Below are 129,273 nucleotides of genomic sequence, written 5' to 3' on the forward strand. Positions count from 1 at the left end.
CCGGGGTTAAAACGGCCTAGGCGAGATTAAACCCGGGTATATGATGGCCTAAGCCAAATGATGCCCCTCTAGGCCAAATCATACCCCCCATGATAGTGATAGTGTTGAGCGATATACACATGAATTACTAAATTTTTCCAACATTTTATTCAAAACTGTAAACACGTAGACTTTGATTGCTTCAACCAGAAAAACTTTAATAATAATAACAACCCTAACCCTAACCCATCCGTATCCCTAACCCTAACCTTAACCCTATCCCTAACCCTATCCCTAACCCTATCCCTAACCCTATCCCTAACCCTATCCCTAACCCTATCCCTAACCCTATCCCTAACCCTATCCCTAACCCTATCCCTAACCCTATCCCTAACCCTAAAAATGCTTCAATTGATAAAATTGAGATTCTTACTTCCATTTATACGCTTTTTAGATATCGATTGAAGTTCGTTGTCGGCTGCTCTCTGTATGGATAATTGCCTTTGAACTTTCACATGGGGCATATTCTGGCCTGGATGGGCATGGTCTGGCCCAGTCTAGTTTAAACCCCCGGGGGGTATAGTTCAGCCGAGGACACTTCATCCGCCCGGGTTTACTCTGGCCAGGGCCAAACTATACCCGCGGGTTTAATCGGCACAGGGGTTATTTTAGCCTGTTACACCGGCACCGTCACGCCCTCTCTGCTCGTTTCTCTGCTTCGCTTTGCCGCTGTCGTATCGCTGTGCGGGCCCTGCACCGTGGCCGCGGCTGCACCACCCCCCGGGCGAGCCTCCGCGTGTCGCGTCCTCTGCTCCTGTGAGCCTCAACGCGGCACGAGGATGAGGAGTCAACACCAACTTGCCCGAGTCAGCTACGACGTGTGGCAAGCTCAGGAGGGGCAGTGCCGGATTATCGGAGTAGCACAAGTAGCTACTACACATGCGGATACGGGCCCCGCGCTAAATGCTTTCAAGCTATCAATTCCGTTTTAGTGATTCTGCACTTGCTCTATTACTGTAGTACTATACCGCCTTCGACTTTTACGAACGACCGGGTGTTTAATGTTAGCGATTCGTCGTATTACACTAGCCAACAACTAAAAAAATTCTGGCCTGGACTTTTGCAGCTGTTTTAGACTAATTTCAGGGTGCTGATTCCAAATCTGATCTCAGATTTGCTCTATCACATCTCATTTTCATGCTATCGGCATACCCCATTTTCATTGATTTTACCCGAAACTAACTCTGTCACTTATGATTGCAAGTTGTTGCGAGTCAGTGACTGCTTTAGTGTTAAAATATGGTGCTGTATTTTTAGGATAGTGTGTTTATAATATCAGTTTATGTAGATATCCACATTTATTTAATATTTTTCTTCTGCAGTTATTGAAAATGCAATATTTGATATCTCAAAAACCTGATGTGATAGACAAAAACTGATGCCAGATTTGGAATCAGCACCCCAAAATTACCTTAAAACCGTTGGAATACCTTATGTCAGAAAAAGTGTGTTGACCAGTGTTATCGGAGTAGCACAAGTAGTTACTACACATGCGGCTACGGGCCCCGCGCTAAATGCTTTCAAGCTATCAATTCCGTTTCAGTGATTCTGCACTTGCTCTATTACTGTAGTACTATACCGCCTTCGACTTTTACGAACGACCGGGTGCATTATCTGGCTGTATAACAAACACAAAAATACAATTACTTTACTATGCAAGTAAAACAAGTTGTGTTTTTATATTTACGTGTTCGTTTATTTATTTAGGGCCCCTTTATAACATCACGCTACACAGGCCCCGCACTCGCTTCAACCGGCCACTGCTTGACTGATGGCTCACAGACGCTGAGCTGGCAACCGCTGAGATCCGAGTTGACCCTCTCAGCTGGGTCGCCCGGACAAAGGCGGCCGGGCGTGGTGCTGGCCACCCACCACCTCGCGTGTCGTGCCGACCTTCAGAAGGTGCTGCTACTCGTTGGCAAGGCTTGCCCCAGCAGTCTGTTAAGGCTACACGGGGGACATTAGTCTTTGTGGCTGAACACACCACCAGGATCACCCACGCCCTCTCGTGTGCCACAGCATGCCTTGATGGGGTGCTCGCAAACACTGCTTGCCCCAAGGATTCTAATAACTTCTAGATTTGAAGCTTTCGTGACTGCAAGGATTCATATTCTTAGGTTTTTTTCGGTAAAGTCACGTAGGTAAAAAAATAAAATTAATAAAAGTAAAATAAAATAAAAAATCACGACGTTTCGGAGGCAACACAAGCTTCCGTCTTCAGGTGGAACCGTCACAGCACGCTTGCTGTATCAAGTAAATGAGCTACTTTTACTTGATACAGCTATCGTGCTGTGACGGTTCCACCTGAACACGGAAGCTTGTGTTGCCTCCGAAACGTCGTGATTTTTATTTTATTTTTTATTTTTATTTTACTTTTATTAATTTTAATTTTTTACCTACGTGACTTTACCGAAAAAACCTAAGAATAGGAGTCTAATAACAACAGTTGTGAAGTCAACATGGGACCTTGGTTGCCAATATCAAAATCTAACGATAACTTTTACCCTCTCTGGCAATTAAACAGGAGGTGTTAAGATATTAAATCACCAAACAGAATCCCTTGTCAATGAATCCTGTCCCCTTTAACCACACTCAGTGTTTGTGGTGAACATTCAAACATAATTATCAGAACATGGTTTTGTTTTAATGTTTGGACGTTCATCACAAGTACGTGTGGCCAATGTAGATAGGATTCCTTGAAAAGTAATTATGTTTGGTGCTTTAACATCTTAACACACGTGTTATTGCCAGAACGGGTAAGACAGCCTTTTGTTTTAGACGTTAAGTCACTGGCCCGGAAGATCGTAAGTGTGTGAGTGTGTGTGAGTAACGATGAGTGTGAGCTTGAGTAAGTGGTAAATACGCGCGCGTGCCAGTGGGTGAGCGTTCACGCGAGTGTGGCAGTGATCAGCGCGGTTGCACTACGTACGGTGCTAAAGAAGTTCATCATACGTGCAGGCCATAATATAGTAATTATTTGGGGGGGGGGGTAAGATCGCGCAAATATAAATGCGTCGTTACCCCCCCCCCCCCGCCGACACTGCCAATTAGTAAGGTCTTTCGCGTAAACAAAACATGGCAATTACTTACTAATTACTTACTCATTATTTACTAATTACTTGCTAGTTCAACACAGCGGTGTGTTGGCCATGGGACGTGTCTAATTGTGCGTAAGTCATTTGCGCGTGCGCGTGTGTACGCGCGTTCGTGAGTTTGCATAAACGTTGGCAAATGTGTAACGACTTCCACGTGGTTCGTATCGGTGTGTGGTGTCTGTGTGTGCATAGCGCTGCGTGTGGCACAGGATATCTTTGTCCGTACACGAGTTTGTGTACGTGCAGTCCATGTACGACGACTCCCGCTCACGAACAACAACACTAGGGGATATCTGAACCGGTCCTGGGCATCGCCTAGGTCGACTCAGCCGTAAACGACTACCTGTTGCGATATATAAACATCAGCACTGGGGAGACAAAGGCTGCCGTATCGGCCTTAACTGGTGCTTGCTAACAGCACTTGATGCACAAGCTTCTTTAGGCTATTCGGGCGATCTTTGTCTTTGTGTGTGTCTATATGTATGCCGAATAAGCGTTCGTTTGGATAGAGGGGGCTAAACGGGCGTGGCACGGGCTAGGGAAGAGGTGGAGTGATGTGGAGCTGAGTGGACTTGTCAAACACTGGCGCAGTAAGCCAGCAAGCGGTGTCAAGATCGGCCTCTGCGGAGGAGGAGGCTCGTGAAGGACGCTGCTGGGCAGTTGGAGGCAGTCGCCCTCCAGCAACAAACGAGGGCGTAGAAGCAACACTCACAACAACGAGTGAAGCGTCGGGTGGATAAAATACATCGACTTGGCACAGTGGGACACGCACGTGGCACATCTGCCCGTTCTATTCGCGGCTTAAACCACAACACCTGGATCTGTCCCGTGAACTCCTCCAGCCCAAGAGCCTTTGACACTTTTTCGCGGCCCCAAAATGTACCGAGCCTGGTACAAGCACTGTAATAATAGATTGATAAATTAAAATCGGAAAACATAACAACAAACAAAAAAACATACACACGAAAACTAACAGACCAGTCTCTAGGCAATGCTGCAGACAGACAGACCGATCTTTAGACAATAGACTGGCAGAGCGGTCTCTGATGGGGTCTCTAGACAATAGACTGACAGATTGACTCTTTTTTTAAATCCTTTATATTAAGTTCGCATGCTTGCTTGCTTGCGTGCTTGCTTGCGTGCTTGCTTGCTTACGACCGTGCAAATCTTTCGGTCGTTTTTTAACCCACTTCCCGTGATCCAATCGAGCTGACATTTTCCACACAGACTCGTTGTGCCAGACAATTAATGTTCGTGAAAGAAAATTCCCAAAATTTTACACTTTTTAGGCAAAAATGTTTTATTTTACATATATTCAAATAGAACTCATTCTTGGCTTTGGCTGAACGTCACAGTATAAGAGCCCAGAGCGTAACCCCTCCACAGGCCGTGGCGGAGTAGCGCAGTTGGTAGCGCCCTCGCTTCCCATGCCAAAGGTCGCGGGATCGATCCCTGCGTCCTCCACAGGCGAATATATTTTTAAATCCTTTGTATTAAGTTCGCTTGCTTGCTTAGGACCGTGCAAATCTTTCGCTCGTTTTTTAACCCACTTCCCGTGATCCAATCGAGCTGGCATTTTCCACACAGACTCGTTGTGTGTGACAAGTAATTTTTGTGAAATTTTTTTTCCAAAATTTTACACTGTTTAGGGAAAACAAATTAAATATTTAATTACCAATTGCTTAATACTGGCAGACAATCATCTGACCCATAGATTGCAGCCATCTCAAGCCAGAGGACGAGAGGACTCTAGCCGCCACGCATATAAAGGATTTAGAGTGAAAAACTTTGTTTTTACGGGTTTACTTGTAAATCCTTTATTAAATCATTTATATTAAGTTCGCTTGCTTGCTTGCGTGCTTGCTTGCTTGCTTAGGACCGTGCAAATCTTTCGGTCGTTTTTTAACCCACTTCCCGTGATCCAATCGAGCTGACATTTTCCACACAGACTCGTTGTGCGTGACAATTAATGTTCGTGAAATTTTTTTTTCAAAATTTTACACTTCTCAGGACAAAAATATTATATTTAATTACCAATTGCTTAATGATGCAATGCAACCATCTGACCCATAGGTGGCAGCCATCTCAAGCCAGAGGACGAGAGGACTCTAGCCGCCACGCATATAAAGGATTTATAGTGAAAAACTTTGTTTTTACGGGTTATACTTGTTCCCCCTGGGGTATGGATGCAATCCACGCGCAGACTGGCCCTCAACGCAGCAGTGTGTGGGCTGCCCGTGGCTGGCAAGGGTGGCTGTGTGATTGTGTGCGCGTGGCATTTCACTTCGCCTCGTTCATCAGACCCCCAGAGACCTTACGTCTCCCCGTCTCCCCCTCCCCGCAAAACACGAGACCAGCAAACACCTCCGACGCCGCCGTGACCTCCCTTGGCACCAGCAGCTGCGCCGTTATCACCACAACACCAGAGCCACTGCCAACACTGCCACCAACCCCCATGCCAACACCACCAACACCACAAACACCACTAACACAAACAACGCCACCAGCACCAACACCACCAACCCCCACACCAACACCACCAACACCACAAACCTCCCTATGTTAACGAAGACAAAGATCCCCCGTATAGCCTTAACAGACTGTAGGAGCGAGTGCTGTTAGCGAGCAGCACCACGCCAGGCCGCCTTTGTCTCCCTTAGTGGTTGTATTCACACGATGCACCAGGTACTCGTTGAGGCTGAGTCGACCTAGGGGAGGCCCAGGACCGGTTCAAATAATCGTCACTGGCGTTCGGAATCGAATTTGGGTCACGGGGTTCGTAGCGCAGCGCGCCTACCACTACACTCCCGCTCCCCGCACTCACACACAGACACACTCACACACGGACACACTCACACACAGACACACTCACACACAGACACACTCACACACAGACACACTCACACAGACACAGACACACTCACACACAGACACACACACAGACACACACAGACACACTCACACACAGACACTCACACACACACACACACAGACACACACAGACACACTCACACACAGACACACTCACACACACACAGACACACACACAGACACACACAGACACACACACAGACACACAGACACACACAGACACACTCACACACAGACACACTCACACACAGACACACTCACACACACACAGACACACACACTCACACACACAGAGACACACTCACACACAGACACACACAGATACACACACAGACAGACACACACTCACACACACTCACACACAGACACACACACACTCACACACAGACACACACACACGTGTGTACCGTGCCGCCCTTCATAGATGCAACTCGTTCACGGCACTTGCCCCAACAGGCTGGTAAAAGCCTATACGGGGGATCTTTGTCTTTGTCGGGGGGCGTGGTGGTAATGTTTCACGGCCGTCATGAGTGGCCAAATTATTTGAATCCAGCGGAGACAGGGACGGAGAGAGAGAGAGAAAGTCGGACGGTCAAACTGAGCGACGGGCGCTCGATCGACCCGATCTTCACGTTCTGGGGAAGCCCACGCGCGTGACGTAGCAAAGGGGGCGGGGCGCGCGGGGGGGGACATCACCACCTACAGTGACGTCACAAGCACCGCCAACACTCAGACCACGTGGCACTCCCCCCCGCCACCGTCGTTTCGCCCTCCTCCTCCACCACGCACCACACCACCCCAATTGGTTTCCCAAAATAACAAGGAGGAAGAGAGGGGGGGGGTGGAGTTAAATTAATAATTTATTAACGCTGCCTTCGGCTGCGCATAAAAGTTGCGCCCTCCGTGGCGAGCGGGCTGAGTTGAGAAGCAGACTCCGAGCCAAGCGCCCCCCCCACCACCCCCCTCCGTTTGATTTGCCTCCGAAGCTCTGGGAGTCAACTTTGAGCATCGCGGTCGTTCAAGATTCGCTGGTTTTTCGTTTTGTCTTCGGCGACTGCCAATGTCTATCGAACGACACCACAAATGTGCGGCTTGTGTAGATGTTAGAATAATGGGAATCGTTTTTTTTAAACTGCAGGAGGAATCCGATGAGCTGTGAAGGAGTTTTTTTTGGCAAATGTCCAGGTATGGGCGGGTTAGCAATTTTTATTCAGAATAAAGGGTTTTTGGGTTAGATCGCGTAAGTATAAATGTGTCGCAAGCCTCCACCACCCGACACGGCCAATCAGTAAGAGTTGTGTCACGTTGACAAAACGGTGGGCTGAAGAAGTAGCTAATTAACTTCTTAATAATAACTTCTTAATAATAATAATAATGCTGGTCGCGAAAGCCTACGTGTTAAACTAGCAATATATCAAATCTTGACTTACAGCTTTCGTGACTGCAGGAATTCATATTATTTGGGGTCTTTCGGTAAATTTACGTAGATAGGTTCAAATTAATAAAAATAAAATAAACACAAAACTACGACGTTTCGATCGCGACACAAGCGGTCGTTATCTACGTGACTTTACCGAAAGACCCAACTAATAACGATAACAAATGCACGTGTTTTATTTGTTAAAATAAACAAATTTTTTGTACTTTAAAGTTCCACGCTTCTTGAAAAGGCGCAAAGATTCCCACCGTTTGTCGTCGCTTCAATCGATACTCGACAGAGACCCGAAGCCTCGCGAAGCACGTGGTGTCACGACAACGACAACAACTGCTGCTGCTGCCACTCAAACGACACCACTTACCAGGTACCTTCTACCTATTTACAACATCGACTTTGTGAATACGTTTTTTGGGGGGGTGGTGGTCGTGGTGGTGGTGGTAACCCATCCAGGGGGGGGTGCCATTCTCAACAGAGACTACCGCTAAGACACACAGCTCCCCACGTGTGAAAGTCCGCTATATACACGGTGTATTAAACAATACAAAAAACAATACAATTTAGTTCATCCGTATAACTTCCTCCTCTCTATCAATGCCCCCCGATAGAGCTGCACATGCCCTGATAGTGCATTGTCTTGGCGCTGTTCGCCTTTTGGCGTTCTCTGTTTGAGACTCGGCCCTAAAGAAGTATGTTTCTGTTGTGGACCAATCAGTTTCAAAGAAAATATTAGCAGAGCTTGCTTTTTGTGTTTGCACATTCACCCCGAGTGTTGTGTGTGTCTAATGCGCGCACGATTCCTTGCAAAAGTTTCGATTTAAAGCTTGGTGGTGTTCATTCAGACGCTGTCTTTCCGACAGACCTGTTCTTCACCTGAGGACGGCTGCTTGCGTTGTGGCCGAAACGTCGTGAGAATTGTATTTTATTATGTTTTTATTATTTTATGATTTCCCTTCTACGTGACTTTACCGAAAGAACCAAGAAGATGAATCCTTGCAAAAGGTTTTCTGTTTGGCATTTGGACATCGTAACACTTCCTGCTTTTTGATTTAAAGCTTTCGTGACTGCAGGGATTCATCTTTTTGGTTCTTTCGGTAAAGTCACGTAGAATGGAAACAATTAAAATAATAAAAGAAAAATGTATTATGTTTTATTTTATTATTTTTATTGTTTCCATTCTACGTGACTTTACCGAAAGAACCAAGAAGACCTCCAGCTTTATTGGCAGAAAGGGTGTGTAACAAAAATAAAACCCTATTATTATATATATAATATATATTATTATACTAACACCGCTCTCTGTTCGCCGTGGTGATGCTCACCTCGCTTCCGTAAGGCATCGCAGGGATTGGAATTGTCAGCGCCACCAGCAGCATCGCTGCTTAGGCGCAGCGATTTTATTTTTTTGAACTTCAAGCCAAAACTGACGCTGTGTGTGAGAGGGGGCATTAGAGGGGGGGGGGGGGGTGGGCATTCGTGTGTCTGCCAAGCGGTTGTGTCCAAGCGTCGCTTTTCGGTGCCTTTGTCGCGGTCACTCGATGGGGGAAACTAATGGCGAGTGTCAATTAAGACAAACTCTTTGGTTTTTTCGGTAAAGTCACGTAGGTAAAAAAATAAATTAAATTAAAATGAAAACAATTAAATTCAATCACGACGTTTCGGAGGCAACACAAGCATCGTCGTGATTTAATTTATTTGTTTTCATTTTAATTTATTTTATGTTTTACCTACGTGACTTTACCGAAAAAAACAAAGAGTATGGATTCCTTGCAGTCACGAAAACTTCAAATCTAAAATCAATTAAGGCAATTTGTTTGTTTGTTTGTTTTAAAAGCTATACTTCACCACGCCGGTCAGTGAGGGTTTCGGTGAAGGCGGGGAGCACGGACATTGCGTGATGGTGGTGAGATGTTAACTACCTCGCCTGGTCTACAGGAGGTCGTGGGTTCGATCCCGACCCTGACGCCTGCTGCTGTATATTTGGAGTTTGCGTGTCTCTCTCTCTCTCATCATCATCACGGTGGCTAGGAGATGTTAACTACCTCGCCTGGTCTACAGGAGGTCGTGGGTTCGATCTCGACCCTGACGCCTGCTGCTGTATATTTGGAGTTTGCGTGACTCTCTCATCATCACCACGGTGGCTAGGAGATGTTAACTACCTCGCCTGGTCTACAGGAGGTCGTGGGTTCGATCTCGACCCTGACGCCTGCTGCTGTATATTTGGAGTTTGCGTGACTCTCTCTCTCATCATCACCACGGTGGCTAGGAGATGTTAACTACCTCGCCTGGTCTACAGGAGGTCGTGGGTTCGATCTCGACCCTGACGCCTGCTGCTGTATATTTGGAGTTTGCGTGACTCTCTCTCTCATCATCACCACGGTGGCTAGGAGATGTTAACTACCTCGCCTGGTCTACAGGAGGTCGTGGGTTCGATCTCGACCCTGACGCCTGCTGCTGTATATTTGGAGTTTGCGTGTCTCTCTCTCTCATCATCACCACGGTGGCTAGGAGATGTTAACTACCTCGCCTGGTGTGCAGGAGGTCGTGGGTTCGATCCCGACCCTGACGCCTGCTGCTGTGTGTTTGAAGTTTGCGTGTGTCTCTCTCTTCCCGTGGTCGCGTGGATTTTTCTCCGGGTCCTCCGGGTTTTTCCGCCTCCACATTTAGAATCAACATCAACGCGTTTAGAATCATTTGGCTGTTACACATTTGCACGCGATGATGAGCCGTGACGTCGAGCTATCATTTGTGACAGGCAGGTCGCTTCTGAAAAAGAGATGTGTAGCTCAGTGGTCAAATAAAATACAAAGTTTGTTTAGTTTACGTTATTAGATGGTCGTCGTCCGTCTGATGAATTTGATGAATAGACGCTGGAGCATAAAATTACAGTACAACAGTGGGTCTAACACGTAGGCTCTCGCGACCAATATCAACCATAATGCAGGTTTTATTTTTGGTTAGACTGCGTAAATATATAAATGTGTCCTTACTTAGTGTAAATGTTGTGGCTTAGCTAACACACAACCGGTTAGTGCTGTACTAGTAACGAATTGGCACGTTCTGTTTACGTGACAAACCTTACTAATTGGCTGTGTCGGGTGGTGGAGGGTTTAACGACACATTTATATATTTACAGCGATCTAACCCCAACAAACAAATCTGTATTATGGACAACAGTGGGATGTTTAGTGCACCGCTTTCTGCTGTCGATGCTATTTATTATCGCACTAACTTGCAGTCCTTTGTCAAAATCCACTGCTGGCTGAAAGCAAGTTTCTCCAATCCGCGGCTGGCCACGGGTAATTGTTGTCGCCCTCGTTGTTGTTGTTGTTGTTTTGGTATTGCCATGACTTCGACCACGCTGGCCTGTGCGGGTTGGCGTAGAGCGCTGTTCAAGTTGTCAACGTCGTCGCTTCACGTTCGCCGTGGCTGGGGATTGAACTTAGCCGATTGCTGGTCGCCGGTCGCATGGCGTCACGTGTTGACCCGTTGCCCCACGGCTACACCGACGTCTCTGATTATCCCGGGGATCGTCGTCGTTGTTGTTGTTATTGTTGTCATCCGCCGCCTTGTTTACTTACAGGAAGTGCCCTTTCGCGTGTCTGTCTCCCTTGAATAAGGGACCCTAAACCCCCGACCCCTTGAAACTGAGACCGATGCCCTCAAAGCCTCGTTCCTGGTTCCACATCAAAGGCGTAGTTCTGCATTCATCCACCTCGAGTCGACGCGGAGGAGCCCTGATCGTCTGCGTGTCTATTTATGTTTTATTTATCTTCTCCGCATCAACGCCAATTATCCATGTAACCAACTGCTGATATGGCCACGTTGTTTCACAGTCATCATTGACATTTTCTGTAACTCGGCCGATCTTTCTGTTCCCCCCCCCACTCCTCTCTCTGTCTGCTTCTGGTTGTGCTGCTTAGCCATCTGATGTGCTTCGGGGGTTGTATCGTCCATCAGCCAAAAACAAAAACATATTTTTTAGAGACACGTAGAGACCCATAGAGACACATACACATTGAAGACACAAGCTACAGGAGTGCGAGTGTGGCCCATTGCAACTCACGGAGACTCACAGAGACACGTAGAGACCCATAGAGACACATACACATTGAAGACACAAGCTACAGGAGTGCGAGTGTGGCCCATTGCGACCCACGGTAAACCCACAAGACTCACAGAGACCCATAGAGACACATACACATTGAAGACACAAGCTACAGGAGTGCGATTGTGGCCCATTGCAACCCACGGAGACCCACAGAGACTCACAGAGACACGTAGAGACCCATAGAGACACATACACATTGAAGACACAAGCTACAGGAGTGCGAGTGTGGCCCATTGCGACCCACGGTAAACCCACAAGACTCACAGAGACCCATAGAGACACATACACATTGAAGACACAAGCTACAGGAGTGCGATTGTGGCCCATTGCAACCCACGGAGACCCACAGAGACTCACAGAGACACGTAGAGACCCATAGAGACACATACACATTGAAGACACAAGCTACAGGAGTGCGAGTGTGGCCCATTGCAACTCACGGAGACTCACAGAGACACGTAGAGACCCAGAGACACGTAGAGACCCATAGAGACCCATAGACACACATACACATTGAAGACACAAGCTACAGGAGTGCGATTGTGTCCATGCGACCCACGGCCAACCCACGGAGACTCACAGAGACACGTAGAGACCCATAGAGACACATACACATTGAAGACACAAGCTACAGGAGTGCGAGTATGGCCCATTGCGACCCACGGTAAACCCACAAGACTCACAGAGACCCATAGAGACACATACACATTGGAGACACAAGCTACAGGAGTGCGATTGTGGCCCATTGCAACCCACGGTAAACCCACAAGACTCACAGAGACCCATAGAGACACATACACATTGGAGACACAAGCTACAGGAGTGCGATTGTGGCCCATTGCAACCCACGGTAAACCCACGAGACTCACAGAGCCCTCTGCTGAGGCCCTCTCAGCAGCAGTAGACCTCGACACTGGCATTCGGCACCTTAACCACATCACTGCCCTACACGAGAATAGGATGTCAACAGTAACAGTGAGTTGAGTGATAACCGTTTCGAATGAGTGGGGTTACTCAGAAAGTCACTCTCTGTGGTCGGTACTAATAACGGTGTGCTGCTACGTGAGTTGCCACCAATGTTTTGATCTGGCTCACTGACTAAACGCAACTATAGTGATAGGTTTTTACCCTTTCAACTGGTACAAAAACTGACACCTTTGTACAAGGCATCATGTTTGCAATAACCACAACACAAGCAGTCAAAATGCAAACAAAAAGAAACAACTCTGATGATGATAATGATATGCACTGTCCTTGAAGTTGATTGGTCCACACCCGAGACAGCTTTTCTTAGAGCCTAGTCTCCATTGGTGTGGGACCAGATGACGCCAAAAGGCGTACAACTCAAAACCAGTGCACTATCAGAGTATTGAGAGCTCGGGGTAAGCATTTACACTATGAGACATCTCCTTTTCCAGTGGCAAAATATAGTAATAGGTTTTTACCCTTTCAACTGGTACAAAAACTGACACTTTTGTCAGTTATCAGTTTTGTTTCTTTTTGTTTGCATTTTGACTGCTTCTGTTGTGGTTATTGCAAACATGATGCCTTGTACAAAGGTGTCAGCTTTTGTACCAGTTTAAAGGGTAAAACCCTATTACTATATTTTGTCACTGATAAAGGAGATGTCTCATAGTGTAAACGCAACTTTTTTTTAATTTTACCAAGTAAGGCGCCACTGAACTCTGATGCTCTTTGTTGAGAAGCGACTTGGCCACAAGTGATAGCACAACAAAGTGGCTTATCAACGTGGAAGTCTAAAGCAGCCAAATAGTCTGAACGCCCGTCGATTCTAAATGTGGAGGGGGGAAATCCGGAGGACCCGGAGAAAAATCCACGCGACCATGGAGAGAGAGAGAGACATGCAAACTACAAATATACATACTCTTAGTTTTTTCGGTGAAGTCACGTAGGTAAAAAATGACAGATAGGTGAAATTCCTCCCCGTAGAAGGTATTAATTCTAGATTTGAAGCTTTCGTGACTGCAAGGATTCATACTCTTAATTTTTTCGGTAAAGTCACGTAGGTAAAAAATGACACCGGATTAGCTAAAGATGTTCGATTTAAAGATTTCGTGACTGCAGGGATTCATCTTCTTGGTTGTTTCGGTAAAGTCACGTAGAAGGGAAGTAATAAAATAATAAAAATAAAACATTTATTTTTATTTTATTATGTTTTATTTTTATTATTTTATTATTAATAAAATAATTATTTTATTATGTTTTCCTTTTATTCTTTTATTACTTCCCTCCTACGTGACTTTACCGAAAGAACCAAGAAGATAGCTAAAGATGTTCAAGCACCGAACGACGTGGCACCATCAAGGCTGCGTGAACCACACACACGCGCACAGATCGGGCTCGTGGTGTAAGGAAACGTGCACGCAAACACACATTTCTCTGACGCTGTGTGCGCATCGCCCTTGCAACGGGTTCGCCGACATCAGAGGCGGCCTCTGTTACCGCCTTTGTGCTAAAGGCGCAAAGGCCGCACAAATGCGGACAGCACAAGGACGATGCAACGGCCAAGGCACCAATAGCTCTTGATAAGCGGTTACATTCATGATAAAAGGTTTTTTTTGGGGAGGGGGGAGGGGGTTAGATCGCGTAAGTAGAATTGTGTCGTTAATCCGCCACCACCCGACACAGCCAGCCGGTGACGTTTGTCACGTAAACAAAACTTGCCAATCCGTGACCACTTCAGCCCACCGGTGTGTTGGAGAGCAAATCCACGACATTTGCAGTTTGCGTAGTGGGACGATTTCGCTGGTAATGTACAATCAGCATCAGGCGGGCGATTACGGTATATGTCAAACATACCACGTGCAAAAAAATTCCGTACACGTGAAATATTCATAATATAGGTTTTTGGGTCAGATCGCGTTATTTAAAAATGTGTCGTAACCCTCCACCACCCGACACGGCCAAACAGTAACAAAAAAATGCGTCACGTTTTCATTTATAAATAACGCGATCTGACCCAAAAACCTATATTGTGAATAATATTGGTCGCGAAAGCCTACGTGTTAAATCGCGTGAAATATACAATACAAATCACACGCATATATATGTTTCGATTTAAAGCTTTCGTGACTGCAGGGATTCATCTTCTTGGTTCTTTCGGTAAAGTCACGTAGAAGGGAAGTAATAAAATAATATAATTTTATTACTTCCCTTCTACGTGATATTATTTTATTACTTCCCTTCTACGTGACTTTACCGAAAGAACCAAGAATATTATTATTATATTATTACTTTAAAGCTTTCGTGACTGCAGGGATTCATCTTCTTGGTTCTTTCGGTAAAGTCACGTAGAAGGGAAGTAATAAAATAATATTATTTTATTACTTCCCTTCTACGTGACTTTACCGAAAGAACCAAGAAGACATATAAATGTGTGTGTTGATGGTGTTGACCCATGGTGAGCAGGTGGGCGGCAAAGCGGACAAGCGGACAAGCGTGGAGTGAACGCGTCATCTCGCTCAGCAGCGGGCAGGCGACAACCGGCCTCTGGTGTAGCAGCACAACACGATCTGTTTGGCGTTGGCTCTGCCAGAGCGTGATGTGCTGCAGCACGAGGGCAGGGTGCTCACGACTGCCGCTGCTGAGCAGACTCACGGACACAAAGACAAAGATCCCCCGTGTAGCCTCCACGGACTTGTTGGGGCAAGTGCTGTTAGCGAGCGGCTACGAAGGCCGGAACGGCACACGAGGGGGGTGGGTGGACAGCACCACGCCCGGCCGCCTTTGTCTCCCCGGTGGCGATGTTTACTACACGCCGCGCCAGGTACTCATTTCAGGCTGAGTCGACCTAGGGGAGGCCCAGGACCGGTTCAGATGATCGTCACCGGTGTTGGCCGTGAGCGGGAATCGAACACCGGGTAGTCATGGACACGCTGGGTAGTCATGGATACGCCGGGTAGTCATGGATACGCTGGGTAGTCATGGACACGCCGGGTAGTCATGGACACGCCGGGTAGTCATGGACACGCCGGGGTAGTCATGGACACACCGGGGTAGTCATGGACACGCTGGGTAGTCATGGACACGCTGGGTAGTCATGGACACGCCGGGTAGTCATGGACACGCCGGGTAGTCATGGACACACCGGGGTAGTCATGGACACGCCGGGTAGTCATGGACACACCGGGTAGTCATGGACACACCGGTAGTCATGGACACGCCGGGTAGTCATGGACACGCCGGTAGTCATGGACACACCGGTAGTCATGGACACGCCGGGTAGTCATGGACACACCGGGTAGTCATGGACACACCGGGTAGTCATGGACACACCGGTAGTCATGGACACGCCGGGTAGTCATGGACACACCGGGTAGTCATGGACACACCGGTAGTCATGGACACGCCGGGTAGTCATGGACACACCGGGTAGTCATGGACACACCGGTAGTCATGGACACGCCGGGTAGTCATGGACACACCGGGGTAGTCATGGACACGCCGGGTAGTCATGGACACGCCGGGTAGTCATGGACACGCCGGGTAGTCATGGATACGCTGGGTAGTCATGGACACGCCGGGTAGTCATGGACACGCCGGGTAGTCATGGACACGCCGGGGTAGTCATGGACACACCGGGGTAGTCATGGACACGCTGGGTAGTCATGGACACGCTGGGTAGTCATGGACACGCCGGGTAGTCATGGACACGCCGGGTAGTCATGGACACACCGGGGTAGTCATGGACACGCCGGGTAGTCATGGACACACCGGGTAGTCATGGACACACCGGTAGTCATGGACACGCCGGGTAGTCATGGACACGCCGGTAGTCATGGACACACCGGTAGTCATGGACACGCCGGGTAGTCATGGACACACCGGGTAGTCATGGACACACCGGGTAGTCATGGACACACCGGTAGTCATGGACACGCCGGGTAGTCATGGACACACCGGGTAGTCATGGACACACCGGTAGTCATGGACACGCCGGGTAGTCATGGACACACCGGGTAGTCATGGACACACCGGTAGTCATGGACACGCCGGGTAGTCATGGACACACCGGGGTAGTCATGGACACGCCGGGTAGTCATGGACACGCCGGGTAGTCATGGACACGCCGGGTAGTCATGGACACGCCGGGTAGTCATGGACACACCGGGTAGTCATGGACACACCGGGTAGTCATGGACACACCGGGTAGTCATGGACACGCCGGGTAGTCATGGACACGCCGGGTAGTCATGGACACACCGGGTAGTCATGGACACACCGGGTAGTCATGGACACACCGGGTAGTCATGGACACGCCGGGTAGTCATGGACACACCGGGTAGTCATGGACACACCGGTAGTCATGGACACGCCGGGTAGTCATGGACACACCGGGGTAGTCATGGACACGCCGGGTAGTCATGGACACGCCGGGTAGTCATGGACACACCGGTAGTCATGGACACGCCGGTAGTCATGGACACGCCGGTAGTCATGGATACGCCGGTAGTCATGGATACGCCGGTAGTCATGCAAGAGTTTCTTTTTGTTTGCATTTTGACTGCTTGTGTTGTGGTTATTGCAAACATGATCCCTTGTATAAAGGCATCAGTTTTTGTACCAGTTGAAAGGGTAAGAACGATGCCACCTTAGCAGCTGTTGATGGCCACGTGACCTCCTCTCCCCTCCACTCCAAAGGCCGTCAGCGCAAAAACAACGCAGGGATAAGCGTGCACATTAACACGCAAATTAACCTGCGTTTTGTAAACGAATACAAGCAGTTAATGTATGCACATGCACCGCGTGTGTATTGTAGGACATTGTCATGTATGAACATGTGTTTAATTAAAACAAATGTTTGTATTTTTAGTTGATTTTATTTAGTTGTTTTCATTTATTTAATTAAAAATTTTTACCTACGTGACTTTACCGAGTATGAATCCTTGCAGTCACGAAAGCTTCAAATCTAGAATTGTATTTTTAGCTCAGAGAGGTTGAAATGCTCAGGGTTTTGATGAACACATTTGCAGGATATTCTTTTTTGTGTGTGTGTGGCGATAATCGGGACCGAGGACTGCCTAGATATTTATAAAACATCGCCCCCTCATAAAACACATTTGAAATTATTTCTGGTTGTTTGCGTAATCAGACGCGTTCATCACGAAACCCGCCGCACTGCCAAATGCGCCTCCCCGCACCGCGGGGAGTGGAAACATTTTTTTTAAAGTTTGGTTAAATGTGAGGAAAGATTCAGCCGCTATTTGTGCCGTTATCACAATTATGCACGACGGATTTTTTTTCACGAATAAATGGACAAATGTTGCGCGTGTGTGTGTGCGTGCAAACTGGCCCTGTGAGCAATACCTTGTGACATGGGATTGTTCCACTTAACATCTAGGTGATCCAGCCACGCACTCCACTACCCAGCCACACACTCCACTACCCAGCCACTCACTCCACTACCCAGCCACTCACTCCACTACCCAGCCACTCACTCCACTACCCAGCCACACGCTCCACTACCCAGCCACTCACTCCACTACCCAGCCACTCACTCCACTACCCAGCCACTCACTCCACTACCCAGCCACACACTCCACTACCCAGCCACTCACTCCACTACCCAGCCACGCACTCCACTATCCACACACTCACTCCACTACCCAGCCACACACTCCACTACCCAGCCACTCACTCCACTACCCAGCCACTCACTCCACTACCCAGCCACTCACTCCACTACCCAGCCACACGCTCCACTACCCAGCCACACACTCCACTACCCACACACTCCACTACCCAGCCACTCACTCCACTACCCAGCCACTCACTCCACTACCCAGCCACACGCTCCACTACCCAGCCACTCACTCCACTACCCAGCCACACACTCCACTACCCAGCCACACACTCCACTACCCACACACTCCACTACCCAGCCACTCACTCCACTACCCAGCCACTCACTCCACTACCCAGCCACTCACTCCACTACCCAGCCACACACTCCACTACCCAGCCACACGCTCCACTACCCAGCCACTCACTCCACTACCCAGCCACTCACTCCACTACCCAGCCACACGCTCCACTACCCACACGCTCCACTACCCAGCCACACACTCCACTACCCAGCCACTCACTCCACTACCCACACACTCCACTACCCAGCCACACACTCCACTACCCAGCCACACACTCCACTACCCAGCCACACACTCCACTACCCAGCCACTCACTCCGCTACATCGTAGCTCTGTGGGCCTTATCTGGTAAAATAAAAAAATAGTTTTTTAGAAACAAGTGTAATGATAATGACAATAAAACTGGATTCTCAAGTGGAGTTGAGTTAATGGTCTCAGCCTGCTCATCAATAGCTGTACACACACACACATACACAGAACATTATCACGATGAATAACATTTTTGTTCGGCAATTTTATTTGGCTCCAAATTCCTTCTCTGAGATTTCAAAACGCCGGCCCGTGACCCTCACGGCACGGCCATTGGGGTCGGGGCACAGCGGGTGGCAATGTGTCGCCCCCTGCTGTGTCAGATGTGGTTCTGGGATATCCACTTCCGTAGGCCTTTCCCTAGCACGGAGGGCGCCACGGTGGCTAGGAGATGTTAACGACCTCGCCTGGTACACAGGAGGTCGTAGGTTCGATCCGGACCCTGACGCCTGCTGCTGTATATTCGGAGTTTGCGTGTCTCTCTCTTATCATCACGGTGGCTATGAGATGTTAACTACCTCGCCTGCAATACAGAAGGTCGTGGGTTCGATCCCGATCCTGACGCCTGCTGCTGTATATTTGGAGTTTGTGGTGTCTCTCTCTCTCATCATCACGGTGGCTAGGAGATGTCAACTACCTCGCCTGGTACACAGGAGGTCGTGGGTTCGATCCCGACCCTGCCGCCTGCTGCTGCTGTATATTTGGAGTTTGCGTGTCTCTCTCTCTCCCCGTGGTCGCGAGGATTTTTCTCCGGGTTTTTCCCTCCGCGTGATGTTGTAGAAACAACATCACGCGTTGAGAGTAATTTGGCCGCTACACATTTCTACGTGACGATGAGCCACTTCGTTTAGCAATCATTTGTGACTGCCAGGTCGCTTGAGCTAGAAACCTCAGTGGGGCCTTACCTGGTAAAAACATAAAATATAGTTGACAGTATTCTTGGGTCTTTCGGTAAAGTCCCGTAGATAAGCTAAACCTATCTACGTGGAAGGGAAATAATAAAATAAATATAAAACAATCAAATTATCACGACGTTTATTGTTTTATATTAATATTATTTAATTATTTCCCTTCTATGTGACTTTACCGAAAGAACCAAGAATATGAATCCCTGCAGTCACGAAAGCGTTATTCAAGATGGCGTTTAGAGTTTAATTAGTTGATAGCTTTTCAACTTCTGCTGAAATTATGCACTCCCAGAAGGCCATTGGTGGTGGAAGAGGGGTGGGGGCTGGCGCTGGGTTGCGTTGTGATAGGTCTTCTTTACTTTCTACAATTCCATGCGGAGACACGGACTCAGAGGTCAAGGGAAAGTCCCCCTCCACCAAACCTACCCCCCCTGCTACTTCTTCGCCGGCTTGCCATTCGCCGCCTTGCCGTGCCCTCCGATTGGCTGCTCATGTCCCGCTGCCGTTGCCTTGTCGCCGTGATGCTGGCCTCCCATTGGGTGACCTCGCTCGAAGGTGTAGCACTCGACCCTGTCGTCGGGCGAGGCGGTGCGCGCGGCGACCAATCGGAAGCCCTCCCTGAGGACGGTGTCGATGAGCAGGCCGAGCACGTTCACCCCATTGGTCAGTCGTCGCTGATCGGGCTCGATCGACACGTACCTGGACGGTGAAGATTAACAACAACAAAACCGCACGTGACTCAGCAGCAACAACAACAACAACAGGAAATACAAGAGGCCAATGACTCACCTTCGAATGGCCTCACGCAAATCTTTAAACGTCTACACTACGGAAGACGCCAGGCGGTCACGTGGCATTTTCGCCGTTAAATAAACGGGCAGCATTAACCCGGGGCGGCCTGCCGGATTCGAGCGGCGACATCTCCCGGCGTCACGTGTGACTCGCCCCTGCTGCTTGCACCGTGGTCACGATTTAAAAACATATTTTATCTGACCACGTGTTTAAGGCCCACCCGAGCCGTAGAGCTCTTTTTTTGCAGAAGCGACCAGGCGACCACAAATGCGAGCCTGACGAAGTGGTCTATCGTCACGTGGAAATGTATAGCAGCCAAACACTCTGAACGAAAGTTGTTTCTAAATGTGTGAAGGGAAACAAACCCGGAGGACGCGGTTGAAAAATCCAACCCTGACGCCTGCTGCTGTATATTTGGAGTTTGCGTGTCTCTCTCTCTCTCATCATCATCATCACGGTGGCTAGGAGATGTTAACTACCTCGCCTGGTACACAGGAGGTCGTGGGTTCGATCCCAACCCTGACGCCTGCTGTATATTTGAAGTTTGCGTGTCTCTCTCTCATCATCATCACGATGGCTATCAGATGTTAACTACCTCGCCTGGTATGCAAGAGGTCGTGGGTCCGATCTCGACCCAGACGCCTGTTGCATATTTGGAGTTTGCGTGTCTCTCTCTCTCATCATCATCACGGTGGCTATCAGATGTGAACTACCTCGCCTGGTACACAGGAGGTCGTGGGTTCGATCTCGACCCAGACGCCTGTTGCATATTTGGAGTGTGTGGTGTCTCTCTCTCATCATTATCACGGTGGTTCGGAGATGTTAACTCCCTCGCCTGGTATACAGGAGGCCGTGGGTTCGATCCCAACCCTGACGACGCCTGCTGTAGTTTTGGAGTTTGCGTGTCTCTCTCTCGCCGTGGTCGCGTGGATTTTTCTCCGGGTCCTCCGGTTTTTCGCTCCACGTTTAGAATCGACATCACGCGTTTCGAGTAATTTTGCCGCGATGCATTTTGCCACGTGATGATGATGATGAGCCGCTTTGCCGAGCTATCGATTGTGATGACCAGGTCGCTTCTGGTAGAATTAAATAAATAAAAATTTCGATTTAAAGCTTTCGTGACTGCAGGGATTCGTCTTCTTGGTTCTTTCGGTAAAGTGACGTAGAAGGGAAATAATAAAATAATAAAAATAAAACATAATAAAATAATTCTCACGACGTTTCAGACTCTGCCTTCTCGACAGACCTGCTCTTCACCTGAGGACGGCTGCTTGCGTTGTGGCCGAAACGTCGTGAGAATTATTTTATTGTTTTATTTTTATTATTTTATTACTTCCCTTCTACGTGACTTTACCGAAAGAACCAAGAAGATAAATAAAAAATAGTTCATAATTTAACACAGGGGTGGGGAACGTCCGGCCCGCGGGACATAAAAGGCCCGCGAAATCATTTGGTCTGGTCCTGCCAAGACAACCGCAGGCAGGACTCGAAATTCAATACATCTCGGAGCAAACCTGGAAAAGCAGTTGCGAGTAGCAACATCATCATCAACCATCACACGCCTCGCCAAAGAGAAGCAGTTCCAGCCATCGCATTGGGGGCGAATTAACTAATTGTTTGACCAAATATAAACGGGCTACTTTTTAAGTTGATAATCTTGAATGTCCCGCGAATGATGGTACGAATATCCAAATGTCCCTTGGCAGAAACAAGTTTTCATATTCTTAGGTTTTTTCGGTAAAGTCACGTAGGTAAAAAATTAAAATTAATAAAAGTAAAATAAAAATCACGACGTTTCGGAGGCAACACAAGCTTCCGTCTTCAGGTGGAACCGTCACAGCACGATAGCTGTATCAAGTGAGAAAAATTCCTAAAACACAGTATTTGTATATATACTGGTTGAGGGTGACAGGAGCCAAGGTAGACCCTGAATATTATTTTGTGAGTTTCGGTGCGGCTGAAGCACGCTGGACTTGAACAGCTGAGTGAATCTGGCGAGGTCGTGGCCGACCTCACGAAGCTGGCGCCAGTGGAGGAGGGCGCCGGGCCGCACTGGAACACGAAGTCGTGGTGCGAGGGCCTCTGCAGGGCCACGCGCTCCAGGCTGGCGGCCGGGCCCGACGACGACCACGTGGGGGCAGCCTGCAGCGGCCACCCGGCCCAGCTCTGAGAGCGGGGGGGGAGGGGGGGGGGGAGGGGCGGGGGGGAGCAGGAGGAGCGGGGGTAGCGGGGGGGGAGGGGGAGCGAAGGGGGAGGGAGGGGAGGGGACAGCGGGGGGGGGGGGGGAAGAGGGAGGTGGGCGGGAGGGGTGGGAGGGGCGAGGGGGCTCGGGAAGCGGGGGGAGGGGCGGGGGAGCGGGGGAGCGGGGGGGAGGGGGTAATGGGGAGCGGGGGGGAGGGGGAAATGGAGGGGCGGGGGGGAGCGGGGGGTGGTAGCGGGGGGGGGGCAGAGATGGAGGCACATGAGTGAACACAGAGGAAGGGCGCAGAGTCGCGATCTCCGTTGTTGTGTTGAACTTCTTTCGCACCGTACGTAGCCAACCAGACCCCGAGGGACGGCTCTGCATGCAGTGAAGGTGCTGATAACTGGGCAGCAGATGGCTTACAACGGCAGGGTGGCGAGTGGGCTCCTGTGATTAGCAGGTGGATCTGCTGCTGCTGCTGTTGGTGCATGTGGTGCTACTGCTGCTGGTGCATGTGGCGCTACTGCTGCTGCTGTTACCGGGTGGTGCTGCTGCTGGTGCATGTGGTGCTACTGCTGCTGTTACCGGGTGGTGCTGCTGCTGGTGCAAGTGGTGCTACTGCTGCTGCTGTTACCGGGTGATGCTGCTGCTGGTGCAAGTGGTGCTACTGCTGCTGCTGTTACAGGGTGGTGCTGCTGCTGGTGCAAGTGGTGCTACTGCTGCTGCTGTTACCGGGTGGTGCTGCTGCTGGTGCATGTGGTGCTACTGCTGCTGTTACCGGGTGATGCTTCTGCTGGTGCAAGTGGTGCTACTGCTGCTGCTGTTACCGGGTGGTGCTGCTGCTGGTGCAGGTGTAGGTGCTGCTGCTGGTGCAAGTGGTGCTACTGCTGCTGCTGTTACCGGGTGGTGCTGCTGCTGGTGCAGGTGTAGGTGCTGCTGCTGCTGCTCGTGTTCGTGCTCGCTGGAGACGTGGACGCGCTCCGCGAGCTCCAGCACGGAGTCGGCACGGGAGCCGAACACGCGGAAGAAGGCGGCGCCGCCTTCCTGCAGCGAGAAGCGCACCTCGAGCAGCTCGGACCGCGACGCCGCCTGCCACGTGGAGACACGGGGGGACACGGGGACGCAGAGACACGGGGAGACACGTGGAGACACGGGGAGACACGGGGAGACAGAGACACGGGGATGCGGAGACACGTGGAGACACGGGGAGACACGGGGCGTGAAGACACGGGGACGCGGAGACACGGGGAGACACGGGGAGACACGGGTAGACAGAGACACGGGGATGCGGAGACACGGGGACACGGAGACACGGGGAGACACGTGGAGACACGGGAAGAGACACGGGGCGTGAAGACATGGGGACGCGGAGACACGGGGAGACACAGGGAGACAGAGACACGGGGACACGGGGACGCGGGGACGCGGAGACACGGGGAGACACGGGGAGACACGGGGCGTGAAGACACGGGGACGCGGAGACACGGGGAGACACGGGGAGACACAGGGAAACAGAGACACGGGGACGTGGAGACACGGGGAGACACGGGGAGTGGACGGGAAGACACGGGGACGCAGAGACACGGGGAGACACGTGGAGACACGGGGAGACACGGGGAGACAGAGACACGGGGATGCGGAGACACGTGGAGACACGGGGAGACACGGGGCGTGAAGACACGGGGACGCGGAGACACGGGGAGACACGGGGAGACACGGGTAGACAGAGACACGGGGACGTGGAGACACGGGGAGACACGGGGAGTGGACGGGAAGACACGGGGACGCAGAGACACGGGGCGTGAAGACACGGGGAGGAGGGGACATGACGATGATGACGATGATGGTGATGACGATGATGGTGATGATGGTGATGCTGATGGTGATGATAGTGATGATGGTGATGATGATAATGGTGATGATAATAGTGATCGTGATGATGATGATGGTGATCGTGATGATGATGGTGATGATGGTGCTGACGATGATGGTGATGATAGTGATGATGATGATGATAGTGATGATGATGATGATGGTGATGATGATGGTGCTGACGATGATGGTGATGATGATGGTGACGATGATGATGGTGATGATGATGATGGTGATGATGATGATGATGGTGATGATGGTGATGATGATAATAGTGATCGTGATGATGATGATGGTGATCGTGATGATGATGGTGATGATGGTGCTGACGATGATGGTGATGATAGTGATGATGATGATGGTGATGATGATGGTGACGATGATGATGATGGTGATGATGATGATGGTGATGATGGTGATGATGATGGTGCTGACGATGGTGATGATGATGATGATGGTAATGATGATGGTGCTGATGATGATGACGATGGTGATGATGGTGTTCACGATGACAGTGATGATTGTGTTCACGATGAAGGTGATGATAGTGATGATGATGATGATGGTGATGATAGTGATGATGATGATAGTGATGATGGTGATGATGATGATGGTGATGATAGTGATGATGATGGTGATGATAGTGATGATGATGATGATGATAGTGATGACGATGATGCTGCTGATGCTGCTGACGATGACCAGAGAGGTCCCACCACCTCCGCCTGCTGCACGGCCCGCGCCAGCGCGTGCAACTCGTAGAAGACGGCCTCGCGTCCCAGCGAGCGCAGCGCGGGGCCCTGCAGGCCCGGGCTGAGCGCGCCATCCCGCAGGAAGGCCAGCACGTGGCGGAACAGCGTCCCGTCACGGTCCACGAACAGCGGCTGCTGCTGCTGCTGTCCTCCTGATCCCTAGAGACAGCACAGGGTCAGAGATGCTACTGTTGCTGTTGTGGCTGTCCTGATCTCTAGATACAGCACAGGGCAGAGATGGATTACAGAGATGCTACAGCTGTTGTTGTTGTGGCTGTCCTGGTCCCCAGACACAGCACAGGGCAGAGATGCTGCTGCTGTTGTGGTTGTCCTGATCCCTAGAGAGTGCACAGGGCAGAGATGCTGTTGCTGTTGTTGTTCTTGCTGATCGCAAGACACAGCACAGGGTCAGAGATGGGTTACAGAGATGCTACTGCTGTTGCTGTTGTTGCTGTCCGGATCTCCAAACACAGCACAGGGCTGAGATGGGTTACAGAGATGCTCCTGCTGTATACCAGGCGAGGGAGTTAACATCCCCTCGCCACCGTGACTCTCGCTGTCTGGGTGTCTTCGCCACCAACCTGTCCGTGGGTGCCGCGATGCACGAGGCGAGCGAGCAGCGAGTCCGGGTACCGCGTGAGCGTGGCCAAGGAGGATGAGAAGTTCGTGCCGCCCACATTCAGCACCACCGGGTGAACAGCTCCGGGTTCTGACATCACCTGATGGGCGAAGGGATTCATCTTCTCGGTGCTTTCGGTAAAGTCACGTAGAAGGGAAGTAATAAAATAATAAAAATAGAACATAATAAAATAATTCTCACGACGTTTCGGCCACAACGCAAGCGGCCGTCCTCAGGTGAAAACCAGGTCTGTCGAGGCGACAGCGTCTGAATGAAACAGCACACGAGCTTGGGGCATGTATATAAGCTGGGCGCCTTGACAAAGGAATTTGCATATCAAGAGGCCCGCTCGTGTGCCCTGCCGCCTAGGGCAGTGGATCTTCTCAACCTGGTTTGGCTACTGCCGCAGCTAGTTTACACAACAAAGGCTCATTCCTAACAGCGTGCTTCAGCCGCAGCGAAAGTCACAAAAATAATATTCAGGGCCTACCTTGGCTCCTCCCACCCTCAACCAGTATATATACAAGGACTGTTTTCTTGGAATTTCTCTCACTTGATACAGCTATCGTGCTGTGACGGTTCCACCTGAAGACGGAAGCTTGTGTTGCCTCCGAAACGTCGTGATTTTTCGATTTAAAGCTTTCGTGACTGCAGGGATTCATCTTCTTGGTTCTTTCGGTAAAGTCACGTAGAAGGGAAGTAATAAAATAATAAAAACAAAACATAATAAAATAATTCTCACGACGTTTCGGCCACAACGCAAGCAGCCGTCCTCAGGTGACTTTACCGAAAGAACCAAGAAGATGAGTCGTGATTTTTATTTTATTGCTATTTTACTTTTATTAATTTAAAATTTTTACCTACGTGACTATATAGGTGTGTTTTTCAGAAGCGAACTCACCACAAATGATAGCTCAGCGAAGTGGCTTATCATCATGTGGAAATTCAAAGCTGCCAAATACTATAAACGCGCGTCTCACCCATATCCGGAAGAACGGCGCTGCCGTGCCAACAGAGTGGAACAACGCGCGCGTCCAGAATAAACACCACCTCATTCGAGACCCAAACATCGTCACACCTCCTCCTGGCTTCGACATTCCTCCTCGAAGACACCGGAGTGACCATCGACCCCATCGCAACATCAACGGGCCGATACGCACGTCTCCTGCATCAGTGGAAATTTAAAGACAGCCACAGTGAGTGCGATTGTGTCCGTGCAACCCACACTACGGACCTAAAAACACATTCCTCCTGCGGAGGGAGCTGGTAGGAACGTTGGGTTGCTCGGTCAATGGCCAGGGTCAACGGCGGCGTGGTGTATTCCGCAAATATGGCCGACTGTGAGGGCGGGCACAAGCCGGCGTGAGTAGGTTAAACGTTGAGTTTTATAAGGGCACCACGGGGTGACCAGCCCCTCCCCACCCAGCCCCACCCCTCCCACCCCCCACCCAGCCCCACTCTCCCCACCCAGCCCCTCCCCGACCCTCCCCACCCAGCCCCTCCCCACCCAGCCCCTCCCCACTCAGCCCCTCCCCAGCCTCCCCACCCCACCCAGCCCTTCCCTCCCCACCCAGCCCCTCCCTGCACGACGGACACAATAATCCCATGTGGGCTGGTGTAACCAGGAGGTTCCTACCAGTGTAAACTCACTGGAGTCTGCGCTCCTTCGACGGAGGAGGAGGGAGAGCAACACGACTGGACCTCTCTACCTGGAGCCCTTTCGTCGTGGCGAGCAGACCTCGGCAATGTCATGAAGTGCCAGTCGAGTGTTGTTTGATGTATTTATTTGACCAGGTAAGGCCCGCTGGGCTTTGCAGCTATTTTTCAGAAGCGACCTGGCCGCGACTGAAGTGTAAATTTATAGCAGCAAAACTACTCTGAAGCAGCGTTCTTCGCTACTCTTCTTATCGACACTTTCGACGATAAGACATCATCAGCGTGAAGGTGCCGCCACACAGTTGAAACCATTGTTGGGTTAGTGACGGCAGCGCGATGATGATGATGATAGGGGTGGTGTTTTCACTCTTTGTGTATTTCGATTTAAAGCTTTCGTGACTGCAGGGATTCATCTTCTTGGTTCTTTCGGTAAAGTCACGTAGAAGGGAAATAAAAAAATAAAAAAATAAAACATAATAAAATACGCTCCAAGCCTGGTGGTGTTTCATTCAGACGCTGTCTTCCCGACAGACCTGTTCTTCACCTGAGGACGGCTGCTTGCATTGTGGCCGAAACGTGGTGAGAATTATTTTATTGTTTTATTTTTATTATTTTATTATTTCCCTTCTTTGTGTATTGTCAGGGGCCGCACTAAAGGGTCGCCAGGGGCCGCCAGGATCCTTGTAACGAAGAACGCCGCTCGAAACGCTCGGTTTATAAACGTGGAGGGAGAAAAAAACCAGAAGACCCGGAGAAAAATCCACGCGACCACTGGCAGCGAGAACATCTAAACCCCAAATATCCAGGGTCGAGATCGAACCCACGGCCTCCTGCGTACCAGGCGAGGTAGTTAACATCTCCTAGCCACCGTGAGCAGGAAGTGAACCACCCCACAGGGCCCTCGACATGGACACATCCACGTCGACAATTGCCCCGGCGCGACTACGAGCACTTGACGATGACCCTCCGGGACAAAAATGCTGCGGTGCTCGATCAAAAACTACGAACGACCGCGATAATCCGCCTGGCCGTACGAAATGTCACGATTCGTACAACAAATGTCAATGGAAGCAACGTCAATAATAATTTTGGAGCTTTCGTGACTGCAGGAACTATTCTTTGGTTATTTCGGTTAAGTCACGTCTAAAGATAAAATAATAAATTAAAATAATAGCGACGTTTCGATTGCAACACAAGCAATCATCATCAGGCATAAAAGAAATAGCAACAAAAATCTAACTAGAAAACTATAGACAGACATACAAGCAGACAGACATCACAAGGACACAGAGAGAGGACACATATCGGCACAGAGAGAGGGGTCGTTTCTGTGACGGTCCCTTAAATATAGAGAGGGGGGGCGGGGACGGAGAGATATTTTGCGAGGTTATTTAATTTTAGTGTGCCTTTCTCCTAATTTTCAAGCTTGCGTGCCGTGCCACGTCGTCATCTTACTTGCGCAGCAGCAACACGTTGCCGTCCACTCATTGATATGCTAATTTTCTCTGCCCCCTCCCTCTCTCCGTCCCCGCCCCCCCTCTCTATATTTAAGGGACCGTCACAGAAACGACCCCTCTCTCTGTGCCGATATGTGTCCTCTCTCTGTGTCCTTGTGATGTCTGTCTGCTTGTATGTCTGTCTATAGTTTTCTAGTTAGATTTTTGTTGCTATTTCTTTTATGCCTGATGATGATTGCTTGTGTTGCAATCGAAACGTCGCTATTATTTTAATTTATTATTTTATCTTTAGACTTGACTTAACCGAAAGAACCAAAGAACAACGTCAATAATTACACTAGTCAACAACAACAAAAAAAAAAATTTCTGGCCTGGACTTTTGCAGCTGTTCTAGACTAATTTCAGGGTGCTGATTCCAAATCTGATCTCAGATTTGCTCTATCACATCTCATTTTTTATGCTATCGGCATACCCCATTTTCATTAATTTTATCCGAAATAAACTCTGTCACTTATGATTGCAAGTTGTTGCGAGTCAGTGACTGCTTTAGTGTTAAAATATGGTGCTGTATTTTTAGGATAGTGTGTTTATAATATCATTTATGTAGATATCCACATTTATTTAATATTTTTCTTCCGCAGTTTTTATTGAAAATGCAATATTTGATATCTTAAAAAACCTGATGTGATAGACAAAAACTGATGCCAGATTTGGAATCGGCACCCCAAAATTTCCTTAAAACCTCGATTTAAAGCTTTCGTGACTGCAGGGATTCATCTTCTTGGTTCTTTCGGTAAAGTCACGTAGAATGGAAATAATAAAATAATAAAAATAAAACATACTAAAATAATTCTCACGACGATGATGCTCTGTCTTATCGACAGACCTATTCTTCACCTGAGGACGGCTGCTTGCGTTGTGGCCGAAACGTCGTGAGAATTATTTTATTATGTTTTATTTTTATTATTTTATTATTTCCATTCTACGTGCCTTTACCGAAAGAGCCAAGAAGATACATTAAAACCGTTGGAATACCTTATGCCAGAAAAAGTGTGTTGACCAGTGTTATCAACCAACGACAAGTGCGGAGGAGGACTCACCTACTGAAGCGTTCACACCTCGCTGACAACCGCAACCTCCGCTGCTGATCCGATCCGCGATCTTCGTAATCCACGTGTTCCACGGGCTCGACCGACTCGAGAAACGTCGCGGCTCTCGATTGAGTTTCCCCGGAGAAGTGAATGCGACCGGGAAGGGAAAAACCCCCAAAAAAACGAAAGTGATAATTGTGGTCAATGATGCGATGGCGCAACCTTCCCCCCTGCTCCACTCCGCACTCCCAAATCGCCACGGACGATCCCCTGTCCGGCTCACGCAGTCGCAGTCTGGGTGCTAAATGCGCGGCTGCTCACACGCGCTAACAGCACTTGCCCCAACGGTCTGTGAAGGCTACACGGCGTGGGTGGGGTCTTTACCTTTGTAGCGTGCGGATCACACTGTTCTTGCAGGTGAGCACTTGCAGAGGTTGTGTAGCCACCTGGTGTCCTAGGCGACTGAAACCAACGCCAAGTCTCCACCCCCTCGTCGTTCTCTGCGCCCCTCTCGGCGTCACCGCGGGTACATCACAAACCCCTTCGGCTCCCCTCGCCACCCCCACACCGTGCCAGCCAAGGCCCCCCTCCCCCCTCCACATCGCGGGTTCGCAACGACATGCCCCGAACGAACACGTTGTGTAAACAACACATTGCAGAGCACTGTATGGGAACATTGTGTGTGTGTGTATATAGTGTACTCGTAAATCACGCCTGTAAGCGTTGGTGGATCGTCGCGGTGGCTAGGAGATGTTAACTACCTCGCCTGGTGTACAGGCGGTCGTGGGTTCGATCCCCATCCTGACGCCTGCTGTATATTTGGAGTTTGCGTGTCTCTCTCTCATCATCATCACGGTGGCTAGGATATGTTAACTACCTCGCCTGGTGTACAGGAGGTCGTGGGTTCGATCCCGACCCTGACGCCTGCTGTATATTTGGAGTTTGCGGCGTCTTTCTCTCTCATCACGGTGGCTAGGAGATGTTAAATATATCGCCTGGAATACAGGAGGTTGTGGGTTCAATCCCGACCCTGACGCCTGCTGCTGTATATTTGGAGTTTCCGTCTCTCTCTCTCTCCCCGTGGTCGCGTGGATCTTTCAACCGGGTTCTCCCTCTACATTTAGGAATCAACATCACGCGTTTAGAGTATCTGGCTGCCATACATTTCCCCATGATAAGCCACTTCGTTGAGCTATCATTTGTAGGCAGATCTCTTTAAAAAAAACAAGAGCTCATAGCTCAGTGGGCCGTACCTGGTAAGGGGCCGCCCATAAATGACGTCACGCGATTTTGGACGATTTGAGCCCCCCCCCTTCGTCACACGGCGTCACAAAAAGTCAGACCCCCCCTCAAATATGACGTCACAAAGCTCTGCCCCCCCCCCAAAAAAAAATAAAAAAATGCTTCAAATCGCTTTATACTATTGTCATTGTAGTGCGTATTTAATGTGGCGCTGCACTCTGATGTTGTAGGAGAAAACATTTATTAAAAAGTCTAATTAATTAAGTAGAACGTGTTGTCTATATTTATTTAAAGTTGCGCATTTTGATGTGACGTCACATTTCTCAACCCCCCCCTCCCTCGTCACACATCGTCACAAACGTCTGACCCCCCCCCTCGGTGCGTGACGTCATTTATGGACGGCCCCTAAACTAAAAAAAAAGTTTAGCTTCGTTGTGAAAACCCCTTCCCGTCGGTGGGCGCTCCGAAGACTGTACCGGACCCTGGCTCTGCCAGAATGTTGACCAATCTCCCATCTGTATCCATCTGTACGGGGATGGAGTGGTGGTCCCTCGCACGCGTCGGCTTGTTGCACACAACCTGCATTTGTAATGCCGCCCACAACGTGACCGACGTCTCCGAGCACAGGAATAGGAGGAGGAGGAGGCGTGAGACGCGAGAGGGTAGCAGGCGGGACGAAGCACGGGAAGGGGTGAGCGTTAAAGAGGAAATGCAGCCAGGGAGATGTCCCCGTTTAACGCGGTGGTAGATGCGTTCCTGACAAGTGACGCAGGCTCGGCGAAAACATTGCGTTAAGCGAACAAGCAATTTCCCCACGAAACAAAAAAAAACGTAACGATAACGTTTGGCGAGATACGGCGCACAAACTGCGACACGCACGGCGAGTCGACGGGGCAATCAGCTGAAGGTTCGCCGCTGCGTCACTGCATCATTCCGTGTCCTGTGTCACCCCCGCTACGGCCGCGAAGCTCAAGACACGGGTTCGTCATCGACCGCTCAGAAACCGCCTTATAACGGGCAACGCATTACGCGTTATAACAGGAAACGCATTCCACGTTATAACGGGCAACGCATTCCACGTTATAACAGGCAACGCATTCCGCGTTGTGCCAAGATTGTTCCACCGAACTGAAGCGAAGACTTGCCGCACAGTATCACCGGGGCTTTGAAAGAACGGCGTGGAAGGGGAACGCTTTTGCGAGAGGCTTGAAGGCAGAGAGGAGGGGGGGGACCAGGGCGAAGTGGCCTTGGGAGGGGGTTCCAGAGGCTGGAGCAGTGGCTCATAGAGCGACCACTTGCTGGTGCAGCAGTGGGTTGTGGGAGCAAGGAGACCTCCATTCATTTGTCAAGGCGCTCTTCCCCCTCTAACCCAGCTTAAATATACGCTGCCAAGCTTGGTGGTGTTCATTCAGACGCTGTCTTTCCGACAGACCTGTTCTTCACCTGAGGACGGCTGCTTGCGTTGTGGCCGAAACGTCGTGAGAATTGTATTTTATTTCGATTTAAAGCTTTCGTGACTGCAGGGATTCATCTTCTTGGTTCTTTCGGTAAAGTCACGTAGAAGGAAAATAATAAAAATAAAACATAATAAAATAATTCTCACGTTTCGGCCACAACGCAAGCAGCCGTCTTCAAGTGGAGAACAGGTCTGTCGAGAAGGCAGAATCTGAGTTGTTGTATTTTGTTGTATTTTATTGTTTAATTTTTATTATTTTATTATTTCCCTTCTACGTGACTTTACCGAAAGAACCAAGAAGAAGAAGACCTCCAGTCGTGAACACGTGGACATGATGAAACTCTCAGAGCTAACCCTTCGGAATGACGAGGCACAGCCTCTTGGAGCCAAGACCTTTTTTTAATACGCAAACCAACGAAAACACTTTTTTTTTTAAAACATCCTTTTTCTTTACAGTTCACTATTTACACAAATCAAGGCACGTACACATCCACACGACGACAGGAGTGAGCCACACAGCCCTTTTGGACAACGTTAGACTCCACTCAAGTCTGTCGCAACGCCCCACGGTAATCCAGCTTTCCGTCATCACCAACCATCACGTGCGTGCAAGCGTTCGCAGTGGGCTTACTTCACGTACGCAATAGACAAGGCTGGTCACCAAGAAAGACGTGGACCGGGGGGGGGGGGGATTGGTCGCGAGGACCGCAGTGGACAAACGTTCCTTTAGGATACACAGCCCCCTTCAATTATTTATCCCATCACTCCTCATCATTGCCCGCCAGCATTCTCCGCACACATCACGAACAGTCTGACAACGGCAAAAGTCTACGGCTGCTCACAGAGTTCCAGAAATATCAGCGGTTCCTCAACCTCTCCCCCCCAATCCTCTTGAGCTGTACTCCGTCTCATCTTTCCACGTCCCCGCCAACAAGGGGCATTGCACCTGCTGGCACGTGAACATTGGTACCGGGCGACATAGGAAAGCCTAAACGTGGAGTTCTATTCACACGTTGATACAGAAATACATTGTGTGTATCACAGCTATACCAGCTATAACTTAAGAAGCAAAACACATAATTTGGCTCCATGCTCTCGGATAACGCGGTGCCCGTGGCATTGCTTTAAGTGTCGTATTCGCTCAGCTCTTGGTGGCATTCATTTGGTGGCCATGGTGATTGCTCAATACGGCTGAATTGTTCGATTCAAGTGAGACTAAGGCTTTCCTGAACACTACGCAATTGTTATCTGTCTCTACATTTCAATGTTCTTCAATTACTACGATGTTGCACAGTACTACAACCCAAACCATAACGAGTGGGCAGTGACCTCTTGAAAGGGTCCCGGGATCCTGAACATCACCGACCCATACTGACCAACGTGGTGAAGTATGGTCATTCATTCCCACGATCGACACGGTGCGGTGAGGCCTTCAGCGTATTGCCGAGGGGCTGAGCAATTACAATTGTCATATTTGACGCAATCGCAGATGTGGAATCACAATACTTTTTGAGCATTTCCAATCGACCTGATGTCGTTTTCTGGATCGAACGGATGCAGATAATCGCCCAGCAAATATTCACCGCGGAAAAGACGGACCATTTTTCTCAAGAGCCGAGAACCAAAGATGATTTGCTTTTCTTTAAATTAAAGACTCCACCGCGCTAGGCTACGAACAATTACATGTAAATGCCGAACGCAAAAGGCACCTCAAAAACAAAACGGACGAAATAAAAATAAAAAAAGCAACCATTTGCTTTCTTGTCGTCACCATTTCGTGTTTTCCTCCAGGAATCTGCCATCGACTGAACGACGCCCGATCGGCGTCGGCCGCTCTGGGAGAAAGAAAAAAAACCAAAACGAACCGGGCGGCCAGACGCGGTGGCACATGACAAGGGGGCCGATGCTTGTCCTCGATCCACGTCAAGAGCTCCCTGCCGCCACCGCTTCCGGCCCTCTCTCTCTCTGGTCGAGGATTATTCGAACGAATCTTACCGTAGCAAGACCGGCACACTACTCGCGCCGAAGTCCACGGGGGAGGTGGGGGGCGCGGAGCGTCTAACGGCCGCCCGGTCTCCGTTAACCGCGGCAAAATGACGCCGTCGCGGTGAAGGACCTCGTTACGCGGCACGGACGGACCGACGATTGAATTGGCGCAATTGAGAACGCACTTCGAGGCGTTGTTGTCGTGTGAGAGGCGATGAATGCATTGCTTTGTGATGCCACGTGCTGACTTGAAGCGGTGTTTGATTTGACGTCAAATCTTCTTTTGCCATACGAAAGAAGATTTGATAGATGTTTTTTAGATCGGGTTTTTATTTTATTTGATTGCAATAGAATACTGTACAACGGACATGCGACCCTTTTAATATGTGCAGACATTTTGCCAGCACTCTCCTAAACGTTATGGTATTCCTGTTTAACCACGAGTAGAACCTCTAGGCTTATAATATATAATTTGTAGATCTGATCGCAGTGAGTGTCGTGTGAGCCGTCGTTAAGTGGTGCTGGGGGATGAGAAGCGATTCCGTCGAGCCAAACTGCTGCAAGGCAACACTTGGCTCACGCACAGGATGTGTTGCCAGGCCTTGGCAAGACCATTGCACCCAAGGGTCACATGAACACGCACACACACATTTGAAAAATAAAATACAAACGTTCATTTGAATTGCAAGTGCATCGTGACTCCCATGCGTCCACTTGGAGAAAAAAATCAATCGACAGCACTGCCTTAAAAGATAGCTTTTTTCAAGTAATCACGTAACGTTTTGTGGCAATGGTCGTTCTTTATGTGCTATGATGGGTTGCTTGTGAAGAAGGGCAAATGCCCGAAACGTCACCGATTATATATTTGTTATTTTTCTAAGGCAGTGTTCTTGACGAGTAGGTGTTGACATTCGTTGTTCATTGTGCTTGCGCGCCACTGCCAATGCAGCCGGAGCAGGAGCAGCATCACCCAAATGCAATATTATCAAATCGAAAACAAACGTTCCGATCGCAAGCGTGGTCTCCAGACCTCCGTTGACGAGCTCACAGCCTCGAAGGAGCAAAAGGATGCTCTGGACGCGCTCGCCGATCAGCAGCCGCACCCAAACAACTCCGGCGAACTTTTAAACGTTCAGAGGCAACGGCCCCCCCCCCCCGGCAGTCACCCCCCCCCCCCCCCAAAAAAAAAAGAACGCAGGTCTCATCTCTCACGCCTGTCCTCCGAAACGTTGCCACGAACTTACGAGGTAGCAATCTCTTCATTCCCGTCGCTCTACGCCCCATGTACCGCTCCCGTTTAGCACGGTCGGCTACGTACCATGCGCAAAAAGAAGCTCAACATACATACAACGGGTACCAATGCCTACTTTATTGAGATAGAGAGATATTGGCACGTCAAGACTGATTGACTGATCGATATAAGGAGACGTCGCTTTTTTGTGTAACTTTCAAGCCGGGTGGCATAGTGGTTCGAGTGTTTGACTCGAAACCAGCAGGACCATCAGTGCCTGAACCATGGGGAGGGAGGGGACGATTTCTTGTGTAGGCGAGTCGTTCTTCTGCGTTCGATATATAACGAAACGAGTTCGACCTCTGCACAGATTCAAAGCTGGTTCTCCTATGGATAGACTGGGCCCCGCCATGTGAATGTGTAATGTCCACCGCAGGCCCCCACCAGGGGCCACCGACGGAGATGGGTACCGCTTTGCACTCAGATTTGAGCAAGGGGGGAGGTTTTGCCTCGACTCCGCTGGTCTCAGTACGGCACCTCCGCACACGGCAAACGTTGCATTCCAATATTTCGGCCGTGGGAAACGTTTACGGACAAAATGGAACTCCCACTGACGGTGTACTCGGGGAGACGTTTGGGAGTTCTTTCAAAGTGTCAAGTTAACCCATTATCAGTCTGTGGTTATCAAGACTTTTGACAGGAATGAACTCCAAAATGTCTCTATCGAGGATACATTTTCATCCCGAGTTCAATTTCTTCGGACAAACTGCGCTCATTTAAAATGTGTGCCGCCCCTCCACCCCACCCACTCCACCACGTGATTGAAACGGTGTCCGAGGTGTTTGCGGGTGCGCACATGCACACAGGACGAGCGAAACAGGAAAGAATTTGAACAGCACACAAGGAATGTACGATTGGAAAAAAATGAATAATTATAAACAGGCTTCAAACAATCGCACGGTCAATCACGAGAGAAAAGACTCCAAACTCAAAAAACGCAGGAAGGAACGTGCAAACGATGTTGTGAGAAGGTCAAAAGGTTACAGCAGTTGTTAGAATGACATTTGGGTCACGTGAGCTCTTGGACGTTTTTGTTTGGGTAATTTTTTTGTGTGAAAAACAAAAAAGTTGTATTTGTCCATTACAAGTGTCTTCTTTAATAATAATAATGTGAACTTATTGAAATGTGCTCACGAAAACGTGCGAAACGCAATGTTGTTTCAGCGCGGCTCACGAAACGTTACAAAAAAGTTGACAGGCACAGTGGAAACGTCCTCGTGTCGAACACGACCGTCAAGTTATCTCGGCGTAAAATGTTTGCGAAACTGCACGGGCACGGGCCTCGTCGTTTGCATCACAAGTCTCATTTTATTGTAACGGGCTGCACTACTTACATGTTTAAAAAAATCGAAACCCCAACGTTATTGAAGAAGCTCTGCCCCTTTTTTGTATTTTTAAAATTCACTTTTATTTTCAAAGGCTGACAATGCAACGTTATCAAGAACATCCCGTGCCACCACGGGTAGCAAATTCCCCCCCCCCTCCGCCCGCCACCCGCCGTGGTGTTCCGCAAACTTGTCACCTCTACGCGAAGGAATGGCACAGCCCGCCGCTGCGGTGCGTTTCAAACGATGGCGGCACGAACCACCGCGACAACGCGCAGGGGGAGAGGTATAAAGACCGCCAAAATGCGTTAGGTCGGTACGTCGCAACCGGAGTAGAGTTGTTTTTGAATAGGCGGGACATGTGGCATTTGTGCTATTCCCCGGTGCCAAAACAACGTGCTATTTCTGTGTCGAATGCAGCGGCACAGTGCGCTAAGGCAGCATTGGCCTACATTAAAATATAATTTTCACATACAACCCCACCTCAACAGAGGATTAAGTGTTCAGAAACACTCGGCACAAGTGTTTGCATAGCACGCGTGCACGTGTCTGTGTGTATACATATTACAGCTGTGATGATGTGCACATAATTACATCCATTACAATCGTCTTAGCACTCATTAATATTATTACTACTGCTACAACTATCGCAAACAGCCATGAGTCCACACAACCCTCGCTCACAACCCCGCGCGCCTTGGAAGCACGATTGTTAAGTGAACCCACAACCACCCCCCCCCCCCCCCCCCCAAAAAAAAACAACTGGCACTCATTGTGCAAAACCCGGTCGACGATGCTTGGACCTGGTGGTCACGGCGGAGGTTCGGGATATTCCGAGTTGGACAAAAACTTTACCGTTAGTTTAATGTACGACCGGAACAAAAACGAAACACAGAAACCAAACTTAAAAATTAAAAAAGTGCCCATGCTACACACGGACCAAAGCTACAAACCGAGCCCAGCCCAGTATAGCTACTACACTTTGCGTCCTGGGCCAACCGGAACCATCTCAGGTCGATGTGGGCGAGCGAGAGGCCGGCCCAAGATGGGAAGAGTGATTCTGGAATAGCAGTCGGTGCGATTGCCAGACTTGTTTTGAGGTTTCAGAAGTAACGCGACTCAATCCCGCGTGCTTTTGCATCGCAAAACTCGCAGGACCGGGTGAATTCGTCGCACGACACTTTGCTTTCAATAGACATCAGGATTCAAAGTAAGAGAACCCGTGATGTGACTGCAGGCCGTGTGTGGTGTGATGTGTATGCTGTGGCTGCTGTTGTGCTCTCATTCGCCCCAGCTGCTGACCCCCCCCCCCATCATACCCCCCCCCCCCATTCCCCATTGTAATTATTATTTTGACACTTACGAATTTATCAAAATGAAAGTAATCACAAGAAGTAGTTGACCGCTACATGCTACCTAACCATGATCTGATCACATACAAAAAAACAACACCCAAAGAGTAATAACACAGGATTACACACACTGGGCTTTGGCGATCCGATCACATTAACACACGGTTAATTAAAACACGTTAACTCTGCAACGCTGAGAACCAGCCCAGCATAGCCCCACGCCTATAAAAAGCCGGCCCTCATCTTGCTTAGCGCTGCGTCATCAATTCTAGCCCGGTTTAGCACGGCCAAGCCGGGGGAGAAAACGCTGAGACGCCGCTGGGGCGTCAACACATCACAGCAAGGGGCTACCAATTTGCTCACTGTGCCTGGACAGTGCTGAGCTTCACTGGGACTAGCCACCCGTAGAAGCGAAGGCTGTGCTCGGCCCTGTTTGGCTAGGCTTGAGGGAGCCTAACCTCAGCGTGACCTGCAGAGTCCTCTGTGGTCTATGTACAAATGCATGGATTAGAGAAAGAATCTGGCGTGAAAGAGTCTCTGTCAATGAGAGCCGTACAAAGGACAGCGAGACGGTGAGAGTTTGTGAAAGTGACAGATACAGAAAGATAGAGACGCACACGCACACAAAGTGTTTAGCCTTTTGGCATTCAGTCAATATGGACAGGCAAGCTGATGTGTATGAAGATTTACAGGCGGACAAGATGACCGACAAAAAGATGGACGATTTAATAGGCAGGACAGATGGACCTAAAGAAGACGGAAGAAACTTAAGAATGTACACATGGATGGGTGAATGGTTGGATCGACAAAGCAGACCGGCAAATATATGGACAGACGGACGGACGGATGTGCGGGCAGACGGGCAGGGAAGGGACACGGGAGGGCGATGTCGTCGCGTTCAGTACTCGAAGTCGTCGTCGTACTCGTACTGGTCGTCGCTGAAGCGCGTGCTTGGGTTGGGAGGGTCGCTCAGGGTTAACCGCCCGACCTGCTTACCCAGTAGCGCCTCCTCCAGGTCCTCCTCGTACGAGCTGCACAAAACAAACCAACAAACCGTTACAAACTAAAACTAAACTAAAAGTTGTTTCCTTACTTTACCAAGTAAGGCCCATAATCGTAACTCTGTTCCTGAATGGAGTTTTAAGCTCAATCATAGCTTGTAAATGATAACTTTAACCCTGACAATTAATCTTAGCCATAACCCTAACTCTGACGCACTTTTTCAGAGTGACCTGGCCACAAATAAATAGCCCAGCGAAGTGGCTTATCGTGTGGAAATGTATGGCAGGGAAACACCCGGAGGGCCCGGAAAAAAATCCACGCGACCACGGGGAGAGAGACACACAAACTCCGTATATACAGCAGTAGTCAGGGTCGGTATAGAACCCACGGCTTCCTGCATACCAGGCGAGGTAGTTAACATCTCTCCACTGCAGCACCACAACACCATCACCAGCACCACCGACATCATCATCATCAGATACAGTGACCGGCTGGCTCTGAGGTCAGAGTGTCCAGCCGGCAATGCTGAGGATCTAGGGTTCGAATCCAAGAAGAGATCTGTGATTAAATCAGGTTTGTAAGTGCTGTTGGTTGTGGCCCAGTCACCAAAGATCTGGACGAAAATAAAAAACCCATCACATCAAAATTGGTTCTTCACTTAATTTGCACTCTGTTTGGTTAAATTCCAGCTCTTGAGAATGGGATCGTGCTGATCAACCTGGAGTCTCGAGGCTGATGAGTTATCATTCTCAGGGAAGAAACCAATGACTGCACAAACAACAACAAACATAACCCCAGCACGTTAAAAAACATTAATGCCATCAGAATTGAAATTATTGGTTTCATCCTCCTGCAACGAACAAATATTCTTCATGGCAGAGCAAGCGGGTTGGGAGGGTGCTGCCCTCTAGTGTGTCAATCACAGGCCACTTAGTCGGCACTTCAGAAGTAGTTCTACGATATCCTTCAGTGGGCGGTTCTCTGTGGGGGCGGTGGTTAGCGGCCAGGGTACAGGTTGACATCATAATTATTCATAATGAAGATTTGTGGGTTAGAATCGCGGAAGTATGAATGTGTTGTAACCCTCCACCACCCGACACAGCCAGTAAGGTTTGTCACGTAAACAATGGCCCATTTACACTATGAGACCTCCTTTACCAGTGGCAAAATATAGTAATAGGTTTTTACCCTTTCAACTGGTACAAAAACTGACACCAGTTGAAAGGGTAAAAACCTATTACTATATTTTGCCACTAGTGCACTGTTTTTTGAGTTGTATGCCTTTTGGCGTCATCTGGTCCAACACCAATGGAGACTAGGCTCTAAGAAAAGCTGTTTCGGGTGTGGACCAATCAACTTCAAGGACATTGCATATCATTATCAGAGTTGTTTATTTTTGTTTGCATTTTGACTGCTTGTGTTGTGGTTATTGCAAACATGATCCCTTGTATAAAGGTGTCAGTTTTTGTACCAGTTGAAAGGGTAAAAACCTACTACTATAACGCACCATTTAGTTACTACTTCAGCCACCGGTGTGTTGGAAAGTAAATTGTAAATGTTGTGGATTTACACTCTGAAGTGGTAAACTAATTGACGCGTTGTTTACGTGACAAACCTTACTGGCTCTGTCGGGTGGTGGAGGGTTACGACACATTTATACTGAGGCGATCTAACCCAATAATATTGGTCGCGAAAGCCTACGTGTTAAACATCAAAATTATTGCTGCGTGAGTCTCTGTGTCTCACATGGCCTGCATCCGCTGGTTTGCCGACTCCTCTGCGACCAGGATCTCGTACTCCTCTGCGGCATAGCGATCCCAGTCCGAGGACTCAGGCACCTCCCCGTCTGCCTCCTACACACACACACGAGACAAAGACAAAGACCCCACCCCCACCGTATCATCTTTAACAGACTGTTGACGCAAGTGCTGTTAGCGAGCACATCTGAAGGCCGGCATGGCACACGAGGGCGTGGGTGGCCAGCACCACGCCCGACCACCTTTGTATCCCCATTAGCGATGTCTACCTAGGGGAGGGCCAAGGCCCGGTTCATATAATTGTCACTGATGTTGGCCGTGACCGGGAATCGAACTCGGATCACTGGGTTCCTAGTGCAGTGCACTAACCGCTACACTACCGCTACCCCTAAAAATATCCCCCGTATAGCCATAAGACACTGTTGGGGCAAGCGCTATTAGCGAGCACCTATTAACGCCGGCGCGAAGCACGTGGAGGTGGATGAAAACTTTTGTTTCGTCTCAAAGACGATCGTTAGTTCGTGTACGCGGGCACCTCGAGAGCGCCGGCTCGCAAGCTTGCGCTGGTTGTGGGCGTGCGAGGCGGGCGAGTTCAGAATCAGGATTCGTATTTATCCTGGAGGGATCCCACTGAGCAGTGAAGCTCTTTATCACGGATGTGTCCAGTCGGGGCTGGTCAGCGAGTTACATCAACAAGCTGTACGATGTAGGCGCGAGAGAGGAGGTAGGTGAGCAAGTCGCTAAAACAAAAACGACTGCTAAACACAAATAAACAACGCAAAGTACAAATTGCACAAGCGCAGAAATTCTTGCCGATTTGTCAACACCGATCGCAAGCAAAGGAATTTCGATTTGAAGCTTTCGCGACTGCAGGGATTCATATTTTTGGTTCTTTCGGTACAGTCACGTAGAAGGGAAGTAATAAAATAATAAAAATACAACACCTGATGATGATTGCTTGTGTTGCAATCGAAACGTCGTGAGAATTTTATTGTTTAATTTTTATTATTTCATAATTTCCCTTCTACGTGACTTTACCGACAGAACCAAGAATATGAAGCCAAAGGAATTGGCAGCAGAACAGCAGCCGAAAACAGTCCGCAGGCCACAGCAAGCCGGCGAGCAGTGCCCTCAATTGCATCGCGATACCTTTTGGACGGAGAAGGGGTCCTTCTGCTCGTGCTCCAGGTACTTCTCGAGGTTGAAGAACGTGTCGTAAAAGACGTACGCCATTCTGCACCGCTTCAGATCCTTCAGCGTGATTTTGCCTGGGGACGGGGGAGCACCAAGACGATAACAAAAACATTTCAACGGGAAAAAAATTACAAATCTCCCAAGGCGGCCGAGTTGTTCAGAGGTGAGCTGACCACTGCAAAGATCCTGGGTTCGAATCCGGCTTTCAGTCGACCTCTGATTAAACCCGATTCTCGAGTTTGGTGAGTTGACAGCCTCAGTCCAGGTCACATTGTATTGTTGAACTTGTACTGGTAGGAACCTCCTGGTTACATCAGTCCACAGGGGATTATTGTGTCCGTCGTGCAGTGAGGGGGGTGCTGGGTGGGGAGGGAGGGAGGGGCTGGGTGAGGAGGGGAGGGTGGGGAGGGGCTGGGTGGGGAGGGGCTGGTCACCCCGTGGTGCCCTTATAAAACTCAACGTTTAACCTACTCACGCCGGCTTGTGCCCGCCCTCACAGTCGGGCATATTTGCGGAATACACCACGCCGCCGTTGACCCTGGCCATTGACCGAGCAACCCAACGTCACTACCAGCTCCCTCCGCAGGAATGTGTTTTTGCACCTTACGTAGCGAACCGTGCTAATCGGAGGTGCGGGGTAAGGACAACAAACTAAACAACAAAAGCAGTTCAATTTTGATTTAAAGCTTTCGTGACTGCAGGGATTCATATTCTTGGTTCTTTCGGTAAAGTCACGTAGAAGGGAAATAATAAAATAATATAAATATAAAACAATAAGAATTCTCACGACGTTTCGACTGCAACACAAGCAATCATCATCGGGTGTGAAATCCACAGCAAGAAAATGTGAAAAAAGCAGTTCAGTTTACAAATATTTGTGCTGTCAGAATTACAAATATCAGTTTCACCCTCCGGCGACTACCCATGAGACTTTCGTGGCAGAGCGAGCGGGTGGGGAGCGTGCCGCCCCCCAGCGCGTGCCGATCGCAGGTCACTTGTCGGCATCTCGGAGGCAGCTCTACGATATCCGCTTCCGTCGGTGGCTGCCCTGCGAGCTCTCCCAACGGACGCTTCGTCACGTGACCCGACAGCCCGACCAACGGCGCGGTCTTGCACGGCAAAAGAGATTCGCAAAAGACAACACGAACCTTCCACCTGGGGCTTGACGAGGTCGAGCATCTGGCAGAGGCAGTCGCTGAGCGGCAGGGGTTCGATGCCGAGCTTGTCCATGCGCGCGCACTGCTCGCCGTAGAAGTGCTCCAGCTCGTACATGGACAGAACGCCGTCGCCGTCCAGGTCCATGCAGCGGAACCAGTACTCCACGCTGGCGCACGGACGCGCACAAGCACAAACGCAATCGTGCATACGAGGGCACGAACGCAATAATGTATACGCACGCACGTGCATACGCGTGGACACGACACAGACAATGGTGCGCGAGTATTTCTGTTGCTGCTACATTTGTTTAATTCGTTTTACACGACGCCTCACCTCGTCGCGGTCTTTTTGTCTTCCTCCGAGATGAGAAACCACACAAAGTCGGCGTAGCTCATCCGCTTCTCGCGCTTGGTGGCCGGTCCCCTGCTCACACCGTGCCGCATGACACCGCAACGTACAATAACACACCGCACAATATCACACCGAAACAACACCACACCGCTCAACACTACACCGCTCAACACCACACCGCTCAACACCACACCGCTCAACACCGCTCAACACCACACCGCTCAACACCCCACCACTCACCACTCAACACCACACCACACAACACCACACCACACCACACACCGCTCAACACCACACTGCTCAACACCACACCGCTAAACACCACACCGCTCAAGACGACACAACACCACACCACACCGCTCAACACCACACCGTATCGCACAACACCAAACCGCACAACAGCACAGCACACGGCAGCACACCGCACCAAACTACACGCATTCCTCCCGTGGGGCTGTCGCTCGCTCGTGCTCACACAAACCCCGGCGCTGGAATGCGATCAATACGGACTGCGAGCGAATCTCACCCAACACGCACGATATGGGCCAATCAAACAACAAGGGAGCTTTAAAGCACGACGCTGTGCCACCCAATGGGATTACTGGACCCACGGGTCGCTCGCCAATTGAAATCGAAGCAGCGAATGACCCTCGGTGAGCCGATACTCTTAACGTGGCTGTCGGATCGACCGCGACCAGAACCGATGCAACAGGCACCACGGCTCGGGTTCCACGAGACCAAATATGGGCAGGTCGGTGATTTCGTCGGGGTGTGCCGATTTCGTGGCGTCACGGCGCCGCGTTGTTCTGCGCAAACGCCGCACTGTGCGAGCCATCAGGCACCGCGTACCTCGTGACAGCTCCGGAGAATATCCTGTCGATCATCCGGCTTGAGATCGCTGCGGCGACAGGAAAACATCGACGGCAGTGACTTTGCTGCTCAACGCCAGATGGTTGTAATCTGGCGCTTTGGGGGGGAGAATGTTTGTAGGATCACACAAGATTTTGTGGGCGGGCGGTGGCAGTACAGTAAGTGGGTTCGTGTTCCCATCTGTGCGGAGCCTCCAGTGGTGTCCACCAAGAACATTTGGCGAGATGTTAACTACCTCGCTTGGTATGCAGCAGGTCGTGGGTTAGATCACGACCCTGACGCCTGCTGTATATTTGGAGTTTGTGTGTCTCTCTCTCTGTGGTCGCGTGGATTTTTTTCCGGGTCCTCCGGTTTTTCTTTCCGCGTTTCGAGTATTTGGCTGCTATAAATGTCCATGTGATAAGCCACTTCGTTGGGCTATTTATTTGTGGCCAGGTCACTCTGAAAAAGTGCGTCAGAGTTAGGGTTATGGCTAAGATTCATTGTCAGGGTTAAAGTTATCATTTGAAAGCTATGATTGAGCTTAAAACTCCACTCAGGAACAGAGTTACGATTATGTTTCGGGGTAGTGTCAGGATTAGGGTCACTGTAAGCATGAGTCTCGGGGTTAAGGGTCGTAGTTAGTGGGCAGGGCTGTTTGTATTGCAAGTGTGTACGTTGAATTTCTTCCGCAGCGTACGTAGCCAACCGTGCTAGTCGGACATGCAGGAGACGGACAACAACGCGCTAGCGATGAAGCGTTGGTATGAGCCCTACCGTGGTCGTTGTGCTTTTCCAGGTCCTTGCGGTCAATGTAGAGGTCGTGGTCCGTGTCCAGCTCCCAGAACTTGCAGTAGATGACGTAGAAGTGCTCGTAGGAGAAGTAGTCGGTGATCTGGTTGATGTCCTCCTCCTCCTCGAGCAGCGCCAGCGTCTGGACCCATTCAAGTCACCAATCACAGCGATCGTCATCATCATCGTAATCATCATTATATTCGTTGTCATCGTCAGTACGATGAAAAGTAAAATATCTTCGACGCCGTGTTGCTGCTGTTTGAAATGTAGACGCGCCGTTGGAAGTTTGCTCGCTCGAATCTCAAATCTCAGTCGGGTGTCATATTGCCCAACGTCGGTTAAATTCCGTCTCCCTTTGTGGGAAGGCCACGGCGGTTCTTCTAACTATTTGAATCAGGAAACATTACACGAACTGCGCAACTGAGTAAATCTCAGCGACGGTTAACCTGGGATTATGCCCCACTTTGAACTCTGTCTAACGTTGTTGGGAAGCCGACAGTGGTTACTGTAAATATTTAAATGTGAAAAGAGAAAAAATCGAATGATTGTGTGATGGTGTCCCCCCTCACACCTTCCCCTCCTCCTCTCCCCCATCCCTGTCTTTCTCCCAGCGTGTTCCTTACCTTCCACCCTCCTTACCCTTTCCCCTCCCCATACACACTCTCACGTCCCTGATCGTGGTCTCAAGAAACACACATCGGTCTCTTAACAGCGATGTTCATATGCGAAGAAGAGTATTTCAAGAAGAGAATGTGACGGTTGTCAATCAATCGATCGATGGAAGATTCGGCAAAAAAAAAAAGCTGAGAGCGAATCCGCAGCTCACCTGCAGGAAGTTGCTTTTCCGTAGCTCGGTCAGCGAAATCCGTCCGGACCACGAGCGATTCACAACGTAAAACACTCTCTGGATCACCTGTGGGTGCGGGTGGTCGGGTAGAGAATTAAATTCCCCAAGGCCCTTGAATGCTGCAGCATCTGACAGCGCTCTTCAACGCACGAACCGGCGAAAGTACCCAGGGCATGCTTGAAAATATACACGAATGCATGAGGAAAACGTAGCATGCAAATTGGAGACATCGTACCGACTGCTAAGCAAAGTCAGGACACGTAGCGATAGAAAGAATGCTGGCCGCTGGTCTAGACTAACGACGGAGTGTCGGCACAAGGAGGTAACTCACCCGGGAGGAGGCCCACCGCGGGAACGCGGTGCGAATAAATCAACGAGACGGACCGTTGCGTCGTAGGACCGTGAGCCGATTCGCGGTGACATGAGATGAGGCCTCTATCCAGCTGCAGATAGATTGTGGTTGACGATGACGAGCGAGCGAGCCAGCGTGCGAACGTAGAACCTCTAGCGGCTGCCGGGTGTTTACCTCGCCTGGTATACAGCAGGTCGTGGGTTCAATCTCTACCCTGACGCCTGCTGCTGTATATTTGGAGTTTGCATGTTCTCCCCCATGGTCGTGTGGATTTTTCTCCGGCTCCTCCGGTTTTTCCCTCCACGTTTAGAAACACGCATTTAAGAGTATTTGTCTGACACATTTCCACGTGATAAGCCACTTCGTTGACCTATCATTTGTGGCCAGGTCGCTTCCGAAAGAGAGCTGTATAGCTCAGTGGACCTTACTTGGTGAAATACAAATAGTTGATGGTTTAGTTTAGGCAAACCAATCGCGTTCGCCAAGCGCTCAATCCAAAAGAAAAGAGTCTTACCACGCACGACTCCACGCTGGCAGCGTGCGCGTGGGACATACGGCTGGCTGGCTGGCTGACGAAACTAAAAGTCAGCTGCGTCGCAAGGGCAACGGGAACGGTGATCCCAGCGTCACCGCCGCGGCTTCGCAGTGGAACAAGGCGTACGGGTGGCACAGCGCGCCCGGGATTTGTGGAGATCGGCGCGGGGGCGGCAGCTGCGTGGTTATTATTAACGCCGATTTTGGCCGCTCCCAAGACCGAGCTGCCGCCGATGTTTCGTTTCCCGGTAATGTCACCCCCGCAACGCGGCACGAGCGTGCCGCTGGCCGCAGACCGAGTCAATGGGCGAACGCCGGGCGCCTCCAAGCCCTTACAAGCCAATCGGCAAACCGCTGACGTAGGGTCAGGGTATATTCTCCCACCAACCACCCCGCCGCCACCATAGGAATGAGAAATTTCCACCACTGGTGAAAAGAGGATGAGTGCCGAGCCATGCTTGTTTAGAGCAGAGAAAACCGCGGCGCTGTTTTAAAGAACATTTTAATCAATAGGATTAGGTGATGTTGTAGAATTCGGAAGTATATTGTAAAATTAGGGTATATTGTAAGGTTAGGATATATTGTAGGATTACGGGTCGGTTGTAGTCTAAGGGTAAGTGGTAAGTTGCATGGTTAGAGTAAATTGTCAGTGCACAATTTCGATTAAAAGCTTTCGTGACTGCAGGGATTCATCTTCTTGGTTCTATCGGTAAAGTCACGTAGAAGGGAAGTAATAAAATAATAAAAATAAAACATAATAAAATAATTCTCACGACGTTGTGGCCGAAACGTCGTGAGAATTATTTTATTATGTTTTATTTTTATTATTTTATTACTTCCCTTCTACGTGACTTTACCGAAAGAACCAAGAAGATGTCAGTGCACAGTCAAGTTTCAAGTTCATAGACTCGTTTGCAAGAGCGACCCGGGTCATCAACATGACATTACAGGGCAAGTGTGCGTCGCAGCGTTGTGGGTTTACTATACACGGCTGGGAGGCAATTCAATGGCTAAGGCACAGAGTTGGGTGCAGGCTATGCGCATCGCCTTACCGTTGTGATGTACCGCGAGTGGAATTCCGGTGCTTCCTTCAAAAATGTGAGTCCAGGGTGACTATCCACGATGTCCTGAGCATTGGGACGCAAGCGGGAGAGGACAACCACATCAACGATAATGAATTTGACCTAAACATAGCCATATATTGCCATTCGCAATTACAATAATGCATTGTATACCTGGTGGTGCTGCTGGAAAATAATTATTTTTCAGGAGCGTCCTACCAAGTTGTCGCAGCGGGGGGCGACGTTAGTTGCTGCTGGGCGTACTCCTAATTTGGGTCATTTGCAGGAATATATTCAGCGGTGGGATGTTTTGGCCAACACCAGCCTGTTGTATTGTGTGTTATTTGTTATGCTAGGGCAGGGGTCGGCAACCAAAATAACAAGAAGAGCCATTTCTTTCCAATTCGGTACAAAATTCAGTATTTCAAGAGCCGCAATGCATCTATGTACATACGTACATATCGTCAAGAAGCAGCCCGTAAAGAGCCGCATGCGGCTCCGGAGCCCTAGGTTGCCGACCCCTGTGCTAGGGGAAAAAACCGGAGAACGCGTGAGGAAACCCACGCAGAACAGGGGGAGAACATACAGACTCCACACAGAGATGGTGATTAAACGGGGGTTCTTAATCTCAGTGAGCTGATGGCCTCAACCCAGTCACCAATGGTCATACAAAACAAAAAGTGCTGCATTTGCTGATGTTGTAACCCCGCACATTCCAGCTGCAGAAATGAACACAACCCAAGGCTGTCACTTTATTAACCCTCTTTACAGGGAAAATTATTTGAGCTGGGTTATCCGTTAATTTAAGTATATCAATTATTCAACTAATCGGATATAATACAATTGCAATCTTTAGATTTGAAGCTTTCGTGACTGCAAGGATTCATACTCTTTGTTTGTTTTCGGTAAAGTCACGTAGGTAAAAATAATAATTAAATAAATGAAAACAACTAAATTAAATCAAAACAGTTTTTAAAAGTCTGTTTTTAAAACAGTCTGCATCAGCAGTAGGCCATGCTTTCCCACCTGATGATGGACGCTTGTGTTGTGCCCAAAACGTCGTGATTTTATTTAGTTGTTTTCATTTATTAAATTTTTTACCTACGTGACTTTACCGAAAAAACGAAAGAGTATAATTGCAATCTTGATTTGAAGCTTGCTAATCTCTCTGCCTAATCTCTCCCCATCAACATAGTGCTAATCTGCCATCAACACTGCTGCGATGCGCATATGCGGGGACGGTCCTCTTATGCGGCAACGGAAGCTCATTTACTTTGGCATGCTAATCTCTCTCCCTAGTCTCTCTCTCCCTAATCTCCCTCATTAACACAACTGATGTGCTTGCGTGCGGGGTTGGGACTCCTTTCCCGCCCGCTTGCCCTTGGCCAACATATATAACCTCTTGTTGTAGCAGCTCTCTCGCTGCTGTGTTCTTCCTGGTTCAGCAGTTCTACTGCTGGATTATTTTTTTTCCACCCGAGGACGATCGCTTGTGTCACGATCGAAACGTCGTGATATATGATTTTTTATTTTTTACCTACGTGACTTTACCGAAAGAACCAAAGAGTATGAATACAACTGCAGTTGGGGGTGGGGGAAGGGGGAAAGAATGTCCTAAAAAAATATCGTCGCCTCCATTTCCACGCGTGACGCTGGATGGGAGGGGAGGCGGTTGGCTGGGCTTGATGACCCCATCACCATCATCAGCCGCGTCACGCTGGGCGTGGCTCCTCGGGGGTTTCCTGCCTTCAGGAAGGCAGGATGTGGGGGGCGGCCGCCGTTTTCTTATAAGGGGTCGAAGTACCGAAATTGAAAAACGTCGATTGCAATCTCGAGTTGATAAATCAACTCATCATCCCGGCTCTACCCTGTGGCTAAATCAAGTAATTTGTTTATTTAGTTCATGCGCTGGTCCCATAGTGCACGGCCATCACGAAGGCGCTCTGTTTCACGTAGCCCGTTGCAGTTTGGCGACAGGGGGTGACGTTGCTATGTGTAATCCCAGTTGAGCATATCGCGGTTACATTTTCAAATTCGCAGCCTTTTGACGCGATATTTCAGAAGTAGTTCTACAACTTCCCCTTCCCATTCCCCTAACGCGATCTCAGGGTTGCATTTGCTCACTGTGAGAGTTCCGAATGGACATTTCAATCGGCTCGTGACAACATTGCAATGCCTCTCAGAACAAATTGTAAAAAAAACTGCGAATATTTTCAGTCAAAAAATAAGTGGGCCCGTGTGTCAGAGGTCACAATTGGGTACCCGATACCCGTACCCTACCCGATACCCGGCTACGCATACCCAGCCGGGTACCCGTTTGCGACCCTGGTGCGGCCGGGTACGGGTAAGGAATCAAAACCCGTTGGCGACCTCTGCCATGTGTGGTGTCTTTTTTTGTCTCGCGGTGCATTTTCGCGCTGCGTGCACGCACGTTCAACTTCTTTCGCACCATACTTTGCTAACCGTGCTAAATCGGAGGCTTTTATTTATTTCTTGGTAATGATTTGTTTCGGGGTCGTACTTAGCCGCGTCTGAAACTGAGTCGCGCGAGAAACTTGTTTCGGTTTGGCGCCCACCCCTCCTCCCTTGCCCCCCTTCCGGCGATGCCACGGGCAGCGTCGGTTCGCACCGCGGAGTAAATGCGACCGTCGTATTTTTAGCGCGGCGTGATTTATTTCGAGGCTTGCCCTCTTTGGGCTGGAGGCATTCTCTTCTGCTGCGTGGTATTAAACGTTTAAAAAAAAAACTTACGTAAGTCTATGTTTTTTTTTCAATGTGTATCACCGATAGCACTTGTGCGTCTATCAGAGTTACGATACCATGTAAGGTAAAGGAAGATGAAACTGTGGAATTACTCGCGTCGTCACATCCAGTAAGCCTCTCTCGTCTGAAACACGGAGCTTTGTTGCATTTCTGTCATCCAGTGCATTTATAACTTCAGAGCTGCAGGAGGCATGTTTTAAAATGTGTTTTCATGCACTCATCGATGACTAAGATGGGCCCAACAAACGTGCTACACAGTTGAGAACCTGATTTAATCACAGAAAAATTAACATGTCGTTGGCTTTCGCAACCGATATTATCCATAAGAGGTTTTTGGGTTCGATCACGTAAATACAAATGTGCCATTAAACCCGCCACCACCCGACACAGCCAATCAGTAAGGTTTGTCACGTAACAAAAACATTCCAATTCGTTACTCGTACAACACACCGGTGCGTTGGAGAGTAAACCCAAAACATTTACAATTCGAGTACGACGTTTCGCCAGTAATTACAACTAGCATCATCAGGCGACAGCCAGAATTGTGGAGAAATCCCCCTGTTTCGGCCTTAAATAGACAGACAGCTGCCTGAATATGACATGGCCATTGAGCCCCTCTGCCGTATGCTACGAGGACACACGTGCGTACTTTCCTTTGCATCTAAATTATTTAATCGTACATTTTTAAAGGAGTCTGTCTGGGTGGCGCTGCGATTAAAAGTACCCGACTCACAAATCGGGACGCTCCCGATTTCAAATCGCAAATCGTCCGCCGACTCATCGGCCCCGCGCTTTGCGATGGCGCTCGTACAAATGAAGAGACCGTCTTCTCGCTGTGTGAATGTGGAGGTTCCACCACCACCTCAGGGCCAGCGAAAGAGATCCCAGCGCTCATTAGAGCAGAGGGACATCTTCGCATTTGGCCCGTATGCGGCAAATGAACCGCTCCGTTCTGCCAATCACCGGGAAAGTTTAATGTACGTTTGTTGAACTTCTTTCGCACCGTATGTAGCCAACGGTGCTCATTGTCGGTGCGGGAAAACTGCCCGTGCATTTTATTATCCGCTCTACGAAGCGTGAGAAGACGTTGCGAGCTGGCGACAGCTGCTAAAAACGAATGCGGGGGTGGCTCTTTAACCATTCTATTTCGGACGTCTGTTCTTGAGAGAGCGAGCGAGCGAGCGAGAGAGATACGCAAGGCATGGTGATGGCGAGCCGGCAAGCCGGCAGGGAGCGGGGCGAGGCGGGAGGGAGGGAGGGCCGGCACGCCACAATCGGCGCTTGTCTAAGCGGCCCGGGGTAGGGTCCCGATGTAACGCGACCTCTCGGCTGACGCACTGCAACAATACGCCCGCTGGGGCTGTTATCGCCGCCACCGCAGCCGCGCCGGTCCGGCGTTTAGAAATCAACGGTTGCGTAACAACGGGGCTTCGTGTAGACGAACCGGCGAGTGGACAGAATTGTTATTTAAACGGATCGAAAACGGCGAGTTTATTTATTTTTTGGTTAAAAGGAAGACTTATCCCAAACTGACAAACACAGCTCTTGCAGATGCATATGTACGACGGTGTTTATCTTGGCTGGCAAACCGCTGGTTTCAAGATACATCCACGAGAGAGATAAGATTCTAAAGAACATGATGGCCAGTCATAGTGTTCTGGTGATAACAGGGCACTGGAGTATAATTAAATTGCAATGGAGCGATATTAAATTTGGGTCAGCAGTGCCATAATGGTGCACTTGATGTGTGTGTGTTTAACTTCTTTCACACCGTATGTGCCCAGATATTCGGTGGTGGTGGAATTTTTCTTAAAGCAGCTTTAAATGGCTATGGTTGACTGAAATTAGTGGCATGTGGTTTCTTATGTTTCATTCGTCAAGTTAAAGCATCACTTGTGAATAATGTCGAGCGAGTAAGTGATGGAAATTCCATATTCTACTGACAGTGGCCAATCTTTCCATAAACCACTTTTGACGTAATACAAATTACATTTTATCATGCTCCTTAGCAGCATATAAACAATTCCAGATCATTTACATTTCATGCTTACCAATGAGATGTTGTTATCTCAAAATAACTCAAACAGAAAGGGAGAAAAGGTTCCTCAGCAGTAACTTTGTGCTACGAAACTGGCGACCTGGGTTCAATTTCCAGCTACGGCTGACATCAGTGACAAGTAATATCTGGGCCCAATTTACCAATCCACAAATACCAGTTTGGCGAAGTATGACCAAGCAACCACGCTGACCGACTCCACGTGGGGAGGCCTGCATTCTACTGAGGATTGACAAAGGGCTGCCTGTCTGTCTGTAGAGCAGGGCGGAGTGGCAGATGGTTGTAATCTTGCGCTTTGGAGAGAATGTTTGTGGGATCACACAAATCTGTGGGCAGGAGATGGTAGCACAGAAAGTGGGTTCACGTTCCCATCTGTGCAGAGCCTCCAGTGGTTTTATCAAGGTATTCGCCAAAGTGGCGAGATGTTAACTACCTCGCCTGGTATACAGGAGGTTGTGGGTTCGATTCTGACCTTGACGCCTGTATACTCGGAATTGGCATGATCTCCCCGTGGGCGTGTGAATTTTTCTCCGGGTCCTTTGGTTTCTTCCTCCACATTTAGAATCAACATCATGCATTTACAGTGTTTGGCTGCTCTAAATTTTCACGTAATAAGCCTCTTCATTGGGCTATCATTCGTGGCCACGTCGCTTCTGGGGGCCTTACCTGGTAAAAAAATATCGTTAGCGGTTAAACTCAGGTTTTCCTTCCACACGACTCAAAAACAATAACCGGCCAACCACCCCAAAAAGCAGGATCCTATTGAGATAAAAAGAGCCGTGGGATTCAGCAAGGCTTGCCCAGACCGATCAATGGGAATCAAAACCAATTGACCTTCAGTATCAGGCCCTCACCATCCCCACCATGCAGTGGGGCTAAACAACAGCACTCGTAGGGAACCGGCGTTACTAAGCCACGCTCGTCTGTCTAGCAGCGCCAATGACAGCGGAAGGATAAACTTACGCATCAGCGCAGCCCTCATCGCTGGAGTGGGGCGGCTTTGAAGCCCAAATTTAGCGCTCGGCTCGCAACCTTCAACGGAGCCGGACAGAGGAGAACGAGCCGCAGAAACACTCGGCGAGCGAGGAGGCGCGGCGCGCGCCGTTCCCGTCCGCGCGGGCTGACAAAAGAGGCCACGCGAATTTAATCTTGCACTTGGAAGAGGTTGGGAATCTCTCTCCTGTCTCGCTCCCGGGTGCTGAAACGGCTGCTATCGCAAAAAACACCAGTCTATCAGGTCGCTTCTGGAACCTAGAGTCACCAAGGTGGTTAGAACGGCGGTTATAAACGCCCGCAAGGTTGCACATTCGATTTCCCAGTTGGGAGAGGGTTGGGATCGGTCTATCGTCCCTCCTGGGCAGGGGCGCCTTCCTCAACCCCAGTCCCTCAAAACCCTCCAAATAAAATCTTTTCCAGGTTCACCAATGTAAAGTGTCGCTGGTAAGCCAGGTGAGAGAGGTTGTGGGGCCTTCGAGGGCCTCTGTAATGACGGTCTGTGTCGGGGAACCCTGCTGCTGCTGCTGCGAATGTGCAGCGGGGATTTATCTTTTTGGTTCTTTCGGTAAAGTCACGTAGAAGGGAAATAATAAAATAATAAAACATAATAAAATACAATTCTTACGACGTTTCGGCCACAACGCAAGCAGCCGTCCTCAGGTGAAGAACAGGGCTGTCGTTCATTCAGACGCTGTCTTTCCGACAGCCCTGTTCTTCACCTGAGGACGGCTGCTTGCGTTGTGGCCGAAACGTCGTGACAATTTTATTTTGTTTAATTTTTATTATTTTATTATTTCCCTTCTACGTGACTTTACTGAAAGAACCAAGAAGATGAATCCCCGCAGTCACGAAAGCTTTGAATCGAAATTTGCAGCGGGGATGACGACGTTCCGGACGGTGCGGGCTACCACGGAGAAATGACGCCGAGGCCAGCGACAGCCATGCGCCGCCTCTGTTTAAACACACACTAAGCGGTCACGAGCTGCACACGCCTGCTGATCGTGACGCTCGTTCCGCGTGACCTAGAGAGGGACGGTCGCGTTCGAATTCCAATCGAGATGCGCGCGTGTGCACGCGTGTGCTTACACGCGATTAAGCAGCGCTCTCTATGATTCACGATTGACTGTTCGGTCAGGCCACACGAGCTAGATGTGTGTCGTACACCCTCCTCCACCCGACACGGCCAATTAATGAAGCTGTCACAATTAGCAACTGCCTGATGATGCTTAGTTGTAACTACAAGCGAAATGTCGTAGCAAAGCCCTGTGTTCGCCACGGTGGCGAGATGTTAACTACCTCGCCTGGTAGGCAGAAAGTCGCGGGTTCAAACCCGATCTTGACGCCTGTATATTTGGAGTTTACATGTTCTCCTCGTGGTCACGTGGATTTTTTTTTCCGGTTCCTCCAGTTTTTCCCTCCACGTTTAGAATCAAAGTCACGCGTTTAGAGTATTTGGCGGCTATACATTTCCACGTGATGAGCCACTTCGTTGAGCTATCATTTGTGATGGCTAGGTCGCTTCTGAAAAAGAGCTACAGAGTTGAGTGGACCTTACCTGGTCAAGTAAAAAAAATGTGTTCATAGTTTGAGTTTGGCTGTGACTCAAGAGACGAGGGCCACCCTTGCCGTAGTCATCGGAGATGCGTTGCCGCCCGCTTGAGCGGCAACTATCTGGGCCAAATTGGATGACCGAAAAACATCCTTACTTGGCGGCTTGTGGCATTGTTGTTGTGCGAGATACGATAAGATTTTGTGGATAAATTATTGGGAAGAAAATGATTATTTTCCCGCAGGATAATTGGGTTCCGTTAACTTTCGTGCCGTGTATAATCGACAAGGAAATGGAACACACCCGCGAGGACATCCACTGGGGAGACGGAGCGTGCGAGAGATTAGGTGGATTGTTACATTGCAGGATCGTGACAGGTGGCGGCGGCTTGGGTTGGCCTTCACCCAGCAGTGGATTGGCCATGGCTGACGAGGATGATGATCATTTACAGATCCATTCATTCACTAACGCTGCAAGCACAATCACTTACATGTCTTCACAGCCCTCTGTAAATCCACTGCTGGATGAGTGTTAACATTTGCATTTGTAACAATTTAATTTTGTTGCTCATGGAAACCTCACTGAAGTCTCAAGATTATTTTGAGGATGTTTGGATAATTGCAAAATTGGTTAAGTTTACTGTGTGGACGTTAACCCGAGCGCATGGAGAAACAGCATGCTAGTGTGTTTTTCAAGCGCACATAAAATATAGAAATGTATATAGGAACACACAAAGAAAAGGAAATATGTAGAAGAACACGTTATTCGAGGAGATGTTAAGCTGCATTAACAAGAATGTGAACTGTGTAACGGATAAGATAAAGTTATTTTAAGCAATGGTCTTTATTTAGCTATATGAGCACTCACTGAGACTCATCATAATCATAATAATAAAATAATCATTGGCATCCCCACCCCCCTACCAATCCACTGCTGGAACGCGTCTCCAGCTGTCCCCACATCAAAATGGTTATGGGGGCTGCTTGACCATACTTCACCAAACTGGTCAGTGTGAGCTGGCAAGGGTGGGTGGGTGGGTTAGTGGGGGGTGGGTTGGATCGGTGGGTTAGTAGTGGGTGGGTTGGTGGCTGGGTTAGTGGGGGGTGGGTTGGATGGGTGGGTTAGTGGGGGGTGGGTTGGATGGGTGGGTTAGTGGGGGGTGGGTTGGATGGGTGGGTTAGTGGGGGGTGGGTTGGTGGCTGGGTTAGTGGGGGGTGGGTTGGGTGGGTCACGTGGGTGGGTTAGTGGGGGGTGGGTTGGGTGGGTTAGTGGGGGGGGGGGGTTAGTGGAGGGGTGGGTTAGTGGGGGGGGGGTTAATGGGGGGTGTGTTAGTGGGGGGTGGGTTAGTGGAGGGGTTGGTTAGTGGAGGGGTGGGTTAGTGGGGGGTGGCTTAGTGGGAGGGGGTTAGAGGGGTGGGTTAGTGGGGGGGGAGTTAGTGGGGGGTGGGTTGGGTGGGTGGGTTAGTGGGGGGTGCGTTAGTGGGGGGTGGGTTAGTGGAGGGGTTGGTTAGTGGAGGGGTGGGTTAGTGGGGGGTGGCTTAGTGGGAGGGGGTTAGAGGGGTGGGTTAGTGGGGGGGTGGGTTAGTGGGGGGTACCTTAGTGGGGGGTGGCTTAGTGGGAGGGGGTTAGTGGAGGGGTGGGTTAGTGGGGATGTGGGTTGAGTGGGCGGGTTGGGGGGTGGGTGGGTTGTCAAGGAGAGGTTCAGATTTCACACGCCACTGACTTAGCCGGAGCCAAAAGTCAAACTCGGCCCACCAGGCTCAAAACGCCGCAAATTGCTCTGACAACACCGATTCTAGAGATTCTGAAACGAATGAAACGAGATGGCACAAACGATGACGCCGACGAGGAAGACCACATACCAATCATGCCGATACCGACACTGACACTAATGACAAGAAAACTTTCCACCACCGATACTGATGACACTCACACGTTGTATTGTGCTTTGTATTGCGATGTGGCAAGTATGGACAGAGGATATTCGTGCCATTCTGAATGCATGAACGCTATCACGACATGGCTATGTCCTGTCAACTTCACGGAACATTTCCCACTTGAGGCTGCTGCTGCTGCTGCAGAACTGGTTCGGAATTGGTGACAACTCACAGACAGTGACCGGCAGAGAACTCCACATAGATGGGCCAGTCATTGCAAGGGTGTGTGAAAGGGTGAGTGGGGTTGGGTGGGTGAGTGAGTGAATCAGCGAGTGGCTGAGTGAGTGGATGAGCGAGTGGGTGAGCGGGTGTTTGAGCGAGCGAGCGGGTGTGTGTGTGTATGTTGAACTTCTTTCGCACCATACTTAGCCAACCGTGCTAATCGGAGGTGCGGGTCAGTGAAAAAATGAATGGGAGCGTGAGTGTGTGGAAGAGTGAGTGGGTCAATGGATGAATGAGTGTCCGTGCGGTTGAGTAGATGGGGAAGGACACCGCAATATCTTTGGAGGGCGGGGGGGTGCTGATATCAACTTCTCGGTGCGTCGGACAACCAGGTCGCCGTGCATTGCCAACCGGAGTTAACGACGGATGCCTAACGCGACCAGAACAATAATACCGAATCGTCTTCGCTGATCTTCGTCAAACAGACGAAGAGCACGGACCGCTCGTTCCTCCTCACCTGCAGCAAGGGGATGAAGTCCTCCTGCACCAGGTAACTGCAGCCGGGACGCGCGAGCAGAGCCACAAACTTGGCCGAGTCGTCGTGGCAAGTTCGCAAGAGCCTGCGGCACCGCGGGGAGTGGGTGGCACGCCGGCGAAATCATCGTCACAATCACAACGAGGGGCTGTCTAAATTATCACGGTCGTCAATCGTCGACACAATAATTATCAACGTCGTCATTGCCGGGCACCGTTCGTTTTGTTACAAGTACAATTTTACTAAAATGTATAGTCCAGGAAAGCTGTAGTGGGTCTCAGTATTCTTGAACATCGAATGGGCATTGCGACAGCGCTTGGCTACATTGGTGGCCGTTGAGCAGGTGGTGTAAATTCCATATTCCTATGGCGAGGACTGGTCGCACACAAAGACAAATGTCCCCCTGTATAGCCTGGAACAGACTTTTGGGGCAAGTGCTGTTAGCGAGCACCTATGAAAGCCGGCACAGCACACAAGGGGGTGGGGGGTGGCCAACACCACGCCCAGCCACCTTTGTCTCCCCAGTGGCGATGTTTATACATCAAACAAGGTATACATTTTAGGCTGAGTCGACCTAGGGGAGGCCCAGGACCGGTTCAAATAATCGAGACTGGCGTTGGCCGTGAGCGGGCATCGAAGTCGGGTCGCCGGGTTCGTAGCGCAACACGCTAACTGCTACACCACCGCTCCGCACATGGTGAGGGACCGGTCACACAAAGACACGCACACCCCCATACACATACTCACTTTCTCCACATGGCCACAAAGGTGTGCACGGACACGAAACCCGTTCGCTCCCCGCTCGCCGCATGGAACAACGCCGACTTCCAGTAAACAGGGCAGCCACAGGCCTGCGCGGACAGAAAAGCAAGCGGGATTGGGCAGGACGGGTTGCTATGTGGAACAGCGTCCAGTGGTCGAGACTAGCAACAGAGAAGGGGCACAACGGAAGGAAAACGCCCGAGAGGACATCCACGATGTTCGTAAAAACTCTGACCTCGCTAGAAAAGAGTAAGTCTGAACATTTGCTTTTGCGCACTCTCACAAGTACAGTTCGTCACGGATTGCACAGAGTAAGCTCTTTGGAACAACAACACCGTTTTAAGTCCGTTGGAAAACTGGCTCAGACTCAAGGATGGATACCGAAAATGTGCCGGCAACGGGCTCCAGGTCTTTGGGCCGGAAACTCGGGTAAAACTGCACTGGCCGTATGGCAAGGAGAAATGTGATACAAGTTAATGTAAGCTTAGAGCACGATTATTTTAACTATACCTTCTGGCGAGCCACTCAACGAAATTATCGTGTGCTGGCGGACCACGTGATGTCATTTTCCACGTGCGCAGATGCTGGGCACCACAGTGGTGAGATGTTACCTCCCTCGCCTGGTATACAGGAGGTCGTGGGTTCGATCCCGACCCTGATGCCTGCTGTATATTTGGAATTTGCATGTCTCTCTCTCCCTGTGGTGGCATGGATTTTTCTCCGGGTCCTCCGGTTTTTCCCTCCACATTTAGAAACAACGTCCGTTTAGAGTATTTGGCTGCTATAATTTTCCACCTGCTAAGCCCCTTCATTGAGCTATCATTTACCTGGTAAAAGAAAAAATTGTGAATAATTCAGTTTAGTTTAACATCGCCCCGTCACGTTGTCGGGCCTGTGTGTGCCACCACCGATCTGCACTTCTTGTCTCCAGGTTTCTCATCTCTATCTCTTGTTAATCTCTCTTTTGTCTCACTAAGCCGCATATTTTTTTATATCTTGGCAAACATTACTTTTCGGTGGGCCAAAGCTCGGTCGGGCCACTCCACGTGCCTTCGTGGGCTACATCCGTCTGTGGTGGGCAGCTAAAGAGCCCTGGCTTAGGCCATCAATTCCAGGGCAAGCATCCAAAGTGCTTGGATGCAAAAATGGACGTGGAGCGTTTCCCATCTCGCTGGGCCGATGGTGAAGTTTCCATATTCCTACGACGTGGGCGATTAAATCGGCAGGCGAAACAAGGTTCGACTTACCACAATTAATCTTCTTGGTTCTTTCGGTAAAGTCACGTAGAAGGGAAATAATAAAATAATAAAAATTAAACATATAAAATAATTCTCACGACGTTTCGGCCACAACGCAAGCAGCCGTCCTCGGGTGAAGACCAGGTCTGTCGGGGAGACAGCTTCAGACGCTGTCTCCCCGACAGACCTGGTCTTCACCCGAGGACGGCTGCTTGCGTTGTGGCCGAAACGTCGTGAGAATTATTTTATATGTTTTATTTTTATTATTTTATTATTTCACTTCTACGTGACTTTACCGAAAGAACCAAGAAGATGAATCCCTGCAGTCACGAAAGCTTTAAATCGAAATTTACCGCAATTAAATCAATGCATTTGGTGACGCTTCATTGGCAGACGTGCACAAGCACAATTACAAAAACAAAACTCAACACATTCAACCAACAACAAAGCTCACATTCAACAATAACAATGCCTTAAAAAAAGAAAAGAAAAAAAGCAGGCGACGTTTTGGGCAAATAGCCCTTTCTTCATAGCACTTTCCAGAAATGGGTACTCATTTAATTTACCAAACAGCTTCTCAGCAGAGATGAAGCGATGATACCAGTTTCATGTGCAGGCGTGTGACGGATGATCCCGTGGCAGGATTGCGCGCGATGGCAAATGAGTGGGGAGGCCTTCGTTCAGCGGAAGCTGAACAACCGGTGGTGAACCAACCGAGCAGAGCGACGCCATCTGCCCTGTGTGTACCGTCCCGGAACCTACGCTCAGCCAGTGTCGGACCGCCTGCCGTGTGCGAGATACACTCGGCTTCGGCAGAACGGAGCCGCTTATCTGCAGCCCCCGTGACCTGAAGTGGTCTCTGTCGACTGAAGCCCGCTCAAGCGTGACTATCGCCGAAAAACATTTATTTTCTCTTCTGTAACAGTTTCATTCAGTTCGAAATGTTCTCTGTGCCATCCGCGTCTCAGCGTTTTGCCGAACATGGCGTGCGTTGCAAATCGTGGGTTGATTGATTGATGAAGATAAAAATAGGAATCATCTACATGCCGAAGATCACCCCCCACTGCGAAAACTTGGCAGGGACCTTCTGACAAACGGTCATGAGACTTAGCGAGGCTCTCCTGGGTAAACAAGCGAACTAATAAAAATAATAATGGTCTTAAAATTAATGCTGTTGTTGCTGATGTTACTTCAGTTGTTATTAATGTTAACGATGATGCTGTTGCTAACAAAGCTGCTGCTAAAACAATTCTGCTCATGATGTCGCCACTGCTATTGATGACAATGACCCTGCTGATGATATTACAAAACGGCTGCTGATGTCGATTTTGCTGATGCCAATGATGCTGATGTTGTCGATAATAATGACTTCAAAACGACTAATGCTGATCGGAATGCACACAAACCCATGAGATCTCGGAAGCTAAGCAGCATTGAGACCAAACAGTGCTCGGATGGGCGCCCATCATGCACAGCAGGTTGCTGTAGGCTACTGCGGGGCAATGCGATGGTCAGCAGGGGGCAGTGCGGCAAAAATCAATCGTTGATATTTTATATGCTCCCCGCCTTCACTAACCCCAGACACACGCACACACGGACACACACGCGCACACAAGCGCACACACGCACACACGCACACACGCACACGCGCACACACGCGCACAAAAGCGCACACACGCACACGCGCACACACGCACACGCGCACACACGCGCACACACACGCACACAGACCGAATCGTCAGACGCACTCCCCCCCTAACGTGCACTTGGCAACGTACGGCACGAAAGAAATTCAACATACACACACGCACAGGTCACAGATAAAGAGCCCACGCACCTTGGCCACGGTGGCCATCTGATGAATGTCGGCGCGCTCGTCCGGGTAAGGCGTGAACGACTCCTCCACCCGCTCGATCATCTGGTCCGACGTGGGGCCGTTGGGCGCCGGGCGGCCGTGCGGGAAGTAGAAGCGCGGCACAAGCGAGTGAGCCGGCACCGCGTGCGGCTTGGGCAACGCCGGAGGCAGCGACTTCTTGTCCTTGACGCCGGCGGCTGTGGTGCTTGCGGGCGCGACCTGGAGATCACGGTGCGGCGGGGTGGCGAGGAGGGGAGGCGGGGGTGGTGGAGGGGTGGCGGAGGGGGTGGCGGTGGCTTTTAGCGATGACGTTGACAAAGTTCACAAGTCGACTCACTAGCCAGTCTCCACGCTCTCAACTGGCTGCCCATCGCCAGTAGGGTCACATACAAGATCGCCTGCCTCTGCCACAATGCCTTCATATCCGCCTGCCCGACGTACCTTTCTTCATTATTGACAACTTCCAGCGCAGCACACGGCAGATGCCTGCGCAGCGCGACTCACGACCTCCTTTTGATACCAAGATCCAGGATGGTCACGTCTATGCGCCGCTTCTCGGTGGCAGCCCCAACAGTCTGGAACGCCATCACCCCTCTGCACATTCGCAGCATCACCTCAATCGCCTCCTTCAAGAGAGACTTAAAATACTCACCTCTATAACCACGTGCTTTCGAGCGACTCTGAGCTCGGCTCCGCGCCTCTGAGTTGCGGCCATTACGTCCGCAAATTTGCGCGTGTTATAAATTGAACTATTATTATTATTATTCCAAGTCAAGGTGGTCCCAGAGTCTCCCTGCCCAAACGGGGAAGCAGGGCGATGCTCTTCTCTGCTGGTGCCACTGAACCAGTGGTGTTAATGTGACGCTCACGGAGTTCCTCCATTGCCTCTCAGCCCTTTTTCAACTGCACATCCGAGCCGAGCCGGCACGGGTGGTTTTTCCCACTGGACGTTTTGCCGTGCCGAGATGCACTGGTCTCACGAGACACCTCAATCTGGCTCCGGACCAAGCAGGGCTTGGGGCCGGGCTAACGATGCGTTTCATTGCGTGTGGCGCCAATGGTCGTGAGCCAATAACGACCATTCCACGTTCACGTGGCGAGGGACAGTCTTCCACTGCAGGACGATTGAAATCCCGCCGAGAGACACGGGGCGCTTCGTCTTGTCGACCCCGGAGGGATGACGGTTGGGTTGACCTCAGATCAACATGCACTCACGACCTTCAGAGTTCGAGCAACACCGGTTGGTCAATTCGTGAGTTAGTTTTGTCACTCTAGTTAGCACAAGTTTTATATCCCCTGCAAACAGCGATCATCGCATGGCAATTGATTCAACGTTTAAGTGTCCACACCTGGATTGTATCCAAATTCTGTGTAAACACAATTAAATAAAGTTTTTTTTACATGTGCAGACATTGGTTACTAGTCTGAGAGCAAGCAACTTGCCTGACTTGTAACCCGGATTTGAACCCAACATCTCCAAGGTGCGACTCGGCTGTTGTGAGCCCCCCAGATTCATGCAGCCATCGCACTTGTATTAATTATCACCACGCCTAGCAATCAATGTCGATAAACCAGTAAAATAAATTAATTGAACACTACACATGCAATACACACAATACTTTGCTCTCAAGAGGGAAGGGGCGCAAAGCGAACGTTTGTTGTTTAAAACCTTAACGAAAAGCGTGCGATTCCCAGGTTGATGGAAACGTGCATTTGTAGCAATTTTGGTCAAGCAGACATCGAATCATGGAATAGAGAGGAGACGACAGTGAAAAACAGGCTCCATATAGAACGTACTGCGTTGTAGAGCAATCTCCTACATTGTTAACATAGAAGTCAAGGATTTATGTTCGTAAATCAAATGCCACGGCTTCCCAAAGCGACTCGCAATGACAGATGAATGTATGGGAAGAGTCAGAGGGAAATAAAAAAATAAAAAAACGACGCGAGCACTCAACGGCAGAGGGTCACGGCCGACACAGAGACGAAACAGCGACCAGTTCGGACAGCGACAGTCGCCGAGAGATGCAGGAGCAACAGCAGCAGAGTCCCAGGGAAAGTCCGGAAAACACGAAAGAACAAAACACGCCTGGCCTGTGCCAATTTACACATCACCCCACCCAACCAACACCACCACCACATACTGCCAACAACCACAACCCAGCAAATTACCACTACAAACCGTCACCCCCAACAACTCACATAACCACTGCCACCAATCACCGCCAACTCCAACCACCGCCATCCAGCGGCACAAACCACAACCCATCTTACCGCCACCATTTACTACCACCGCAAACCACAACCAACATAACACGACCACCTACCACTAAACATAACCCACCCATCCACCACTACCAAACCACAGCCCATCCAACCACCACACACCATATACAACCACTACAACCACAACCAACATAACACGACCACCTACCACCAAAGATAACCCACCCATCCACCACTACCAAACCACAGCCCATCCAACCACCACACACCATATACTACCACCACAAACCACAACCAACATAACACGACCCCCTACCACCAAACATAACCCACCCATCCAACACTACCAAACCACAGCCCATCCAACCACCACCACCGAGCATCAACCACCCCTACCCACCCAACCACCACCAACTACCACAACCCACACTGCTGCACCAAACGCCAAATGTAGCAGTAAAAACTTAGCGGCAAAGAGATGAGTAGGATATAAGCGGGTGAAATGCAACTTCTCAGAAGCAACGTGGGGAAACGAGATGGGACAGGGTGAGGGACAAGGACATGGGGACACGTGGCAGGTAACCTGCTCGAAATTATTCAACAGGCAAAACCTGAGTGGTAAGGCCAGATTAGGCAGATGGAACATTAGTTGATTGAACCAATGTAGTCCAATCAGTACGTATCTTGAAATTATTTTGTACCCTATGTAGCCAACTGTGCTAATCAGAGGCTCAGGGAAAAGACAACAAACTAAACACAAAAAGCAGTTCTAAAGAAATTAGTTTTCAATCAAAATTTAAAAGTGCATAGCTCCAGTGGCTTCCTAATATCGGAAGGAAGAGCGTTCCAGACGGCCGCAGAAGCGCATCTGAAAGCGCGCGATGCGGTAACCGTCTCTGTTCGATGGCCAGCCAAAAGCCGCTGCTGCTGCTGCTGCGAGGGTGACCGCAGCTCGTGTGATGGTTTATGCTCCTTGACAAGATCGGCAAAGTATTGTGGTTCATTTGTGGCAAGCACTTTGAAGACAACAAAAAATGACGATGACTGTGTCAGCTGATGATATCGACGATACGTTTTCCTTTTCGATTTAAAGGTTTCGTGACTGCAGGGATTCATCTTCTTGGTTCTTTCGGTAAAGTCACGTAGAAGGGAAATAATAAAAATAAAACATAATAAAATACAATTCTCACGACGTTTCGGCCACAACGCAAGCAGCCGTCCGCAGGTGAAGAACAGGTCTGTCGGAAAGACAGGTGAAAAACAGGTCTGTCGGAAAGACAGCGTCTGTCTTTCCGACAAACCTGTTCTTCACCTGAGGACGGCTGCTAGCGTTGTGGCCGAAACGTCGTGAAAATTGTATTTTATTATGTTTTATTTTTATTGTTTCATTATTTCCCTTCTACGTGACTTTACCGAAAGAACCAAGAAGATACGTTTTCCTTTCATTTTCACCCCACCGTTCTGTGTCCGCAGCCCTCTCCAGCGGCCCATTACAAGCCCCAAAACATTCTCCAGCTGCTTTTGAGCACAAGATTAATGTACTGCCAAAAAACCGTCCACAGACACCTGTTTGCGGACGAGCGATTGGGAGGGCCCGAGCGCGGAATCCTTGCCGCCGCTTGCCTTACACGGCGCTGCAGAGAGGCGGAAACTGTGACGCGCCGCCAAAAGGCTGGGACCTCGGATCGCGCTACGATTTGCGCGCTGGCAAAGCGAGTAGAGGTGGTTTGGTTAAGGACGACGACGACGCAATGGCCCGCGGTTGAAATGAAAAACAGTAGACGTGTCAGAAAGGCGCCGAAATCTACTGACCGAAAGGGCACCGTTCATCTACATTCATGGTTTTCCGAAGCGGTTGTGGAAATTCCACATCTCTATGGCAGGGACCAGTCTTGCCCTGACAACTACCACGTAGTTCCACAACAATTTCAAAAACATCAGGATAATATACATGGTTGTCATTTTGAAGGTAATTATCGCTACTCTGAGAAAGCTTTGCTGATTTATGGAAGGAGTCATTTCACTGTCACCATCATCCCAGCGTGGATGAATACGTCTGTTCGCTCAAAGTACATCTGACACCGCGGTATAGTATGAGTGTTTCTCCCCAATAAAGAAAGTAGGACAAATTATTTATGTGTTACTGACATGCTATGCTCAAGTAAAGAGCCACTAGGTGATTACAGGAATGATTACCAATATCCTTAGAGATCCAACATCGTGAAACTACGCTACTGTGAAACATTTCAACCAAGCAGGCTGATGTTATTGATCCAGGAAGCGCAATTGAACTCAGTCTGACAAAACTGATGGACACACACTTGTACAATGACAGGCCAACAGAGCAGGCACATACAGCAGAGGCCAAATGATAGGCACGCAGACACATCGATAGACAGACTGTTGGGGCAAGTGCTGTTAGCCAGTACCACCTATGAAGGTTGGCACGGCACACAAGCGGGTAGGTGGGCAGCACCACGCCCAGCCGCCTTTGTCTTCCCAGTGGCAACGTTTGCACATTGTGCGAGATACTCATTTGAGGCCGAGTCGACCTCGGGGAGGCCCAGGACCGGTTCAGATAATCGTCACGAGTGTTGGTGGGTGTGAGCGGGAATCGAACTTGGGCCGCCGGGTTCCTGGCGCAGCGTGCAAACCACGACACTACCACTCCCGACAAACAGACAATAGACGGAATGGAAACCATACACACACCCTGTAAAAACAAGAAGAAAAGTACAAAACACAGAGACATGCCAGAACACGGCGGAGAAAGAGGCCAGGGCAGACGCACCACGCATCAAACGCACATAGACGGGGCAAAGATCGCTCATCGGCAGAGCTGGCCATGTTATTCTTAAGACATTGTTGGGGTATGTGCCAGCTGTTGCTTATTACTGCTGGCTGAATGATCAAGGGACGGGGAGGTGCGTGGTGAGGGGAAGTGGAGGAGGGGGGAGTTGCGGGCTATGTTAGAGAGGTCTTGAAAACGAAGCAGGTGTGTTCTGTTTGCCACGGCCCCCGCTGCTTTGATAAAGACAGCACCGGCTCAAGATTTTGGGGGGTCCCCCCCCCCAATTTATACTGCCGTTGTGCCTTTGCCACTGCTGTCATTGTGATGATGATGATTTCTCGCCCCGTGTGGAATTCTTGCGGCGAGTCGTGTAGGTCGTCACGCCATGGCGTCACGACGAGACTTCTGTGACGGGGATATTTACCTTCAAAGCATTTGCCATGCGCCCATCAAAGCGCAAATCTTATTACTCGGGAGTCGAAATGAGATGCATTAAGCGAGGAACGCAATTTACTGTCGTGGGTTTTGTTGTTGTTGTTGTTGTGAGATCAAAACATTTGCTACAATTGAGTACCTCCCATGCAATCCACTCATGGCTGAATCCCAGATTCAAACTCAATTGATGCCAGCTCAGTGGCTGTCAGAGCCAATATGAACCCCTGAATATATATACAGACAGAGACAATTCTAGATTTGAAGCTTTCGTGACTGCAAGAATTCATACTCTTAGGTTTTTTCGGTGAAGCCACGTAGGTAAAAAATAATAAAGATAAAATAATAACAAATGAAAATAAATCAATTAAATCACGACGTTTCGGAGGCAACACAAGCTTCCTTCATCAGGCGTAAAAAGGCACAGCAAAATAACTGTAGTGGAGACAGAGACAACCCCACTCAGGGCTTGGACGCAGGATCTCAGCAATAATGCCCAAACAGCATCGTTATGGGTGTAATAACGCACACATTCCGTCGTTATAACACGTTTTTTTGCACACTACAAAAGTATCGAATTGCGTAAGGACATAATCTGATTTATATAACCTTACGTATTCGGTTCATTTGACTAATGTACGATATCAAAATACCAAAATCTTGAATTGAATCGCCGTACAAATCGTGACAACGCACGGAATCGCAATGAGGGATAAGCGCTAGAGGCTGCAGCATGGATAACGTGCAGGAGATATTTCTGTCTGCCGGGAACATTATCACCATATTGTGATGACAAAACACACTAAAACACAACATGAAACAAATGCCTTACTAACACCGAATTGACAATAGGTGTGGACTTGTGATCTCTCTGCATTGGGTGGGGGGGGGGTGCACGGTGACCAGTGGTCTGGATTGGGGGGATGCCAAACCAAAAATAAGGACATCCACTTCCTACTCAGTATGTGCCAGGGCATGGTGGAATTCGATGGCCTTGCAGTCACATCACTCGAGCACGAACGCATACGTTCGATCCCTGCTCCTGGCACGGCAAAATAACTATCCACTGCAAAGCACTGCAGCCTACTGTGACTTCTTCACAGTGGTGCCAAACACACGTGTGCAAAGTAAAAAAATAAATTGGAGTAGAACGCAGGGAGACCAAGGGGGAAGAAAGAACGAAAGCCAGATGATGGAATACCGGTGAAGCGGACCTTAAAGATCACGTGACAACTCTGCAACAGCCGCTGGATTTCGCAACCTTAAGGGAAACAACGGTGTTGTTCTGTTCCTGCATCAGCATCGGCCGCACGATCTCTTAAAAGGGCGAAGGGAAAGAGCGAGATCGCGCTAGGAACACATCGGTGGAGGCGTCACCACCGCGCCAGCTCAAGGTGCCTTCATCTGCTGCGAGAAGTCCCTTGCCAGCTGCACGGTGGAGCGTGGCGATGGAGAGTGGCCGGGGTGGAATTTTTGAGGTCACCCTTGAACGTTCCCAGTCCCTGCCCTGAACCATCTGATCTCTCGCGTCAGGGGCGGCTACGAGACAAACATGGTGGCAACCAGAGGCTCTCCCTGTTAGGCAGGCACCGGCAGTGTGTAATTGTAACCAGATGAGAGCCCGTTAAGGCAAATTACACTCGCAAAAGGAGATGCTCGTCAACTGGGTGGGGGACCCTTTGCGACTGGAAGGAATGAGCCCTCTCTTCTGTCAACATTTATTAAAAGTTTATGACGTTCTATTGCAAGACACCTATGCATGCTACTCAGGCACATCCATCACATGCAAACCCCACACGGTCCAGAATTCAGCTGCCCGACTGCTCACTGAACTATCAACTGAGACCAGATCACCCCAATCTTCAGATCCCCGGCTTCCCCGTCCAGTCGCAAAACAACTGCTAAATTGCTCTCCACTTGGTCAATATCCTCCACGGATTCATTCCTGTCTACCTCTCCCCCCTCTTATCTCACTCAATTTTCCTGTTATGGGCCTTCAGCTTCTGTTGAAACCCCAAGTAGCCACCAATGCAGATCTAGATAAAGGTGAGTTTGAGGAGTTATCACACTGCGGCGACATTAGTTCAAGCGAGGCAGGGTCAAAAGAGTCAAGGGTGTCAGTCGGTGATGGGCACGCGAGAGGGAGAACAGCCCACTTCTGGATCTGCTTGTAATATTAATACATAAGTTTGATGAAACAAAGTAGTTGTACTTACGTGCCCGTGCTTAATGTGTGTTTCGATGATTTACCTTCTAAAATATCTGGCCATGGCTCGCACCCCCCCCCCCCCCCCAGAAAGGCCATTTCGCAGCCCCAAGGGGCGCATGCACCCCAGGTTCAGAAGAACCACTGGTCTAGAGATACCACGAGTGAGGCCACCAGCTAAGGGTTGCACATCCTGTTCCTTGGCACCGATGCCTCTTCCATTTCAGTCGACTCATGCGAGGTGCCTCCAAAACCCCAAGTCAACTTCAGCTCAAACTCCACTGCCATCGCTAGAGACCATTCCCTATTCAAGTCAAGGCATAGGAACGCTTCAACTGATTGCACCATCGTCATTCCAGGGTGTATCAGTTCATCCGAGTACATCCGACACCGCAGTATATAAGGAACAATTCTTCCTGATCAGGAGAGGTGGACACTATTTCTGTTCGAATTAAAGTCTCGATCATTTGATGCACTAATGTATTACCCACATCTTTAAAGTATCTTAAATGTACATCTACACGCCCATAAGTTGTTCATGGTGAATGCTTTTAAATTGGACTTGGAAAGTATTTAAACAGGACAAGGGAACATTTGAGATGATGGTTCATTCTTTCAATAAAGATCAGCAATTAAAAGAAAAAAAACATGGATAAAGCAAACTAGACTTATGTATGAATGTATAACTCTCGCACCGCACGTAGCCAACCGTCCTAATGGGAGGTTCGGGATTCACCCTTTTTTAAGGAAACAGCGCAAACATTCAAATGCAGGACCTTCCTGAGAGAGAGAGAAAGAGAGAGTCGCGAGACTCAGCGAGGACTCCCAGCGCAAATAAAAGGCCATGCACGTATTTATTTACCACCGCGACGACGCCAACAAGCGAAACAGGGGGCCTCTTCTTTGGCCGATTTTGGATAAAAACACAACAGGCACAAACGGGACCTCCGCCGACTTGGCAAGCCTCACGGGCGAGAGATGGAGGCTCGCGCGGAGAGAGGGGGGGTGGGTCCGCGTGAGTCAGCTTGTCACCGAGAGAGAGAGGCCAGTGTGAAGAGGCGAGTCGCCACTCATAAGGGTGCCTTTGTGTCGGGACGCCCGTACAGTTTGGAAGGGAGCTGAGAGAGGTTTTTTTTTACGCGAGCCAAATTTAGGTGCGCGCAGAACGGCGGCGCTTGAACCCACGTCACGTACCGAGCCCCGGCATCGAAGTCACGGAGCGAAAGTCAGACCCGCGCTCACGTGAAAATCACACGTTCCCGTGACAGAGCCCACTCCGTCCACTGAACCACCACTGACGACTTCCCTAAATTGATCCCCCCCCACCCTACTCCTCCACACCAGGAGGATGTGTTGTGTCGCTCAACTGAGCGGGATTTGGATGAGAAATAACGGGATTACTTCAGGGCATTCGCAAACAAACCTGCGCAAGAGTGGTGTTGGAGAGTAATGCATGACAAGTTAGTTTACCATCACCGTTACCATCTCCAAAGGTCACCCATGTGCTCACCGCTTGCCTACTTCTCCCCTCTCCTCGCAACTACCCTCCACACACTCTACTGCCTGTCCTCACATCTACCGTCTGTCCACACACTCTCCTCACTCTCCCCGTCTCATCTCAGACTACTCCCCACCACACACTCTCCTTCTGTGGGCCATTCTCGAACACGAGCGGATGGACTGCTCGGGATAAAATTGTGGAGAAAATGGCACAAACGCGACAAACACGTCGTGTTCTCCGAAGAAAAAAACAAACATGGCATTACTTTATTTCTACCTTGCCCCTAGAACCACATGCATAATCAGTAACGAGGAATACAACTGGGCTGGCCAGCACTGTGCAAAGGCGATTACGTTGGATGTGTTTGCAAAAGCTCGGGCGAGCACGACACACGGATGCAAATACGCCCGTGCGTTGAAACACGTACGTAGCGAGCACAGACGCTACATCTTTGGGCATGGCCGGGTGTATAATCATAGCCATATGAGAAAGAAAAATTGTGCCTTTTTCCCCCTTCTGGCTTACCACCATCTACCCCCACCTCTCTCTCTGCATTTGGCTTCCCTGCTCTGTGATTGGTATTCATTTCCGTTGGGGGGTTAGCGGGGGGTGGCGGTAACAGGGTTCTAGAGACTTTGGTGAGTATTCCATGTTAGTATGACAGGGACCAGTCTTCCCTTAACTCGCGCAGCTACAACAAGAGCACCTAGCTGTCCTCTCTTTGAACAAATAACAGATGGATGATGAAGATTGCAAATATTATTCTGATGACGGCAGTGGTGATAACGGTGATGATGGCAGTGGTAATTAAGTTACTGGCAGTGGTGATGTTGGTGACGATGATGTTGATGAAGATGGTAGTGGTGGTGGTGGTGATGATGGAAGTCGAGAAGATGAACGTGGTGATGATGATTACGATGACAATGATAAAGGAACCAGGTCAGGGCTTCAACTTCACAACTGGCAGCCCCGCTCGTTTTATCAACTCAGAAGTCCGTTAAGCCGCTCAAAGCCTTGCAGCAACAACAACAAACACACCTGAAGGCCCAATTTTGCAGGTGAAAAAAAGGGGTCTGCAACACACAGCCTTACCAATTAGCTCCACAGTTGCTGAGCGAGACACGGGCAGGCCTTCCTCCAAAAAGGTTAGAGCAACGGTGGTGCATTTTTACGAAACTATTTTTTATATTCTTGGTTCTTTCGGTAAAGTCACGTAGAAGGGAAATAATAAAAATTAAATAATAAAAATAAAACAATAAAATTCTCACGACGTTTCGATTGCACCACAAGCAATCATTTTATTTGATTATTTCCCTTCTACGTGACTTTACCGAAAGAACAAAGAATACGAATCCCTGCAGTCACGGAAGCTTTAAATCGAAATTTAAACTATTTTTATTTTATTTTACCAGGTAAGGCCCACTGAGCTACATAGCTCTTTTTCACAAGTCAGCCTGGCTATCACAAATGATAGCTCAAAGAGGTGGCTTATCACGTGGACATTTATAGCAGCCAATTATGCAAGTTGATTCTAAATGCGGAGGGAAGAGCCGGAGGACCCTGAGAAAAATCCACGCCACCACAAGGAGAGACATGCAAACTCCAAATACACAGGAGGCGTCGGGGCCGAAATCGAACCCACGACCTCCTGTATACCAGGCGAGGGAGGTAACATCTCCTAGCCACCATTGTCCCCATTCCCCAATGCAACCTCTGATGTCTTAAAACACAAGGAGAGTGCAGGAAGGTCAATGTGGAGGAGTGCCGGCATAAATAGTTGCGACATGCGCTCAAATAAGGCATGGAGCCACACAGCTCTGCTCATGGCCCACAAAAGGAAAAAAAAACTGTAGAAATAATAAAATAAGGTGGCTGGCACTGCTGTAAACCCTTGACGTGGACACATTGAAGGCACACGTGTAAACACGCCACCCATATCCATAACTGAGAATCTAACCCCAGCCTTGGAATAATAGCACTGCGCGTAATCTACTGCCCATTGGCAGAGCACAAAAGAAAGTGGCAAAGACCCCGTGTGTGGCACGGTAGATCGTGGTGGGCAAATGCTGTTCGCGAGCACCTATTTTGCACTCCCAGAAGGCTTTGTGGTTAACCAGAAGTGGGAATAAAATACCACTTCCGTTTTACGTGGAAGGACGGATGTGATGGACCTCCGATTAGCACGGTTGGCTACGTATGGCTGTGCGAAAGAAGTTAAACACACATGCAAAAGATATACTCACTGATAATTATTCACGTCGTTACTTATATTATTCACAATGGTGCCAATGGTTATTTTGTATCAAGGCTAGGATGGCACATGAGAGAGTGGTGTGGCCAGCAATAGATCAGGCCACCTTTGTTTCTGCGCTGCTGATTTTGTTCCACGCATTTAAGAACGACCCCACTGAGTGGAGACCAGGATGCCAATTCCCACCGACTGTCGTACATGGCTGGGAATCGAACCCAGGTCGCCAGGACCGGAGTGCGTTGCACGAACCACTACGTCACCACTACCCACGCACGCACGCAAACACACACACCAGGCGTATTCGGTGACACTGAAAGCCGGGAAAAAACACGCACGAGGTAAAGTTTCGTTACGGAACACGTTTTGCGCGCAGACGTGCAATTTATCGGCACGGCCAAAGCACAATGAGACCATTCACGCCCCTTAGGAGGCAGCTTGAAGGGGTGATTTGTCACGCCACTGTAAACCTCACTCCTTGTAAGCTTGCTGTGGTCGCGAGCTGGAATTGCAGTGCTCGTTAACAGCCCACAGCCATCACACTCAACGTGTGCACACGTGTGCTGCGGTGGGGTAGTGGTTATTGAACCCAACGACCCGAGTTCAATTCCCCGCTCGCGGCTAATATCAGTGGTGAATATCTGGACTGGTAATGGCAAAAGTTAATTTGCCACTTAAATGGTTGAAAACTCATTTCTTCAGAACTGCTTTTTGTGTCTTAGTTTGTTGTCCTTCCCTCCCGCACCTCCGATTCGCACGGTTTGCTACGTACGGTGCGAAAAAAGTTCAAGTTGCACTGTACTGCAATCCCAAATGTCTCTATTTGATTAACTGGCTGCGCGTGCTCTGCCTTAAACGAGGGATCGAGTAGCTGGTGAGGTGTGCAGACACCGGGCACTGTGGAGGACAAGCCTCTGGTGCTGGTGCCACCACCACAGTGCGCAGTGCGATCCCAAACCTCATCATCGTTTTCAGTGCCTTTGTCAACCAATTTTGGGTGAAGGCCTCTCTGTACCGTGTCGGTTATGGGAGGAGGGGTTGCTGGACCATACTTCACCATACTGGATAGTGCAGGTTTGTGAAGCTTGCTTTGAACCGGTGTTTAGTCATGGCCAGGAATACAACCCAGGTTGACAGGTTCACAATATAGTGCGGTAACTAACGCACCACATCTCTGCCAGCACATTCTGTATCACCACATGTAATACATCAGGTATGCTTTGCGCGCTTATGTTGCAAGCCGCCCGATGTCACGGTAAGCGGGGTCATCACGGGGCCATTACTGCCGATCACTAACTTCCAAGTTGCTTACACTATCCCCCCCGCCCCCAGCATCCATCCTGCACACGCGTGCCTCCTGTCGCAATCCCGCTCATCCCAAACTCATTCCTGCCACCACCATCTCTTCCTAAAATCCCCCCCGGGGGGAGGGGTCACTTCCGTGTGGCAACCGGGTCCACCGTTACCTGCAGCTGGCGGTAAAGCCGCAGTCGGCTCTTGAAGCGTGACGGGAAGACAAAGTCGCAGCCGCGGGCGAGCGACGCGAGCTCTCCGCGCAGGTCGGGGTCCTGGCGGAGCGACACGCTGTCCTTGATCATCATCGCGCCCGCGTGCCGCCCCCGCTTGTCCGCGCCCCCCCGCGTGGCCCCCCTCTCCGTGCTCGCGGCAGGGTCGGAGTCCCGCTCCCTCCTTCTCGGCACGGCGGCCCGATCGTCGCCCGTCGTTCGACGTCGAGTCCCTTATCCCTCCCCTCTTTCCCTCCCCCTCCTCCTCCTTCTCTTCGTCCTCACCACCACCGCCGTCACCCAGAGTCGGATTTGTCGGCGGACGTTCGGCAGATATTAATCGAATTTAGAAAAATATTTAGAAAAATTCGGGCGTTTGGTTGCGATGGTTTTTGGCTTCGGCTGCCCGAGCAGATTTGACTTATCCGACTGCTTCTGCTGTGCCAACTGCTTGTGCTTCCTCCTGTTGCGTCCAATGCTCGTGCTTTCTGTTGCTGCTGCGCCAACTGTGCTTCTGTTGCCGATTTTACCGCTGCACCTATTGCTTGCTGATGTTGCCGATGCTGCAGTTTCTCTTGCCGTTGAACCACCTCGCGCTAACACTGCTGGTGTCAAGTGCAGATAGAGTCGCAGGAATTTAAGAGAGAACAGTGCGTTTGTACGTTCAGAGTGCTACGCGATACGGACGCGGGCATATACACGCAGGCGCGCGTGATATAAAACGTGTACAAAAACGAAAGGGTTGGCGTTGTCTCGAAATCAATTGGATGTGCCCCAGAATGGATCGTTGTTGTTATTGCTCATAATAATACCAAGCAGCATGCTCAGCGATGGATAAAAACAACAACACAGCGTTGCTACAGATTTATTGATCTTTCCCTCGATTTTTTAAACTTGCAATTTTGCGTCCCAAGTCTGCGTTAAGGGTCGCTCACAATTTGAGTCGGCGTAAAAGTTCGCAGAATGATGATAGCGATATTAAAACAATTATTAAAATTTTTATTATGAACGTAGCATTTAAATGCATATATTCTAATATTATACGGAAATGTATTATTGAGATATTGTTATTATATTGATAAAATGTATGGAAAGACAAAAAGGAAAGCAAATTGCTTATAAATTAAAGTGTTAAATAATAAATCACTGCAAGACCTTTATCACAAGAGTTATTTCTTTGCTTGTTGATCGGATCAACTGAAGAAAAGAATGAGAAATGTATTTCTAAACTTATTAAAATACCGTTTTATTTGTAAAAACAATTACAAACTACAGAAGAATGTTTGATTCCAAATCGCCTCTTAAAATGGACCATGCTAAAATAAATACTGTCAAAAGTTTAAAGCTTCGCTCAACACAAATACGGATCACTGACACATAACTGAAATTTTAAGATTTCTAAAAATGGAAGAAAAAAAATGTGTCTACTTCACTCACGTCACGACTTGACTTCGTGAATGAGCTTCGATGAAAAACCCTGGCGAGGTCCTGGAAAACGCAAGAATATTCCCGCGTGGATTTTCGTCCAGCAACAACGACGGGAAGACGTGTTCTCGTTGAACTCGAGTTCGAACGAAGGCCGTCACCGACGTTGGGGTGAAGAGATCGTTCGAGTTCTTCGGGCGCAACGACCGGCGACGTTTTGCAGCGATAGCCGAAATCTTCAAGGGTTACAAGAGGGACCCCGTGATCGTCAAGACAAGCGGCACTCCTTACCGCAAAATCAAAGAGCGGCGTGCATCGTGGCAGAGTTGCGTCCGACCGAAAAGAGTGTTGCCCACAGCGCTGTCAGCCGCTTACACCGAGTAAACAGACCGAGTGAGCAACGGCACAGCGAGTGACGGCAGGTGGCTTGAAAGTTGAAGCATCGTTTGTGCGGTCGCGGCCGGCACAAGTGAATGAGACGGAGGCACAGGAGCTGACACCACTCTGTTGTTCCCAGGCTCCCATCAACGCACGGAAAATCTCTGGAATCCAACAAGCGGCTTCTTCTTCGCCAAAAGCAACGGGACCGTGCAACGGTTTGCCAGCGTTAATACTGTGTTCATAATACTCGTGGTAAAAATGTTTTTTTTTTACAAAGACATCATAACTGAGAGGTGGTGGAGAGGGGGGGGGGTGGAAAAAATGAGCGGAGGAAAAATGCCGAATATTATTTGACTTCTAGAAATGCAGCTAGAAAAATGTCAGAACAGACTTCAAACAAAAACTACGATTACAATACACATGTAACGAAAGTTGCAAGAAAAAAAGGAAGTAAAATAAAAAAAACGATATACGCAAGCAGGCGGAACACTTGAACACTTGCGGGATTCTTGTCAGAACAACGACGCGCCGCTCCTCGAGTAGAAATCACTCCGCTCGTGGAATCTGAGCTCCCCGATGGAACGTCGCGATCGCGAGCTTCGTCGTTTCCTCGCACGCCTTTCTTCAACACCACAGCGAGAGCCGTGCGTCCGTGTGTTGTGCGAGAGAGCCAAGGGTGTTCGTTCGGTAGGAGTGGCTAAGAAGCAAGAATAGTAACAGCACTGTACTAAAAATAAAAAACGTAAAGCCACCCCTGCTTTTTGGGCTGTACCATGTGGCTCCAAGAATCTCTGACAGCAACAGGGTGAGGGGGGGGTTTGGACAAATCCACGGGCTTCAAAAGAAAAAAACATATGCCCGCACAGACTGTACCAAGTGTTCAGGAATGACAGGCAAAGTTACTTCAGGGTGACTTTGGCTGCCATGGGGAGGGCGCATCGGAAAGTTTTGCTTTTTCTTCTTTGGCCGTTCTAAATTTTTATGTTTTCCAACCCAGTTTGGAAGTGTTTATGCATTAGCTCTGCCCGGCTGTCTTTCTGCGGCGTGGGGGTTGGTGGAGGATGAACGCGACATCGCTTGTAAAGATGATCCGATATAATTTACAAGTTTAGTTTTCAAGTTGTGTGACTATTAAGGACTTACCCTATTATCAGGGTGAACAACCAAAATAACAAAAAGTATTTTTTCATCGAATTCGGTCAAAAAAACTCAATATTTTAAGAGACGAGACTGTGGTCCTTAATAAATAACATCACAAAGAAGTTATTTAAAAGCCACGTCCGGCTCGGGATTTGCAGAGGTTCCGACTCCTGCCCTATATAATACAGGGCGTTTCAAAAAGATGGACCCAATTTCAAAGATATAACGATTTCAAATCGGGTCCATATTTTTTAAACACCCTGTAAATCCAGCCAAATGAACAATCGGCGTTACCCAAAACTTCGGAGTAAAAAAAAACAGCGTTTGGCAGATAAATCTTTTGGGCCAAGGTGATGACGTCACGCGTCAATGAGAGCGCCTCCACTCCCAATGACGTCATGCCACGCGCGACACCACCTGTGACGTCAGATGTCACGCAGTTCGCACGACAACATTGTTGGCGATCGGTTCAATTCCGAGTGGATTTTAAGATACCTCTAAGGCTTTAAAAGGGGCTCACACCACATTGCTTGCAGGAACTAATACATTTATATTCCATTAAGATCCTTAACATATTCTAATCTCCAGCTGCTCATCACTCCCAGGTCTCGGGCTTTTGTTAGCGTGACATCACAAACTATGGACCACCTTAATGGTTCTTTCGGTAAAGTCACGTAGAAGGGAAATAATAAAAATAAGACATAATAAAATAATTCTCACGACGTTTCGGCTACAACGCAAGCAGCCGTCCTCAGGTGAAGAACAGACCTGTCCTCAGGTGAAGAACAGACCTGTTCTTCACCTGAGGACGGCTGCTTGCGTTGTGGCCGAAACGTCGTGAGAATTATCTTATGTTTTATTATTATTTTATTATTTTCCTTCTACATGACTTTACCGAAAGAACCAAGAAGATTAATCCCTGCAGTCACGAAAGATTTAAATCGAAATATGGAACACCACGCCACTTGAAATTAGGCAATCGCAGTCGGTAACTTTGAGTCTGCTTTGAAAACCCATCTCTTTAAAGTAGCCTTCCCTCTTTAGCTTGGTCAGTTGGCCCTGGTTCTGTTTTTGTTTCTTCCTTGTTATGCATTGCGCATTGGGATCCTAGGATGGAATGCGTATTATACATTTAAATTATGTGTGAGTCTATGGGTCTCTGTGTGAGTCTATGTATGTAGGCCTTCTTTCGCACCGTACATAACCAATCACGCTAATTGGAGGTGCGGGGGGGGGACAACAAACTAACGTGCAAAAGGCAGTTCTAAATAAATTAAAGTTTTGCTGGGAGGGGCGGCTAAAGATGTGCCACTGTGGCAAGGTTGCTCCACGTGCAAAAGCCGAAGGCTGCGAGAGTTGGAAAAACACAATTGCGGCTCACTCGACGCATCATCCCTTCCAGGTTGATGCAAACGACCATCACTCGGTGACAGGTCAGCGGAGGGGGGGGAAACCTCGGGGGAATGTGGAATTTCCATTCCATCACCGGCACAGCGATGAGCATCGCGCCACGCGCGTCGGAGCTGGCAGACGCTTTTATTCTTGGAGAGATTAGGCGGAGTGTGCCACCTGCTGTGAAGTGGATTTTCAAGACCCGCTGTGTCACCATAGCCACCACCAAGTTACATTTCGTTTCAAAATAACGCTGTGTGGCCTTGAAAATTAATAACTTATAATAGGCCAGAAACGTTGCTTATTGTACATTTATCCTTTTAAGGCAGCGCTATCAACGAATGCGTTGCATTTGTTGTTGTTTGTGCTTGTGCACCACCGCCAACGTAATCACAACATACTTTATTTTATTTTAATCATCATCACGGTGTTATTGTCAAGTCTCCTCATGGTCCTGTGACGCTATTATTCCATCTAAAAAAACTAAAACTAGTTTTGTATTTTACCAGGTTAGGCCCACCGAGCTGTATGGCTCCATTTCAGAAGTGATTTGGCCACAAATGACATCCCCAAAGAAGTGGCTTCTCAGGTGGAAATATACAGAACCCAAATAATAAACGCAAGTTTCTAAATGTGGAGGGGAAAAAATTAAATCGGAGGACCCAGAGACACGCGAACTCCAAATATACAACAGGAGTAAGGGTAGGGATCGAACCCACCTCATGTGCACCGGGCGAGGCAGTTAACACATCTCACAACCGTGGCGAGATGGTCCCTGTCACAGTAACGTGGAATTCCCTACACTCGATCGGGTCCGCCGGTAGAGACGAGCACCGCCGATCACGCCCATTGCGTTGGTGACGTGAAACTTTGACTCGAGCGTCGAGCTCCGAAATCTCATGCCGCGCTCCAGCGCGGGATGTGATCTCATCGCACAATCTCAATTGCGGTGGTCGGTCCTCCTGGGTGCATTCTCTCCTTTGGTTGCATTTCCATCGCCATCCTGTCAAGCAGCTTACAAATCCTTTCTAGCAACGTGATCCCACCCAAGCACACTTTGACTTTTCTTCACAGCCAGTACAACATTGTAGCCCAATTTGCATTCGTTGCCAGATCCACATGTTCCCCTTTCTGGCTCATAGTGTAAATTACAAGTGTTCATACAAAGTATTTCTATATAATTTATTTAAAAAAAAAACTTTAGAAATAATATCAATATTCCTTTACGGAGTTTATTTCAATGCTGGTGGAATATACAAGTACTGACTGAAAGTGAAATCTGATTAATCTCTTTATGGTATCGCGATCTTTAACAGCGCCCCACTAGTAATGCCTCCCAACCACAGCTATGTCCACAGTGTTCAATCAGTCACTACGACGGATGATGGAATGGTGCACAATTCCCAATCGTTCTCTTTGCCTTGCCCAGACACACACTGTTGCACGCTCTCTGATACTCGCTCAGTATCTCTTGCTGTGCCACTCGGCTTAGCCTAGCGATAATGACTCCGATGTAAGCGCACGTTAACACGTCAGACGACCGATACATGGCACAGCAGTGTCGAGGTAGAGGCCTATTGAAGTGACTCCTTGATAAGTTCCGGGGATGTACCCCCGAAATCACGACATGAAGGAGTTTTAGAACATCTCTTTGCCGTATGGAACTCCTCGAAACTCAAATCTGTAGCATACTTAGTATTAAAAACATTAAATATGCAGACATGAATAAATGTATGATGGGGGCAGTGTCACAGTGGTTATCGGACTGCACTCGCCTGAGAAGTGGTCGGGTGGCTCAGAGGTTTAGAGCGCTACGGTGGCATGACTGAGGTCCTGGGTTTGACTCCGGGTTTTAACCAACTGTGGTGAAATCGGGTTCTCAAGTGTGTTAAGTTGATGGTCTCAACCCAGTCAACCAATGACTGTGCAAAAAAAAACCATCAAAGCAGATCTGGTTCTGTGCTTTATTTAACTAAATTGCAGCTCTCCGAATTAAATATATACGTTTGACAATCATGCAACGAACACAAACCCACGTGGCGGCGTAGGCGGGAAAGTTTTGCCTCCTAGTAGGCCTCTCTTAACTAGTTTCGTGATATCCACTTCCGGGGCGCCGTTCTCCAACACAGGCAGCTGCACGGCTCTGCGAGGATTGCCGACGGATTCTTCGTCTAGTGACGCAAATAACACGATCGGGATAGCACGTTGGGGAAAATACGAAACAAAACGCAAGAGCCCGAACCTATGCTGGCTGGAGTGGGGATTGTTGGGGTTGTGCCAGGAGACTGGGACCCGAGTCGTTGAAGGGGGGACTTCAGCAGGGTGCTGGTGGTAGTGGTGATAGTGGTGGGATGGGAGAGCGGCGGTGTAGCGGTAAGCCGCTACGATGCTCTGTGAACCCAGCGACCCAGCTTTCGATTCCCGCTCACGGCCAACAACAGTGACGGTTATCTGAACCAGTCCTGGGCCTCCCCCAAGTTGACTTGGCCTCAAATGAGTACCTGGCGCGGTGTGTAAACATCGCCACTGGCGTGGTGCTGGCCAGCCACCCCTTCGCACACCGTGCCGGACTTCGTGAGTGCTCACTGACAGCACTTGCTCTGACAGTCTGGTAAGGCTATACGGGGGATCTTTGTCTTTTGTCTTTGGTTGGTGGGAGAGAGGGATGGCTGAGGGGGCAGAGTGTTATTTTCGTAAATGCACTGACACACACACCTGCCACGCCGGCTTCGAGTTGTTGTAATAATATCAGCTGACATTATCAGCACACCACGCTTTAGGCAGCACAGAGCGGGTCCCAAAAATATCCCTCCGACAAAAAAAAACCCCCAAAGGGGGAAAACATTTCCTACGCGGAAACTTCCCGTAATTAACGGTGCCGTTTAAATTGCCGCGGCCGTTCGCGTTAAAAAAACGTTTGCACCTTGGCCGACTGCATTGCGGATGTGTAAATTCCGTTTGAATTGAAGCCGCTCTCGTTTCAGCATGCTCCGCATAGCCATGCGTGTCACTTGAGACAAGTTAAACGACTCAATAACTTCACCAGTGACACAATAGCATTATAGTATGAATGAAATACTTTCGCAAGATCAACTAAAACGACTACTGCATAAACCAAACTAAAACCTGACGTGGATTTTCAGCACTTTTGTAAATCCACTGATGTCAGTCATGGGAGTTGTATTGGCCATACTTCACCATGCTGGTTCGTAAGGGTTGGTGAATGGGAATGAGGGGAGGCGGGGTCTAGACCAGTTCAGAAATCACTCACCTCTGACGTTAGCCATGTGGTCTAACTCAGGCACGTCAGGTTCATAGCACAGTGCTCGTCAACCACTCCGCACACTGCTCCACCCATTAAAAGGTGCAATGAATTATTAACATGGTGTGTTTGTTGTACGTTTTGCAGTGGTTCTGCTGTATCATCTTCCAGGACCATTCCCTGGCGTGATACGATGGACTGCTCACTGTGAGAATTTCGGAAGGACATGTCTTTCACCTCGTGTCTTACCTTCGACTGTGATACGTTTCGTATTGAAATGTGCCCCAGTGTATGTATGGAAGTTGAACTTCTTTCGCAGAGTACGTAGCCAACCGTGTTAATCAGAGGTGCGGGGAACGGACAATAAACTAAACACAAAAAGCAGTTCTGAAGAAATTCGTTTTCGATCTAGATTTAAAAGTGCATAGTTCCAATGGCTTCCTAATATCGGAAGAGCGTTCCAGACGGCCGCAGAAGCGCTTCTGAAGGTGCTCGATGCCGTGACCGTCTCTGTTCGATGGCCAGCCAAAAGCCGCTGCGAGGATGACCGCAGCTCGCGTGACGGCTGATGCTCCTAGGCGAGATCAGCGAGGTATTGTGGGTTTCATTGGTGGCAACAACGCTGCCATACCGACCAATCACATCGGCCGAGTGAGGGAGAGGGATTTTCATGAATATGGAAAGTCAGCATTGTTGAGATCCTGCCTTCAAATCCATATTTCAGTCCCTTGCAATTAAACCAGGAGTGCCGCGTTGATGGTCTGCGCGCAGCTATGAATGACCGCATGAAAGCAAAATCTAAGGAATGATCCAACTTAATTTAGCTTGGCTTCGCTAGGAACGACAAAAATCTCTATATATACATTTTAGGACCCCACATATGGTGATTTACCGTTCTGGTAGATTTAATTTATGACACACATACTGTACACATTATGTAAGAGCGATCCAAAAAATATTTTGGCAAATTTCACACGCAAATATCATACACACAATATCCGATATCAAACGAAACGTCTATATTATACACACACACGTGTCAATGACGTCGTTTGCAAATTTAAAATAATTGTAAAAAAAAAAATCACTAAACTTTAAGCGGGGGGTTACTTAAGCAGTTTTGCCGCCAAGATTGCGCAATGGCACAAACGTTGGATTCTCGTCTTATCTCCAGCTGTTCCATCTTGCGCAGCTAATTCCACTTTCCGCAAACGCATTAGAAATGCGTTATTGAAACAAAGCTCACGCGCACACAAACGCGCGCGCACCGCACAAAGAGAGAAAGAAAATGGACCAATTAGCACGACGTTGGCCAACGTCCAAATCTAACTGTGATGATTTTTTTTTTGGTGACGCCGTGCCAGCCAATGTTTCCATTGCAAACGACGAGCGCGGTGCATTTCGGCCATTCCACTGGAGCGCAAAAATCTCGCGCGAAGACTGCTGGGACGAGTGCTCTCGGCCGCGAGCACCCGTTAAGGCCGGCACCGCAGCGCACGACGGCGGTGTGGTGTGGTGTGGCAGGCACCACGACACCCTGCCGCTGTTTGTGTGTTTGTCTGCCACCGACGCCGGGTGAAACGTCTCAGGCCGAGTCAACGTAGGGGGTTTGGGGAGTCCAAGCAAAGGTTCAGATTCCACTCGCCAGTCAAGCGAGACTTGGCCTGGAAACTAACTCGGACCTCTCGGTTCATGGGCGTAGTGCGCCGACCACTGCGCCACCGCTCCACGCACATTCTCGCACACGCGCGGACACGCACGCACACACGCACGCAGCTCGGCTCTGTGTCTATTTTTACTGCTCAAATCATGCCGGCCATTTCATAACACGCTTTAAGAACTCCCCGAAAGCTTTTTTGCGCTGGGGGTCAAATTCTTCACCCCGTTTTTTTCTCCTCTCTCTCTCTCTTCGCAGAGGTCACCAAACCAGAAAACGCTACCAGCCTTGACAGCAAAGCCAAGAGCAGCGAGTTCCACCGCTCCACCTCCCCCCCCACCTTCATCTGCCGCCAAGCGCATGGAAAATGCGCCGTCATTTCTCGGTGTTCACCAAAGTCCAAGAGAGTTCCCGCTCAAATGAATGACCCCGCCCCTACTCGACATCGGTGGATAAAGAGCTTCATAGCTCATCGGATTCCTTCGGTCTTTATAAAGATTCTGATTCTGACGCATTGTTGCTCACCTTCCCCGTTCACTGGCACTGAGAGAGGTGGAAATTCCGCAGCCTCGTGGCGGTGGTTGGCAAGTCCCTCTACAGGGTAACCCACAAAGTGGCTACTCGCTTTTATCGGCCTCACAAGGATGTTGGGCTGAGTGAACCCACGACCAGGATTAGAACTCGTAACCTTCCGATTGCAAGGCGTCCGCAGTACCGCGGATCCGGCAGGCCGGTGGTCACAGCTAATCGCCACATTTTTACTTTGCCATTTCAGACAGAACTGAACAACGGGTGCCAATGTTTTCCCCTACCTCGTGCTGTTCTGTAAACTTACTTTGAATATTCTTGGTTCTTTCGGTAAAGTCACGTAGAAGGGAAATAATAAAATAATATAAATATAAAAAATTAAAATTCTCACGACGTTTCGACTGCAACACAAGCAATCATCATCATCAGGTGTGAAATCCACAGCAAGAAAAAAAAATTGCAGTGGATTTCACACCTGATGAAGATTGCTTGTGTTGCAGTCGAAACGTCGTGAGAATTTTTATTGTTTTATATTATTTCCCTTCTACGTGACTTCTCCGAAAGAACCAAGAATATGAATCCCTGCAGTCACGAAAGCTTTAAATCAAAATTTACTTTGAATACTTAATACATGTGTAAGGATTTAAATTTTTTTTGGCAAATTATTTTTTATTGATCCGACCACAGGGCAGGTGTGGGGGTGTGTACAGCTTCCGCGACAGGTGAGTGATGCATAGCGGGATAGGCGGCTCGGACAGACAGCCAAAGCGGACGTGTAAGGCCGAAGATTGATGTGGTACGTGAGTCAGATGCCATTTCATTTGGGGAATGAAGGGGGAAAGAGGGGGGGGGGGAGTCAGTCACATTTCAAGTTCAATCATGTAAGGATGTATTTAAATCCCTTTTGTCACTCCACTGCTGGATGAGAGCCTCCCCTCAAACTGAACTTCGTCAAATCCGGTCAGTGTGTGGGCTGAAGGTGGGGAGCATAGATGTGGGAGCATAATACAGTACAACAATGGATTTTGTTGTGTTGCCCTCTCTGTTTCTTGTTCATGTTTTTGTTTGTTGCGGTTGCACCCGATTCAAGAGCCGAATGGCTCACAGGGCTATACCTAATAAATACACTTTGAACTTTAAGATGTTTTTTTGTTCATGTTTTTGTTTTTTGTTTGTTGCGGTTGCACCCGATTCAAGAGCCGAATGGCTCACAGGGCTCTATACCTAATAAATACACTTTGAACTTTAAGATGTTTTTTTGTTCATGTTTTTGTTTTTTGTTTGTTGCGGTTGCACCCGATTCAAGAGCCGAATGGCTCACAGGGCTATATACCTAATAAATACACTTTGAACTTTAAGATGTTTTTTTGTTCATGTTTTTGTTTTTTGTTTGTTGCGGTTGCACCCGATTCAAGAGCCGAATGGCTCACAGGGCTATATACCTAATAAATACACTTTGAACTTTAAGATGTTTTTTTGTTCATGTTTTTGTTTTTTGTTTGTTGCGGTTGCACCCGATTCAAGAGCCGAATGGCTCACAGGGCTACACCTAATAAATACACTTTGAACTTTAAGATGTTTTTTTGTTCATGTTTTTGTTTTTTGTTTGTTGCGGTTGCACCCGATTCAAGAGCCGAATGGCTCACAGGGCTATATACCTAATAAATACACTTTGAACTTTAAGATGTTTTTTTGTTCATGTTTTTGTTTTTTGTTTGTTGCGGTTGCACCCGATTCAAGAGCCGAATGGCTCACAGGGCTGCACCTAATAAATACACTTTGAACTTTAAGATGTTTTTTTGTTCATGTTTTTGTTTTTTGTTTGTTGCGGTTGCACCCGATTCAAGAGCCGAATGGCTCACAGGGCTACACCTAATAAATACACTTTGAACTTTAAGATGTTTTTTTGTTCATGTTTTTGTTTTTTGTTTGTTGCGGTTGCACCCGATTCAAGAGCCGAATGGCTCACAGGGCTATATACCTAATAAATACACTTTGAACTTTAAGATGTTTTTTTGTTCATGTTTTTGTTTTTTGTTTGTTGCGGTTGCACCCGATTCAAGAGCCGAATGGCTCACAGGGCTATACCTAATAAATGAAACTGAAAAACTGAAACTGCCTACTAAGTAGCCCAGCAGCTGCCTCGAGCTTGTCATCAATGCTTGGTGGTCACCCATCCAAGCACCACACTTGATAATAGAAACAACTCTTTGCGGCGAGGGCCGTGTCCACACTGCAGGGTATGTTAACAAGGCCTTTTATATTGTGCAGAAGCATGTAGCCTTGAACGACTCCCCTTCTAATAACCAGGCTCAAAACCTGCTTCGCTCGCGAGCTCTGATGACACCGAGCAAATTCCGGGTGACTTGGGTGAAATGCGCCACGTCCTAATATGGAGGGGATTGTTCCACGGGGGACGGCAAAAAAGCCGTGATGCAGAGGAGATGCTTCAATAAAAGTAACAATAAGAATAACACTACAACTAGGAAACTAAAATAGTCCTTGGGCGACACCAGAATGTGCTGCAAAAACACATGCCGAGCAATCCAAACAAACTTACTCGCGGGCCAGAAAAAGGGAGAGAGAGAGACAGCTGTGTGGGGGGGGGGGCTGTGTGGGCCGTGCTGAGCGACAGCAGGGTCTAAGCAGCGAGGGAGGGCAGCTGTTCGGTCAGGCAGGGCCCTTCGGAGACGCCGACCACTCACTGCTGCTATCGGGGGCACGAGGTGGAGAAACGCCGGCAGCCAACGGGCGCGCTGGGGCGCACGCACTCTGCGAACAAGGAGGTCGCGTCGATCGGGGCGGATTTATTTTTTGAACTCGCGAGCACCCGCTGTGGTACGAAGTGGCCAGGCGGTGGCAGCACAGCAAGCGGGTTCGTGAACTCGTGCGCACGGTTCCAATCGAGCGTTGATGTTGTCGTGTAAGTGGTGGGTTTTTTATATCTACGTCGGTTTTCTCGCTTACGTCATTTAAAAAAGAGAATCTAGATTGAAAACTCATTTCTTTAGAACTGCGTTTTGTGTTTAGTTTGTTGTCCTTCCTCTGCACCTCCGATTAGCGCGGTTGACTACGTAGAGTGCAAAAGAAGTTCATACGTAGATGAACGTGGAATTTGCCAAATATCCCTATTCAGGACCTTGCTGAAAATGATCTTAGGACTTGGTGATCCTCTCCTGGATCATCATCATTATTATCATCAGCCATGATCTACCCACTGTTGGATGAAGGCCTCCTCAAGTTGTCTTTGTCGTTGAAGGTTGTTTGACCATACTTCATTTGATGAAGTATGTGCCCAGAACCGTTTCAGATATTACTCGCTCCGGATGTCAGCCATGGCCCGTAAATGAACTCAGGTTAACGGGTTCATTTCTATTGTGCGCTAACCACTGCAGCAACACTGCCCTCCCCTGTAGAATGTACAGTGGTATGCATGCGCAGAATCTATAAGAGACTCAATCATTCCAAGATTTGTAACGCTCGGCTACGTTCAGCAAGAGGGCGAGACGGGAGCGCGGATGGCGCTGAGGAAAAGTAACGTAAATTAAACTCAACAGAAGAGAAAATCAGATGTTCTTAAACCGGTCTTAAAAAGCACCGATAGCCACGGCTGAGCGGGCTTCAGTCGGCAGAGACCGCTCCAGGTCACGGGGGCTTCAGATGAAGGGCTCCGTTCTACCGGCCGAAGCCGAATGGATCTCGCACACAGCAACCGGTCCACACCGGCTGAGCGTAGGTTCCGTACACATGAGGCGGAAGGCATCGCTCTGCTAGGTTGGTCCACCACCGTTTGTCTTTACAGATTGTATCGTGGTATGAATGTGCAGAATTTATGGTGGTACGATTCTACAGATTGTAGAGTGGTATAAATCTTAATTTTGGAGCTTTCGTGACTGCAGGAATTATTCTTTGGTTCTTTCGGTAAAGTCACGTATAAAGATTAAAAAATCATTTAATTTATTATTTTATCTTTATACATTACTTTACCAAAAGAACCAAAGAATAGTGGTATAAATATAGAATCTGCAGTGGGATGCAAAGAAAATGGACATAAATTGATGCTTATAAATATCGTCTGATAAAATGTTATTAGATTGTTGTCTTTTCCACAATTTTTATGGCGATTGTATTCTAATTTCCATGTCACGAGAAAAAAAATCCATTCGGAACTCCCGCAAAGTATGCAACCCCCATGTTAGAGAATGCTCCGCAGAAGTGGAGATCACACAACTACTTCTGACATCCCGTTTGGTGACCTTTGAATCACACGAGGAGGGGGGGGCAGCACTTTCACACCCACCCTGTTACAAAAAAGTAATGTTTGTTGCACGGCAGTAAAAATCGATATTTAATAACGAAGCACGGAAGAAAATATTACGTTGGCATTTTTAGCGCCGCCTTTGTTGATGGAGCTGAGACATCAACTCACTGCGCTCGAAAATCCAGTTTCAATCACGGCTGGCTTCCCCCGATTCAAACACAAGTTTTGAACGATGCCAGTTCGATGCTGAGCTCTGCACCCCACCTGGCCATCTCTGTAAATAAAAATCTATTTTAACAAACAATAAAACTAATCCTTGGACCCTAAGTATTGAGTGGAATTGCCAAAAGCCTGCGGTAAAACCTCTTGTAGGAACTTGCAGGAATGCAAGGTACATTTTCACAACCCACAAACAAATATCGCCAAAGTTATAGAATCTCTCATGAAGCAAAGCAGGGCACGTTCACGTGGTGAATGAACCTAGTTAATTGCTTGCGAAGGGCATTCACAGAAGTTGCACTAAATTCTTATTTATTGCTGAACAGCTGCTGTGGAAAGCAATCGTGGAATTCAGCAAAGACACCGGCTGAGCAGGGTATTACACTCGCCTTCACAGCAGGTGTCTAAGCCCATTACATTTCTTCGGGCTAAAAATAGTTCTAAACATGTCGAAAATGCCACAAGATGAGCAGTTACGTATGGAACGTATATAAAGCACTGTAATAGAATCTGAAAAATGTGTCAGCGTCCGCGTGCGTGCATATGAATTATCGTGCATGGATTTATAGTGCCTTAGTCAAAGTCGCTTTATAATAATTATAAAGTTGTACATTAGATGGTAGTTCAAATAAAAGAGTGGGGTTAGTGTAGCTATGGTGACAGTTAGGATGACAGGAGGGAGTGGTTAAGGAAGGGTTGGGGTAGGGTTAGTGATGGGGTTAGTGATGGGGGTAGTGACAGGGGTTGGGGGTAGATCTGGCCGTAGCTGAGAGGCCAGGGCAGAGAGTAGCAGTCGGGTAGGCAAGGGAAGAGAAATGGATAGTTTTAACGGAGGAACGGAAGCAGGTTAGTGAAGATGAAATTGAGTGTGTGTGTGCGTACACACGTGCGTGTGTGCATACGTGTGAGAGGCACCTTGGTCTGATCCCGTGACCTCCTGCTAGCGGGCATTCGACACTTCACGTGGCATTAACGTGCACATAACCTCGCCACTGAGTGGCGAATCGCGGTTGTTGTGTGTAGTTATGGGAGAACGTGGGAGCTGCGATTTACACACAGGAGCAACGATCCCAGCGATTCCGATTTGATTTATGTCTACGATCCAAAACATCTACGGCGCTTGGTGCCTGAACCTGTCCTGTGTGCTGGGCCTCCACTAAATCAACTCGGCCTCCTGAAGTGTGAAAGCCGCTGGATATGAACGGTGCTCACCACAATACCCCGTGTGCGCCCTGCTGGCTTTAAAAGGTGCTCGCTATCAGCCCTACAACAGCCCCGTTAGGTTGCATAGCCTCTGTCTTTCAAGTGTATAATCAGGGTGGCACATTGCATGTTTAAGCCACAGTGTGGCAGCACAGCATGAGAAACGAAAAGAGGTAGGAAATGAGGCAAGCAAGATCCGACAATTCGTTGCAGATAGTTATACAGTTTTACGAAAGTTTATGGGTTGGGACATAGGGAATATCAAATTACACGGATGTAACTAAGTAAGCTATAAAGGATTATTCCATCCCCAAAATAAAGTAGGACTTAAGCCTCCTATTGTACGTTGATTATCTACAATCTTGCAAGAAAGGGTATGAATGATTTAGTATGCTGCTGTGCTGCACTTAACTGAATCTCTAATAGAGGCCCTTCATTGGCCACACGGGATGACCATCGCGGCCCTCTCGTTGTGAGACATATGTACGTACGTATGTAGAACTTGGTTCGCACCGTACGTAGCCAACCGTGCGAATCGAAGGTGCGATATTAAATATATAAAACGTTCAACACCCAATGGTTCAGGCAACTGATTAATGTCTTGGTTGAACAAAGGATGCCGACCGACCGACCCCGTTGACTTGCAGGTTCATGGAAAGGTAATCTGAAGTGGGAATTGCAGCACCGCTCCTAAGATCGAGGCGCTCGAGAAGAACGGACAGAAAAGAGACGCTCTTTGCTGGAGGAGGAGAAGTGTAGGGAGGAAGACGATGAGGAGGAGAGAAGGAGGAGGAGGAACCATGTGGTTGGTCACCATCTTGTTGTATCTCCTGGTGACACTACAAGGCCATGGGGCCACGTTTAGGCCCCGAGAAGACATCTTCGTGACCGTGCCTGCACTGGACTCCTCCGGCTGCCTGATTGTAAATTGATGATGATGTATGTACATACGTATAGTGAACTTCTTTCGCACCGTACATAACCAACCGCGCTAATTAATCAGAGACGAGTGCTCTTGCCTGCAACACCGGGCATCCGAGCAGTCACGCTTTACCAGGCCACGGCCTGCTGTGGACAATCAGAGAAGTTGAAACTGGGTACCTTGCTCACGTAGGCCCACTGGTTGATGGGACTTAAGTGTTATTTTATTTTGGAAGTAAAAAAAGATTTTGCCTATTTATAGCCTCTCGTTATTTTATTCACCATTATACTCAGCACGTAATTGGGTATCTTTTGCTGATGATCCCTTGTGAAGGCAAACCTCATTGGTATTTATCAATGACCTATCCACTGCTAAATGCAGGCCTCACCGAGCTGCCACCGTCTCCGATGACCTTGAAATGCGACAAATCATCAAGCACCTGCACACTTGCTTCATGGCTTTATTTTGGTGATTTTCGATAAGTTTTTTGGTTTGGCCATGTTTGTTTGTTGTAGTACAGAGTTAGACTGATGGCCTTAATCTAAGTTGTCTTGTGGTTGTTGTTGTTTGACTTGCATCCCACTGGGATTTTTGCACATTTTTGTGTACGGTGCTTTTCTGCACTATTTTACTGTCTTTTCTTGGATTTTCTGTTTGCACTCAGTCAAATTATCACTTTAAGATGTTTTTTGTTCATGTTTTTGTTTTTTGTTTGTTGCGGTTGAACCCGATTCAACAGCCAAATGGCTCACAGGGCTATACCTAATACTTGAACTTGAAGATATAAAAAGAATTTCATTAAAAATGTTTCGTTTTTACTTTGTTGTCCTTCCCCCGCACCTCCGATCAGCACGGTTGGCTAAGTACAGTGCAAAATAACTTTAACAAACATACATGCTCTATCTCCACGGTGGACGTGTTCTCAGACACGCTCCTCTCTTTGGCAGCCACTCCATCACTTGTCCCTTCGAGCGGCGTGTCCTGCCCAATCCCACTTAATTTTCTTCACAATCAATGTGATGACTAACTTGTGTTTGCCCTCTGAGCCATGGTGTTCCTCTCTTCCTGTCTCTTTGTGCAACTCGAAGCATGCACCATGCAAATTCTGTTCCGTTACCTTGTTGCTCATGCTACGCGCGACAACAATTTTTCTTCTGACCAATTCACCTCGAATGCACCCGATCTCAATCGGATCTCGGAATCCGAGCAGGGTTTAACCTGGTTAATAGATGTATGGTTAACCACCAGAGCCTGCCAGGCGGTAGAGGCAATGGGGCTGTGGGAAGGCCAGCAAATGGTAGTGTTGAGCGTCACCCCATAATATGTATAAAACAAATTATCGGGCGACGCTGCGTTCGTTGGCAGCGGAGCACAAGCACCAGTCCACCTCGCTGGCCCTCTCTCTGTGCTGTGAAGAAGGGCCATTGCTCAAAACGTCGCCTATTCTTACATCATTTTTCTTTTTTCTAATTGCCACGTGTTGTTAGTGACGAACGTGTCGAGCCTCTTTGCTATTCCATTAAAGAGAAATAGACTTTCAAGTTTTGGCTGGGCTGCTCCATCACACAGCTCCGGTAACACGGCTGCATTGACACCCAATCTAGACGTAAGAGAGCAGCGATGTCACAGTGATGTCACGAGCGGACCATGACGCCACGCTGAAGCGTAGCTTATAATCTTAACACAAAAACACGAGGAATGTTGTCTTTAACTGACCACCGGTCCCATAGATACGGAATAATAATACGTTAGAGCCCTTTGTCAATCCACCGCTGGAAGAAGACCTCTTCATACCATGTCAGTCACGGGGGTTGTTCGACCATATTTCACTGCGCTGGTTGAGTGCAAGTTGATGTCGTGGAAGGCTCAAAACTGATTTTAGCCATGGCCAGGAATCAAACTCCAGTACCCGGGTTCACAGGGCATCGTGCTAACCACTGTGTCACAGTCTATGTGTACGGCACTAATATAACAACCCCAAAGTGTGTATATTAATGGTCATCGGACTGCGATCTTAAATAAATCACAACAAGCGCATGCAGATTAGCAGACACTCTGGATTAGTGGCAAAGCAATTAGACTACAGAGCACCAAGCAAGAGTGATAATAACAACTTAGCACACATACGGCAGGCTTTGTCAGAATGTATGCGTTCCAGCCTGCCATTACATAACACTAGAGAAATTATTACTGGGAAAAATACCACACGGCTAGATCACCGTCGTTTATAACCAGGCAAGAGAAGGCTCATGTTGAATCATGAAGGAAAACTGGGTGTAAGGACAGCAAAACAAACTCATATAGAGAACCACGGACTTATCTTTAAACAGACTAATTAGGCATCTTTCCCCGTATAGTTGGATACAGATGGAGATTAGTCCACTTGCTGTACCGCCTCCTCCTGGCGAGCGACGGTATGGCACCTCTTTTTTCGATTTAAAGCTTTCGTGACTGCAGGGATTCATCTTCTTGGTTCTTTCGGTAAAGTCACGTAGAAGGGAAGTAATAAAATAATAAAAATAAAACATAATAAAACAATTTTCACGACGTTTCGGTCACAACGGCTGCTTGCGTTGTGGCCGAAACGTGAGAATTATTTATTATGTGTTATTTTTATTATTTTATTACTTCCCTTCTACGTGACTTTACCGAAAGAACCAAGAAGAGGTATGGCACCTCCTGAACACCCACGGGAAGGGAGTTTCACAACATTCGTGCGGTGATCCGCCAACCCTCGATCTCAGTGCTGGATTACAGGCCACATGCATAGCCACCAGCACCGCCCAGCCATCAGCCTACGATGTTAGAAAACATCGGTCCACAAGATCCATAGTTGTGATGGATCGAAGTGGGGGGTTTATTAAAACGGAAAAAAGATCCATCATTAAGCAGAAAAAAAAATCCAACATTGCATAATGCAATTTATGTTTAAGTATTACGAGAACATTTAAAAATGGAACAATGCAAATGAAAACAATGCATTGTGTTAATTCTACTCGGCATTGTGAGACCGCGCGATCTGTGCTGGCACCCTGGGTCCACGACCCGCAGCGGCGAGACAACTCCAAAGCTGGTACGGATTCTAACACTTACAAGAATAGGCAATCATAATCATGATGTTTCTCAAAAAGCGCCCTTTAAGCTGGGGTGATCTCGGTCTCCGGAGTGAGCCACAGCAGAGGAAAACCACTACCGTCTTCCCACAGGCGAGAACTCGTTTTAAGAAGCGAGAGTTGAATTCGCGACCTGCCGAATGTGTGTGGCATGCTCTGATAATGGCGTCACAGGGCTTGCATTTTTCATGTTATCATTCCGTTCATTTTCACTTCCGTATTTATAAAAGCCGAACAACCGCAAAAAGACTCCCTGGTATTGTGATTTTGTTGCAAAGATTTAGGAGTGCCTGTTTGGTCATGGTGTACATGACCATAAAGACGAGATAACTCTTACATTAAAATATCAATTTTTTTTTACTCAATAGCAACTAAACACCACAAAATACATATTTTAGAATTGTGGACCACCAGAAAAATATATCCAATAAATCCGTCAGTCACTCTATGCCCACAAAGAAGAGGTTACATCTTAAAGAGAAGTCCTAATTCCACTGGACTAAATTGTGAATACCACACCCCCCTCTACAAGAACATAGTTTTATTACTCTAGCCGGTGGAAAACATAAGATGCCTCGGTTAGTTACTCATTCATAAAGTACTGCATGCATACCGGATCAAGTCAAATGTAAGGAACTGCACTGGTATTGGTGTGCAAGTGCAAACCGAAAACACGATCCATAATACAGGTATTTTGGGTTAGATCGTGTAAATATATGTGTCGTTAAACCGGCCACCACCCGACACAGCCAATTAGTAAGGTTTGTCACGTAAACAGAACATGCCAATTCGTTACTAGTACAGCACACCGGTGTGTTGGAGAGCAAAGCCACAACGTTTCCAATTTGAGTACGACGTTTCGCCAGTAATTACAACTAGCTTCATGAGGCGACAGCCAGATTTGTTAATGTTAATCAAAAACACTGCTTTCGAAGAGACATGCATTGAGTAGGCTCAGGGTTCGAGCGAGGGGGGAAGAAGTGCAGTTGATATATTCTTGTAGCTGTAGACTGCCATTTAAAAAGGGTGGCGATTTAAAAACGTTGAAATTAATGGTGGAAAGAAGGCACCGAAAAAAATTTGATTATAGACTTCATTTTTAAACGTTAAGCTTCAGCTCGCTCAAGCGAGCGTGGGGTAGTACTCGGCTGCTGTTTATATCCCTGACTCAGTGGTGTAAATTCCACATTCCTATGATGGGGGCTGAGTCACTCCATAGGAAACAACTGTTGACTTCCCACCGCGCGGTATTAAATTCGTGAACCCTGGAAGAATGATGGGCTACTTTGGTTACTGAATGGGATTTAAAAGGACGCTTTTTACGACTTGCAGTTGTGAGCTTGCGATCACTGCGCCACCCAACTGGGTGGGGGAAATAGATACAATTTACAATGAGAAATTATAAATACATCTCACGTTCAGTGGAGCCTGTTGAGGCCAATTCGTATACACACGTTAAGTTTTATTTACAACCGGGCTTGAGAGCTCACTTGAACAACTGCCTCTTGCAATGAAGGCCTAGGACAAGGCAAATTAAGATGTGTCGGAGTGTTTCGCGGACCACTTAACGCACGGCACGCGATTGAAATACCTTCAGCACCCTCGGCGACTGACTGAGCACCACCTGATCAGCTCCATGTCTCCCGGCGCCCCATCTGTTGGCGAGCGATTCGATCCGATACGACTGCTTGACACCGTCAACGAGCGGAGAATCTGGTGTTGCAGAACGAGCCGGTCCAATAACCCGATGTTGAACCCGATTCTCTCGATCTACAGCCTCTTTGTCGGAGCGGAGTCCGCTTGTTGAGATCACCGTCCCGGTTGAGGCGCTGGGTGCCATTGTCGAATGTTGCCGCGTCGCCGTGTCCTCGCTGCCGCCGTTATCTGCGCAACCCGCGCTGCGAGAGAATTCCTCCAACTCATTGATTAACCTTTCGAGATCCATCATCTCCTCCTCGTGGCTTGGGGATGTCTCCACATGCCGCTCTCCCGGACGGTTTCCTCGGTGGCTGACGATCACTGAAGGACGCTGCACGCCCGTACGATGCGCCACTACCGCACCTGTCTCCGGAAGGGTCACCCCACTCACGCCATCACGGGTGAATTGCCCGGCTCTAGGAAAATCCTGTACTAGGCCCTGCTTACCGATGACCTGCGAAGGAGACCCCACTGCTTCCAAGTTCCATTGTCTAGAAACCCAAGGTGCATACACATATCGTGGCCTTTGCAACTGTTTGTCTGATGAGAGAAAGAGACTTTGGCCCTGAGCGGCAGTTGGAAGAGAAGACTTGGTGCTCACGCCAACATCTTCTCGTTCTTCCACGATATGCAAGGCCTCCGTACATCCGACCCCCTCTTCTGGTAAGACCCGCCGAACTTGCACGGGCACCGAACCCGAGAGGACGTCACTAACCGGCGATCTGGCAGCGGCGACACGCTCATCATCCGACTGCCCTTCGAGGTGGCCCCCAGCTTTAGCGCCGCCAACAGCGTCCGGGATCACAGGCCCCACGACATCCTCGTATCGGGGCGGCCGCTCGCCCCCATGCTCCGCCACCCCCTGCAGCTCACAGAGGCTCTGCAGGAAGTCGGCGAGCGCCTCTTGCCGAGGTCCATCCAAGCCCTCCTGCGGGGTCGGCAGCTTTCTCAAGTGCATCGACAGCTGCGACACGAGCTGCCGGTACTGAGTCTCGGCGTCTTCGTCAGTGCCGCTGCCGCCGCCGTTGGGCGAGCTCTTCCGCTGTCGGATGCTCCTGCGGATAATCTCGGTGCACTGCTTTAGGTCCTCAGAGCAGCGCAACAGGATGTGGAGGCACGACTCAATGCCCTCGCGTCCGTACGCCCGCTTCAGAAGGCCCTCCACGTCGGCCGGCGTCAGGAGACCGCCTAGCGGGAGGCCCGGGAGGCCGAGATCGCGCGTCTCCGAGTTTGCCGTGGCGCTGGACATAAGCTCTGCGAGTTCCATCGCGAACAGCTGACTCTCACGCTGGCTGCCCGTTTCCGCCTTCACCTTGCGGCCGCCTGCCCTGCGCATCACTACACCTGGCGGATTTGTGGCCGATGCTGGCTGGTGGCCACCACCACCACCACCGCTTCCACCACCTCCACTGCTGAGTCCACCGCCAACACCGCTACCAGTGGACGGAGACAATGCTGCCACCTTGGACCAATCCCCAGAAACCTCCTTGGCCTTTCCACTTGCCAAGTTAATGATGGTGTTTTTCTGTGGCGCTGCATGGGGACCAACGTGTTGATGGTGATGATTATTATTATGATGGAGACCGTGATGGTCATGGTGATGCTGAGAGAGCTGCTGTTGTTGATGATGCTGCTGATCAAGATTCTGCTGCGGCTGCTGCTGACACTGTTGTTGGGTTCCTGCGTGATGATCGCCGTCTGAAGAGGCCCAGGAGCGATGGTGCGGTAATCCATTCCTCCTCCCCGCCGTTTCGCCATAGCGAGGCAAGCTGTGCAATGGGGCAGCTGTGGGCTCAGTGCTTGGACGGCGGTGGCCGGCGGCGGGCGGTTGCACGTCCTGTAGGCCAGCAGGGCTGTAGTGCACGGGGCCCATGGGGCTTCTCTCCACGAGGACACTTCCGAAACGCTGCACGGACGACATCTTGAGGGTGTAGGGCACGGCTTGTTGGTCCAGCCACCGCGACTCCATCTGTTGTCACCCCCGCTTATTGACGGACGACAGGCGAGTCCGTGTCTTCATCGGTGCGGTCGTACACCATTGAGTTGTCGAAACAAAATGAAATGACTTTCAGAAAAACGTTTTGTTCTTTGGCAAGCTATTAATTTATGTCCTTCATGAATTACAGCGTAAACAAGTCAACTGCCGTGCCTGGTTGAAAACAAAAAAGGAATGTTAAAAAAAGACAGGGTTTGACAAACATTAATAGGAATTAAAAAAAAACACGACTGACAAGCCTCGACTATTGTGGGTAAATTATTTGGTTACTGTTCTACTGCCCGAGCTTATCGATTCTCGGTCAACATAATCTCTCCAGCCAACTTTCCTGCCCTTGACAATGAGCACTTGTTCAATCGCGCGCCACTACACCCGCTCGTAGCTTCCCTGCAATGAGCTGCCACCATCTCTCTCGCTCTCCAGGCTCCCCCTCATCCCCACCCCCCCCCCTCAGGGAGCTGTTTAAACATCCCACGTGGGCAAATCTGCCCGTAAAATTGCTCCCGACTATTAATGCACATTGGACGCGTACTCACCGCCAGCCATGACATCAACAAGAGGACCGAGCGGGCCGAGAATTTCCTGCGCGTGACGGCGGGGCGGCCTACACTGCACGACTACAAGTGCACTTTTGTTGGCCTTCGTACGCCTTTATTGGCCATCCCTTTGAAAACAGGGTGTTCCTTCCAAGCGGGCATCTTTATTTATTTATTTTCTGTGTGGTGGGAAGCCAAGGGGGGGGGGGTGGGCAGAAAAAAAGGTATGTCTGCAATGCTTGAATAACCACTTTATTTTGGATTTTTTTTTACCCCACCGTCTCTTGTTTTCTTGTTTTCCTTCTACGCGACTGAGAATGATCTATCCCTCAGCGCTTCGCCGTTAACCGCACGCCGGCGCGAGACCTCCTGCGTGGCGTCAATGGGATTTTTTCTGTAATGTGCTCTCGGCATCCGGCCGTTAGCGGAGCAACGTTACGTGCGGTCTGCCATTTAACGAGGATGATTCAATCTGCGTGTCCTTTATGGTTTCCAGATGACTCGATCGCAGCCGAGGTCACACTTTCAAATGTGCGAATGCGTACACATACGCACTTTTGTTTTCCAAATAAGCGCGGATTAGCAAAATGTTGAGACCTTTCTTTCCTCTCGGGCTCGAGAAAAACAACCTCGTATTATTTATAATTAACCTGCTAACTAGTGTATATGTGCACTATAATTAACCTGTTAAAGTAACCCTGTGCCTTGTACGCAGCGTGCATATACAATTCTGTTCATACGTATAGTAAGTTACATTTCTGTTGTTTCATTGATCACGCTCGGTTATGCTAACTAACAAGTGCATCTCACTCGCACTCAAGATATTCACTTCAACGAAGCAGCATAAACACACAAGTAGTACCACATTCCACCTGATAGAACACACGGCAGCTAATGCACACCACACAAACATCGCACAATGAACATTAAAGCGCGGCATTATAAATACAACTTACGTTGCACTCCTGAAGGAAGGGCTGCTATGCGAGTAGACTGCAACAGCAGTGAGCATGTGCGCCCTCTCTCCCTCTCACTCTCTTTCAAATACACACGCGCACACACGCACGCACACAGAGACTCTGGAATGAATGCTACGCCACTACCGCCAACTCCGCCTGCCACAACCACCACGACCACCGGCGGCACAGAAACTCAGAGTGAGGAGCGTTCCGTACTCTGGCGGGAGCAGGTGGGCAAGCAAGCACTCGCCGTGCTGGCACTGAAGCCCAGTGTTTTTCATGGGAGGAGTGTGGGGGGGCCTAGCGAGCAGGTACAACACGCCCCAACGCGGCCGTGCGTACTGATCATTACGTGACACACGAACGCAGCGCATGTGTGCGGGTGTGTGCAGATATGTCTACAGATATGCGGCGGCGGTGGCACAGTAATTAGCGCGCTGCGCTACAAACCCGACGAGAATTCGATTCTCGCTCACGGCCAACACCGGTGAAGATTATCTGAACTGGTCTAGGGCCTCCCCTAGGTCGACTCAGCCTCAAATGAGCACCTGGTGCGATGTGTAAACATTGCCACTGGGGAGAAAAAGGCGGTCGGGCGTGGTGTTGGCCACCCACCCCCTTGTGTACTGTGCCAGCCTTCATAGGTGTTCGCTAACTGCACTTGCCCTAACAGTCTGTCAAGGCTACACGGGGTATCTTTGTCTTTTTGTACCGATATGTGGGGAGCGGTAGTGCAGCAGTTAGCATGCTGCGCTACAATCCCAGTAACCCGAGTTCGATACCCGCACAGGGGCAACACCGGTGACGATTATCTGAACTGGTCTAGGGCCTCCCCTAGGTCGACTCAGCCTCAAACGAGCACCTGGTGAAATGTGTAAACATCACCACTGGAGAGAAAAACGTGGCCGGGTAAGGTGCTAGCCACCCATCCCCTCGTGTGCAATGCCGGCCTTAATAGGTGCTCGCTAACAGCAATTGTGTCAACAGTCTGTTTGGCCTAAACTTTACTGATATGCACAGCCCTTCGATCACTTGAGACACAAATCCAGCAATTGTTGTCAATACACTGCTGGATAATTGCCTCCCCACTACGTGCGGATGGTGGGTGTCGTCTGACAATTCACACAAACCAGCCTCACCACGCTGGTTCGTGTGAATTGGCGAAGGCAGAGAGTAGAAGTGTTAGTGCTGGGCAGAGGTGGGACAAAGTCATTGTTATGCAAGTCACAAGTAAGTCTCAAGTCTTTGCTCTCGAGTCCCGAGTCAAGTCGAGTCAAAGATGAGGCAAGTCCAAGTCGAGTCTGAAGTCATCAAAATCATGACTCGAGTCTGACTCGAGTCCAAGTCGCATGACTCGAGTCCACACCTCTGAGGTGGGACAAAGTCATTGTTGTGCAAGTCACAAGTAAGTCTCAAGTCTTTGCTCTCGAGTCCCGAGTCAAGTCGAGTCAAAGATGAGGCAAGTCCAAGTCGAGTCTGAAGTCATCAAAATCATGACTCGAGTCTGACTCGAGTCCAAGTCGCATGACTCGAGTCCACACCTCTGAGGTGGGACAAAGTCATTGTTGTGCAAGTCACAAGTAAGTCTCAAGTCTTTGCTCTCGAGTCCCGAGTCAAGTCGATACAAAGATGAGGCAAGTCCAAGTCGAGTCTGAAGTCATCAAAATCATGACTCGAGTCTGACTCGAGTCCAAGTCGCATGACTCGAGTCCACACCTCTGGTGCTGGGTATAACTGATGTTGGCCTTCGCCTGTCGTCGATCAGGCTTTGTGTCACTGACTTAAAGCACAAGCAAAATAAATATTGAGTTGTCGAAGCAAATCGAGAGCTACCTTTGAAGTCAGGATCCTTAAAAACATCCAGATACCAACTTCCATAGACTGAAAGTTTACACCTAAAAGTTTACTCTCGTTTCATAAGATTTTGCAGACACTAAAACAAGGATGTACGTTCAAATTTTTTCACAGTTATAGGCATCAACTCGACAATATTTATTCCAATGTTTTGCTCTCTAGGCCTTCGAGAACATCATTAGAATGTACAAGTATCCCAGTCACTCAAAAGGCCTAAAGCCAGATGGTGGGACAATTAAAGAGCGAGCCTTAGAGGTCTGGGTATTGACAACAACAGCTGCAAGATCTGGCAGAAGGAAGGGAGTGATGGCGAGGTGCAGTGGCACCAACAGTCTTGATTGTGATGACCTGTTGACCTTCGCTTTCAAGTAGTATAATAATCAGCTGTAGTCAGGGTGATGGATTCAAATCCTGACAGCGGATCAAATTCAGCACATCATCCTTCCAATGTCGATAAAATGGGGACTACTTTTTTTCTAGTTGTCCTATAGATACTGAGCCGTGTCACAGAAGGTGGAATTTCCTCCACTAGCTCAGAGTGGCCAATGAAGGTGGACGCCACCTCTACGCTTGTTAGTCGGTGCTCAAGATGCCCGTTGACCCAATGTCCCTAGAATTCATCTTCTTGGTTCTTTCGGTAAAGTCACGTAGAATGGAAATAATAAAATAATAAAAATAAAACATAATAAAATAATTCTCACGACGTTTCGGCCACAACGCAAGCAGCCGTCCTCAGGTGAAGAACAGGTCTGTCGAGTAGACAGCATCTGAAATTGTATTGAAGCGTTTGTGATATTCCCCTATCTTACAGTGAGACTCGGTATGGTTTAAATGAACTGTGATATTACGTGACTGGTGCACAGAGTTGGTTTCATCATTGGCACTTCATGAACGGTTATTACGTTGAGCAATACACAAAATTACAAACACACAAGGCATAGATGCAGTACATATGCTGCCAACAAACACTGCACACCCACCATAAAATTATAATACAGAAATCCTCCACCAACCGCGGACTTTCCAACCATGTGTACAAGGTTTATTATTTGCATACCAATTTACCAATTGCGGCCTGGAAATCTTAGTATCCATGCGTCAGCACTGGGTCCGCAACGCGCGGTTACAAATTATTATTGGGCATCATTCCTCGTCCAGTTGCAAACAGATGGAGATTAGCCCACTTGCTGTACCGTCTTCTCCTGGCGAGCCAGGGTATGGCACTTCCTTGACAGGCACGGGAAGGGAGTTTCACTAAATTTCTGCGATTATCCACTAAATGGGACAGCACACGAGGGGGTGGGTGGCCAGAACAACGCCCCAGCCACCTTTGTCTCCCCAGTGGTGATATTTACACATCGCACCAGGTACTCATTTAAGGCTCAGTCTACCTACGGGAGACCGGTTCAGATATTCTTCACTGGTGTTGATCATCAGCCGGAATGGAACTCTGTTCGCCGGGTTTGTAGCAAAGTGCATTAACAATATACCAGTGCTCCCCTACCACTCCACACATGCACACACGCTACATACATACCTCAACTGTAAAAACAACTCTGAAATACTAAACAGTTCAGGTGAATGTGACCTTGGGTGAGCGTGGCTTTGGGGAACTGTATCATTCGCTACCCTACATTTAATTAAATACAGCAATACTGGTCCCATTCACGCACACCATCACCTACCCACGCATTTCCACTGCTCTATTCGTATTTAATTATTACAGTGCTGTGCAAGATTTAGTAATTTTTTTCTGGAATAAAAACAATTCAAACACGAGATGTAAAACAAATAATGAGCGGGTCAGTGTGTCCCGAAATTGGCAACAATTCAGAATCGTTGTGATGCAGGGTTACGCTTTGCATTCGATAACCGATTGCTATTTTTTTACACGGCAGTCAGTGGTCGTGCTCCTAGAGGCTGCTGAGGTGGTACGACTCATTCAAATGCATTCACGAATTCAAAAAAAACATAATTTCTTACACACACACGAGATTAGATGCATGTGCTGTGAGCTTTAGAATCGATGTCCAATCAACAAATTGATGCATTGTTCCACACCTATTACATGCCTCATGCACCGCGCTATAATCAATTCCCAACTACAGCTGACATCAGTAGCGAGTGATAATTACCAACCCAGTGATAACCAAGCCGGTCCTAAGTGCCCCCCCCCCCATTCACCGCCCCCCTTCACTAACCCAGTCAACAGCGTCGTGAAGTATGGTCTAACAAACCCTTACAACTGACACGGTCGGTGGGGGCTTTCACCCAGCAAAGTGACTGCCAATTGGATGTTCGGTTAATTTCCACGTGAAAATCACACGCAAAGCACGGGTCTCCTTCCGCGTATCCTTCACGGTACAGTATTCACACAGGGCCCCCCACCCCCCCCGGCAATGGCGAAAATAGATGGTGAAAAATGTTTACCACAACTTTGTTCAGAAAACGGATGAGCTGCTGCCTATCCACACTGCAAGTTAACTCCACAACGCCATGCAAACGCTACACGGGACGTCTACGTGAGTCACCAGAGCAATCACAAATACTATACGAGACGATAATATTTTTATTTTTTTTGTTTTTTTATTTCGGGCAGCGCTTAATGTAGGGTCGGCGTTCCCCGTAGACTCCCTAAACTAGAACTCCCTAAACAGGTCAGGGGACACGCTGTACAGTATACCATTATGTAACACGACAGCTCCTTACCGGTCTCACTGAGGGGTATGGGGCTTGCAGAGTTTCCCTTTAAGGGGAGATGCAAAATAAAAAGAATACAACAGCTTAATAAACCTTGTCGATTCGTAATTTGGCCGAGTGTACCGTATTTCCCGGGCTGACCAACGTGAGTTTTAAAAAGTTTAGTTCATGATAACGATTAAATAAAAGAAATAAAAAATACTTTTAATTTCATCTACAACTCTGCAACTCTAAATTTCGATTTAAAGCTTTCGTGACTGCAGGGATTCATCTTCTTGGTTCTTTCGGGAAAAGTCACGTAGAAGGGAAATAATGAAATAATACAAATAAAACATAATAAAATAATTCTCACGACGTTTCGGCCACAACGCAAGCAGCCGTCCTCGGGTGAAGAACAGGTCTGTCGGGAAGACAGCGTCTGACCTGTTCTTCACCTGAGGACGGCTGCTTGCGTTGTGGCCGAAACGTCGTGAGAATTATTGTATTATGTTTTTTATTATTATTTTATTATTTCCCTTCTACGTGACTTTACCGAAAGAACCCTGAAGATCTGCAACACTGGTTATGTCACGCAAGAGAATACGAAGGAGACATAACAGCGTTAAAGCCACTCCACTTCCCCTGACGTAATTAACTGGCTCAAGCAGCTCAACGTACGAACAAGAGACTTTACTGAAGTTACAACTGCGATTATGTCACTGGAATGCACGTCCCACGTACCACAAATGAAATACTCTCATTGAGCGAGAATGTGTGACAAAGTCGCAGTGCCATGCATATATCACCCAAGCATGTCAGCGGCATTCCCAAAAGGTGACTCGAAAACTTTTTTATTCTCATGGCAGATCTTCAACCTCGTTCTAGATTTGAAGTTTTCGTGACTGCAAGGATCCATACTCTTTGGATTTTTTCGGTAAAGTTACGTAGGTTAAAAAAACCTCGTGTTGAGCAGGCCAGGAACCAAAGCCTGGGTCCGTGTCTGAGCAGTTCCAGGAGTAATGAATTATCCTCATTACACGTGGTGTCATTTTGAAGGTGAATAATATTATTTTTTTGAAAAAGTATAGATTATTTACAGGAGTCAGTGGTTTGACACACCTACCAGAAACTGAGTGCATCATCGCCATGGGAGCGTGGATAAAAAAAAGTCAGAACGTCCGAGGAAGTCCCAGTGCGTTCGACACCGTGGTAAATTTTACGAGCAATTTTCTCCTCGATCCACAAAGATGGACAAATTATTCCCACCTGAGTTTCAATACTAACTGCTCGACGTCCAAGTAAAGAGCCACCATGCGACTAAACTAACGACGGCTCGCGTGTTCGAAGGTGTCCGAAATGCACGTGCGAAATCGCGAAACTTCCCCATCTGCTTTTGAATCGCCGTCCTCCTTTGAAGTCACACCCCGTCGCTCCCTGCCGTTGTTAATCTCTTGCCCAGCAGCGTCGCAACTGCCTGCACTTTACTCTCTCAATCTCCCAACGTCGTCATCGGTCATCAGCTGGACAGCCGCTGGTGGATGAAGGCCTCTCCCTCAATTCATCAACATCCCTCGCTTCCCATAATAGAGGCCTTTTTTTGGGTTAGAATAGCGCAAATATAAATGTGTCGTTAAACCCGCCACCACCCGACACAGCCAATTAGTAACGTAAAAAAAACGTGTCAATTCATTACTAGTACAGCACACCGGTATGTTGGAGAGTAAATCCACAACATTTACAATTCAAGTACAAAGTATCGCCAGTAATTACAACTAGCATCATCAGGCAACAGCCAGATTCTTTTTGGTTACTTTCCAACACACCGGTGTGCTGTACTAGTAACAAATTGGCTTGTTTTGTTTAGGAGACAAACCTTACTAATTGGCTGTGTCGGGTGGTGGCTGGTTTAACGACACATTCATATTCACACGACCCAACCCAAAAACCTCTATTATGGATAATATTGGTCGCGAAAGCCTACTAAGTGTTAAATCCTTCACTTTATCAAAATGCAACAATGCCCCCACCACCTCCTGCACGCGAGTTGACCTCATCGCTCCGTCTCCGTGGTTGGCGTCCTCTAGGGCATATTCTATCCCCTGGCTGCCATTCTATTTCTCAGTCCCTTCCTTCAGCTATTCTTGTCTCTTCCAGCCACAATATTTCCTGCTCAAGCCAATTTACCTTTCGTTCACAGTCATTGCGGCATCTCCGATATGTGTTAATTCTTCGACGCGTGTGTTGCTCTGTCTGTCCCTTAAGTGAAATTCCGAGCATGCATCTTGTCTATGTGCTCTTTTTTTCTACATTATCTCCCCGATATTCATCTCAGATTCCTTGCCAGGTGGGATTCCACAAGCAGTGAACCCTAACACCTTGCCACCTCCTGTCAAGTGCTATGGTCCACATTTCAAAGGTGCAGGGATCTGGGTGTACCGTGTGTGTCGTTTTGCAGGTTCATTGTTTCTTGCCGTCTCACTTTCTTTGTTGATCGCACCGTGAAATGAATACGATCGTCATCCTCTAAAAATGCAGCCCTTGCCCGCACGCATGACGCGAAGATTACCGTATAACACAACGGAAGAATGAATTCATTAATTCAACACCGGCACTGACAGTAACATTCCCAAGTGACCGGCCAAAACATCTCAGTCGGACCGACCACATTGGCCGTGAGTCATCACTCCACTAAACTTTCCTTCGATAAAACCAAGATGCTATAAATGTACCTAGTCACTGTGGTGAAATAAAAAAAAGTCAAATAGAAAGTAAACATGATTTTTACTCGAATGATAATCAGCCTTTTGACGAACAAGTCAACATTTTCCATTTCATTTGCACTCAAAAACTAGACTTGGTACTCATCTATGATTTATAGTTCAGTCACACAGCTGATGTAAGTATGTTGAACTTGTTTCGCACCGTACGTAGCCAACCGTGCTAAATTTGGCGACTGATTGAAATGAATCCAATTCTAGATTTGAAGCTTTCGTGACTGCAAGGATTCATAACTCTTAGGTTCTTTCGGTACGGTGCACCGTACATGCAGTGTACAAGCACCGTACTTGCAATGTACAAGCACCGAGATGGTTATCTCTCCACACCCACTCATTGGCTCCTCCCTGCCCAGCACCCTATATATAAAAACACGTGTATTGAATAGCTTTCTTCACACGCTACAGTAATTTTACTGGAGCAGTTACACCTGATGACGGAGGCTTGTGTTGCTTTCGAAACGTCGTGATTTTATTTAGTTATTTTCATTTATTATTTTTTTTACTTACGTGACTTTACCGAAAGAACCTAAGAGTATGAATACAATTGATTTCCACAATCGCCAAATTGGTGGCGCTGGACTAATGATGATTATGCCACCCCCTAGCGTGATGATAATGACACAGTCCTATCATGATAATGACGATAATTGTCACTCCTATGATGATGTTATTTATTTCGTTACAATTATTATTGTGTCACTGCAATAACATGAAGATCATGACAATGATGATGAACGTAATGAAGACGACGATATCTGTATTTGACGATTTACAACAGCCAACCAAAAAGCATGGGGTCCATTTTTGAAAACAAAAGGTCAGAGAGCAACAAAGGTCAAACATTTAAAGAACCAAGTACACTCAACCAGCGATGATGAAAACACAACAAAAGTACGGTCATTTCAAACGTTCATTCATAACATGCCCAACATAACAGCAGTTACAACACAGCACGTGTATCGCTTACACAAAAAAACGGGGAAAAAACATGAAAGTTAAACCAACCTCTTGTCCTCAACCAGCCCACCGCAGTGCGTGCAAGGCATGCTGGAGACTTATACAATTACCGAGACGTTGCTATGTAATTTAATTGTTTTTGATTTTTTTTTTCGTTTTTAGCAAAGACTGCAAAAAGGACCGGGGCGCACACGTGGCCGTCGCTCACTCTTAACACCGCCAACCGAACGAGGCGGTGTGAAGTCCCAGCGCCGAGCCCGGCTGTCGTTGTCACAGTGGGCGATGGTGAAACGTCCCACCTCTCTCCAACTCTCTCCCTCCGCGATCGCCCTCGCTGCCCACCCACGCACACCTCCCCACCCTTCCTCCGAGCGTCCACAGGCAAACCCCCTCCCATCCCACCACCACCCGGAGGCGACAGCTGCCGCTCGCCGTCCGAACTATGCCCGTGCCAGGCTAGGTTCACTTGTGAGGCCACCCGGCCCGCTCCGGGTATCGCGTGCCGCCGCAGTTGTAGCACCATAGAAAAAAATATTTTAAAAAGAACCTTAAACTATTTTTTATTTTACCAGCTAAGGCCCACAGAGCTATACAGCTTTTTTTCAGAAGCGACCTGGCTACAAATGATATCTCAACGAAGTGGCTTATCATGTGGACATTTATAGCACCCAAATAATACTCTAAACGGATGGTGATTATAAACGTGGAGGGGAAAACCAGATGACCCGTATAGAAATCCACACGACCACGGAGAAAGAAAGACATGCAAATTCCAAATACACAGCAGGTGTCAGGGTCTGGGTTGAACCCACGACCTCCTGCATACCAGACAAGGGAGTTAACATCTCGCCAACGCGGCACTTGGGTCGACGAGAAACGAGAGAACTGTCATGGCACTGCACAATCACTGACGTTCGCCACCAAGTGGCAATGACTTCAACACGCCATTTGTGCCAGGCTAGGTTCAATCTTGACATAAAGCTTTCGTGACCATGGGAATTCATATTCATATGGGTCACTTTATTTTCATTCATTTTTATTTTTATTACTTTATTGTTAGAATGTTTTTTCTATCTACGTGACTTTACCGAAAGACCCAAAGAATCGGCTGGGTTCACTTTGAGGTCAAGTCAAGCAGCAAAGGGGCACTGAACAGGAGGTCCTGGAGCAGACATGAGATAAATTCGAATTATTATGGGTTATTATGGGTTATCATGGCAGATGCACCACCAATACTTCTCACTGTGTTAGCTCTGAGACTTATCCAACGTTCTGCTCATTGTTAGAAGCGTTAATCCAAGTAGCACAAAGGCAAAGATCCACCATATAGCCTCAACAGACTTTTGTGGCAACTGCTGTCTGCAAGCACCTATGAAGGCCAGTAATTCAAGCTCCACAAAGACACACACCTGCCCATCATTGTCTTACCTGTGCTAATGACGACGGCGACCACCATCACAACAGGTGCTACTCATTTTAGGCCGAGCTGACCTGGCAATGCTCAGGTGAGTTTCAGATACCAATTACCATGCCCAGAAATTTCACTGAGAGGACTGGCATATTAACACAATGCGATGATACCTATAACAAGTATAATACAAATTAAAGCTTGTCTTTTTGTAAGTATAATTCAAGGAAAAAAATCCCCCATATAGCCTGTATAGGCTTTTGGAGCAAGTGCTGTTAACAAACACCTATGAAGGCCGGCACGGCACACGAGGGGGTGCGTGGCCAGCACCACGCCCGGCCGCCTTTATCTCCCCAGTGACACACTGCACCAGGTATTCATTTGAGGCAAAGTCCACCTAGGGGAGGTCCAGGACCGCTTCAGATAATCGCCACTGGTGTTGGCCGTGAACGGGAATCGAACTCGGGCAGCCGGGTTCGTAGCGCAGCGCGCTAACCGCTACGTCTGGCAAATAATATTAGCAAGCTGCAGCGTGTACAAAATTGTCTGGCACGTGTCGTGACAGGTACTGCAAGATCGGACCATGTCCGTCCAGTGCTCGCCAAGCTGCATTGGCTTCTAGTTACCGACCGAATATGTTAGAAGGTCGCACTCACTATAAAGTGCTTGCCACATATGAACCACAATACCTTGCTAATCTCGTCAAGGAGCATAAACAAACACGCGAACTTCGGCCATCCTCACAGCAGCAGCTTTTGGATAGCCATAGAACAAAGACGGTTACCGCATTGTGTGCTTTCAGACGCTCTTCTGCGGCCGTCTGGGACCCATTGGAGCTATGCCTTTTCAAATCTAAATTGAAAATACATTTCTTTAGAACTGCTTTTTGTGTTTAGTTTGTTGTCCTTCCCCACACCTCGGTTTAACACGGTTGGCTGCGTACGGTGCGAAAGAAGTTCAACCCTACCGCTCCCCACCAGCATGCACGCACGCACGCAACACACCGCACCCTGAAACTTCACACAGCCACGAGCCACAGCTATTATTTCTAGACTTTCTCTCCGATGACCTTTGGTGGGAAAGGCAGAGACGAGGTGCCGAGAGGGGCGGGGACAAGTGCGGGCGGGTGGGTGGGGATGGGGGTCACGTCACCTTCTCACCTCAACGTGCCGAGGTGACACGCTGGTTAGCACGCGACGCCACGCTCTGCTGCCAGTTTCTCCCCGATATTGCAATGTGTTCCTCTGAACCAGCAGGTGTGGTGCATGCCAGGATGAAACTAAACTATTAAAACTATATTTAGTTTATTTTACCAGATATACACCACAAATGATAGCTCAACGAAGTGGCCAATCACGTGGACATTTATAGCAGTCGAATACACTAAAAATGTGAGTGGGAAAATCGGAGGACCTGGAGACATATCCACACGACCACAAGAAGAGAGAGAGAGAGAGAACATGCAAACTCCAAATATCTCTCCACTGCAGCACCGCAGATACAGCTGGCACAGTGGAGAGTGCATGCGATACATCTGTCAGTCATCTCAGTCAGCCAACCCATAGTACCTGGGCCTGTCCCTCGACCTCCTGCCCACAAGCCTTTGACACGTCAAGTTGCCTTGTGTGAAAATAGCCTCACAACAATTACCCTGGCCATGCCACCACCACTTATTGGCAAATTACAGTTGTTGTTATATAAGGGTGGCGTGTAGGTTGGCACACTGCACTACAAACCCAGTGAACTAAGTTCGAATCCCAGCCACGACTAACATCAGTTGCGGGTATTTGCCCGGCCTCTGCTAGGTCGACTGAATGCTTAATTGAGTACCTGGTGCGGTGTGTAAACATCATCAATGGAGAGACAAAGCTGGCTGCATCGTGCTCCTGGTCACACCACCCCCTTGTGTGCTATGCTGGCCTTAATTTGCTCGCTAATAACGGGGAAATCTGTTTGGATATATATACACTTGCCGTACAAAGAGGCTTGCCAATTGTTTTTAATCAATTGTCGTAAGGACTTTGTCACATGTTAAAAGTCAAGGTGCCTCTCGTTGGTCAATCGAGCAATGACTGGTTGCTCACCGCAATTGGTGGCACTGAGCGATTGGTGGAAATTCCACGTTCCCAATGGTAAGTGTGTTAGAGTGACAAATGCCAGGTTCTGTGGGCCAGACGTAGTCAACTTCACGTACACTTGGAAATGTGTGAGGCTCCTTCTGGGGGGAAAAAAAATACAGCCGACATGACCCAGCGCGGCTAGTCAGACCTGTTTGCCTTCTTCTGGAAACTACAAAGGCAACCCCAACACATGGAGACGAGACCAGCCCCACTACCTTAACCCTTTCATTAAAAGGTGGAGAAATAAAATAGGAGCAAGCGGCACCACCAGCACGGTTGTTTTATTTAACTGGCAGGAAAGTGAACTGAGTAGCTGCTGGGACATACCATTGTCAAGTGAGTATAAAAAGCGTGACACTGACGCTTATTCTGAACTCTAATCCTGACTCCTAATCCCTACCCCTGGCCTTGACACGAAAGTGTCTCCCTGACTATAGCACTGTCATTAACACTAACCCCAGCAGTAACACTAGACTTAACCCTAATCCTGACACTGGTATTCATTTTATCACCAACCGTAACCCTAAACAAAATACTAATTACGTAACACTCTGTAAGGCCAAGTGAACCCAGGATCAGCCTGTCATTTGTTGAAAGCAACTGCTGTTGCTGATGATGTATAACAGATATGAATTGAACTCTGTCGAGTCCCCGACGTTCACCTTTTCACGAATCAAAGTATCTCCCCTGCTCAAACGAGGAACGCGCCACCGCTCGTCTCTACTGGCGGACCCTCAAGGAGTGGTGGAAATTCCATCGTGAGGGCCGATCTCAGCATAGGACAACCACTGCCGACTTCCCACTAAGCAGTCCACTCGTAAATGTTCTTATTAGGATCCGTCTAGAGGGATGACGGTCAGGTGTCGACTCCATCCGACTCGACATACCCGACCGAGACTTGAACTCGCATAACAGCTTCCGAATGTGAGTTTAGTGCCCCTCACCGCAGCCCCACGCGGCCAGCCTCGCCGCTGTTATTCATACGTTACTGTCTCGCGGTGTGTTTTGTGAAGGCGCAGGTGAGACAGCCAAAGGCACGCGCCTAAGCTCCCCCGTCCCGGCGGAGCGGGCAAGACGGAGCGCGTGCCGCATACCTGCGTGGCTTCCAGCGAGCCTCGACGTGGCTCTCCGCTCGCGCGCCACGACTTCCAGTCCGTATTTGGTACCAACAGAGGAGTGGACGGAGTGATGCATCGTGGTCAATAATGGCTGTGCGAGTCAGTTACCGCTGTGGTGTTGGGATTTTAATCGTGGTTTCAGGTTACCACAATTAAGCCAGAGACTTACAAAAATATGTAGTGTATGTATAAATGTGTTCCCCAGTTGTATCCCGATTGTGCCATTCGACGTTATGTCATTATATGAAGTATACATGCTGAAATAAAATAAATCACGACGTTTCGATCGCAACACAAGCGGTCGTCCTCAAGTGGGAAAAATATAATCCAGCAATGAAACTGGATTATATTTTTTCCGCCTGAGGGCGATCGAAACGTCGTGATTTATTTTATTTTATACCTACGTGACTTTACCGAAAGAACCAAAGAGTATGGATTCCTGCAGTCACGAAAGCTTCAAATCAAGATTAAACATACTGAACTCTAGCAAAAAAGTGCACCTCAATGTGTTATACGTAAACATGTATGCATATATGTTTAACTTCTTTTGCACCATACGTAGCCAACCATGCCAAATCGGAGGTGCCGGGTAGCCACAGACTTGACTGTGGGGATCTCTTCCACTCTATAGGGAAGCATTTTCCCATCCGCCCTTCCACGGAGAGAACAATGTTCCTTGCATGATAGACAAACAAATGTTTTAACCCTTAGAGCTCGAATTTAGCCAACTGAAGTACACACACTAAATATTTTTGTTATGTCATTGGTGACCAGGCTGAGAGCACGAAATAACAACACTTGAGAACGCAGTTTAATTATAGGTGGCTGCCAGGATTTTCAACCCAAGATACCAGCAGTACCAGCTCAGTGCGCTGACCTCTGAACCAAGTGGGCATCCCGATGCAGTCGGACTCTTAAGTGTAGCGAGCTAATGCAGTCGAGTGGAGATTCTATTGCGGGAGAAGTTGTAGGAGTCTGTGCCCCCTATTTAACAAAGCTTTCATCTTATCCCCTCACACCTGGCTTGGGAGAGACTTACATTCAAGATACAGAGCATATTAAGAACAATGCAGTTTATGCCAACCACACCTTGTTATTGTGTTTTTCCTTTTGCATGTCATCCTACGCATGGAGTTTTACACATAGGTTGTGGTATGAGTGATCATGCCCCCCTCCATGTTTAGATGAAGCGTGCTTTTGTGTGTTGTGTGTATCGCGTTCTACAATCGTTCTTGTCTGGTCACCAATGATGCAGCAACAAAAACTTTATCACGTTCAATTTGACTTGTCACTATGTGTGGCCTATTTTAGCAATTTCAGTTGAACTAATATGTGATGAACAATCTCTGCAGGGCGCAGAGGAAGATGCACCACCTAGCGTGGATTCAAATGCATTACCCAAGTGTGCCGATGCAGAACTTAAAAAAATACATGGATGAAGGAAAATATGTTCATGTTGTTTTGTGAACGACACAGAATTGAAAGTGATTCACCGAACTCATCGTTGAATCGAAACAATTCTTGCGATGTGATCTTTTCCGACCAAAAAGCGGCGCACGCATTGCTGCTGTGACGGTTCGGATTAAAAATGTCTTCACGTCACAACACCAAAATCAATAACGCAACACGAGTTGAAAAATACGTCCTTCTCGGACACAAGGCCGACTGTCGTGCAGGTCGCTGTAAATGTTAGACACGGGCGCACATCACCGTCGCATGACAGTATGCCAATCGTACAATTCGAAATAAAGATTGCGAGATGAAAATAAATAAATGCATACAAAAAAGGAGCGGCAGTAAGGCAACAAACGGTAATACAAAGCAGCAGGGAGTGAACATCTCAAACAAGCCACAGCAGCGGGCTCGCTATTCATTACAACGATCACTTTGCCATTTGTCACGTAAGCTGTTAATGTGGTTGGAGGTGAACGGAGGAATGTGGGGATTAAAGGTAAATGCCCCATGTAATTCTTTTTCACTTTTCGTTTTGTGTGCGTGTTGTGCGAGTGCGTGCCAGTGCGCACGTGGGCGTTGGATTTTGTGAAATATAAAATAAATAAACGATTCCACGGATTGTCACGATTCAGGGTCACGAATATATTTTTTTATGATAGTGCCTCTAGTGGCAGAAGGGGTGGCATCAACCTATTACATACAATATATAGAGAAAGTGTTAAACACGGATGTACACACGCATTTAAATGCATATATTGTGGATAAAAAATATATATCTTGATAATTTAATAAAAGTATTGTTAGGAAATTTCTCCCGTTACACTTTACCATTTTCGATACATTTCTGGAGTTAGGTTGTTAGAGCCTTTGACATTAACGGACTCTTAACCACGGTCCGTTGTGACGTAGGCAACTCACAGCGAGCCACAATTCTTAAATATACTGGTTGTGAAGGTACTTCTTTCCTTCGTGTTCTACGATTCATGTTATGATGTCTTAGTGCTTGTGTGTTCTGGCTGTTGACCTCCCCACAAGGTGATACTCATTTTTATCATCCCCAGAGGGATGTTTTGTGGCAACCGTCAACCACGATCTGTAACTTGCAACCTTCCAGTTGGGGGCTGCTCACTCTACAACTGAGCCAAAATCAGAATATTTATTTATACTGGAGTAATCCGATGAGCTATAAAGCCTTTTTTCACAGATTTCCAGTAGGGTCGGTCAGAACATTACAACAAAACAAAGAACAAAATGGGCGTGTAAAGTACAGGAAAGGAAAGCACTTTAAAAAATACACAAATAAAACTAAATTTTTTATGTTACCAGGTAAAACCCACTGAGTTAACAGCTTATTTTTCAGAAGCGACCTGGCCACAAATGATAGCTCAACAAAGTGGTTTATCATGTGTAATTATATTGCAAAGAATGGTTAAAGACGGACGCAAAGACAGAGGAGTCCACGCAGATTGTGGCCTTGCCTGCCTGCTTCCCAGCAGTCGTCGCGGGGTCCTGTGCGATCCCGAGAGCATGTGGGGGCTGCGTGGGCTTAAGGGGGCACCAGAGCCCAGCATGGAGTGAGCAGGCTGCTTTGGAGATCTGCAAGAGCAGCAACAACGCCGCCGTCAAACTGGCGAGAAGCATCGTCCGCAACCGCATAGAACACGGACGGGCCACATCTGGCCAACAACTTCACTTTGCACGGTCCACAGCCACACGAGGCAGAAGCCTCCCACTTCCAAACGGACCGCAAACGATACTGATGCGTCACTGCAAGCGTCTTGGCCACGCTAAGTACGCTCGCAGGAATGGAAGAATCTCCAGGCACACGTCGCAAATTGTTGGTACAACCTGAAAACACATCAGAGATCAATAATGCCACTTGTTTACCCAGGTTCCCGGTACGTTTTTGGAGTAGGGGGCAACGATTGCCGTCTTTCCAAATAAAGTAATTCGCGAGAGATTTTTCAAATTCTTCAAATCTTGGATCATAAGCTACAGAATGTCATTCAGCTTTGCCACTTTTCCTGCTTTCATGATTTATACATTGTCTTGTGAACACATTTTAATGCATATTCTTAGGTTTTTTCGGTAAAGTCACGTAGGTAAGAAATTTAAATTTATAAAAGTAAAATAAAAATAGAACTTTTATTTTTATTTAACTTTTATTAACTTTAATTTTTTACCTACGTGACTTTACCAACAAAACCTAAGAATATTAATCCTTGCAGTCACGAAAGCTTAACATCTAGAATTAATACATTTTAATGCGTTTGCTGGATTTAAATATGGCAAGCATGGCAAAATAACAATTGATATAAAATCGGAAAACTCTTCACTCATTACGTTCTTGGTGAGGAGCAAGTTCGCCTCAGTCAGCTCATTTTGCTTCTTAAGCCACGCAAGGCAGCAAGCATAAGTCATAACATACCCCCCCCCACTGATGGTTGGCAATAAACCAACATTTTAAATTTTCAGAGATGGAATAATCCAATAAAGCTTTAAACCAAATTTCATGATTTTTTTTTATGTAGTTATTGGTGACCAGGCTGAAAACTTAGCCAGGGTGCATAAGTCCGTTCCTCAAGGATTGCAGTTTCTTTTGATTTTCAATCCAACTGAGCTTTCAAACACTTAATCAGTGCTAAAAGAGGACTTTTTTGTTGACTGTTTTGATGTATGAACTCGGTGTAATCTATAAATTATGCTGGATTGTGGCCTTCAAGGACCAGTGTCACGCAATCCTGCCATCAACTGCCAACACTTGGGAACTCGATTTAATCACTGGCTGCCAAAACCCAGATTCAAATCCAGGATCTCAGCGGTGCCCGCTTAGCGCTCAGAAACAGCACCCGTCTCTTCAGCCACCCATCCATTTCAGCGTCGGCAGCAGCGGTACCTGGGCGAAGATGTCAGCGACGTTCGGCCGAAATCCGACGAGCTCCCGTTTGCACTCAGCATGGCAGCATCATCCTCCATGTTGCCGTCAAAGTCCGGAGAGCCCTCCTCCCCTCCCGTCGCGTCATCGTCAGAGTTTTGAATTTGATGAAGAAGCTCCTTCAGGGACCGCCGAACATCATCGCTGCTCAACCAGCGGGCGAACAGCTCGTTCACCTTCATCTTGAGCACCGGCTGCATGGTTGAGTTGTCAGGGTCAAGCCAGCAATGGTGATGGTGTTGTTGTTGTAATTGCGGCTGCGTCGCCGGTGCGGCCCGGACAGTCTCGATTGGGCACAGACAGTAGGCCCGGTGAATCAGCCAAGACTTCTCACTTTTCAATTAAAAATTATTGCTTGGCCTTGTCTTGTCCAGGGAGCCCAAGAAACAAGGCTACACTTGACCTACAGCAGGGAGATAGTGGTGATTGTGGGAAAGGAAACAGTGGTGGTGTTCAAGGTCACAGTTTCACATTCGCGTGAGCAATAAGGCACATATTCTTTGGTTCTTTCGGCAAAGTCACGTAGGTATAAAATAAAATAAATCACATTTTATTTTATACCTACGTGACTTTACCGAAAGAACCAAAGAGTATGGATCCCTGCAGTCACAAAAACTTCAAATCTAGATTCAATAAGGCACAATTCATTGTTTTCATTCACGTCCTATCTCCACCTTCAGAGGAAAAAAAAAATCATTGTACACAATAAAAGGAAGTTTCTTTAAAACACATTTAACGCTCACCTGTCCAGCCTCTCAACTATTCAGGCCGGCTTACGAGGGACTTGGGAGCTCTGGCTCTGTGCCTGCCGAGTTCTGGATTGAACACCGCGCCCAATTTGCGAAATATGCACGCATTATAAATGGTGTTCATTATTCATGCGATTTAAATAAATAACGATGCCCTTAATCCAAGAACTCCTCGCTGAAACACCAACATATTTTCAGGAGGGTTCTACATTGGGATGTTCGGCCAATTCCAATTCTGAGTGTTTCGATGGAAACCAAATGTAACTGTGCATTCCACAGCAGTAAAAAAATTAACCCGTAAAAACAAAGTTTTTCACTCTAAATCCTTTATATGCGTGGCGGCTAGAGTCCTCTCGTCCTCTGGCTTGTGATGGCTGCCACCTATGGGTCAGATGATTGTCTGCCAGCATTAAGCAATTGGTAATTAAATATTTTAAAAATTTCCCCTAAACAGTGTAAAATTTTGAAAAAAAAAATTCACGAAAATTGTCACGCACAACGAGTCTGTGTGGAAAATGTCTGCTCGATTGGATCACGGAAAGTGTGTTAAAAAACGACCGAAAGATTTGCACAGTCGTAAGCAAGCAAGCAAGCACGCAAGCATGCAAGCAAGCAAGCGAACTTAATATAAAGGATTTAAAAAAGGACCAAGTTAGAGATTTCCTGGTGGAATGATCGTGGAGTGGCGTTTATCGGCCGTTACTAATTTACAGCCTTGGTTGGACCAAACGATTAAAGCTCCACTCTGGCTTGTTGTCGATCTTCCCATTAGACAATGCATGATCCAGGTCTCCTTTTGAAAAATAGTTTCACTGGGCCCTCACCTGGCGAATGTAAAGTATTGTTTAACAAGTTGGCTTTCGCCACCAATACCATTCATTATATAGGTTCTTTTGGGTTAGATCGAGTAAATATGTGTCGTTAAACCCGCCACCACCCGACACAGCCAATTAGTAAGATTGTAAACGTTGTGTATTTGCTCTCCAACATACCAGTGTGTTGCACTAGTAATGAATTGGCATGTTCTGTTTACATTATAAACCTTACGAATTGGATGTCGGGTGGTGACGGGTTTAACGACGCATTACTGTATATATTCATAATCAACGTTTTTGGGTTAGATCGCGTTATTTATAAATGTGTCGTAACCCTCCACCACCCGACACGGCCAATCAGCATATTTACGCGATCTAAACAAAAAAAAACCCATGTATTATACTGCATGTCTTTATAGATTGTCTGTGGCAGTTGTGATGAATCTACGGGTCTATCTAATACTTATTTAATTTAAAGATAATCTAACATCATTCATGACCTATCCACTGCTGGATGAAGGCCTCCCCACGGTTCTGTTCAAGTTCAAGTATTAGGTATAGTCCTGTGAGCCATTCGGCTCTTCAATCGGGTGCAACCGCAGCAAACAAAAAACAAAAACATGTGATGCCCACGGGAGCCGATTCGATCTATCCGCTCCTTATTCGCGGTGGTCATCCTCTTGGGCACGATCACTCCTTTGGCTTCCGTCAATAATCAGTCTCGTCCATCGATCATCCTTCTCGTGATTGAAAACTGATTTCAAGAAAGTTGCTGTTTGTGTTGTTTTCTGTCCTTCCACTGCACCTCCGATAAGCGCCGCTGGCTACGTACGGTGCGAAAGAAGTTAAACAATGTGCCCTTCCGACACCCACTGACTTAATGCGTTTTTCTTGAAATCAATGGTATCGCCAAACATACCTATCCATGCTTCTTTGCTATCTTTACAACTTTTGTTTGACGTGTATTTCAGTGTACACGTCCCGCTCCCAAAGTAATAGCACGAACGCACACCGATTGAAAACTTTCTTTTGCAAGCACATTGCTACGTAGCTTTTCATTCTCAATTAAATGTAGCTTTCAAAGAGCGCTCAGACCTCTTGCGCGTCTTGATTTGATCGATTTCATCTCGATCAGCCCTCAATAGTTAAGCCGAAATCGTAACCGTGCCTCAAGTTACCAAATACTTGCAAAATACGACATTTTCGCAAAGGAGAACAATGATATTTCGTTGCACATCGTAACGACTCATGGAAATAATCTCATTCCTGCTCGAAAGAGCGTAGGCCAGCGCTCACCGCCTTGACTACTGAAGGAAATTCCACATTCCCATGAAGGTGACAAGTCCATCCAAAACACACCCCTTCTCAACACATTTCCAGCTGAACACATTCGCAACTGCAAGCGATTACATTTGAAACATTCCATTGAAATGCAACTGCAATTTTGCATCTGTACTTTGAAGGTACAGCAGCAGATTGGAAAATTAAGACTTAAATAAGCGATTGAATGAGTGAGGCCTTACATCGACAGAACGGCGGGACCCTCCCGTCGCCTAAAATTCATACGGAGGAAGGAGACCCAAACCCGGCAGGAAGGCCAGGCAACTTGAGGGGTCCCCGCTAGATAGCGCAAGCTTCAAGCGTGAAAGTAATACATCCCCAAAGGGTTAACAGCGCAGAGTATTGAAGATCTTGCACGTGTTTAACAATGTTTAAAGTAGTTCGTTACCTTCGTTGGCCTTAAGGAAACGTTATTTCAAATAAAAGCCGTAACATTTTACAAACTTCAGGCGTTTGCGGCGGAATAAGCCAATGGGAGGGCGCCACGTCACGGTCGCTTTGGCAACAGCGCCGCGTTGTTCTTGCGTGATGACGTCAACGCGTTGCGTAGTGACGTCACTAATCACGTTGCCGGAAAGCCCGCCAAGGGGGCCGTGTTAAATTGCTAGATAGGATGAGCGTGCAAGGGTTGGTCATTGTTGAACTGTTAGACAAGATAAGCATGGAAAGCGTTCCTTTTAAATTGTTACAACAGATATCGTGTGCACATGTTGAATTGCTAGACAGGATAAGCAGTTGCTTGGCGTCCGTATGAAATTGTACACTTCGATAATAATTCAACACGTAGACCCATAGACTCACACAGAAACCCATAGACCCTCATAGAGACCCGCATACTCAGTGGCCTAAAATAAAATGTTTCGCTCCGGATGATCGCTACAAAGTGTGTGACCTGTGTTTTGATTTAGTGTGCTGATCTTAAAGGTGCATTGAAAAATTATAATACTCCTATTGATGCTCCAGCTGTTGTTGTGGAGTGGCTCATGCAGCCAGCTATGGCTGCAAGGTTTTGCTAGTACATGTTGTTTATGCCATTTATTGTGAAAATTCCGTCACAGTTCCTATGATTGCTTTTTCATTGCTTTCATGGCTTTATTTTGGTGATTTCGAAAAGTGTATTGGTTTAGCCGTGTTTGTGTTGTAGTACAGAGTTAGACTGATGGCCTTAATCTAAGTTGTCTTGTGGTTGTTGGTGTTTGACTTGCATCCCACTGGGATTTTTGCACACAGCGTTGGTGTACGGTGTTTTTTTCTGCAATATTTTGCTGTCTTTTCTTGGATTTTCTGTTTGCACTCAGTCACATATTCACTTTAAGATGTTTTTTGTTTGTTGCGGTTGCACCCGATTCAAGAGCCGAATGGCTCACAGGGCTATACCTAATAAATGAACTTGAACTTGAATACTCACATAGACCCACGGAAAGCCGTAGACTCACACAAAGACCGACAGATCCGATTAATTATCGCGCCTGGATACGTACGGTGCGAAAGAAGTCCATGCAAACTCACCAAGAGACCCACAGACTCGCACAGATAACTCAAATAGTTAAATTTCCATCCCACCAGCGATTCCGAATACTTTATTAGGTTTTTCTGTTTTGCCTTTAGGGGCCGTCCATAAATGACGTCACGCGATTTTGGACGATTTTTGACCCCCCCCCCCTCGTCACATGGCGTCATAAAAAGTCAGACCCCCCTAAAAATATGACGTCACAAAGCTCTACCCCCTCCCCCCCAAATATAAAACATGCTTCAAATCGCTTTAAACTATTGTCATTGTAGTGCGTATTTAATGTGGCGCTGCACTCTGATGTTGTAGGAGAAAACATTTTATTTAAAAGTGTATTTAATTAAGTAGAACGTGTTGTCTATATGTATTTAAAGTTGCGCATTTTGATGTGACGTCACGTTTCTCAACCCACCCCCCCTCTCGTCACACATCGTCACAAATGTCTGACCCCCCCCCCCCCTAGGTGCGTGACGTCATTTATGGACGGCCCCTTAAGAGAAATTACTTAACAGGCAGATAGCGATTTAACGCCTCGCCCGACGATTAGCGTAGAGAAATCTTCGCGATGTGGTGCCTCGATTTCTATTCGCGACGCTGTATATCTTACATCGTTGAGTGTATAGCGACCTCTAGTGGCTGGACGGGCAACTTCAAGTTTCAAGTTCAAGTTTCATTTTATTAGGTACAAACTAAATATGAGAACATCTTAAAGCGACGACGCGCAACAGAAACATCCTGGATAAACCAGCAAATTTTCCAGAAAACACATTCCTGCGGAGGGAGCTGCGGAGGGAGCTGGTATGGCTGCAGAGTTTGGTAGTACATGTTGTTTACATCGTTTATTGTGAAAATTCGGTCACAGTTCTTATGATCAAATTGTAATTGCTGTGGCTTTACTTTACAACACAACGATGTGCTGAAATAGTAACTAATTGCCACGTTTTGTAAACGTGAGAAACCTTACTAATTGGCGATCTAACCCAAGAAAAAAACCTTTATTGTGAATCTATATAAGGCGTTTGCTTCCAAAGTTGTCAGTAGATGTTAAACTCCAACGTGACGACGATGGGCCGAATGTAAAACAACGCGACTCGCAAATTGATTCGTTGATTGGAGGAAACTCAGAGCTCAAGAGCTCATCCCCCCCGCACTGTGAAAACTGAACACTGCGGCCGCTAAAAAAAATATGATATAATAGGCGACGTTTCGGGCAGCAACCCTTGTTCATAGCGAACAGCGATTTGAGTTGATTCTGCACCTAACCTCGTAAGCTCCAGAGAGTCGTGCGCGTGATGACACTGGGCACAGTGTTACGAGATCGGCATTTGAGACGAACATCTTAACATTCTCTACCGCTCGCTTTGGGGAAACGATCTGCTTGTGGATTGTTTTCTCTCCGTTTCATTATTACATTTTTGTCGAGTGTGTGTGTTTTTTTCTATTCTTAAATACCCCTACGGGGTTGTAAGCCGATTAACAATGCCTTGCCCCTGGCAGCTATGACATTTCAAGCCATGCATAATTGAGAGGTGGGTTAGGTGTGTGAGTGTGTGTGGAGGTAGCCGAGTGGGGTGGGTGGGGAGCGGTAGCGCACTGCTGCGCTACGAACCTGGCGACGCGAGTTCGATTCCCGCTCACGGCCTACTACCGGTGACGAATATCTGAACCGGTCCTGGGCCTCCCCTAGGTCGACTCAGCCTCAAATAAGTAATTGGTGTGGTGTGTAAAACATCGCCACTGGGGAGACAAAGGCGGTAGGGCGTGGTGCTGCTCGCTAACGGAACTTGACCCAACAGTCTGTTAAGGCTATTCGGGGGAATCTTTGTCTTATTTTGTTGTTGAGTGTGAAACTGATTTTTTGTTAAAATACGTTGGTACATAAACCCCCTCCTTGCACCTCTGATTCGTCCTCGCTCTGAGTCTCTACGAGAGTCAGCGAATACTGCATAGCAGTGGCGTGCTGTCAATTTGCATCATCATCATCATTCTTCTTTTCCTAAGAGGGAACCCGTTGTTGCACTGAACGGAAAATAAAAGAGACAGCTGTTCATACTCAATTTCACAACCCTCCTGTACTAGGAGCACTAAAATTATGCAATAAAATTAATGCCAAGAATAAAATGTATCGCTGGGTTGTTGTTTAATTATATAGTGTCTCGGATTAAAGGAATATCCTGGCGACAGAACGACATTGATGAGGGTAAGCAAATGGAAAGTTAGAGCGATGTTTAAATGGACTGTCTTCTATATAACACTGGTCAACACACTTTTTCTGGCATAAGGTATTCCAACGGTTTAAAGGTAATTTTGGGGTGCTGATTTCAAATCTGGCATCAGTTTCTGTCTATCATATCAAATATTGCATTTTCAATCAAAACTGCAGAAGAAAAATATTAAATAAATGTGGATATCTACATAAAATGATATTATAAACACACTATCCTAAAAATACAGCACCATATTTTAACACTGAAGCAGTCACTGACTCGCAACAACTTGCAATCATAAGTGACAGAGTTAATTTCGGGTAAAATCAATGAAAACGGGGTATGCCGATAGCATAAAATGAGATGTGATAGAGCAAATCTGAGATCAGATTTGGAATCAGCACCCTGAAATTAGTCTAAAACAGCTGCAAAAGTCCAGGCCAGAAAAAAATGTGTTTTGTTGTTGTTGACCAGTGTTATCAGCTCCTACCTCTTCGTTACTCGCACGCCTCTACGAGTGTTGAATAAATAAACAAAACCTACCTCGGATGTACACGAGAGAATACGCGCACGCTGTCACCGACTGTGCCAATTTAATCACCGCTAATTGTTTATTTTCCAGGCATTGATGCGTAAAAAACCCCGACTCGTTGAGAGACAGCCCTGCCTCGGCGGGCATCGCCTGGCGCTGTTCCCAAATCACACAACATCCTGCTCATATCGTGAAGAGCTATCGTCAGCCAACCTCCCCGAGGCATTACGAAGCGGATCCGTGGACCTCACAATTAGAATCAGGCCGGCTGCTACGTTCATCAAATGTCGGCGCCCTTCCACTAAAAGTCAGAGTTCGCGGTTCGCTACCTGCGCAGAAGACGCCACCACACGTTAGTCAACGAACGCAACACTCCATGATGTGTAACGTTTCGGGCAACGGCCCCTTCTTTAAATACACACAGAGTAAGTGACGATACGGACAATGGCTCACGATTATTCATAGCACAAAGAATGTCGCCGATTGTTCGTTGCTCTTGAAGCCACAGTCTCATGAATGAATGTGTTAAGTATTGTTGAACACCGAGGAAGCTTTCGCGACCACTAGTATCCATAGTGGAGGTTTTTGCGTGAGAAACGTCGTGTTCAAATTGTAAATGTTGTGGGGTCAATCGCCAACACAGCGATGTGCTGTACAGATAACGAATTGGCATGTTTTCTTTAACGTGACAACCCTTACTAAATGGCTCTGTCGGGTGGTGGCGGGTTTAACGACATTTATATTTGCGCGATCTAAACCCCCAAAAAAAACACATGTACTGTGGGTTTTGAGTTCTGTTTTTGTTAAATTGTGATCGTGCATCACTGCCATCGCAGCAGCAATCACAAGCCAATGTATATCTTATTCTAGATTTGAAGTTTTCGTGACTGCAATGATTCATACTCTTTGATTTTTTCGGTAAAGTCACGTAGGTAAAAATTTCAAATAAATTAAATCACGACGTTTCGGGCGCAACACAAGCGTCCTTCTTCAGGTGGGGAAACAACTTAGCGAAAGCACACCTCTTGAGTGTGTGGACACACTTAGCGAAAGCACACCTCTTAAGTGTGTGGGGCACACTTAAGCCCGAAACGTCGTGATTGAATTTATTTAAATTTTTTACCTACGTGACTTTACCTAAAAAAACAAAGAGTAATTTATACCTCGTGTGTGTGTTGAACTTATTTCGCACCGTACGTAGCCAACCGTGCTTATTCATCACACACCTGCGTCTGATATACAGTGCAGGTGTGTGATGAGTTGAGGACGCCAATTACCATGTTGGTTGACATGTACACGTTTGTAAATCGTGGTTTACATTGTTTGAAAGCAAGCACAGTGATAACAAATAACACGATATATGAAGCATGTACAGCCGCTTATGTCAATCCAGAGCTGGATGACGTCCTCCCCACAGCGTATCGGTCATACTTCACCGTGCCGGTGAGTTGCGGGTTGCTGGAGGCGATGGGGTTCAGAGCCAGTGCAGACATCACGAGCCACTGATGGTAGCCGTGGCTCGGAATAGAATTTAGGTCAGAAGAGTTTAAGAGCAGTGCGCTAATCACTGCACCATCCCTCTTCCTTTAAAATAAAATAATCTTGTAAGTATTCACCTTCAAAATCGTTTTTAGGTCAATTGACGGTTGTTGTTCAAACAAATTAAAGATGTCTGTAAAATGAAACTGGAGTGTTGCCTGAGAAACTCTCCAGGCGAGGAGATCACGCAAACGCCACCACCGCACACCACGGATAACCACGGATCCAAGTCTACCCTTGATACAGCAAATCTAGCTGTGACGGTCCCACCTGATGACGGAGACTTGTGTTGCCTCCGAAACGTCGTGATTTTTTATTTTATTATTATTTTATTTCTATTATTACTTTTATTAATTTAAATTTCATTTTTTACCTACGTGACTTTACCGAAAAAACTAAGAGAATGAATCCTTGCAGTCACGAAAGCTTCAAATCTAGAATTTATCAGAACCTACTTGCTGCACCTCCACCCACAGGCACCAAATTGGTTTCTCCTGCGGCTGCGTGTCTCGCTCGTGCCACAGCAGCCGCGTCTTTCTGAACTGAAGGTCCTGACACGTGTGGGCGAAACGTCGGGACATCGTGGGGAGCCGCGGTGGCTAGGAGATGTTAACTCCCTCGCCTGGTGTGCAGGAGGTCGTGGGCTCGATCCCGACCCTGACGCCTGCTGCTGTATATTCGGTGTTTGCGTGTCTCTCTCCCTATGGTCGCGTGGAATTTTCTCCAGGTCCATCCGGCTTTACGCTCCACATTTAGAAACATGCGTTTTAGAGTATTTGTTGGATTTAAAGTTCCACGTGATAAGCCACTTCGTTGAGCTATCATTTGTGGTAGAGAAGTTCCCGGTACGTGGAGCGAAACGTCGGGACATCGTGTTCAGCTCCTAGAGAAGTTCCCGGTACGTCGAGCGAAACGTCGGGACATCGTGTTCAGTGCCTGGAAGAAGCTCCCGACAACGTGGAGGCGAAACGTCGGGACATCGTGTTCAGTTCCTAGACAAGTTCCCGGTACGTGGAGCGAAACGTCGGGACATCGTGTTCAGTGCCTGGAAGAAGCTCCCGACAACGTGGGGGCGAAACGTCGGGACATCGTGTTCAGTTCCTAGAGAAGTTCCCGGTACGTGGAGCGAAACGTCGGGACATCGTGTTCGGTGCCTGGAAGCATCTCCCGACAACGTGGGGGCGAAACGTCGGGACATCGTGTTCAGTTCCTAGAGAAGTACCCGGTACGTGGAGCGAAACGTCGGGACATCGTGTTCAGTTCCTAGACAAGTTCCCGGTACGTGGAGCGAAACGTCGGGACATCGTGTTCGGTGCCTGGAAGCATCTCCCGACAACGTGGGGGCGATGTGGTTTGCGGATGCGACCCACATCGCCGTGTTCAAAGGCGCATCATCATCAACAACAACAACGACAACAACGCCGCGTAAATAAACACAAACCTCCCTTGCCACTTGTTTGTGTGGACGCGCGTGAAACTGGGCAGGCGGCGGCTTGCTGAGTCTCTAAGTAGCGCAATTCACGTAGCCGCTCAATTAGAGTAATTGGAGGCAGATGGCCCGCGGAGTTTCGCATTAAGCGCGGCGCTTAAACCTCCAACCCCCCCCCCCGCCACCAGCTAACTCCATCAGGGATTCGCACTCTGCCCGGTGTCAAGAGACCCCGCGTTCTTCCCTCCAACCAGAGTAGGCGAATTAATTGCGGTATTTGGTGGTGGTGATGGTGGTTGTGGTGGTGATGGTGGTGGTGATGGTGGTGGCGGTGGTGGTGGCGATGGTGGTGGTGGTGATGGTGGTGGTGATGGTGGTGGTGATGGTGGTGGTGATGATGGTGATGATGGTGATGATGGTGGTGGTGATGATGGTGGTGATGGTGGTGGTGATGATGGTGATGGTGGTGATGGTGGTGATGGTGGTGGCGGTGGTGGTGGCGATGGTGGTGGTGGTGATGGTGGTGGTGATGGTGGTGGTGGTGATGGTGGTGGTGATGATGGTGATGATGGTGATGATGGTGGTGGTGATGATGGTGGTGATGGTGGTGGTGATGATGGTGGTGGTGGTGATGGTGGTGATGGTGGTGATGGTGGTGGTGATGGTGGTGATGATGGTGGTGATGATGGTGGTGATGGTGGTGGTGATGGTGGTGATGGTGGTGGTGATGGTGGTGATGGTGGTGGTGGTGATGATGGTGGTGATGGTGGTGATGGTGATAATGGTGGTGATGGTGGTAGTGATGGTGGTGGTGATGGTGGTGATGGTGATGATGGTGGTGATGGTGGTGATGGTGGTGATGGTGGTGGTGATGATGGTGGTGATGGTGGTGGTGATGGTGGTGATAGTGGTGGTGATGGCGGTGGTGGTGATGGTGGTGGTGGTGATGGTGGTGGTGGTGGTGGTGATGATGGTGGTGATGGTGGTGGTGATGATGGTGGTGATGATGGTGGTGATGGTGATGATGGTGGTGATGATGGTGGTGGTGGTGATGGTGGTGGTGATGATTGTGATGATGGTGATGATGGTGGTGATGCTGCTTCTGCAGCGCTGGAAGTGGTGAGCAAACACAGATCGCCAAACTGAGTTGAACGCGTTCGTCAATAAACACCGTGGCATTAAAATGAAGAAAAAGAACAAGTGGACACTTAGGCGCCGTTTCGGGCAACGACCCTCCTTCACAGCGCATGCGATGCCCCCACAGAGACGTAGACCTCCAAATGAGGTTTAGCCGTGCAGAAAAGAAAGCGTCTTTAACGTGTTCGCGAAACGTGCATCGTCACGGGGGGAAATAAATCTGGGTGAAACCCTGATGACAATGTGCGGCTCTATGTCAATCCCATAACCAGTGCACCCCCCCAACCTACCCCCCTCCACCCCGAGTGGGTTCTATGGTATTCTCTTCCTGTGCACGCTGGCAGTGCGTACAGCCGATACAATGTCGAGGTCCGCTGCTTGGCACGACGAGAGGGCTTCAGCAGTGTGCTCGGTGGCAGATGACGGGGAGCTCTGCATGCTGATGTGAGCTACCCGTCGGTGGCCGTCGGACTGCGAGAAGGGCTGCGTGCAGAACGAGATAGAGCGAGCGAGAGAGTGAGCGAGAGAGTGAGCGAGTGAGAGAGCGAGCGAGAGAGTGAGCGAGAGAGTGAGCGAGTGAGAGAGCGAGCGAGAGAGTGAGCGAGAGAGTGAGCGGGAGAGTGAGCGGGA

At 48.3% G+C, this 129,273-nt stretch overlaps 2 protein-coding genes across 6 annotated transcripts; both read right to left on the bottom strand.

The window, feature by feature from the left end:
• Positions 1–19,332: 19,332 nt before the first annotated feature.
• On the bottom strand, positions 19,333–25,027 carry LOC144732588 (uncharacterized). Its single transcript, XM_078614040.1, has 3 exons — positions 23,530–25,027; positions 22,459–22,613; positions 19,333–20,354 (listed from the first exon to the last, which is right to left on the bottom strand). Exons 1-3 carry the CDS (start codon positions 24,454–24,456, stop codon positions 20,090–20,092), a joined length of 1,347 nt encoding a protein of 448 aa, XP_078470166.1. The 5' UTR covers positions 24,457–25,027; the 3' UTR covers positions 19,333–20,089.
• A 13,688-nt stretch (positions 25,028–38,715) lies between these two features.
• Positions 38,716–120,798, bottom strand: LOC144732589 (serine/threonine-protein phosphatase 2A regulatory subunit B'' subunit beta-like). Of its 5 annotated transcripts, none has more exons than XM_078614043.1 (15): positions 120,472–120,798; positions 117,346–117,787; positions 115,928–116,045; positions 62,463–62,699; positions 59,373–59,476; positions 58,608–58,710; positions 48,620–48,694; positions 46,661–46,747; positions 45,817–45,973; positions 45,040–45,088; positions 44,173–44,262; positions 43,830–44,005; positions 42,637–42,755; positions 41,477–41,583; positions 38,716–39,759 (listed from the first exon to the last, which is right to left on the bottom strand). In XM_078614043.1, the coding sequence occupies exons 2-15, from the start codon at positions 117,582–117,584 to the stop codon at positions 39,627–39,629; spliced, it is 1,794 nt and encodes a 597-aa protein (XP_078470169.1). In that variant the 5' UTR covers positions 117,585–117,787; positions 120,472–120,798; the 3' UTR covers positions 38,716–39,626. The 5 variants fall into 5 exon arrangements, with proteins under 5 accessions (XP_078470169.1, XP_078470170.1, XP_078470167.1 ...); XM_078614044.1 differs by having other exon boundaries at positions 120,678–120,787; XM_078614041.1 differs by lacking the exons at positions 115,928–116,045; positions 117,346–117,787; positions 120,472–120,798 and adding exons at positions 96,484–98,739; positions 100,079–104,934.
• Between the last annotated feature and the right edge of the window lie 8,475 nt (positions 120,799–129,273).

This window comes from Lampetra planeri, chromosome 43 (genome assembly GCF_965212315.1).
Source record: "Lampetra planeri chromosome 43, kcLamPlan1.2.h2, whole genome shotgun sequence".
Lineage (NCBI taxonomy): Eukaryota > Metazoa > Chordata > Hyperoartia > Petromyzontiformes > Petromyzontidae > Lampetra > Lampetra planeri.

What these genes read in the sequence shown, in the direction of transcription:
- LOC144732588 (XM_078614040.1), bottom strand. Translation starts at nt 24,456, where the DNA reads ATGTCCCCTCCTCCCCGTGTCTTCACGCCCCGTGTCTCTGCGTCCCCG. An exon ending in ACCAGCAGCAGCACCACCCG is followed by an intron (nt 22,614 to 23,529) that starts GTAACAGCAGCA and finishes CCCCGCTCTCAG; the next exon opens with AGCTGGGCCGGGTGGCCGCT. An exon ending in ACTGGCGCCAGCTTCGTGAG is followed by an intron (nt 20,355 to 22,458) that starts GTCGGCCACGAC and finishes TTCACCGTCCAG; the next exon opens with GTACGTGTCGATCGAGCCCG.
- LOC144732589 (XM_078614041.1), bottom strand. Translation starts at nt 98,559, where the DNA reads ATGGAGTCGCGGTGGCTGGACCAACAAGCCGTGCCCTACACCCTCAAG. An exon ending in AGATGGCCACCGTGGCCAAG is followed by an intron (nt 59,477 to 62,462) that starts GTGCGTGGGCTC and finishes CTGTCCGCGCAG; the next exon opens with GCCTGTGGCTGCCCTGTTTA. An exon ending in GGAAAAGCAACTTCCTGCAG is followed by an intron (nt 45,974 to 46,660) that starts GTGAGCTGCGGA and finishes GAATGGGTCCAG; the next exon opens with ACGCTGGCGCTGCTCGAGGA.